The 112,528-nt window shown below is 44.0% G+C and overlaps 5 protein-coding genes across 12 annotated transcripts; 1 reads left to right on the top strand and 4 right to left on the bottom strand.

Moving 5' to 3' along the window:
• Positions 1 to 1,127: 1,127 nt before the first annotated feature.
• Positions 1,128 to 3,127, top strand: LOC124197914 (cyclin-dependent kinase 2-associated protein 1-like). 2 transcript variants are annotated; one of them, XM_046593502.1, is made up of 4 exons: positions 1,128 to 1,276; positions 1,342 to 1,456; positions 1,590 to 1,646; positions 1,706 to 2,097. In XM_046593502.1, exons 2-4 carry the CDS (start codon positions 1,357 to 1,359, stop codon positions 1,849 to 1,851), a joined length of 303 nt encoding a protein of 100 aa, XP_046449458.1. In that variant the 5' UTR covers positions 1,128 to 1,276; positions 1,342 to 1,356; the 3' UTR covers positions 1,852 to 2,097. The 2 variants fall into 2 exon arrangements, with proteins under 2 accessions (XP_046449458.1, XP_046449449.1); XM_046593493.1 differs by adding an exon at positions 2,613 to 3,127 and having other exon boundaries at positions 1,169 to 1,276; positions 1,342 to 2,549.
• Positions 3,128 to 3,824: 697 nt separating this feature from the next.
• LOC124197883 (high affinity cAMP-specific and IBMX-insensitive 3',5'-cyclic phosphodiesterase 8A-like) lies at positions 3,825 to 39,779 on the bottom strand. 5 transcript variants are annotated; one of them, XM_046593452.1, is made up of 19 exons: positions 39,039 to 39,779; positions 30,992 to 32,484; positions 23,497 to 23,576; positions 23,036 to 23,095; positions 16,392 to 16,693; positions 15,047 to 15,106; positions 12,024 to 12,081; positions 11,790 to 11,919; positions 11,424 to 11,724; positions 9,918 to 10,084; positions 9,639 to 9,796; positions 9,401 to 9,508; positions 8,958 to 9,154; positions 8,560 to 8,838; positions 7,634 to 7,761; positions 7,056 to 7,204; positions 6,627 to 6,782; positions 6,106 to 6,235; positions 3,825 to 5,506 (listed from the first exon to the last, which is right to left on the bottom strand). In XM_046593452.1, the coding sequence occupies exons 2-19, from the start codon at positions 31,248 to 31,250 to the stop codon at positions 5,310 to 5,312; spliced, it is 2,919 nt and encodes a 972-aa protein (XP_046449408.1). In that variant the 5' UTR covers positions 31,251 to 32,484; positions 39,039 to 39,779; the 3' UTR covers positions 3,825 to 5,309. The 5 variants fall into 5 exon arrangements, with proteins under 5 accessions (XP_046449408.1, XP_046449416.1, XP_046449430.1 ...); XM_046593460.1 differs by having other exon boundaries at positions 30,992 to 32,478; XM_046593474.1 differs by having other exon boundaries at positions 9,663 to 9,796; positions 39,039 to 39,778.
• A 2,890-nt stretch (positions 39,780 to 42,669) lies between these two features.
• LOC124191319 lies at positions 42,670 to 45,023 on the bottom strand. Its single transcript, XM_046584522.1, has 3 exons — positions 44,496 to 45,023; positions 44,151 to 44,305; positions 42,670 to 43,397 (listed from the first exon to the last, which is right to left on the bottom strand). The coding sequence occupies exons 1-3, from the start codon at positions 44,804 to 44,806 to the stop codon at positions 43,048 to 43,050; spliced, it is 816 nt and encodes a 271-aa protein (XP_046440478.1). The 5' UTR covers positions 44,807 to 45,023; the 3' UTR covers positions 42,670 to 43,047.
• Positions 45,024 to 48,794: 3,771 nt separating this feature from the next.
• On the bottom strand, positions 48,795 to 60,023 carry LOC124201951 (acetylcholine receptor subunit beta-like 1). The gene is made up of 7 exons (XM_046598244.1): positions 59,374 to 60,023; positions 53,962 to 54,098; positions 53,840 to 53,884; positions 53,578 to 53,687; positions 51,748 to 51,838; positions 50,506 to 51,651; positions 48,795 to 50,419 (listed from the first exon to the last, which is right to left on the bottom strand). Exons 1-7 carry the CDS (start codon positions 59,492 to 59,494, stop codon positions 50,249 to 50,251), a joined length of 1,821 nt encoding a protein of 606 aa, XP_046454200.1. The 5' UTR covers positions 59,495 to 60,023; the 3' UTR covers positions 48,795 to 50,248.
• Positions 60,024 to 61,016: 993 nt separating this feature from the next.
• On the bottom strand, positions 61,017 to 111,738 carry LOC124188709 (neuronal acetylcholine receptor subunit alpha-7-like). Of its 3 annotated transcripts, none has more exons than XM_046581551.1 (12): positions 109,746 to 111,738; positions 105,722 to 105,988; positions 74,110 to 74,249; positions 73,272 to 73,316; positions 72,455 to 72,564; positions 71,380 to 71,560; positions 70,956 to 71,031; positions 69,030 to 69,224; positions 67,284 to 67,370; positions 64,237 to 64,346; positions 63,844 to 64,144; positions 61,017 to 63,747 (listed from the first exon to the last, which is right to left on the bottom strand). In XM_046581551.1, the coding sequence occupies exons 2-12, from the start codon at positions 105,795 to 105,797 to the stop codon at positions 63,503 to 63,505; spliced, it is 1,566 nt and encodes a 521-aa protein (XP_046437507.1). In that variant the 5' UTR covers positions 105,798 to 105,988; positions 109,746 to 111,738; the 3' UTR covers positions 61,017 to 63,502. The 3 variants fall into 3 exon arrangements, with proteins under 3 accessions (XP_046437507.1, XP_046437588.1, XP_046437663.1); XM_046581632.1 differs by lacking the exon at positions 67,284 to 67,370 and adding an exon at positions 66,421 to 66,504; XM_046581707.1 differs by lacking the exons at positions 105,722 to 105,988; positions 109,746 to 111,738 and adding an exon at positions 74,442 to 74,550.
• Between the last annotated feature and the right edge of the window lie 790 nt (positions 111,739 to 112,528).

The following is a 112,528-nucleotide window of genomic DNA, read 5'->3' as shown; positions in this document are numbered from 1 at the left end:
ACTTGCTTTAATTCTTTGAAACGAGAATCCCTGGAGGTCTTCCTTCTGTTTTATCATGGTCTTTATCTAGAGAATCAGTGGCAACAACCCTGTAATGAACGCGCAACACAGAACGGCGTCTGCCATCTGTGAGCAGTGGCTTTCACAACACAAGATACAGTGCCATCAAAACATCCAGATATTTTCACTGTAGGCAGCGTACGTACGCCGCAAGGTACCCGAAGGGAATGTTAAGGGTATTCTAGTTGGTATAGTAGTATTGGTATAGTTTTACAAAGACAGAGCTATAGAATAGTTATAGAATAATAAAAATATTCTGTTATAAAGGTAGGCCTATTATTAAGATGGATTAATAACATTTTAAAAAAATTTATGCCCTTAGTTTCCGGAAGATTGTAATAAGCAGAAATCGAGAAAGAGATTAAAAGAATATTTCCGCATGTTTCTATCCAAACATTAAATAAAAATTAAATTCCAAAAAAACCTAATATGATATGGCGCGGCGTAAGGGTAAGGCGTGACTTTTGTGCGGCGGAGGCTTCGCCCCGCCACCCCACGTCACACCGGATCTTGTTAAAATTAAATTTAAGTAACTACCTATCAGCACTTCTGTTACTGGAGATTGATAGCGTTCGGTGATAACATACAGTGACTTCTATTCTATCATACAATAGTAGTCGATTGTCACGTTACGTTTATATCCCTGTCACATATCTTTGTATTATCGTCTGCTGTGACAGCTATTGAAATTCTGTCAAAAAGTAACCAGAACTCCGTTTGATCAAATGCCTGAATCGATTGCAGCCAAATTTTCAGAATAGATTTAAAAAATTGTAAGCTACCGATTACTGCCATTGAAATGCAATAAAATTGTTGATTACAATCAATAATTGCCAAAAACTAGTGCATCCATCTATGTAGTGTTACGAGAACTGAGGGTGCCCATGTAAACCATACTGCAAACGAAACTTTGACCAGTAACCCTTCGGGTAATTTAATTGTTATTCATTTTTAACAAATCTTTTTTTCACAAATTTTTTTTTCTTTGCGCGATATTTAAGAGGTATTTAAGCATTTTGCAAATTTGAATGATGTTTTATTTACGTGGAAACAGCGTTGCATGCATCCCGGGTATTTACTAAAGAGAAACTACGCAAGAAGCGTCTGTAGTGTGGACTCTGCATCAACATTTCAATAATTTCACGTTTTGACATTTCGTTCTCGACTCTTGTTAAGGAGAACATAGACAGATAATTGTGAAAATTCATCAGAGTTTGTATGAAAGTCGTTATTGTTTGGTCCTTAATGTTAATGATTAACAAATTTTTTTTACAATTTTAGTGTGAACAGAGTATAATGGATGACGATGTCCAGGCATGTCTAGATACACCATTGTCTCACATCAACGGAGGGGGCATTTCTTTCGTCGTTCCTGATCCTGATTCAAACTCCTCTGGTACTACAGTTTTAAAATTATTATGTCTCATGAAACAGAATTGAGCTGGATCTTGGTTTTTTGGGGGAGATTTTCACAGCAAGAGACGGAAAACGTTTTTCTTTATAAAAATTACACATATTTCATTTTTCAGGTGGTGCTCTGCAGAATCAACAGCAAGTGCCACAATCTAAATATGCACAACTTCTTGGTATACATTACTCTACATTATACATAGTTTTATTGATTTATTTGACTTTTTGATTGCAGCTGTAATTGAGGACATGGGAAAAGATATCCGTCCTACTTATGCTGGGAGCAAGAGCAGTGCAGAACGCTTGAAGAGGGGAATTGTTCATGCTCGCATCCTAGTTAGAGAGTGTTTATTGGAAACCGAGAGGAGTGCTAGACAGTAGACAACCAAAATGGAAAACATAAGAAAACTTGAGTCCTGGGACACACAGCTTTATGCTGATGTGTGTGAATTCTGTCCTTTTGAACCTTATCTTTCTATAGCCATCTGTGGCACCTATCAATTGTGTGAAAGTGAAGCGGCTCGCGTCGGTCGTCTCAGTCTCCATTCCGTCGATCCCGAAAACATTGATTTGACTCCTATTCAACTAGTTGACACTCCCGGCATCCTCGACGTGAAATGGTGCCGTCAAAAATCCCACAATCAAATATCTTTGGCCGTTGCCAATTCGATCGGCCAAATCGTCCTATACAGTTTCGATTCCGACATTTCAATCAAGCAGCAGCACGTGCAAAACATTGGTGATGGTGGTGCAGGCCGTTTAGCTTTGTCGTGTGATTGGTACGAAGGTTACAAGATTGCCGTCAGCGACTCTAAAGGTGAAGTGTCGTGTCTGAATGTCAGCGTTGAAGGATCGGAACCGATCAGTAACTGGAAGGCCCACGATTATGAAGCGTGGGTTGCCTCATTCGATCGCCACTCTGACCAGCTCATCTATTCCGGCGGCGATGATAGTTGCTTCCGTCTATGGGATCTTCGTGACACGACCAGCCCGGTGTTGGCCAACAAGAAAGCTCACCAGATGGGGGTGACGAGTATCGAAACATCACCTGTCGACAGTAACATCTTGGCTACTGGCAGGTATACAAGTAAAATGATTTAATTATTTTTGATGTTCAACCTTTTCTCTCTTTTCCTTTGTAGTTATGACGAGAGACTGTTGCTATGGGACAAGCGTCACATGAAAAGCTGGATGAGCGAAACAAACCTTGGAGGGGGTGTCTGGAAGCTCAAGTGGGAACCCGGTAGCGCTCGCCACCTTTTAGCGGCTACGATGCACAACGGTTTCCATCTGATTGATTGCTGCCGCCCTTCCTTGGAAAAGGACGCGAATCCGCTGTCGTTCGATCCCAAGATTGTCGCCTCATATCGAGAGCATTCGAGCCTGGCTTACGGTTGTGATTGGGCAAGACTATTGTCACCATCTACTGGACGGCGGACGATTGCTTCGTGCTCCTTTTACGATCACTCTCTTCACGTCTGGTCTTGGCTACCCTAGACGCAATTAGATTATGGACGACCGACGCTGATCTTTCACCCTCCTTAACATTTATCGTTTTCCTTCTTATTATTTGTCAGAAACGTTCGACTACGGTTAGATTTAACAATCGACAAATTGTATGTGCGGAGCGAAATGGATTAAAGAAAGTAACGCAAAACTCTTCCAATTTGTTGTTTTGTTTAGTTTTTGTCCAGCTTCGCTATACAATCATACGATATTACGATACCACAGTTTTTAAACAAGACACAGATATATAAAGATCAATACTTTTGAATTGAACATAAAAATTGTTTTCTAATATTTTTTTAAAATGTGTGGGTGTGTGTGTTACGTCGACGGATTGAAGGTAGAGAGAGAAATGTAGAAAAAGTAGACGAAAGTTGGGGATGTAAAGACCGTCCAACTTCTTATTTCGCGAATCGATTTAACGAGCTGTTTTACTTCCGACAAGAGTGTGCCAGTGCCATCCTCTTCCTCCAGTATACCACGATTACGTTTGGCTGGCTGATGACGGAGTGAGGATCGAGTGAGTGGAGGTGAAAGAAAGGAAAAAAGGGAGAAGAAGCGACGGGGGAAATATAAAAAGAAGGAGATGGTTCATTTCGGAATTGGCCGGTGGCCCATCTTCTTTTGCCTTGATGGGAGAGTTTGGCAGCGTCGATGCAGGCATTTCGTCTTGGAAGAGTCTCCCGGCTCCATATTTCACGTACGATCGCGCTCGTTTCACGTTTTACACACACACACACACACATATACACACAGTCTAGAAGAAGAGAAAGAGGACACGGGGGGGAAAGAAGACGACGGATAAATGGAAAGAGAAACGGACACAAACATTTTTTTTTTGGGGGGGGGGGGGGGACTGATGGGCATGGAGGAGGGAAAAAAACATCAAGGCGAATAAGCGTATTTGGGTATTTTGTCTTTCATTTTTGTGTGTGTCGGTGTTGTTGTTTTCTCTTCTTTTCTCTGCCCGTGTATTTACTACACGATAGGGGGACACGAAATTATATGCACGACACTTTCGAATATTTTCCTGTAATAATAGTCATTTTGAATATATCATGATAATGATTGATAACTAAATATATATATTTATATATTTATGTATATATAAGATTTTTGTTTGGAGAGACAGGCAGAGAGAAAAGATCGGTTTGTATACATTTTGGCAATCTCGAACGAATGATTTTTTTCACGTAGGCCTATAGCATTTAGGTATACTGGTACATATTATAGATGGACATCGCATTCATACTTGTTTTGTTTTTGTTTTTTTTATTTGGATATCTAGGGGGGTGGTGGTTGTCTTGACAACGACGCCGGATGTGTTGCCAAGAGTAACAGCAGCAGCTGATGAGAGGTGCGGAAATTCAAGAAGAGGCTGGGTGGGTTTGCTAGAGTGGGGACATTCTACATCGACAACTTTTTCGCATGTTCATTGGATCATTTTTTTCCCCATTTTTACTTTTTAAATTGAATTTTATTTTGGAATTGCAATGGATGAAATAGGGTTGAACGTTTCTGGGAGGAAACACGACGCGACAAAATGGTCACAAAAATAGAAAATTTGATTCATCATCTTCATCAGTACATCATGTTAAACAGACGAGTAAGTAATAATAATAGTCCTTTTTAGTATTCCCTCTCTTTCTCTCTCTTTTCTTGTGACGCACGATATATATCGAATGGGGGGGGGGGCTAGGCATTCGGCAGCAGCATATAGGGGAAGATCAGAGTGGGTGATAATAATACATGGAGTCATCCGTCAAACGAAAGGAGAAGAAGGAAAGAGTATAGAGAGAGAAGCGACGGTGTTTCATTTCCTTGATTCGCCTAGCTTCATCAGTGTCCGCTGGTGTTGGCGTGTTTCTAATTCTGACGTCAGTTTTGGGCTCCGCTTCCTTCTATTGAAAGCGCGTGTCACTTTCACGTTCCTTGGCTTTCCCGTTGCAAGGTTGATCAGTCCGTCCGGAATCCTCCTATTCTTTCCGGCGGCGGATGTTCCGGTGCCCGTTGTTGTTGTTGCAACGGTGAGGGGGAAAAGGAAGAAGCCACCAACAATGCAAACCCAACAAAATCAAATCAGAATCCGGTCGAAGAGAATTAAAAAAAAAAAAAAACGAGAAAAGTGGAAACGGTGACCCGATTGTCCGCTGCACGGCGCGGACGAATCGATCACGAGAAATGACGGCGTCGGTGGTTATTATTATTTAAAAAAAAATAGAAAAAGGGAAGATGGCGGGCGGGCAGGTTATTTCTTTCCTTTCACTTTTTTTCCTTCTTTTTCTTTCTTCCCTGAATGATAATTTATATGTGAAATTTGGTGCCGTGGTGATCTATTTGTCTTCGGCAGGTTCGACAGTTTCCTTGCACTCGGCCAGCGCCTCGAATTCAATCTTGCGCACCAGCTCGGTGGGCGTCAGCGGAATGATGTGCTCGGGCGGTAGGCCTGTGACGCCCATGATCTCCTGCTCCTTCCAGAATTGATAGTTCCGCTTCATGTGTTGCAGCAGTTCGGGCACCTCGGCGTAAGCTGCGCAAATAATAATAGATGGAACGTCAGAAAAATGCGCGTCTCCTCCAACTCAGACTGCTCTTATATGAGCCCACAATAAGCCAAGAGTCCTCGCCCACTGAAACTGGATAGTAGAGAGAGGCCAGAGAAAGAAAGAAAGAAAAGGAACACACAGAGATGGTTTCAAAATGGAAATGACTTGGCGGTGGCGAAAGACGGACATGAAGAGGCCGAGTTGCCGGGGTTTTTCCTACCAGGCTTCAAAGCCCCGGCAAACGTCTTTCTTGCAACAGCGCCAACTCGATTGAACCGAGCAAATGAATAAGAAAGAGGCTAGACGTGCAAGAAAAAAAAAGAACCGCTGGTTAAGCAAAGAAGAGGCCTGCTGCAAGAATGCCGAAAGGCGTGGCCAGTGTTATGTGTTTTGCGGGCCAAACGGCGAACGAGGAAATGTAAAAAGACAACCAGGAGAGGATGCACGAAAAAGATTGGGGGAAAAGGAAAAAGATTTTAAAAGAATAGAAGAACAAGGCAGCCAACTCGACTACTATATAGACAAACTCGACTAAAAACGTCAAATGGCTTTTGTAATTCAATCGAGGCAGAGAGAACCTTACCGTCCCAGGCGTCGAACATGTCGCTGACAAAGTAGTCGGTGAATCCAATTTGCGATTTCGGGATAGAGCACGTCTGACGGTCGAACTGGGGCATCACGACCGGCAGTCCTTTCGCTTTCTCCTCGGCCGTCTGATGACACAGGAGAGAATAACGAACATTTTTCCCAAGTTATTATATCGTCATCAGCCAAAATAAAAGCTCATCATTTATCCGCGTCGATTTATTCTTAGCGATGATGACATCTAGTTCATTGTTTACGAGCTGGTGAATCGCTAATGAGAAGCGGCGACGCCAAAAAGTCGACGCTGGCAATTACCTTCACCCACCTCCGTCCGCTTTTACGATATCCTGGACAGGATGGTCAGTCGTGACAAAGGCATGAACTCAGCTTCGCTCGGCGGCCCGCGTATTGTTATATTAGCCATACAACAACAACAACCACACGACACGGGCGCGCAAGATCCGTATGTCTACAGGTTTTTCAAGCCCTTGTGCGCTCTTTTCTCTGTTTCTCTCTCACCTGGTTAAAGTATTCCTCGGCGATGCGGCGCGCCCACTCGATGCACATGTTGAGAGGTCGTGTCGGATTGGAGACGTCGGCGCATTTGATTAGCATACGCTTGACTAGGATGATGTTCTCCTGAGTGTTGAGACTGGTGTAATCGATTTCGGGTGGCTGAGTCACGATTCACGGGAAAGAGAGAAAGATAAAAGGGAAGAAGAATATTAAGAAAAAGCCAGATGACATCACCCGATTATGTAATAGCTTCTAGTCCCGACCAAATCCCCCCAGTGCCCCGTCGGCCGACAGGCTGGCACCTGACAGGCCCTTTGATGTGGCAACTGAGATCTTCGTTTGCTTTCCACCGAGACTCTTATACATGGCGATTCTTCGTGTTGTAGTCCGGTCTATAGTCTCTACTGTATTTATAAATGCATGCACATATACCTCGTACTGTTCCTCGTCTTGGCGGAGGAACGGCTTGGCGAAGATGTTGATGAATTTGGTGAGGTGCTCAAAGTGTTTGGTCATCTCGGTGGCCAGCACCATGTCGATGATACTCTGCCGAATGACTTTGTAGTTCTCTCGGTCCAATCCTTCAACGTCAAGAATTCACGTATAAACATTTATATCATTTTTATATTGTTTAGCGTTTGAATACATTACGTTTATTGATTACGATTATTGTTATTTTGAAAATAAAAAAATGCTTCGATGGAAATAAAAAAGCGTAAAAGTTATTTTTATTTTTTTGAGGGGAGGTCGATTGGTCACGACGATTTGAACCACCTCGACGGGGGCAAGAAAACTGCCGCCGTCAAACAATCGCCGTCTGGCATCGTGTGAAAAATTCTCCATTATACGTATACATACACAGTCTATAGGTGTTATTTATTCTTATTCTGTCGCCGAAACGTTAAGGCAATGGCGTGTGTGCTTTTTCTATTATTCGTCCTTTTTTTTTCGCTTTCTCTTTTTTTACTTATACAGACACCGTATATCTAGTACTTTCTATGCACACGTACCTTTGAAAATGTTGACTCTGTCATCGGCGCACGTCAGTTTAAATGCCAACGCCGCATGATGTGACTCGAGGACGCTCAGGTCGTTGTACAAAATGGCCAGCTCGTTCCCAGAGTTGCAGAGGAAACCGCTTGACATTTTACAAAGAAAAAAAGGAGACACGATCCAATTAGATTATCGAGCAAAGCATTCATCGTTTCAAATGTCACATCCATGGGTAGTACAGTCAATTGAATTTTTATAAGGTTTACTGCATCACCATCTTTATTATCTTTGGGGGAAATAAAAGAACCCCCAAGACGGAAAAGTGGAGCAGTTTATGAGAGACTTATTGTGCAATCACAACTCAAAGGTCTCCGACCACAAATCCCTCTCTTTCACCGTTGACATAACAGACATATCGCGATAACAAAATAAAAGAATAGTTAATAAGCCATTGGTTGGGAAAAAAGACGTCTGTGCAAATAAATCAATCTTGTCAAGCGCTACTGTAAAAAAAAAACATATCGACAGGTAGCCAATGCCATTCCGTTCACATCCTTGTTTAATGACAAAAAGCGACAGCCGACAGGTAGACATCCAACCGTTATAAAGGCGACTGATAGGTGGCGTGAAAAAACCAGTCCATATCTTTCGAAAAGGGAGCGCAGTTGTTTAAAGAAGCCACGACGAGCAAAGTCTTCAGTCAAAGTTCAAAAGGTTTAACCAACAAGTGTCCGGGCACGGAAATATCGCATGACGCATCTCATTGCAGTCCCCGTTTTATTCACTTGGTTGGACGTGAGTAAACCAAGTGCGTCGTCTGTGCGTGTCTCTCTGTGGTTTTTCTGTTTGTTATCAGCGAATTTATTGGACTCGGCTCGTCCAGTCCGCCAAGATTAAAGCGATACGACTGCACAGAAGTAGAGAGAGTAGCTGAGGTACATACCTTGTTTTGCCCGGGTGATCGACGTCGTGAATGGCGGCAGCGATGAGACAGGCGGTTAAATCAAGAGGGTCGAGAAGGGCCTTGATGCGGTTGCGCTGGAGGAAGTAGGCCGTCGATTGGAGGACGTCAGCAGCGTGTGTTGAATTGTGGTACGTATTTGACGAGTGGTAATTGGCCTCGATCACCGTCAGCCAGTTTTGCAGAGTGGCTTCGTCGCAATTGAGCGTTCTCGGCACTTCGAAACGAGTCATGATTGTCATCCCGAGCCACACCAACGGCCTACCGAGACACGCCAGATAATGATATGTCATGACATGACAAGAGCATCAACACACACACGAAGCCTAGCTCTCTCTTCCTGCAATATATACTATCTTTGGCAGCATCAATTTCCTTACCGCTTGCCGGTGAGCTTCTCCAGACGGATGACATCAAAGTCCCACTGGGAATCATTTTCCAACATCTCTCTCAGCTGGATCGGAATGCTGATGTTGTTCAAGCTCGGCAACAAAGGTCTCGAATACAGTTGGCTGTGGGAGGATTTCAAGGAGGTCTCGTTGGAACTCCGTCGAATGTAGCCGGGCTGCTTCTGTCCCTGTTTGATCAATGATAAATTATGGCTGCGTGCTGGCTTCCCCTCAGAGTGGTTCAAAACTTCCTCCCATACACACAGACCCCCGTACACAACATGTGCATAGTATATCCATTCTGGCTATAGGGGATATAAGGCCCTGTGATGCAGGTTTCAGCACTTTCAGGTACAGCACGACTTGAATCCAAGTGCTGTTGCATCAAATTTATATCTAAAGGAGTGGGCGAATAAAAGAAAATAGAAACCAACCAGCAGGAGGGCGCCGACCAGATCGGTCGTGACGGGATCTTCATTTCGTCCCTTCACCTCGGCCACGTGAGGTGCAAACAACTCTGTGGAGCGCAAGATGTCCAATACCTGGGCGGAAAAGAAAGAAAAGAACGGGGAAAAGAAATAGAAATAGGAGATGATGAGATCACCGGTTAATTAACAGGGTAGGATAGCATCATCCAACTTTGTTATCCAACTTCTTATTATGTGTGCCCACCATCTTTAGAGGGATGCTATGTACCTTGTCCAGAGCCTGTGAGATGTAATTGGGACTGGACTCTTGAGCAGCCGTGATGATGTTGATCACTTTGGTGATGGGTCCTTCGATGGCCATCGAGTGTAGCCTCGCCAGACTCTGGCGTCTTATGATGGCCCCTATTCCCATCCAATCAAAACATTTGTTGATGTGTGTTACGGCAAATAATAAAAATGTATACACAGCAGCATCAGCTGCATGGCCAATAAACTGATTGATAATAAATCCAAAATGGTGTACCGTCGCTGCCGACGGATCGGACGTCGTAAGAAGCTTTTCTGACCGAGTGGAGAGAGCTCCGTGGCATCGGGTAAAAGTCGTAAGCTCCCATATCACCTGAAAGCGATTTGTCAATGAATAACGGCGGTGGTTCTTGCAGCAACAGCACGTAATCGGGAGTCTCGTTTCTGCGCTCATCCAATTGTTTTTTGTCCACGTTGACGAGACAGTTTAGGAAAAGGGGGAAAATACAAATTCATGAAATCAATTGAATTATCTGAAATAGGCTACATTTGAAAATATGTAGGTTAAGCTCTAAAGTTTCGTTGCAGGAAAAGATCCATCAACGTCCAAACAATCAGCACTCAATTGCGATATCCGACGACGGTGTAGCGTTACTTAGCGAGCTGCTGATTATTGCAACATTCAAAAAGAAAACGATAACCGCATCGTATCGGGTTGTAAAGCGGTGATACGAGAAGATGCTTCCGTTATTATTGCTGCTGCTGTTCCCTTGCTGCGTCTATTGTAGTACGCATCTTCCTTATTAATATTTATAAATTTGTTTTTGTCCATCGTCATGTCCTCAATGGATTTGTATTACAGTCTGGAGGCGAACGGCAAACAGATATGATGCGCTGTGCAAGTAATGGATCAGCGCAAAAAATATAAAATGGACGACTGGTTTTTATTATATAAGTTGGCCTCGTCAAGGATTTGCGACTTTCTTTAAGAAGGGCAACAACCGGATGCGCTGGGAGCTGAACGGTTGGCTGACAACTGACGGATAAGGACGAAAGCTAAAGCTATTAAAGGTTATATGCTATGAGCTAAAGGACAGCATACTACTGCAGAGTATATCAAACACAATGCAGGAGATTTCAAGTTGAGTATCTAAGCAGCAGCGCAGCACGCAAACCCCAAGCGATCCTGAATGTTTCAGTATAGATCGAGTTTTTTCATTGGCCCCAGCAGCTGCAGAGTTGATATGTTCGCGATTCTAAATCTTCTAAGCTATATAAGAGAAAAGCCAGCCAGCCAAAAGTTTCGAGTTTCGGTTGACATTGTAGACGACGAGTAACAAGTGCCCACGTCCGTCTCCAATTTGGGCTCGGTGACGTGTGCGCACAACTATACCGGCTGGACATAGATCAGCCAAACCTGTCAAACTTCTCTTTTTCTCGCCATGTTTGGGCCAGGATTTACGCAGGTACCACGCATAGGAAATTTACAGTTCACTACGTATATATGCCAATGTAGTATGATGTGAGCAATAACAAGGTTCTTTTTTTTCCTTGTCGACGGAGATAACGCGACTATTGACAAATGGCAATTTTTTTGGTTGTTTTCCGTCTCCTGGTTTTTTGAGCGATGACGCCAGCGGATTATCTGTAACCCGCAGATGGCGCCCTCCTCCTATACATCATTACCATGAGCAAAAACGTGACGTGACGTGACGAATACGGCCCAGTGATGTGTGACGTCTGTGGCGCTTCAAATCGAAAACGAATCGATGGATAGACTTACTCGGCTTTGGTGGAGTGAACGGCAATCATGCGCGTGTAGAGCGGCACCGAGTCTCCGGTTCTCCGGCGGACGAAGCAGCTGCCCTCCCACTCTCTGGTCTTGTTGGTCAGGACGTGCTGGGCCGCGTCGTTGATGTCGTAGCGGTTGTTGCCGGCGTCGCATCGGTACAGCTCGATCATATTTTTGCCGACGATCTCGTCGGCCGCAAAGCCCAGCAAACGCTCCACGCCCGGGTTGATGTAACGGATGTTGAAATGGCCGTCCGTCACCGTCACCAATTCTACGGAGAACGGAGTAACAACTGATCATTGCGAACGGTCAGTCACTGGGGCCCATAATAGAATATCACTCGGTTCATTGTCCTACCTCTGGTGACGGCGGCCACCGTCATCGACGCTTCGGCCAGACGCAAACGCTGGCGGGACTGCAGTTCGCTGTTTTCCAGCATCAGCAACTCGCTGAGGCAGGATCCCAAGCTGCCGCTCTCCGGGTAGCACTGCATAGGATGGAATGCAAACCAAATGCGGTTGATTTATTGCGTTGGAAAGAGACAATAATGGCGGCGATGATTTTAATTGGTTTGACAAACAAGCGGCTTACCCGATCGTATCCGATTTGTAAGATGCTGCTCACAGGAGATTCCTCGCGTTCCAGCAAACTGCAATAAGATACTCGGATATATATTGCAGTCACATACCAAAGAATGAGCGAAGGGAATCTGAACATGAGAGGAACGATGCCAACAATCTGATATAATGCGGATGAAAGCAATCGTTCCTGCCGCCACTGCTGTGTGCTGCTGCTGCCCTCCCCGCTGAATAGTTCTACATGGACCAGTGAACCGATTCATTTCGACTAGATCGTGATTATTAACAAATCATTGTCATGCCCATCATCCTCGATATTGTCCTCTCTCATAATACCTTGGGCCGATGCAGACATTAACATTTCCTCCGAGTCTATATAAGACTTACAGCGTCTTACACTCAATAACCCATCGGATTTATTGAATGAGCGGAGAGTGCGGTCTTAGCGCGAGGAAGAAAAAAAAAATACAGCAATAAAATCGCGGATATAATAAGACAGTATCCTTGTCTGGTGTACAGAGTTCTGGTCGTCCATATAATACAGCAGCTATAATCGGCTTAGTACAGCTGCGGTAGATAGAAACCAGATAACAGTAACAGTTCATTATTTAGCCAATGATGTTTCGTGATTTTTTCCCTTTTGAAAGTGCGTCATTGTTGGTTTTGTAAACCCGTCTTATTTTTCATTTGGCTTGTATATTCTATACATTTACTTCAGTCTTCCTTAAACAGCTAATACACATTTAAAATAATTGATTTCGGCGCTAATCAATATGATGTAGTATATACATGCTTCCGTAGCCTTTTACGTAACACTGCAAACGCAATCAGCCGTAAATCATCGCCTCTGTGCCGACAAGAACAGGTGCCGTTCCGGGGTCATTCAATCTGATGCGCATTGCAAAACAAAAAAAACGGAGGCGTGATGTATGTTCCCCAACAGGCTCTTTATCAGCTAGAAAGAATAGCATGAAATATATACCATGTATGATGGCCTTAGTTGTCCCATTTCCTTAATATATCATTCACCATTTACTGAGTTAACAGAAACAAACACATCAAAGGAATACAAAAGAATGACATAATAACTAATACAATTTGGTTTCTCTTTGATCTTGGCTCACGTTGAGCCCCGTTGCCTACACATATAACGATAATATAATGTCTAGGCGGTCTTATATTATATATGCAGCGAGCTGGGGGAAAAAAAGTTGTCTTCAAACTTTCAGTGAACGAGGCCAACGCAGCGAGTCCCGAGAAAGAAAAAAAAAGTATTTACCAAAGTCTTGATTTACGAACGAAAGTCAACGCTGAATATGTTGGAGCCTTAAAGAAGCGACTTGAATAAGTTTAAATAAAAGAGTAGAGAGCCCATGAGCCTGTTCCTCAAAAGGTAGGCAACATCAATTCCCGAAAAAGTCACGAAATTAAAAAGAAAAAAACACACAAAAAAAAAAGATGGACGGGAATGCGATCATCAAATGTAGAGTCTATATGTGATATATTTATGTATAAACAGAGCGCGGGAGAGAAGCCGCTAATTTCCCTGAGAAAGGTAATGAATGCGTAGCCCGACGCTCACGTCGGACGGCTAATATAGTGCCGGAATTCTTGGACTTATGGGAACGACTTATTGAAGGGAGTTTGGCATGTTAGAGACTTCACTCCTGAGTCAATAGACATTTTCGTTGGACGCCGCATCTGATGAGGTCGCTCCTCCTCTGATCATCAACGAGTGCGTGGGTTTGTTATTGGCTGGTTAAAGGTGAAAGCGCCGTCCTTCATCCTTCGATTCCCCCCCTCTGCTGATGAGTGAAGCTGATGATGCGTCTTGACTCGTTCGCCGTTCCGTGTTGATCACTGCTAGAGTTAAGATTCATGAGTCAGGAGTCTCGCTAACTAGGAGCCGTGCACCCATGTTCCGAGTTGTATAGGAGGGAAGTTTCAAAGGCGAAAATCGATCCAAAGTTCGTCCGTGTCTTTTGTTTGCGTGGACGAGCTCAAACATTTTAATGTCCAGACTTGACACACACGCACCAGTAGCGTCGAAGGGTTGCAGCGAAGAATGGAAAGACGAGCGGAGAATATATATATGTTGCATTGTCTGGACGGGGAGCGTCAGCTACACTTTACGACCGTCAAACTCTGTTATATCTGTTCCCCTTCGCGCCATTCGATGGAAACTGTAACGGAGGAAGCGAACGCGGCGGAAGGAGATATTCCAAAATTCTGATGAATAAAGTACAAGACAAAAGGGAAAAGATGAGGGAGTGCCCGTCATAAATTCCTGTCGCCATCCTTTTCAGCCAGTTGCTCTAGATATATTCACTGCGTCAACTTATAGAATTCGACGAATTTGACTCGCCTTTAGATAAACGAATTTTTCAACTCAGTGGAAACATTAGACTCGTTCACCTCTGTAGCGGGAAGGTATATTGGGCTATTAATGATAAGTTCTCGGTTTTCTAGGAATCTACGCTATTTACTTGATGGAGCGAATAATTGACTATCAGAATCATCACATGCACGCAAAAGTGCCAGCGTCAGCAGCCACTCTCAGACGGCGAAACGGGTAAATCGATGACGAATGAATCCGAAAAGTTGGTTATTCGAGGTCTTTCGCAGACTTTCTTTTTTTGCTGCTGCTGTTTGATGCTGCTCCTGCTGCCGCCGGTCCGTGCTGATGGATGTTATCCATCGTCATGACTCATGGATCCCATTTTCCCTGTCGTCTCCCAGCACTTTTATTCAAATAAATGCTCCAGAGATTGAAGGACCGCTAGTGCCAGATATTATGTGAGCGCAGACAAAAGCGCAGAGACAAAAGCGACGCTCGGAACTGATGAGTGAAAGGTTCGTTACTTTCAAGAGAGAAGAGAGTGGCGAGCACTGCTGCTGACGTCGCTCTATCTCTCTCATTATATACAGCAAAAAGACGGCAGTCTTCCTCATGCAAATCACACACACACACACACACCCTCACCCGCCTCTATTGGGGAACTACATTCAAAATGCAGCTGATCGTCTTTGACTTACTTTCGTTTGACGACGGCCAATATGATGGGGTAATTGCCGCCTGGTTGTGTGCGAATCCACCTGCAAACACACACAAAAATAACGATCAAAAACAAAGTGAAAGGATAATCATTAAAAGAGGCCTACAGCTGATTGGCGAAATAAAAGAAAAAAAAACAAAAGCAAACATCCAATCTTCTCGACTAAGGACTCACAATAACTCGAGAAACTTGAGTGGATGAGGCGCGTCTTGCGAGGAATATTACAGCTATGGCGACGCTTTCCCTCAACGATTTCATCCACTTCAAAATCCCAGAGAGAAAGAGAGAGAAAAAAAATCCCCGTCTACTCTGTTTCTAGACGATGACGTCAATCTATTAAGCCATACAATATCTTTTGTGCTTTGTTTGCTCAGCATGTAGTATACCATCGCGCGGCGGCGAATCAACCCGCTGGAATATCCAACCCAAGTAGAATACACAAGTCTATATATATATATATATATGTATATAGTCTAACATGTATATGGTATAGAGTTTGGGTTTTGTCAAGCCTCTTCATCCTTCAATTCACTCCATCTTTACACAGACTTGTATTTGTCTCGCACTGGAGCGCTGTCGTCGAAAGCCCTTTTATGATTCAATTCAATTCTTTTTTTCTCTCCTATTCACTCCCTCCCCACCCTCTCTATAAATGCGTATACAGTATACTTTTTTGCTCTTTTTGCTTTTATGTCAACTTCCGCTGCTGCTCTTGTGTCGTCACACTAATGAGAGAACCCCAGATGTACCGTAATTCTATGAATATCCCAAATTTAATTATCCCTTTCATCAGATTTCAGCGCCGAATCAAATTTAAAAAAAAAAAAAAGACCCGAAAAACAGGAAAAAGGAGAGTCCGGTTCACTCAGTTCCAGCTTGTATAGAATCAGCATGAGTTCACAAGCGTCTAAATATCGATCAAAGATTCAAAGCTAAGCAGTGGAGGCTGGAAAAGGCGTCCGCCCATATCAAACGTGAAAAGTAAAAATGTTCCCAGTGACGCAGGGAAGGAAGATTTTTATAAGGAATGTCAAGTTTATTGTATAAGAAATGTTACTCTGATATAGAGAGCTTGTATTCAATCCCGTTCGCTATATGCTCCAAATAAATGTATTGGAAATCGATGAACTTCTCTGTGATGTGCAGCTGCCGAGTTCCAAATCGAATCCGAATGACAAAAAAAAAAGAAATAGATCCTAGCTCTCTGTCTTGGTGGCCTTTGATCATGGGGAATTGTTGGAGACGACCGCAAGAAGAGGAATGGAAACAACCCAAACAAATGAAGAAGGAAAGACACGAATAACGAATAAGGCCAGGGACGTCACCTGCAGAGGGCGTCGACGTCACGCGTTCGGCTGGCAGAGCGACGGTCGATAACAATCAAATTGGGTTCCAATTCGGCGATTTTACGTTGGACAAGCTCCGGCTGAAGATTGCGGACGAGCAGGTGTTGGTGATTGACATCGCTGCTGTTGATACTGCTACTGCCGCCGCTACTGTGGCTGCTGCGGCTGTTGCTGTGGCTCATGTCCGTGCCGATGCAGCCGCCGTTGCGACTGGCCAACTTCCGGCAGGCCCACACCCAAGCGTCACTCTGGGCATCCTCTCTCTCGAAGATCAACATCATCTGTTTTTAAAATAAGGCAACAAAAATAAGAATCAAAATATTATAGCGGCTCACTAGATACGTGCAAGATAAACGGACGCAGAGATAATGATTAACGAGTTCAATTTATCAATTAGATTTTGACAAATGTCTTTTGGCTTTTCCTCAACTATTTACCAGTTCTCTTCGAAAATAAATTAAACCACAATTTGTAACCCGCAGCTTCCGTCTTTTTCTTCCGCTCAATCATTGACATCGTGTCCAATCAGCTATCCGGCAGTTAGTTAGTTGGGTTACAACTAGCCTTGTTGACAAAGAACAAAAGCCATCACGTACCAGCTGAACTTATATACGTATAGATCCTAATATTAGCCATACTAATAGTGGCACTCGGTATGGCCCATCTTTGTTATATAGAATGAAAGGGCATTATTCACAAGACGTTGCTGCTGCCAATCGATGAGCGAAAGCATTGAAAACTGCGAATGAATAACGACGATCGGGACCAGCAGCGGACGTCATTACTGTTAGAAGCCGAGCCTAAATAATAACGAGACCCTTGAGTGTCTTAAACAGAGCGACATAATTACACCGCTTAGCTTTCTACTACTAGGCGCATTATTTATGACGCAGGAGAGGTTTTCATGAGTTGGAAAAGAGAAAAGGACGAGGCTCGAAAATGGACGAGCGCAGCTCGGCTGTCGTTTGATTGAAGATGGCCTGGGCTTCTTGTGCACCTTGATTCGTCTATTATTTCGCCCGCCAGTGATTGGCAACTGAAGAGCGCCACTGCCTGATTGTCTCTCTTCTCCCGGGCCGAATTTTTTTTGTTTTGTTTTGTTTAGGAGCTACTCCATCATCTTTTCTTGTGTGTTTTAGACAATCTTTTAGCCAACCGGTTGAATGCGTCTGACCGATTTTCTACGGGTTGTCTTTTTTCATTGAAATTCAAAGCTGAGACCAGACAGCGGTAATAAGTCATCGACTGAAAACCACTTTTCAATTTCGCGAAAACTAATAATACCTGAATGCTTTTTCTCCTCACTCCCCTCCCCCCTTGTTCTCCCTTTTCATCGTGCGGGCCCGGCTCTCTATAACTCTCTGTCTCTCGCTCTGTGTGTGTGTTTAGTTCCGTCGTATATAGCCTGTCATCTAATAAATTTGGATTTACTGGAGTCTTTGATGTTCCCCTCTACTAAATTTCCTACCCATGCGTCATACGACACAATATTTTGAGTCATCCAGTCGAACGAGGGGACTAGAGAATGGAGCGCATGGAAGGAAACGACGATAGGACGATATTCTTCGCCCCTTTTTTTTATTATTTCTTTTACATTTTGTAACTTCTAAGGCGACGTAGCCGGACGTGACCTGCGAGGCTTTAATCAAGCGTTGAATATATGATGAAAAATGTACTGTCCGTATGTATGCATCAGGCATATATAGCAGCGCGTCTTGTTAATAGGACCAGCAGCACTTTTTCAGAATATATGAAACGCATTGAATGTTTGTCGTGTCAGCCAAGTCTCTTGTTCTCTCATATTCAAGAAATCCTCACATATGATCCCGACCCCGTCTCGTTGATTAGTCCCTGCCAGCGAGTTGCTTTGAACTTGAGGAATATGTCATTACTTGAGGTGGATATGGACGGATGATGGCAACAGTATCACTCCTAACATGCCTCGTCATTTTTTTTTTCTTTTAAAAGAAATTCTTTCTCAACATTCGAGATGTTTAATAAGTTGAATAGGCTGTAGACCGAATGTTATCACAAATATGTAATTGGAAATAAATGTGTTTTTGGATCACTATATCTGGGTGGATTTATTCAAAGACAAAGGCCAGTTATATCTTTGAAGGATTGTTTGACTTGAAGATAAATAAATATTCCGCATTTGATAGATAAGCGTTGACACGCACGAAGCAAAAAATTCCCTTTATCTCACATTACATAAGAACGTTATTCACCTACATATGTTTATGCAGTTTCTCTATGATAATCTAAAGTTACACTGGATTTTCTAAATTCAGTGAATATGTTTCTTTATTAACTATAAAAGATTTCTATACCTTTTGTCATATCGGGACTTGATTTTCACTGGTCTGAGCTACGAAAGACGTAATCCAAAGTAGTCTCATTATTTAGAGATGTTATTAAATGGAGAAACTAGGACGAGATAGCGGAACCATTTTTCAGCCGTCAAAATCATATTCTGTAATATCTTTTCTGGCCTGCCTTATCTATCCGTGGATTGACTGTGTATATGTTCTTCAAAGAGAAGCAGCATCTATCGATGGGCTGCAGCAGCATCAGCTCTATCGGCTTTATTCTAGACCCTTCCTTCTCCGTCGTCTTGTGATGTGTAAACCTCTGTGTGTACTTGATACGAAGACGACAACTCCGTCATTTGCTGATTACATTTCAATCTTCCGAGCTCCTTGGAGACTCTGTTTTCACCCAATATGGCCTAAGAGGCCGCCAACATAAGACTTGGTTTCACGAGGGCCTTAGATATCGTTCCTCTATCTCTAGGAGACGACCACGAGAGCCATCATCCACATCTCGTCCCTCTATTTCTCGTCAAATACGGCCATCAGGATGGTCGACTTGATGACAGCGGTCGCTATCACGCCGGAACGAGAATCGGCCTTCAAGACATCTCCAGTTAATGTGTTTGAAACCTCCTATTACCACTTCAAACCATAGGCAAATAATAATAAAAAAAAACCATCAGGATCAATAGGAGAGGATCGTTCAGGAAAGTGATGGCGGATTTGGAAAAGAGCGACGGATGAAAACCGTCGAGAAACACACATCACGTTCCTATATATTTTTTTCCCTTTTTTTCTGCTTTTGTGTTTGGTTCTCTATTCCAGAAAGGGCATTAGCATAATAGAGCCCGTCTTGTTACTCAGTTTTGTTGTTACTGCCAATGTAACCCAATCTCTCATCCACACACAGCAACAACAAAACTGAATAAAAATGAAAGGCTCTTATAGCTAGTTTGTGTTTCTAATATCATACGTTGTTTTTGTGTCTGTGTGTCTTCCTCTTTCTTTCTTTCTTTCCTCCTCCCCCCCCCCTTTTCCGGTGTACACATAATACTGTCGTTTACTGCGACTGTATAATTGTGTGTACACGAGAGAACTGGCAGACACACAGACAAGGAAAAAAAAGAGGATGCATCTACTGTGTCACTGTCGCAGCGTGCTAATCATATCTATCCGGTAACCAGCGCAGCACATAACTATCTTCTCATTTTCCTTTTTTTTTTTCCTTTTTGTTCTTTTTAAAAATTATCAAATGTGTAACGGGGTTACCAGGTACACGTTTGGGGAAACATTTCCCGGTGCTCCTCTTTTTCCCTCATCGATCGCTGCTCAGTTTTTGTTTCATTGGCTCTTATTCAGCGGCGCCTCTCTGACGAAGAGCTTATTCCCCCGTTCTTATATAAATGCGCTCTCGCTTTTGTTTCTTTCGAGCGTTTCCCTAGCTCTCAACTGCACACCTACACTCGAGCATCAAAGTGTTTTGGTGAGAGAGAGAGAGAGAAAAAGAGAAAGAGATGCATAATGAATGATGACAGCCAGCTGGGCAACTACGCACACAACGATTTGAACGAGGAAAAGGGATAAAACTGCTAGATGGTAAAAGACTAATGCTCTCGTTTTCTCCTATTCTATAGCCGCGCTGCATCTTATGCGGAGCGCAACCAGGTTTTGTAAACCCTCAAGCGGACGCAGGGCCATTATAATGGATACATACTTTGTCCGCTTCGCTCTTTCTCTCTTGTAGCCTATTGGTAGGGCTGTTGCCGACTTGTTTCCTTTACCCGCCCATCATTAATTGAGTATAGAAGGAGATTGCTGAGACGAATCGTCAAAGAAGCTGATGAGGCATCCGAGTGCGAGGCTCTCTGTCTCTTTTTTTTTTCCCTCACTGATCATTGTTGTCGTCTAAATCTTCTCCTTCATTTACTCCCATTCTTCCCCCCCTGCGCTCATTTATCATTTCTTTTCCTTTTTTTTATTTATTATTCCCTCTTCTCCCGTAGAATCCACTCCACCGTCATCATCCGCTGGCTTATTTTTATTAGTATTTTGGTCTTGTTTCCTGCGACAGGACACACTGGCGCTGTGGACGGAGATGAGCCTGAGGGGCCGAGTGTTTGCGTCATTCGCTATCTCCAATTTCTCTCGTCTCGTTTGCACGTCTGAGAAAATTGGGAGGACCGTAATGCCCGCGCCGTAACAGGGTGGAGACCCCCAAACAATCGACTGATGATGTTTGAGCACATGATGAGCAGGTGATCGATTGGTCTTGTTATTTTAGACCTCGGCCGGCTGTGTTCTTTCCCTACACGGAACGACACATATAATTGGAACAACACAGACAGAATAAACACGACAAGGTACATATAAACGCGACTCGTTCTAGGCAGGAACGCCAGAAATTCATCTCCGCGTTTCTTTGATGCTGCGGCCAAGGATTCGTAGTCTATACGCGACAAACCACCTGGCAAGGAAAACCAGTTACTTGTATACGGCAACAGACGCAAAAGCGGAGGAAACCTTTTTTCTTCCGGGGCTCGGAAGAACAACAAAGTCGTACGATGCGCTTTGTAGCGAATTAGATACTAAGAAAACCTCAATAATATGCGCAATCCATTCCAAGGTTCTTTTCCGTCTCTCTCTCTCTTTTGTGCATTTCATTCTGTGCATTCGCCCGCCTTCTCTGTGTAGTAACTACACGCGCGCACATTAGCCGCTTTTGCATAATCAAAGCCAATTGAAAGTGGCCCGGCTCGGCAGTTGATAACCGACCGCGCAGCCAGTTGCCGCCGTAGCTAAGGCGGCCTCAGCTCGACGGCCCAGACAGGACACCAACAACATCAAAGCCAAAACTTTTTTCCCGGAACTTCATCACGAAAATATACCCAATGAAATTGCTGCTAGTTCCACGTTGGCAAAAAAAAAGAAAGAAAAAAGAGAAATAAGTAAACAACAGCGTGAATCTAAACGGAAAGCGGGAATATAAGGATGATGACGGCCCACGTCTTACATCAGCGTAAATAATTTAACGTATTTCCTAATTTCCTCATCTTTTTTTTTGTCAAATCTCCCGCCGGTTCCGTAATTTATTATCTTCTTTCGGAGAACTATGCCGCCGAGATTGCAAAGCAAATAGACTCGCATTCTGTGATTGAAAGGAAGCTGATTTGCCGACGACAAAATAACAAGTTTGACATCAACAGGAAAGTTGAACGTGGCAAAACTTTGTGTTCGTTAGTGTCCCTGTCAAATCCCCGCCGTGTATATCACCAGCCCTGAAGAAGAAAAAAAAACTTGTTGATTCAGCCGTGAAGGGCCCAAATTAAACGAACCCTTACCCAGCAATTTCCGGCCGAACCTAATTTCGAGCCATCAAAATAAGATTCTTCTAACTCGGAATCAAAAGAATAGATCATCAACCGCTTGGAAAACGGCAGAGAGAAAAAAACTTGGAAAAAAAACAGCAGTTGATTATACTCGCAGTGCACGTCCTATATGTGCGGATCGATTGCACAGAGTAGGAAATGATGGAGGAATATTATGTATACCCAACCTTTTTTTATGACTCTATTCCCATGGTCTCCTTGTGGTAGTACTACCTTGTGGGCAGCCATCGCTCTTCTTGATCGAGAACGATGCAACATCCGTCATCTCCGTGTGCCTCTCTTTTTGACTCTGAATGAAGGATAGGCTTATAGGCTGTTCGGTACGTCGTCATATTGTTGTACAGCTTTAGGATGTAGGCCTATAAATATACTTCAGGGCTGAGCGACTGCATGATCTATCGAGGCACGATCTACTTAACTATACGCTTCGCCCGTGACGTCACAGCAGCAGCGCCGGTTCTGCTACAGCAGAGCAACTCATGTGATGCAGGCTAATCAAAATATATGGGAATCGCCTTATAGTGACAGGTGACGAAGACGGAAAGAGGTGCGGTAGTGTGTGACATTGTCTGCTGTCATACGTTCTTGATGTATAGCACATCGACTAGTCCTCCCAGCACCGAAAGGTCGTACTATATATCATGATCAATTCAGTGTTCCATATAGTATGCGACATACATTTAATATCAAGACGCGCATACCTAACAAGATATTGTGGCTATCTACGTACATGTACGTAGATATTATTGATTGGTTGAACGAACATGTTCTTCTTTTCCCCCTTTTTTGTTATCAGTTTTCGATCGTTTTTTTTTCTTTTTCTGGCGCGCTGGACAAGAATTGGAAGGGAGAGCTGGGCCGTAACGGGCCCGCGTTTAACGGTGACGTGAACACACAACGAGTTACACAAGATCAAATGTCTCACCTTGAGTGGTTCTGGCGGCGCTCGCATGGCACCGAAACGGACGTCGTTACTCAAACGAACCTGCCAACAGCAACAAATAACAACCGAAAAAAAAAATAAAAAGAAAGGTAAAAAAAAACGAAAAAATTAAAAAGAGATAGGAAATTACAATCAAAGTTAAACGAAAAAAAAATACTTATTCATATGCCTATGCATAAATAATAAAAAGGTGAACAAGAAAAAAAAAACGAGAAAACACCACAGCTACAAAAAAGAAATTTCGGAGGTTTTTTTAATTGCGTGCATAGGAGTAATAATTTAGTGATGTAATGAGTTATGTACGCTGGTTTTCATCCAAGAGACTTTCGTTAGCAACGCATTAATTATTAATGTTCTTTTTTGTTGTTGTTGTTTCCTCTTAATACTTGTTTCTTTTCTTTTTTTTTATATAAATAATTTAGTACATAGTAGATAATACGTACCCCATTCTCCAGGGTCGGACTGGTATTGTGTTGCTCTCCGCTGGTACCTTTCCGACATTTGCCCGTCGTCACTGAATTTTCTGTAAGAGAAGACACGCAAAGAAAAATCAATCAACAAATATGCCTCGGGTGTATTGGAATATTCATACAGGAGCTCGTATTCGCTATACTATGTCGAGTCAGTCTATAGATATACGTACGGGAATTGGTAATAAAAGGTAATGCTTGTCGCTATATATTTCGTTGCTGCAATAAGAAATCCAGCATCGGTCCACAATGCGAATGCTGGCCCGCGCTGGCAAGACGGAAGGGACTGCAGCACAACAGGATCGGCATAATAATGTAGCGCGGATATTTAGAGAGATTGGGCGACGTCGGCGTCTTTTGTGCCGCGCTCCGCCGTGGCCTCCCCCCATCTCATTAACGTCTCGTAACATTGAGGAATTACCAGGCAGTCGTCGCTGTCGTGTTATTATCACGTGCCCGTGATTAACAGCCCCATCCCCGTGTCGATTATTCAAATCAATTCAATTTGACTAATGAGATATGTGTCTCTTTTCAAGGCTGGACGGACAGGCGGATGGCGACTGGTAAAAATTGGCGAGTCCGGCAACAACCGTGTAGGAAGGAGCGGAGTCGATGATAAAAGACAAAATGTCATGACGAAATCGGACCTTGCCTTGTCCGGTTCGATAACGCGCGCGCCGACTGAGGGCCACAGCATCATCAGCAGCAACGCAGCAAGACACGTCCGATCAATTTACGAATAATCTCGAAAACAAAAGAAGAAGAAGAAGAGGGGAATCAATAAGGAGCGTCTCCTGTTTGTGTGCCTTCGTCATTGCCTCTCTCTCGATTCCTTTCGCCCATCCGGGATGACCCAATCCGTCGGCCAGGAGATCCTTGAGAAAGAACAAGATTTTCGTCGTCGTCCCTTCAGAATATAAGGCCCTTTTTTCTTGTTTGTAATTGAATTCGATATCAAGCGATTGGGAAGGTGATGAAGTTCCGGTACAGCGCAAAGTGCTGAAGTGAACGGCAAGGTCCCGTACAAGAGTCGCCGGTCACGTAGTACTCTCTACTTTATATCCACACATTTACCGTAGTCAATGCAACAAATCTATAGCTCTTCGGGGTATTGCCATCGATCTCTTCTGTCGCTCGCCTGTCCCTCTCTGTACTACCTCTCTACTCGTCTTGAAGGCCAACGACTATTTACAACGGACAGAGCACAACACACACACACACAAAAAGAGCGTCTGGCTCGTTTCTTGCAACTCACGCGGGGCCGTCGCTGGCGCTGGCGTCATCAAGCGGAAACCGCCCACGAAGATGAGCGAGTCGATCATCTGTCGGATAACGTATAGCTATAGAATGATCTCTCCTAACAGTTCCAGAAAAAAAAAAAAAAAACTAGTCCAATCAAATGCCGTTGCCGAGAGGCAGCCAACAACAGCAGCAGAATTGCGCCAAGTTACGAATCAAACGGCAAAGGAGAGCGCGCGGATGCCTAGCGGAGCAAATTGCCCAAATTCGGGAGAGAATCAGACAAAAACTGAAACGAATGCAGCACGTCTATATGTGTACAGAATGGAAATATGCAGCAGTCACGTATAATATAATACATATAGACATAAACACACACACACACATATATATATATCCGCCCGAATCTCTTTCGCCAGGGCGATTCGTGGAAAATATCAGTCGGAATCGCCTTCATGGCCGTAAAGGAGAGACACAGGAAAGTCACGTCTCTTAATTTTATAGTTTCTCTTCTTCTTCTTCTTCTTCTTCTTTTTCCTTTCGTCTTTTCTTTTGAAATTCTGTCGTCGTCTGTTTTTTTTTTGTTTTTTTCTGTAGATTTAAAATATGTACAGCCGATGAGGTTGAGCCGAACCGGACACATTCCTTGCCAAAAGGTTCTCGCCTGTCTGTGTTTGAACAACATACATCACGTGTCAGAATCGGATAGCAGCAGACGCACATGAGAAACGTAAACAAAAATGGGTGGGGTGGATGGGCGTCCGCTTCCCAAGCTTCGAAAGGAAAAGGACCATCTGCTGCTGCTGCTGCTGTTGCTGCTGCAGCAGCGACTTTTCGATCGCAAAAGGCAACGCCAGCGACGGTAACTGATGACGAGCCAAACCTCAAAGTCTCCAGCATTTGTATTTCCTCTGGGTCTAGCGTATATATACGTATATATAGCGTATATAGGACGCTGTATTTGTTGTTGTTTTTTCTTGTGTATTTCAAATAAGTACCGCGGCAGCAGCAGTCGTGCGCATGCAGATGTGCCATTCCGCAATCATGTCGTGTTTCGGCCTCAGGTTTCCCGGCTTCTATACAGATACAAGTCTATAACATGTGACCAGTGTGTCCTTGAGAGGAACAAGATGTTTAAAGCATATTCAACCAGGATCACGGCAGCATATTTTGTCTTGAAACACGAGCGTCTGATGTGCAGACGACCCTCTGAACGAACGCGAGTGGTGACGTCAGCCGCGCGGGAGAACGGAGGTGGCCATCCATCATTCAGCGCATTTGAATATGTGTACAGTCGACTGATGTTGTACAGACAGGATCAACTACAGATATAGAGTCGGAAGCGACACCGCAGCGCGTAACTAATACAATCACCCGTGAGGATACGATAGGAGCGGAGATGTAGACGCCTAGCGTAATTGTATACACGAGTCAAACATGATTTGATTCGATGTTACATCAAAGTGAGTGGGGTTTGAAGAAAGAAAAAGGAAAAAACAAAATTATTAACCGACTCAATTTCACGGTGAAAACCGAAATGTTGAGCCTTGAGTATAGGGACGCAGAGATATTGCGGATGATGCTGCTGCTGCTGGGAAAAATAAATGATTCCCCCAACCAAGAAACGGCCGACGCCACCGCGCGTTTCGTTCCGTTCCGTTCTGCGGTCGATGATCAATCAAAATGGCGTTTGATAGATCGACCCGACTTTGCTCGACGGGCACTTGATTTTCTCTCGTTAAATGAAAAAGAAGCCGGTTTTCTTTTCAATAGAAAAAATGTGTATTTCCCCAGTTTTATTTTCCCCCATTTTTTTCATTTTCTACAGAAAAAAAGGGTGGATTGGGTCTAGAATTAATGCGTCCGTATAAATGCTCTTGGCCACGTCGGCCTCATTTGGTTTTCTGTACAAATTTGAAAATGTGTGTGTCCCATTTTTTATTTTTTTTATTTTCCCAACGACGCCTCCTCGCGCATTAATAGGTTGGGCAAGGCAAAATAGGTGCCCCCAAGCGAAAATATAAGAACTGCCGACTGGATCGAATCGAGCTGACAGAGCGCGAAAAAAATCGCCGGTTATGTGTTGCTGGTCTGTAGCCAGAGACTGTCAAAATGTGTGCGCGCGTGTATATACGTGTGCTGGGTCATTGGGTGCGACGTACCGTGACCTATAAATTAGTTTGGACTCTCTTTGGTGGGGGGTCTATGAGCTAACTGACACTGTACAGAACACAGAAAAAGAATTCACCACAAACAAAAAGAGGCGATGGAGATAAAACAAAAAAGAATAGAAGACGGAGGAGGAATCCCGAGACTCGCACAAACGATGATCATTCCCAGAACCGATTTGCTGGTTTTTTCGTTTGTTTGTTTTGGCTGTCGCCGTCGTCCACGCACACACACAAAAAGAAAAACCGAAATTCTTTTTCTCCTTTTTCTTTCTTCGCTGGTGTGACGCGTGTTCCTATGTGCCGCCATAAGGACAACAACAACAACTAGCAGTTGTTGTTGTTGTTCCCTTTCACGGCTCTTTTTTTTTTGGCCGTCTCATCGCCGCAACAGTGACGATTGCCCAACATCTATTGCGTGCGTGCTGTACGCTATAGTCTTCCTTTGCCAGTTTCTCTTCTCCCGTTTTGTCTGGATGCGATCGTTTTGTACGGAGAGCCGTATATACATTTAATGTGTCGATGGGATAAAGTTGTGTTAGATAACCGCACCTGCTCTATTAGGATATTTAAAAAAAAAAGGCTGGGTGTATACAGTCACGACGTGAGTATAGTAACAGCAGTCCCTACCCCCTATAGCCGACGGCGATTCGAAATTGTTTATGTCGAGCCTACGTAATAACTTTCGGTGAGCCTAGCCCCTTTTTTCTCTTATAGAGCCAACACACATATGAATAGGTGCTGCCATATAGCCGGCCGCCTAATGTGAGCAATATATAAGCCGCACTTTCGGCCGGGATGATGGGCCGAGTGTCTTTATATTATTCATGCAACCTTTCCCTTTTGATCTCTTGCCTTGCACTCGGTTGAGTTGACCCGCTAAATTGTATACCACTCCTATATATATACAACACGTAATGCTTTCCATCCATCGCGGACCCGAGAAAACAACAAACCCCCCAAAGAAATCTAAAGAAGAAACAAAACGACAAAAAGGAGAGGCGGTCGTGATGTCATAATGGAGTGGCACGCTGGGACAGGTGAGACCCTGGCAGTAACTCGTAAAACTCGTCAACTCAGCTGACCCCGTATGGACTTCACTGGATGTGGAGACCCCACCCAATTGAATTTGGCTTTTGACTGTACGGTGCCTACCTACATACACGTACGCATAGAGACAGTTAACTGGCCATCAAACAAACAGACAATCATGTAAATAACTATACAATCACTGCTTGTGTGCGCTTATGTGTGTCTGCTGTTGTGTGGACACCGTCTGGAAGCGTCTCAGACATCCCATCCGACCGTATACACTTGGGACATAACACGAAAGAGGAGGAATAACCGTTTGTCCGTGTCCTTTTTTTTTTCTCCAGACAAAAATTTTAAAATAAATGGGCGGGAAAAAAAGGAATAAAATAAAACATTTAAGAAAAGAAAAACTGTACGACCAAAATGTCGTGAAAACAACAACAAAAAAATACCAAAAAATAGGGGAAGGATGAAATTTCAAGTTCGCTCCAAGAGGTTTAGATGTTCTACGTACGTATAGTGCAGCAGTACGTGTACTGTCAGATATTCCAGAGAAAGAAAAGAAAAAAGACGAGGGTCCGGCAGTGATATATGACCGGTTTGGATGATACACGCACGCACAGGTGAGAGAGAAAGAAGAAGAAGAAGAAGAAGAAAAGAGACAAGAAACGGGAGAAAAAAAAGTAAAAAGAAAAGAAAAAGAGAGAGACAGTCTGGCGGAGCTATGCCAGGTATGCGGATCCTGATTATTCAACGACGCCCGTCAACGAAACGTAATAGCTTTTAAAAGAAAAAGAATAAGAAAGAGGCCAGGGACGGGAGCGCACGGTGACTGCGTGCAGCATCTTTCTGACCGATGGTTCGCCCAGCGCGGGCGGGCGGGCGGGCGCGCTCAAGTTTGTTTTTTTCTCGGCTTATATTCGCTCGTGTTGTCGTGCTGCGCGTTAAAAGCGACCGTTAACTAACGCTGACTTGTTTTTCTTTTCCCCTTTTTTTCTTTTTCTTCTTCTCAACTTTTTTTTGGCACTATCTCCCCTCCTCCGTTCTTTTTCTTTGATGGCTCCTTCGAAAAATGAAGCGCAAAGTGGATCCGTGAATTTCTTTATGCACGCTCACACACGAGCATTAAAATGTATATTCTCCTACCCCCCTCTCTTTTGTGCCCCTTCCAATTTCCTTCGTTTATTCATGAACCGATCGACCCTGTGCTGCCAGATTTCAGTGTTTTGAAAATATTTCAAAAACACCCGCGCCGGGAAACGAAGCTAGAAACAAAAAAAAAAGCTTTTTTTTTCTCTCTGTCTTGATTCATTTCGTGTTCTTATATTTTTACCTACATGTATATCTACTTTGTCGTCGAGGTGGGTTTTTTTAATTTGTCTTGAGCATAACTTTCACCTGCATCGAACCGGTTCACGAATCAAATAAAACGAGGAACTGCAATGAAAAGGACACACGTCGGAGTTTCTTGGCGTATACCTGTCGTCACCTAAACCACTTAATTCTTTGGTGGCGTCGCTTTGTCACCTCTCTCACCTGTTTCCATCAACTGCAGACCACGGACAGTAAAAAAAAAAGGAAATCAGCTCCGCCGACCCTTTTTGCGGCTATAAAATATAAAATATCTATAACGTTCGCTATTTATATTGCAAAGAACCAAGGGGGGTCGGTTGCTTTATTGGACAAGATGAAACGCGTATGTCTCTCTTTGATTGGCAATGACAAGAGTCTGGAAAATTTCAAACGGTTCGGAAGCCTCCGCGGGACAAGAGGTTGAGCTGCTCTGACGTCAATCTCGTGACTCGCCTATCAAAACCCCCCGATGCCTAATATTGGGCTCTTGCCTCTTTGTTAAGTCAAATTGACGGTTATTTACGATCGTAACGAATACGGCTACAAACGACTATCTGTAGGCGGCCGTCCCATCAATCAGTCGCCCTCAAGAATTGGACGGAATAAAGGTGGCACTTAACATTTCAATACGTGACGGAACTCGGTTCGACTCGCTTAAGGCCGCCGTGGAAAATAACAGAACCAGGAAGAAGGGAGGTGTGCGGATATAACTGGAAATGCGTTCGGACCGGGCAGCCGGCAGCCGCAGCCGGCAGCAGCAGTAAATGAAACAAGAGCGTCCGCTGCTGTGGCTGTCGTTATGCGGGAGCTGCAAGTCGCCGTCCGCAGCGCGCAACATTCTGCTGAGCTGCAACTGAAATGTATATGCAGTATAAATGTCAATTTGGCCGCGCGCTGGCCGAGCTGCCGGCCTGGCGCCTCGGTAAAAATATACACAAGAGTCGAGCGCGCCACAGTTAAGTTATGGCGTTAGTTAGTTAGCCCATAGTTGACGACCGAAAGGTGATGACACTCCCCTCTTCTTCCCTTTTTGAAGGACCTTCCCTCATTTGTGGACGGACGGACGGACGGACGGACCGACGATTCGGCTGGTGGTGGCCGACACGAGGGAGGCGTGTGGCGCTTGCTAATAATAATACAGCGCGCATTAACTTCGACTGCACACCGGCCATCCCGAAAAAAAGTTTGCCTCTCCCCCCCCTCCCTTCTCCTTGCTGTGAACCTGGCGACAGGACGGGCTTAGATAGATCCTTGGGGCTGAGTGCGCTGCCCGTTGTTTATAGCCGGGCATTCATATGGATGTGCTTCGCGCACGCCTACAGATTGCCTAATTAGCGTCTGATGTGGACTGATTGAATCGACGATAAGACGAGGATGACAGGAAACTTAAAGAACCCAAACGAGGAGGGGGGAGAGGAGAACTTTGAGTTACAGAGAACCTGGCGGATAATGATGAGCTCGGGCACCGACAACAATGTCGATTTTAGTTGGTGATACGACAGGGGGCGACCCGTCAAACTACATACCCTATCAACTCGGAATTAAATATATATATCTATAGTATACTTGGCGTTTAGACTCTAGAGGGCCAGCAATATGCGTCATTGGTATACACACAAAGGCAGTCCAGCAATAGGAAATAGGACGGTCAAGCTAAAGGATGATGATGAGCTTACCGGACGACGGCCTGTTGTCACTGTTGCTGGGATTGCGGACGATATGCAGGGCCTGTTGTTGCTGCTGCTGCTGCTGCTGAGAAATCGCGTTATTAGTCGCCAGGGAGACGCTGCGATTGCCCTTCTCGTCGTTGTGATGATGGTTGTCCGGCAACATGGCGGTCACGTTGTTCGGCGGCGATGAATTGACCGAGGATGAATGCCGTCTCTGACGGTGGCTGCCACCGCCCAGCGGCAGTTGACTCGTAGCGCAGCCCATTCTGATTCCTTTTGCTGTGCTTCTTCTTCTTCTTAATTTCTCTTTCACTTTTTGAACACACGAGAAAAACACCACCGCACAGAGACACACTTGACACTGCTCTGTCGTACACACCAATTCACGCCCCAAAGTACAGCAACAGCAGCAGGTACGCGCACAAAACAAAAAAACACTTGACGGCTGGATGCCTCGACTTGTCACTCCCGTCACGCTCGATCCTCCCTTCTCTCTCTCTCTTCTTCTTCTTTTTTTCTTCTGTTGATTTTTCAAACGAATCGCGCCAAGTCGACCACGTCAACCGAACGAAACGAAAGATTCCCGCTTGCTGGTGATATCGTTGTCCTTAAAAGCGTCCGTGTTTCTTCTCGATTGGCAAAACCCAAAAAGAACGAGGAAAGGTGCTGCTGGCAGTCCCGGTTGGAAATTCTTAGGCACTGCACACGCCGGTTAGATCCACTTCGACTGCTGGCCAGACCCTTTGCAATAAGATGAGAACAAAAAAAAATGTCCGCCTGTCCACCATTGAGTAGTAAATTCACGCGCTTTCGAACCCAAACGAGCGGAGGAAAATTCTTCACTTCCCCGGGGTTCCTTTTTCAGTTTCTTTTTCTGGCTGTGTCCGTCGTCTTCCACTCGAGTGGACACGATTCGATTGTGTCGTGCTGTCGTTTATATTGACACAGTCCAGTCCGTCCCGCGTCTGGGGAGGACAAAAAGGCAAAGGGAGATTGACGAGCCCGATAGAGAAACCAAGACACACACTGTCACTCACGCACTGGGCAGCAAGGGCGGAGGGAAAAATAAAATCACGAAATTCTTTTTTTTTTTTTAGAAGAAATAAGAAAACGGCTGGTCGTGTGTTTTGTTGTGTGAGAGTGAAATAAATTGCTGCTGGGTCGCTGGCTGAAGTTTACCTTTACATAACGACGATGGAGTGTGTGGACCGGCCTTTGTGTGTCGCCCAATCAGTCAATAAATGTTTGCGCGCTGGGGCTGATGCTTTCACGTTGATTCACGGGCGTGCAGCAGAGGTGGAGACACCAAGGAAAAGAAGATTTCAATCAATTGATGCCGGGCAGCGTCGTCCTCGAGATCAATCATTATGTCGAGTCCAAAGCAAATGAATCAGATGAACGAATTGAATAACCAGCAGGAGGGAGAAGAAGAGTCATCTTTGGTTCCTTTCTTTTGGGCTCGAATAATCCAGCTGCTGCCAAGCACAAGACACCTGTTTCTGCAACGCAATCAATAACAGAGACAAAAATCGAGTCAGTCAACGAATTAATGAGGTGGAATGAATGATAGTCATGGACTTATTAGTACAGGCAGCCGGGGCAAACTACATCCATCTTAGCAACAGCGACCGCAGCACAATGTTGGGGGAAAAAATAAATAAAATGAAGGAAAACACAAAGCTAAACCCAACAAAGGAACAACAAAATGGTTCGAAACTGTTGTTGTGGTCCGGTTCTTTTGGCGATTTGTTTCAAGGTTGTTGTGTAACTTTTGCACCGTGCAAATAACGATTTTCCTCCTTATTATACGTCAGTTTGGCATGGTTATATCATATCACCTGGTCGGCACTAGGAGATGGGGAATCGCATCATAGTTGGAGCGAACAAACGACAGAGTTTTTGCTGACGTCAGATTTCATATAGACGACGACGACGACAGATTGGGCCCCTTTAGCTGGCCCTAACCGGGCCGCGCCAGTCTATCCAAGTTCATTCACGAGACTTTCTCTTATTCTTTCTTTTGCGTTTTCCTTTTTTTCCTTTTTCTTTCCATCTGTTTGGGGAGGGGTTCCGTCGTTTGATTCCCCATTCTGTTTTTTTCGGGGCTCTTTATCTTTCTCTCTACCGACGTTGCCTTTTGTTTCTTCTATATGACCCAACGTTGCTGCCCAGCCGTTCAAACAAGACAATGGCCAGCGTTTTGAAACGATTTCGTTGCTTTTCTTTTCTTTTTTTTCTTTTTTTTTATCTCCATTTTGTCTTTGTTTTTATTACGTGTACACCGTCGGGCGCTGGTTACACAATGGGGGCGGGCGGGACCGCCTGTGGACCGCGCTCGCTCGGTTGATGATCTTTTGTCGGTTCTCCTCCCTCATCAGCCGTCCAATCAAACGACAAAATGGCCCTTAAGTAACGGGGCACGAGGGAAAGACAAACGTCCGTGCGTTTTCGTCGACATAAAAGTGACAGCCACAGGACGGCGGACGTCATCTGCATATCCCCCCTCCCTCCCCCCCACTCCATCTCACTATACATACTATACTCGGTTGATGGATGGCTGATTGACGTTTTCGAGCTACCCGGCGGCACATTAAAGGAACAAAATGCGATTGGGAGAAAAAAATTGAGCAACCCCTTCAACATCACGGGGGCCAGTCTGTCACGATATGTTTCTCTCTGCACGACGACGAATGCAAAGTGGGTCTGCTGTAAACATGGCCGCCCAGTCAAATGACGGCAGATAGCCGACCAGATAGGCAGATAGTAGTAGTCGAGTATATTGTCATTTTCAAACCCGAGATGCTCTGCTATCTCCCGTTTTGTTCCCCCTTCTTTTATCATCTCCTCATTGGCAATTGCCCAATTTTCAATGCGCAGCTAGACCTCGTCGCTTTCGCCATAGTTCAATATCGATAGATGTTGCAAGAAAATAATACCAACGATTAAATCATCTTTAAAGAAAGAAATATATAAATACGAGTAAAAACGAAACTTTCTACTTTTCTTCGTTTTGTTGGTGGAGTCTCTTTTTTGAATGCGTTTTATTTTGTTGAGCATTTTCTTTCTTTTGCCCAAGAATTGGCAGTGGTGGTGGGGGCAACAGCTGTGCCGGATTCGATTTGAGTCGCATCCCATCCGGGATCAAACGACCAATACCCCCCTTCCACATATACATATCTGGGTGCTATATGTGTGCATAGTTGTGTACAAGACACAAAAAAAAAAAGGAAGAAAAAAAAATCGATGTGATGCGATTGCGTAAACATTCAAATTCAATAAGTTTGGAGCGTTATGTCGTCCGGGGGTACTTTTCGCTATCGTTTTGGAAGGGAAAAAAATGGCGGTTGTTTGTAAGTAAAAAGTTCCTAGAAATCAAAGTTTTTCCCACACACCCCCCTGGTAACGATCTTCTGTTCTTTTTTCTTCTTCTTACTTCTTTTTTTTTTTGGTAGAATCAAAATTTGGAAAGTTACACCATAGTTTGATATTTTTCTTTTGTTTGAAAAAAAAAAATGTGTCTTTCTTCTTCCTTATTGTGCGTGAATTTTTCTTTTGGGCAAATATTTGAATTTCTTTCGAACTTGTTATGTGCTAAGGAATATATATATATATTTTATATACATGACATGAAGACCTTTTGCTTTGATTCTCTCGTCTTCCTTCTTCTTCTTTTGGGGTTTTTTGGGGAGACTCTTGATCGTATCACCCCGTCTCTGTTTTGATTGATTCGCTCCCGGATTCTTCGTATTATTTCGACTATTTTGTTTACACACATACGCTAGCTCGCCTGTCGCAGAGCACACACACCTTATTCGATCTGGCTCCCGGAAAAGAAGCTCGAATTACAAAACCTTATTTATTCCAAGTTGACTATAGTCGCCTAGATCTCCTATCTCTTTCAGAGTCTCCACACAGAGACTCGGCGCCCTTTTTTCTCTCTCGGATGAGGAGCTATAGAATTATGAGACATAATTGGTGCTGCTGCTGCCATGGGATGCCATGTGATGGATGTTGGCTCCGGCTGGATGGAATGCTCTCTTTTGAATAAAAACGTCGCCTCTCTCCCCCCATCAAGTCCCGCGAGTCTTCAAGACCAAGAAAAACACGTAGACATTTATCTCTACACACACACACACATGTATACACTTTACACAGCAGACAGACGTCGCAGACACGTAGAGAAAGTCATAAAATGTTTCGCTGGGAAAAAAACCATTTTTCAGCCAAAAAACCAAAAACCAAAATTCCAACATTAACGCGAAGATCAAAAAGCAGCGATACAGAGAATTATGCCAAGTCCGCCGAGTTGCGTGTCTAAATACGACGCGGTTATAATGGAGGGGTGGGAGAAAAAAGCTCTGGGGAAAAGGATACGATGCGATATCACTCTTGTACATATAATCGTGTTAGATTCTACACAGACGCAGGTCTGCAGGTCTGATGTGGGCGAAAATAAATAAATAACAAGTCAAAAGGAGGCTTTTGTAACTCGAAGGAAATAAAGTTAAAACAAAAAAAAAAAGAGAGAGAGAGACCGTTTTTGGGAGGGGTCGAGTTTTTTTTTTTTTTTTTTTTACTTGTCGGACGGCTCACGCTCACGCGCTGCTCGCTTTCAGCGTTTTATCGATTGATATCAAAAGAGTGTATAATACTGCTCGGCTGCTCCTGTTGGTTGCTGACTGTTGGCATGTTTGGGGGGGTTTGCGTAGACATATATATATGTATCTCCATAGGCCCTATAGGGAAAACTCGGAGCGCCAACCGGAGACAGACGGAATGGGATTGAAGGGCGGGATAGAGAGAGAGAGGGAGAGAGAAGAATAACACAATCATTAATGAAAAGCCAGGAGAGCAGAGCCAGAAATGTGCAGCAAACACGCCAATTTGTGAGTTGCGAGAATCGAGCAGATGGAAGGGAATTCTGCCGCCTTTCCCTTAACCATATTTTTTGCCCGTTTTGCCCGGGTTTCACTTTGTTAGAACCCAGTCAACTTGTTAAGCCTTTTTTCTTTCTCTTCTTCCATTCTTTTCACCGTTGTTGGATCAAATAATGGAGTTCTTTTGAATGTTGCCTGCCTTCTTATTGTCACTAGCCATTTTACTTGTGCGCCGCGCTCTGATGGTCCAACAGCCTTGTAAAACATTGCGTAACCCACTCTATAATTACGAAAATGAAGACGCTGTCGTCCAGGTGGTCACGTATACCACCCGCACCAATTCATTTCATCCCAAGGAAAATAAATAGGAAAAGTGTCTAGGAATAATAAGAACTGTATGCTGCTGCTATATAAATACGCCAGTACTACAATCCTGCTGATGGAGAGAGAGAGAGAGAGTTCAATCAACGTGAAAAGCTTTCAGCAGAACACACAGACACACACACACATAAAACAGAACACACCCAAGCCAAGCCGAGAAAACGAACGGCAGCTCCTCCTATATAGAACCAACACACCAATTCTCCTTTTTTTTTTTTCTTCTTTTCCTTCTCTTCACTTGTCCTTCGTCCGTCGATTTCTCTCTGCTGCCGTTCCTGCTACTGCCCCAGACACCAATGCTGGATTTTTGCTCGTACGCGCTGATCCCTTGTCTAGAAATCTATAGAGATTTTGTTTTTCTCTTTCTCTTTCTCTCTCTCTCTTTTCATTTTCTTTCCTTTCGGTGAAAAAAGAAAATCAAAACACAAGTCAATGCTGACCATCAGCCGCTTGGCTATTCAGTCCGTCACTCGCCTCCAAAAAACACAAGGAGGGATCCCAAAAAACTCACCAAAAGAAAAAAATAAAATAAAAACTCTTCGCATGTGTATCATACAAAATGCGTGTCGTCGCCGTCGTGTCGTTCTCTCCGTTTTTTTTTCTGTCTCTTGTCCTTTTGAGATCCCGCTGTTGTCCGAAAAAAGAAGAAAATCCAAATCGATTTGAAATCAAAAGGAAAAACGACACGCAAAAACAAAAAGGGAAATTGTTCACCAATTCATTCGTTTCTCTCGTTTCTTTGGGGGATTACACAACAGACGTATTGTCTGCGATAAAGACACATTTTGACTTGCGCTGTGCCGTAACACCAATTCTCCCGCTCACGCGTGAAAGACAGAAAAAAAAGAAAGGAACGATTCATTAGCGATGCTGGACACACCACAGGTCAGGGATACAAAAAAAAAATCCTGACGGGAGATGGGAGGGAGAGGTGGGATAGAAAAGAGAGGCGCAGTACATTGTTACATCCGATCGGATCCACCACGACGACAATGATGTCGTCCTTGTATTGTGCAGCGTCGGTTGCTAGTTGCCTATTGCGACCTCTGCGGGAAAACCAGATGAACGGAGGGCAAAAGGAAGAAGCGGACGGAATGAAAGAAGACGCACAAAGAGGAAAGAAAAAGGAATCGGAAAAAGAAAGGAAGAAGAGAGACAAGGACGATATATTCGTATATCCGCTGCCTATCGTCTTATATAAATATAATATACATTTCTTCTATCTATATATGTGCACGTATATATAGAGAGAGCCGAGTTCTATTTCGTTCGATCGACGATTGTGTTATTCCTTGCCAGTCTCGTCGCTATTCGATGTATCGAGTCGAGCAGCCAAGAGATCGTTTGTCGTTCTCGCTTCTCCTTAGAGAAACGGGATGAATGTTGTACTACTATAAGGTACTACTGCACGCAGCCAACCATAGAGGGACATTACAGATCTAGGCGAAATGATCCTTAATTTTTTTTCTTCTTTTTTCCTGATTCCCTCCGCCTTTTTCCCACTATAGAAAAGAGATAATCAAATAAATAGCCGCGGCTTGATAGCTCGTGCATCTAGACGGTCCGATGTCTTCCCATATTATACGCGTGCTGTGTAGTTGTCCTGGGTGAATGGGGTATGCCGTTGGTACTGGTATATACATGACGACGTCCAGCGCCGTCACGTTTCTTGGCCAAGTTCCCGCTTGCCCAGCAGCAGCAAGCAGCATCCGCTGACGGCCATCATTACGTCACATTACACAAATTGAGGGAAACATAAATATTTCTATCCACTTCTCCGCCAAGCGTCATAGATCCATATAAGGTCTCATCAATTAGTTCCATTCTTATATTGAATCACATTCGCCTTTAAATTACATTCCTCCTCCTTCGACATGGCCGCTTTCGCAAGAAGAAAAGCAAAGCAATAATTCACTTCCAGGGTGTCTGAAAAAAAGTTTAATCTCGAATCCCAATACTTGGAAATTGTATCTATAGGCCCAAGCTGTGCTGTAGTAATATAGACTCTAGTGAAAGAAATAAAACCTCAACCCACCAACCCAACCCCTCCCCCCCAAACCCCCAAAAAAGATATTTTTCTTTCCCTTATCGTGCAGCCGCCGATTATTGATTATTTCACGCGGGATTTCACGCACAGAGCAGTTCTCTAGTTTTGGCTGCTGTAGCTCTCTGCTATACAGCGTTACACTGTATATCCCTTAGACCCTTCTCAGCTGTTTTGTCTCTCTCTCTCGTCTACCATCGTGTCTTTATTGGTCACCGTGCTCGCCCCCCGACGGCTGCGACTGTGTGCAAGTTCGTTCGGGACTGAGAGAGAGAGAGAGAGAGAGAGAGGCTCTGCTGGCCAGAGAGAGATAGGATAGTGGGAGAGAGATAGAGATAGAGAAGGGGACGACGGCTATTGACCCATAGCCTTGGCCCTATATACGATGTTGGCCTACAGTGAACGGCTGCCAAGTGGAGAGAAATGGGAAATGCACACACGCAGCGAAAAAAGAAGAAGAAGAAGAAGAATTTATTTATTTTTTTCGACAGACGCACACACAAAATAAAATAGAAAAAAAAGAAGAAGAGATACCCCGAAAGCAGCACCTTGAGACATAAAGAGGATTCTCTATCTGAGCTGCAGATATGTGTGTGTGTGTGTTTTATACCATCTGGCCATTACAACAAATGGTGATGCTCTGTCTGAGCTAATAATCAGCTGAGAGGGGGCCCAGTAGCCACAGGTGGACACTTAGGCTACGCAGAAATAGAGAATTCGGTTGTTTTAATTTTTATTTCCGATTCCTTACCTCGAGTCGTGATGCAGGGCAGTCCGACGGATTGGAGCACATGCTCAGCAGGCGAAATGAACGAGAAGGAGGTTTCGCTCTCTGCCTTTTAGAAATGCGGGCGGCGATTTTACCGATGAGAAGCACGTGCTCGACACAAGAACAGCAGGAGCGAACGTGATTCACGCTCTATCAAGCCACAAAATCCACTGATTTGAAACACACAGACACCTAATACACACGCTGTCTAGTAATATCTGCGCTCCGCAATCACCAGCCCCAGCTACTAATTTCACTTCTTCCTCCCCTTTTTTGTTCTCACCTGCTGTCAATATTGTGTCAAGAGAGAAAACCGACAAAGTTTCGATCCTTTTCCAGTAGAGCGGGACAATCACGGCGAAACGTTTGAAACTGTCAACTTAAGTGTCAGGTCGTCCCCCTCGATGTAATTTCAATATTTGAACGACACCCCCAAGAAACCGGCAAAATCAGAGAGTAAAAAATGAAAAAATGAAAAATGAAAAGCCAAAACAATCAAACGCGAAATGAACGAAAGTTTTCCAAGGGGCTGAACCCTTTCCCGCGAAAGACACGCACAGCACATCAACAGCACGCGGGGCCACCGGCAACATACACGTACGAGCCCTGCGAGCCCAACGTGGGAGCGAAGATCACGCCAAACCAAGACACAACACCCGAAAGGTGTGCACGTGTGTTAACGTGACCGAAACTTGAGAGCGACTGGCGTGAATAGGTGGGCGCCGCCCGAAGAAATCCCCCCCACCAAAAAGAAAAAAAAAATCGAGAGGAGGGAGGAGGTGGGGGAGGGAGGTTGGACGGTGCCGTGCCTTGCGGTGGGGTGGTGGCGGCGGACGCGGGACAACGACGGCAGACCCCTAAAAACTCGTGTGCGTCCCTCAACTACTACGTTGCCAGCGGTGTCGTGCGGGAGGTGGTGGAGGGAGGAGTGATGTGTGTGTGTAAGGGCAGTGAACACGGTGGGGAGGCAGCAGCCCATATACTTGTGAGGAAAGGAACGCCAGCGCCTCCCGGCGGTCGACAATCAGAACGCAGGCGAGTCGCGCGCATTAATTTCCTTATATCATTTTTCGCCGGCGATTAAGATAATCCAACTATAAACAAGTTGATTACGTATTCTTTCTTATCCATTGCAATTGTGTGAGCCTCTCCGTCTGGGATGGATTATTCGATTGGGGAAAACCGGTAACGTCATTTTTATTGTTGGCGTGAATGAAATCGGGGGATGTACCGGCCGTGTTTAAACATCAACAAACCACAATAATAAGCCATTCGGATGGAGTGTTGTCTTTTGTTTGCGCGTGATGTCCATAGATATAAATTTTCACCTTGTATTTGAACAGACTTTTAATGGAAAAAAACAAAAAAAAAACGAAAACGGAAAAACGGATAATCACGGACGGCGTTATATGTTATTCCCCGCGGCATAGGTATAGCTCGGTCGTCGTAGCGCCAATAATCGTCAAACCCATTTCCTTTTTTTCAAAATGAATTTGTACAAATCTAAATCAGCGACCTAAAAAACAACGCAGTGCTTTTTATCTGTTTGTGTCACTTTTTCCTCCTTTTTGTTGTCAAAGCCGTTGACATTCAAACGTGCTGACAGTTGGATTAATCTAGCTAGTGGCTCATCAAATCACAAATGTAAGCTGAAAGAATAAACTTATTATTAGTAGATACAAACAACATGTTTACTAATGATTAAATTATGATGAAAGCGATACGGCGTGGTTATTTTTCCTTCTGTACGTCAGTTTAGTAAACACCAATTTTATATGTTGCGTTTGCTCAACGTTCTCTTCTCAATATAAAAGGCAACCGGTGTGGGCGGGATGGAGAAATTGCGAAAACAGCCGAGAAGGTGGACGCCAGAAGGGACCCTGGGTACAATTGTGTACAGCGCAGTCAAACACACACACAGCCGAGTACGGCGCAGTTATTATATTGTAATAAGCTACCGCATACAAATAAATACGTAGCTACATTATTCCAGCGTTGATTGAAGAGAGCGGATTGCCGAGTTGTCTGATCACCCACACAATCTGATGGATTCGCCGCCGATCTCGGCCTAACGGGCGCCAATCATCTGATGAGGAAAGGAAGGAAAAACCGAGAAAATCTCTTTCCCGACTGGAGGGAATATCCGCAGGATGAAGAAAAAAGAATTACACGAAATTAATAGAAATAACAAAAAACAAAAACAAGAAAATGGGAAAGGCGCTATGACGTACGCTCCTTTTCTTGTTCCTTATAACCAGTTCTTTTCCGAAAAAGACACAACAGCGGCAATATAACAGCTCATCCATAGTAGTCCTCTAATAAATTGCCTGAGTGGGAAGACTATAGAGATGCTGATTGGAAATTGGCCAACGTCCACGTCCAACAAAGTTGTTAATTTGGAGGTTGCCCGAAAGGTATATAATCGTAGATACCCCATCTTCTAATTCTGGTGGATGTGACGTCTGTAACGAACGAATTCAGAAGCCAGAGGGGTATAATAGGAAAAAAAAAAACGCTTCCATTGCCAGAAGGCAAAAGTCACTCGGTACGTTGGAGTAATTTCACCGGAATGAAACAAGGCTAATGGCAATACATTACAATTAAGTTTTTTTTCCTACATCCAGCTATCATTTGGACTGGTAATTTTTTTTCCCCCTTTTTTAGATTTGTGATAATGTTGCGTAACATTTCATAATAGCTTCATACTACATCAGCTGAGCCGTTTTAACGGGCAATCTTTTTTCTCTCACCTGGAGCTTAGCGATGCGGTGTGATTTCCCTCGTTGCTCTATCAAGTTTAGGAATTTACACAGAAGCTGACGAAATGGCCATGACGTATTCGGTCTCTGCTGACGTGATACGATCGCTAGACTAACTTTATAAACCATGACGAACGTTGGCTGCAATTTATGTTGGCGGACCTTAGCAACATTACGATCGGCTGCCATATAAAAGTGAATAAAAGTGGCCGTTTATTGTACAAACAACAACTCAATCAGTACGTATATGACGCAGGGGAAGAAGATTATATGTTTTTGTAGTTGAAATGCGGTAGGCCATCCGTGATGCGTCCCCCAGCTGTTTTATCTTTTCACATCGAAATAAACATTGGCATTTGCCGGATTTTCATAAGTCAACGAGTTCAACTTTCTACATCCTTGTGTCTTCCTCGTCCACAAGTCGACAGATGGGCAACAAATCGCCAAACGTTTCCAGCTCTCGCAAGATTTTTTTTCCTTTTGCCGGTTTGTTATATCGATGAGTGTGTATGCAGTAGGACATGTATATACAGGTTAGTGTACGCGTTTTGACGTGCGTCCAACAGTCAAGGCGAGCGATGAAAAACCGTGAACGATGCGAACGTCTTCAAGCACCTTATGTCTGCGTGTCGTTGTTCAATTTTCTTTTCTTTTTGTCCCCTTTTGAAAAGTGTATTCACGTTTATGTATTTACGTCATTATTTACTGTCCGCGTCCAGCAAGGAAACTGTTTTTTTCACGAAAAGAGCGGGATGGAAATATAGCCCCCTTGGAAGGCGATATGCTGCAACAAATTGTTTTATGGCAGGTGGTAAAAAGACAGCTCGACTCGAGGAAAGGTTTATACGCCAGGGTAATTGTCGCATTTTTATTGAACTGGAGAGAGGCAGCAAAAAGGTATACAAGAAAGACGACGAAGGGGAACAAGAAAATAAACAAGGAAAAACAAATAAAAAATAAAAAACGAAGAAATTGAAAAATATTTTGGCCAGTAATATTCTAGAGATGATGAAGCGATGATACGAGAGAGAGAAGAGAAATGAAGGGGATCCAACAGTTTTGCGCCAGCCAATAGACCACGTAGACCAGTGACGTCACGTTTGTGTTGGACTCTGCCACCTCTAAAAGTCTGTTGAAAAATGTTTGACGACCATATTCTTTACCAAGTTTTTCTTTTCCTTTCCTGGGCTGCCGGGTTCACAGCGGATTTTTTATTTTCAATATTTTCTTGTTCAAATGAAATCATAGCCAAAGAGCTTCAACTGTCCGCCGAAAGGTAGCGTGAAGGAAAAAATGGGAAAACTGTAGAAAATGTAGCCCAGATAGGGGACGTAGGGTTCCAAATCTTCTTCAGCTACTTGCCGAGGCGACCGCTGGATGGAGGAAGGGCACGCGGAACTCGGCGATTTCCCAGCGGAGGAGTCCTGATTGTCGGCCATGTTGCAACCTCCTCTTTCTCCTCCTTGCATTGCTCCACCCATCTTCTCCGTGGCAGATGGAGCCGCCGCCGTCGCTGCTGCTGCTACCGAGGCAGAGGATTCATCGATTGCACCGTGGCCATCAATGACGGACCGTCGGCCGGCTGAAAGAAATACACAGCAGAGGCAACGTGACATGAAAAGACGATATGACGTGCCGCCCGTCGTGAAATGAGATTTCCGTCATCTTTTGTGTGTTCAGGGGGGGGGGACGACGAACGACTCGAGCGACTTTCCCTACGCCCCATGCAAAACGGGGACACGGCCACAAAGGCATGGGCAAAAGGAAATAGAAGAAAGTAAAAAAAAAATAAAAAATAAAAGTACAAAGAGACGCCCGCCGTCGCCGCCGCCGCCGTTTATGCATGAGAAATAGACGGGCGAGTTTCATCCGCAACAACAGCGGCGCAGGCGCCCAGCGACGACAATTTCTATCCTTTCTTCTGCTTTGTCGTGTGTACACATCTGAGCCTATTGAGTTTCATATCGAGTGCGAATCAAACTGATTGCACTCAACTGTCACGCACACGAAAACTTTGGCGCAGATGGGGGGGAGGACCCGGACGCGCCGCCATTTGTCAATGGTGTAAGACCATCGCAGCAGCGGAACGATGGCGCGGCACATCAATAGCTCTTCTTTTGCTTTCTCTCTCCTACATCTGTTTTCTCGGCTGTTATAGCAGCTTGTCTGTTCCCTTCGTGACCGTGGACACGGCACGGAGGCCTCTTGCGAGATGTACACACGTACACATACTATATCTCCGTTTACCGCTTTTTAACATATGCTGCTGCTGCTGCTGCTTGCGTGACTGTCTGTGTGTATGGGTGCGGAGCTGGAAAGGAGAAAATGATGATACCTTTTCGGAGATGGCGGAGCCTGTGCTCAATTTCAAGGATATCCCACACCCGGAGCAAAGGAAACGCGTTGCCATGGGAGCGGGACGTCACGGGATCCGACGTCGCCGAGCGTTCACCTTCTTCGTCGCTCGACTTCTCATCTCCGTCGTCATCCCTATAGACACAGTAGCGGCGAATATTAAAAGAAAAAAAAAATAGACAGAGAAATGGTGATTTATTCCGAAAATGTTGGGTGGAATTGAATCGAAAGAGAATTGGACTTGGACCATGTCAACTGGAGAACACGGGGATCGCGTTTTTAATTCTCCTATTCATGGGAATTCGGAATGTGTAATAATATAAACCTGTACAAAGTCGTGTAGAGGAAGCGAGGGTCGTCCAGAAGAGCGGAAGGAGCGGATTGGTCGTCCCGATCGAGTGCGTCATCGTGACCGCGACGAATACGGCTGATGGCTCCTATTAGATTCCAGGCGAAATCGGTCAGATTCTCGCCGACATGGGACCCGTCGACTTCTAAAGGCCAGCGCCAACAGTAGCAGCAGATGAACAACACGATGAAAACGGAGGGTCTCGATTGTCTCATTCTATCCATCCATACTTGTTTCGACGATCGCAAAGAAACGAATGACGACGCTGATGGCACAGGGTACAGCATCGCCGGTTCTAATCCATCATTCCCCGTTCCTTTCTCTTTATTCCCCCCAGCTTTGTTTGTTGGTTGCTCATGGATGAGATGATGTTGTTGGATGGAATGCCACCGATATATGTCGGTCAAGGCAAAAATCCCAATCGAACAAATGCTATACCAAGAATAGATGTGAATGCGTGGGTCTGGAATATATAAGAATCGTCAATTATGGCCCCGAAAATATACCACGTATTATTTCGACCTCAATGTCCGCACACTGACTGGGGCATATTTACTCTCTTCAATGACCTTCCGCATGTGTAGACATACAAGTCGATTGGGCGCCGGTCGGTTGGGTTTTTTCGTGTTTTTTAACGACGCGCTTATTCGAGATTCGATCGGACCACGGCGGGCGAGGATTTTTAAGAAATCCTCTTTTTTAATTTGATTGGAAGTCTCAAGTCCCCCCTCCAGAGACGTTTCTTATTTTTTTCCCTCTTCATAATTTGAGACGGACCCTGTTATTATTCCAGGAGGAGAGAGAACCGTCGTCTCGGCAAAATTGTCCACGAATAATAATGAACTCCCAAATCGATGACTTGCCCTTCATTATCCAACCATGTAGCACATCGTACTGCGACGCTCCTGGCAGCAGCCAATCAAAGCATTATACAATGCCACATTTTCATAGCACGCACTGACTGACAGAACCCTAGATGCGCTCTAATGGGGCTCCATGATGTTGTTATTTATTTAGTCGATGTAGCTCTTTTTTCGTCTTGTTGTTACAATTATAATCATATTATTTCGTGGTGGTTGAGCAGCTATATATAGGCTTACTATAGGTTGGGATGCGCTACAGCGACTGTGTCCTCGCTCTCTCTCTCTCTACCAGTCTTCCTGTCGACTGGTATATACGCCCCAGTGGGAATCATCATTTTGTTCCCCATGAGAAGTTTTAGACTTAAAGATATCTGTCAGAGCAGAGACGTTGATGGATTCGATTTCATCTGGCGGGGATACGCGTAGACTTATACATTTATAATATGGAATATATTGCATGGCTAGTTGCCCTCTCCGGGGAGTCGACGATCGTTATTACACGGCTATACAGTGATACAGCGATATCAGCTAGCTTGTTAAATTACATATTTAGAGTTAAATACGAAGGACAAGTTCTCTGACTACAGCAGAAATAAAAAAGCTAAACATTGACAGAATTGAATCCTTGCTATAGATATTTAATTCAGCGGCCCCCATGTTTTCGAACGGAATTTGAGCAGATGATGTGGCTCTCTCGATGTATGCGGAATGTATAGACTATGTGCCAGTTGACGCTATATGGTAAATATATTTTTATGGCCGAGTACGCCAGAATATTTGCCCACCCAGGCGACTGCCGGGTGGCCTCAGAGAGGATTATTCAAAGCGACGGCGACGTGGAGAAACACTTGGGCCGAAATACAGCAGCATATGTAATAGTTCTTCATAAATACGTAAATATTCGATACCAGCGGAAAAGTCGTTCAAGTCAATAGTGCAGAGAAGCGCGAAAGTTTAAAAAAGACTTTGAAGGGAAACTTTGAGTTTATACGGAGGGGAACAAAAGAACCGTCTGTCGTTAAGGTACCGTAGTAGAGTCTAGATAGAGAAGTAGCAGCTTAATAAAAGAAATCGACGGAGCTCGAATAAATATCGGCTCCTTCATCCAACGATCTCTTCTTTTGAGCGGAAAAAAGAGGATAAAAAAAGATAACATAAAACTGTAAATATTGACAGAATCCAACTGGATTGTTCTTAGTTTTTTGTGGGGGAGAAAAATTACCAAATTCAATTTAGTTCAGTTTCTTTTAATATATACCGCATCATACGTAATTATGTTTTGTCGATTGCATAGTCAACGACGAAACGGGTTTCTTTTCTTTCCGGGGAAAAGTTGTTGGTATTTCCGGCATTTTCATTATTTTTCTTCTTTTCTTTCTTCATTTGGCAACTGGGGAGAAGGGACAAATGAAAAAGAGAACACTACTCCCGACCGACCGAGTCGCCCCGCCCGCTCGTTACATCCCTACTGTACCAAAACAGTCCGTCCAACGGCACAGAGCCATGCATATATGCGTCTATATAGCGTAGAAGCAGCAGCACTCACATCAAAGATTTTCGTATTTCACAAGGATGCCACTTTTCATGTCCCCTTTTTTTGTTTTGTATTTTCGTCTTATTTTTGTTTTCTTTTCCTTTACGGACAATAAAAAAGACTCCATCATTTTGATTCGAACCCAAAACCCGAGGACAAGAAGTTTCTGGCGTTCTTTTACGCCCTCTGTTGGTAATAATATCCGACATGGTTCTTTCATTTTCTTATGTAGCCGGACAGCTTTTTAACAAATGTACATATAGGAGGGGGGACAGGGGACACAGCAGTGGTGTGCACACAGAAAGCAACTTTTCATTACGGGCCAACATTCCCTTTTGCCTCCTCCAACCCCATACAGCACAACTAAATGCGACTAAATGGACACGTAGATTTCTCGTTGCCCATAGCTCTTACAACTCACATAGCCGCGTCGCTTAACTTGTACTCGGCGCAGCACAGACGAAAAAGTGCAGGGATGTGTGAGGAACAGCGCCGAGCGGTTATTGCTGGCGCTCGTTCGAGACATACACACGCACAGAGAGTGAACGAAGAGCATTGGGCAAAAGTTACAGCAGAGGAGGAGGAGGGAGCCAAGGTTTTTAAGGGGAAAGAGATAAGAGAAGATCACAAGGGGAACAGAACAGACACATACAAACACAAGGGGAAAAAAAAGAAGCTAAGAAGTTATTCTCCCTAGCTCTTTTTCGCAGTCGTATGTGTACGTCTATGTGTGTGTGTGTGTGTACAGTAGTATGCCACTAGCGGGAGCAACGCGTCGGGTGCGCGCGGATGGTATTGATTGATCCCGGGGACGAAACTTTGCTCTCGCTGCTGTTGGGGCGACGCTGGGAGGGTTGGAAAAGGGGGGCTCCACCCCCTTAACGCCGTCGTCATCTGTCTCCATGTGTGTGCTGTGTGTGTGTGCTGTTTCGGTGTGTATAGCCGTAGAGAGAGAGAGAGAGAAGAGCAGCCAGATGGATACGTACGCTGGTTGAATAACAAAACAACCGACTTGACCGACCCGAGCTGCTCACAAAAGAACATCGCGCATCTTTTTTTTGTTGTCGTTGTTGTTGTTGTGTCGGGGATGTGAATCAAAATGAAGATTTTTTTTTCTTCTTCTTTCCTTTTCTTCTCCGAAGTTTGGTCGTTTTTTTTCTTTGGCCATCTAAACGCGCGGCAGACGTTATATAAGAGAAAGCAAAGATATAGCTGTAGCTATATCACTCTCTAACGTTTACAGCGTGTTTGATAAATGGATGGCACGCCATATAATAAAAGCCAGAAGAGGCAAAAAGAAAGAAATAAAAATGTTGGTTGGGAAAGTAAAATAAAAATAAATAAAAAACAAAAAAAAAGTGGGAAAGGCGACAAGTCGAGCCAGAAAAATCATTTTCTTGCCTCCGCTCCCGCTCGTTTATCATTGCGTGATGAGCTTTTTTTTCTCGTTGGTTCACGTTCGTTTCCAAAATGAAAAGAAAACGCCGAGTCTGATTTGCTGACAAAGACTAATAATCATGATTATATTTACGTGTATGCTCTCCGTTTCGAGTTGTCCATTTAACACTCACTTGGTGAATCTTTGAAGTTCTTCGCGCGGAACTGGATACCGTATATGCAGTCCCGTCATCAATTTCAAAAGGGGGAAATAATTACGTCCCCGTTTCATGCAGGTCAAGGATATATTATAATATCCGAAAGGAATTCAATGACGAAGAGCACCAATTGTGAAGCGGGTCCCTGAATAGGTTAACATTACTTGATTTGGCCAAGTGAATGGGTCCGAAGCGACTTGAGTCTAGACTATTGGTATCGGAATAGCCCGTGTCGAGTGATGGCATAAGAATGGCACGAAAGAAAAAGAAAAGAGATAAGGTATAAGTGTCATCATTATGTATATAACCTGCTCTATCGTCACATCATTTTCATTGCCACCATTTGACGAATAAGAACACAGCAGCTGCACAGTTTTTGGCACAAAATCAAAGGACATTGAAACACGGAAGAAAATTTCAACCAAGTGTTGTTGCTGTTTTTTTGTTACTTTTTAAATTTTTTTGTTTCTTTTTTTCTTTGTGGTTTCTCGTGTGTTATTATTGTTGTTTACGAGAGAAATATGGGTCATCTTCTCGGGTGGGGAACAATTTTGTTTTACGTTATGTGAGTGCTATAATGTTCATAGTTGTCCACATATTACATGTTTTAATTTTTTTCGACATCTAAAATAACGATCTTGTCCATAATCATCATGCAGCGGCACGAATATGACACACAACAATTGAATTTTGGCGCATTGTTAGTTACCACTGAACATGGCGAGCAAAAGAGCAAAGGGTGTGGGGATGAAAACAAACCAATCAATAGCGCATCATTATTGTTATCATCATGAAAATATCGAACCTTCCGAGAACCACTCGGATATTCTCGGGGGGAGGGGGGGGGGGGCTGTTTCGACTCAAACATTTATCCATCTAAAATGTCTCGTAAATTTTTTGTTATCGATTTCGCTGTCTTCTATAAATCAAAACTTTTCTTTTTTGGCCTCTGTGTTTGTTTGTTCGGCGCACAAGGGAAGCGGCGAATCGACGGCGATGACACTCGGTGACGTAACAAAAGCCAATAATAAATCTACGATCAACCGAAACACGGGCGGTGTGGGCGGGGAAGAACAGGAAAAAGCCGAAGGAGAGGAAATCATTGGAGAAATGAACACAGCCGAGAATGAGAGTGAGAAAGAAAAAAAAATAAATCAAAATAGAGAGAAAGTCACAGAGTGTGCTACACACATTTTCATCAATTGTATATGCATATTTGATACCCAGATAAGACGCGGGAGAATGGAGTAGAGGATATAGGTGGATGAGGAGGGCAGGGGCTTTATTCCAAATGGGTTTCTTCTATTGTGTTTTGCCTTTTTCATTCTGTACACCCGTATATGTATGTAATATCTCATGAAAATTCCAGCGAAATGCAAAACAAAACCAACACGGGGGAGCATAGAGAGAGGGAGAGAGAGGGGGGGGGGACTGATTGGCAGTCAGCAGTCAAGAGGAAGAAGAACAGGAGAAGAATTAAAAGGATAGTTGGATATGACAGCGCACACACCACACACACACACATGAGAGAGAGAGAGAGAAGATGCTGGGTAAAGACTCGATATATTAATTTATTAATATACCAAACAGAGGGGGAGTTGACTATGTAAATGCAACCAACATAGAAAAGAATCGACGTACTGTACGTTAGGTATTAGACTCTCTCTCATTCTCGCTCGTCTTTCGCTCTCGCTCGCTCGCTGTCTGCCTGTTATAAACTCATTTATGTTTGGGTTATTAACCGGTTTCCCACCGGTACATCTGGACGACCTTATCCTGGTCGACGTATTCGAAGATGTGCGGCGCGTTGATGAGAATGCCAATAGTGCCAGCGGTCGTTACGGCGAAAAACACGTACAACTGCAAACGATCGATGACCATGGCCACGTACTTCCAGTCCTCGCGAATCTGAAAAAGGCCAAAAGTTGTAAAGATCCTTCGACCTTCTCCCAGCGCAATATCCCTCCGACTTGAACAAAAGACAGAAAACTGACCTGCGTGTATTCGTCTTCGTTTCTCAGATGCTCCGCGATGAACTCAACGGCCTCTGTGGCTTTGTAGGCCTCCGGGGTGAGAAGGAGCGTTTCGGGTGGATCGAGCATGTCACGGCTGCTGATTCCGCCCGATCGCTCGTTCAAGTTCATCAGTTCCTCGTTGGACGAGGCGGCGTGCAGCCGCTCGCAGCAGTGCGGATCGTGATGCTCCCGCTCACGCTCCCTCAGCTGCTCGCTGTTCTGTCGGCTCATCCGGCAATCCGGATGATGCAGATCAGCCAGCTCCATCACCTCCATTTTGCCGCCCACGCCGACGCCGGAAGAAGGATAAGGGAGCAAAGGTGGGGGCGGAGGAGGCGGCGGAGGCGGCGGAGGTTGACCCATGCCGGAGGAAGAAGTGCTGAGCCCTCCGGCCATGCTCATGCTCATACCCATACTGGTCGTACTGGCGGCCCCAGCCGTGCCTCCGCCGAAATTGCCGTAGCTGCCGTAGCCGCCGGCTGGCGGTTCCATCATCCACCGGAGTCGGGTCTTCTTGGGTCGTTTCATCAGGAGCAGGATCGGAAGATATTTGAGGAAGACGACGCGAATCCAGTTGGGCATGCGGTGGGTGCGCGGGCCCCTGAAGTTCCAGTTGATGATGACCACCGTCACCAGGATGGACAAGGTGTTCATGATGAAAGTGAAAAGCAGATACTTGGCGATGAGCGGCAGGACGAGCGAAGTCGGCGGAAGAATCTTGGAGACGAGCAGCAGGAACACAACCAGCGACAGGAGAATGCTGATGCCCAGCGTGACTTTCTCGCCGGCTTCGGCCGGCAAGTAGAAAACCAAGACGCAGAGGAAGGAAATGAGGACCGTGGGTAGAATCAAGTTGACCGTGTAGAAGAGCGTCTTGCGGCGGATCGTGATCGAGAACGTGATGTCCATCTGGGTGGGTTTCGTGTGGTTGTGCACGTTGCGTTTCCCAGGCACCTCGATAATGTCCCAAGTGCCGGACTTCCAGTAATCCGACAAGTCGACGTGGTGCTTGTCCAGGTAGAAATCCAGCGACACCTGGTCGCCGTTGAACGTCCAGGAGCCGAATTTCAGCAAACACGTCTGCTGGTCGAACGGGAAGTACGTCACGTCGATCGTGCACGAACTCTGTTGGCCATCGATCCAATCAAGATTCAAGATTTAAAAGAAAAGCCAACACTTAAATCAATTAAGAGAGAAGAAGGAAATGTTGTTTTTCTGTACCTGGTAGATGGCTGGAGGCACCCAGAGGACTTCACCGCCAGAGTAGATGAGGACATTGCACTTGTATCGGACTTCGTAGTTGCCGTCGGCGCTGCTCGTCGTTAGTGGGTTCAAAACGAAGACAAACGTTCAAAATTAGGTCGGTCAATTGCTTGTTCCTCTCACCAATGCACTGTCGTAGACTTTGTCCACTTAAATTCAATTGGGAACGTTTCAAAATGAATGGGGGAAAACACATTTTTGCTATGGATTTTTGCTTAACGTTTGATGTACTTTTGATGGACGCACGGTCGACCTATTGTATAACTAATGACGGGACTCTCGCTGTGCTACCAGTAGTACAGCTTGCGCCAGTATATAATTCGGCGCTCTACACAAGATCTTGTCTGGTTGAATGAAATGTGGGAGTGCGTAAGATGCAATGTCAACTCGGAAAGCCTTATCGTGTTTATCCACGTGGTTCGTTACTTATTCGCCCTCCTTTCTCTTTATATCATCTATATGCTCCGGCGGACTGGGGGCTCTCCCCAGTTGTTCGGGGTAAGGCCCCACCATTACATTACCCAGAGGCGAACGAGCCAGAGAGCCACAGTGGGATAGAGAGACAGGAAGATGGAAGAAAAGAAAATAGCACACAGGAAGGAGCGGAAGGGAGGAGTCAAGGAGGTCAGGATCGATACTACCCAGCGACTATAGACTCTAACTCTGCTACTGCTGCTGTATACACACAGCCAAGTCAAGTAGTCGGAGAAGTTATAAAATATACAATACTCTCTTAATCTTATCCCATATAAATATATGTGTTCTTTATGGATATACAGGAGAGAAGGCTATACGTGTGGCAGACATGCTGGGCTGAAGTCGACGCGAAGGGCGAGAGCGGGCGAGAGAATAGCAGCAGAAATCCCAGATGGAATGTTTGTGGCTCAATTTCTTTTGCTTTTGCTTTGCGTCACCGTACCCAGGGCGTTCTAATGTTAAACCTGTGCCGGGCGGTTGCTGCGCGCACAAACCGAAACAATCACCACAAATAAAGAAAGTATAAATATATACCCGCCCCAGTATCCCAGTTAGTTGCTTATTTTTTTCAAACGAATCAAAGCGGAACAATTCTATGACCGCAAAAGCGGCTGGACTTTGCGGGGACCAATGAAAAGTTGATTGAACTTTTTTTTTTCATTTTCCTTTCTGAACCCGCCGCGCCGCCTGGCAATCCCGAAAGGATGAAAGAAACTATTTTCTTTTCTTGTTTCTCTTCTCTTCTTTTTATTTCGGGCGCGGCGTGAGATGATTGAAAGAAATGGAAAGAATTGAATGAGTGATAGAGGAGCTGAGAGTGGTAAAATAGAGTTTTCTCGTTCCAACGGAATCACGCAACAAATAAAAAGCTAATAACAGAAATCAGCCATCCGTGAAAACCCGAAAAGCTCGTCGTCTCCTACACTTGTGATAGATTTTTCATCCTCTCAAGGTTCTTGTCTCTTTGCGCTCGATGCGTCGAAAGGGGTTCGAATTCAGCCCCATTACGTTTTCTTGTGAACTTTTTTTTTCCTTTTTCTTTTCCCAGTTTGAAGAGGCGTGAACCATATCCGTACGGTGAGCCAGGCGTGATAAGTGAGCTGCGTATCGATTTCAAACTAAGCGCGTCCCTCGCTCTCTCGACCGAAGAATATCAAATTTGATTTCTCTCCCCTATATATCGCCAGCAGCCAGTGTCCGTGTATGGGCATCAGTAATGCATATATATTGCCGAGTAGTCGAGGTAAGCCAAACAATGCGCTGATGCCACGTCATGAAGATGAACAACAAGGGCACGCCCAAGACTCTTACTTATTAAAAAGCACGATGTCAGGCTTCCATACACGATCGGGAGGCAGGCGCAGAACGTTGATACCACCGTAATCCGCCACGTCCCACTGCAGTTGATAGTCCTGCCAAGTCTGAGTAAAAGCAAGACAGAGAAGAAAATGGCGAAGATGAATCAGTCAGTCTAATCAAGATGCTTGATGATTAATCATGGTGGCAATTGGCATCATCCGCGACGCAGTCCGATTATTTACACGCCAAAATCAGTAAACAGCAAGACACTTACCAATCGCAGCCACACGTTGGATTTCATCACTTGATTTTTCTCGTTCTAAATTCAAATAAATACGCAGAATCAGCACAAAATTCCAAATAATATCTAGGGACCATCATATTGATCTGACTTACGACGCTGATGAGCTGAGTAAATGTGAGTCCAAACTTGACGTCGACTTTCATGCTCATGTTTTTGACAGGCCGGACGAGTTTGTTGTAGCCCCGGAAGAGATCGCGAACCAGCCGTTCCTCGTCCTCCGAGCAAGATCCTTTACGTCGATATTGCAGACGTCGATGAAAAGATACGCGCCCAAGTCCAAGGCAGATGCAATGATAAAGCCAAAATAGATTAGATCCAGTATAGACAGCACAATATGTTTGTATATAGTAGAGTATCATTTTATAGAGTATCGCTATAACACAAGAACTAATCGATCGATCGATCTCTTCCATAAACATGCTTCAACATGAAATCGATACGGTCCACATCTCGGACTTCGCATCCGGCGTGATGTTTCTCGATGTTTCTTCTTCTTCTTTTCTTCTTCTTTCCCACGGAGCGGATGGATCCGCCGAAACGGGCAAAGAATGTGATTTGTATTTACCATTGGCGATGGGATGGGATTTGAATAGATATGGGTTTATACATGTTCGCGCTGAAATTGCGAAGGCGATGCCGGATTGCATTGTAGATCACGTCACGTCTATATATATTGTATACATGTGTGTGTTACAAAGATATTGGAGCAGCGTATAACCAAAGCTCGCTTGGTTGGACACCATCCCGTGACTGTGCAAGTGCAACAGAAATACATACACACACACGAACGAGCGGGGTTTTTTCTTCTTTTGATGGCCATCATTTTGATTGATGTAGACGTGTACGTCGAGTCAACATTTCCCATTTTCTTTTCCTTCTTTCCCTTTATTTTTTTCCCCCTTTTTTTTGGGTGGTATGGGCCGGCTAAGGATATATAGGGCTATATATACTGTATATACGAGTATGTCGTGAATCTCCTGCAAGGCCGAAGAGAGGAAGTCGATTGTTTTCCTTTCTATGTCTGATGATTGTTGCAACTGTCGTTTGCAGGGGGTGGGTGGAGCGACGAGGATAGAGAGAGAGAGAGAGAGACGCGAGATGATTGTGTTTCTGTACAACACCAATAGATTCAATGGGCCTCTCTGCCATCTCGGCAATACACACACAGCTCGATGCGCCAAATTCCGCCAGGCCTGTCATATTCGTATATCGTACCGCACATCCTCCGCCTTTCCGTCGAAAGCAAAACCTCGTTCGGCCATAAATAATCTCTCGCTCTATATAGACGTCAACTGACAAGTCATAAGTGAACGCAGAGCGCAGCAGCAGCAACAGCAGCAGAAGCGAGAGAAAAGAAAAATATGGACGCGCGTCGAGCCTCTTTAATGGAAATCGTGGGGGTTGCTGAATGTTTTAGCTGGTATATTTCGATTCGCAACGAGTTTTATTTACTCGTGTCTTTTGCCTTATAAAGAGAATCATTCAAGAACTATGGTATCGATTTCGCTTTAGCTTAATGTGTACAGTGTACACTGTACACAGAGCGGGCTAAGTTGATCGATGCAGAGCAAACTCGTTGGCTGTCCCGAAGGAATTCGTCTGTCAACCAGAGAAAATTCCTCTATACATAGTGGAAACTCGCTACGTACCAATGGCATTTGCTCTTGATTTTGAGATGCGATGTGTTCCAAAGACCCAAACTTTGCGCACGCGGATGAAGCAAGTGAACGTGGTAATCGTTGGCATTCTTCAAACGAATCGACCAGTGAATTGAACAACACCGTGCTTGAGATAGCCCGGTGAAATCGATCGACGCAAATTGCGGACGATTTTCTTGTCAACATATCAATCAAGCCAAAAAGAGCCTGTATCTCTTTGCCTATAAACATTCATTATTCTCCTCTTTTTCTTATTGGCTATTGCATTTTTGGTCTATTCTTCTTTTTTTTTTGTATTCTATAGTTTGTAACCGATCGATATTCCGAGAAGAGATTCTTCGGTTCTCTGCACTTCCAACTTGATCTTTTTTTTTTCTTCTTTTTCTTCTTTTTCTTCTTCCTATATATTCTTTTCCTTTCCGGCTGCCTCCATCGCTTCGTCTGAACGGATTCGCCAAGTCTGGTCGAACTGACACCCGCCTTCTCTTGCTTACTTCCTTTCTTCCTTCTTTCCTAGACTGTTCTTTCCTTTCTGCATCTGCATTGATTGCTGTTGCCTGCTAGACTGTACTGCTTTTATTCTTGTTTATATAGCAGCTCCCTCTCGTATTCTTTCACCCGACCCTTTGTCGTTTTTATTTTCCCCGTAGCTTGTTTGTACACACACGTGAACAAGCAAAAATAAAATACAAAAAAGAAGGGGGGAAATAGGGAGACAGGGAGAAAGAAGAAGAGAAAAGAACGACGTCAATATTTATCAAGTGACTGGAAATGGAATGGCCCCCCTCTCATCTCATCTGTCTCTCCGCTCCAATTCCTTTTACACTTACATCCATCTCATCCGTCCGAACTGTTCGGGAGGTGCAGCGCTATATATCTACACTAGAGAGAGAAAACGACGGCCCGGGCTATATACTGCAAGTTTGTGTCTGGGTGAGAGCCGAGTGTACGGATACAACTCTATATGCGTAGCTATTTACACTATTGATTTGTTTCTTTGTTTGCTGTGGCTAGCGCTATAGCTGGATGCAAACGTTTGCTCCTTTTCACATATCCGCACGGCGGGGCAAAAATAAAAAAATCTTATATAATATATCTAGGTCATCAGCAACGCCGTGATCGAGAATGGATCCGGCATTCATATTGTGCCCGGCTTTTCTTATTTTCCTTCTTCGCCGCCCTCATGGTCCAGTTCATCTTCTTGTTTTGATTAGAGCGATTTGATATGTTTCGGCGGAGTCTTCGTCGGCAGTCTAAGCACTCGTGCAAGGGTCAGCGAAAGCAATCGTGATTAATATTGAATGTGCCGCCCGTCCAACTATATCTACGAGTATACGCACCACGCCCTTGTATATACGTCTAACACGCGCAATGCTGCCCATGCTGTGTGTGTTTGCTGCTAGTTAGAGATGGAACCGGCGTGATGACGGCCTCTTCTCAACTTCCTTTTCCATAAGTACACAGCGAGCCAATTTGTGAGTTTGACGAGTGTACACGATATAGTGATGATGCTCTAAATTTGTGGATGAGCCCGGGCTGCTGCTGCTCGAGCACCAGCACTTAGGCTATTGCCGGAGCGTACAGAGAAGAGGAATAACACGACGGGGTTTAGATTTCTGGATATACAGTATATGCGCGTATTTGTGCTGGGTTAGCTGGAATACTCTCTCGTACACATAGGAAAAGCGGCCGTCGGCACGTTTTGTTCCCTCCGCCATGAAAAGCTCTTTGCTCGTCACTTCAAAGCGAGAAGAAATTTCACATGATGGAGGACAGCTGTTTCTACGCTGCACACTCGACACTTCCCCTTAAATGTGCATAGTGCAGTAGTATAGTGCTCCGCTTGACTGTATTAATGGCGGCAGCGTTGCATGCGAAAGACGGACTAGGGCAACGTATCAAAACAACTTTTCGGCCGTCTGAAGAATGTCCCGAAATCTCACAACGTCTACGTTGAATAAGTGAAAAAGGCGCCGGGGTGTTATCGCCTAATAATAACAAGGGAATGAGATCAGCCCTAGCGCCCGCATCAAACGAGTGTGTGTGTGTGTGTATAGATGTACTGCACTATACATGAAGTCGATATACGTGACTGACATGACTGGGTTCATTTTGACGTGAACATCAATTTGCGGCACTGCTCCCGTCTCCCGTCTGGGAGAAGACAGCCGAAATAACCGTCCTGAACGCGGGCGGCTTTTTTTTCCATTTTAAAAAAAGGACAACATACATATTTATCAAGAAGATTTTTTTTTCCGGCGAAACGTTACGCCTTTCCATTTCGTACTGCTGGTCTGTAAATCTAGGCTGCTCAACTCCTTAGTCCTCGTCTATACTTTCTGCTCCGACTAACATACAAATCAAAAACTCCCGAACGGCGAACGCTCTATGGCAGTTGCAGCTGCTGCTACTGCTGTTAGCTTTTATTTACAAGACAACTTCGCCCGTTCATGATATGTGTGCGGGAGCGAATAAGGCGCGCTTTCTGCTGGGCAACAACAATCGATAGTTCCGCCTCGTCTCTCTCCCTAGCTCGTCTCTCATCTCGCAGCGGCAGCAGCAGCCGCCGGAGAGTTCAGGATAGAGTCGGCAGTAGCCTAGCGACTGGTTGGCTGGTGCCGACATCCTTCTTCTTCCTATCACCATCATTTATGAGGAAACTAACTACAACGGATATGAAAAATAATGGGGACGAACGCCAACATGTACACCCAACAGAGAGAGAGAGAGAGAGAAACGGAGAATAAGGGGTGGAATCGGACTAAATTGGCTCAAATCAAAATCGGTTTAGTGTCAGCAATCTCAAGTCAAGGTATCCATCATCTCCTTTTGAAAACAATGCCGAGTGCTTTCTGCATTCCACTGAACTCTGGCGGATCTAATTATCTAGGTTGCTGGCTCTGAGGTATGCTGATGGTGGATGCGCTTGGCCCATATTCGCGTCCGTATATATGCAGTATACGAAATGTTTTTTCATTACGCAATCATGGGCGGCGCTACATGTGCCGGAGATGAGCTATATAAGCTCGGAGAAAAAAAGAAAGAAATGTTTCTTTTCTCGGAAAAATGGGAAACGGGAGCGAAAGCGGGGCGAAATATAGTTAGGGGTTTCGAGACATGAACGGTTGAAACGATGCGGCAGTGCTAGATAAGAATGAACGTGACTTTTGAGGACGCCCGGCCAACTTTTTTCCGTGTCCGTTGAGACTTCCAATCCGGCCCGGAGAGCGAGACAAGGCGACGTTTGAAAGACTCCATCTGCTGTTTTTGCACCCATTTACTCCCCGATATACCACAAGGAAAAAGAGAACCAACCGACTAACAGCCAGACGCCGGAAACTGCATGTCTATATGTTCTCCATAGTCCATACATATAGTAGCTCTGCAATTGCTGGCCTGCCTGTATATGCAGCACAGACTGGGGGGTCTGGGTCTTCTATAGACGTCAAATTGAGTGTTGCCCTACTGTTTTGGTGTGGCTTGTCACAAACTCGTCCGTTGATTATTTTTCTTGGAAAAAAAATAGGAGAGAGTAGAACTCGGGCGGTCAACCAGAAACCTTTTCCCCAAATAGATACTCTTTTGTAAACCGGGCGGAAATGACGATGGTGCATGGATGGCGCTCCATTTTTACTACCGGCGACGATGCTCCTTTTGTTTGGGAGGAGCCGGGCTATAGAAATCGATTTGCTACAGAACTGACGACCCAATCGTTCAGGAGGAAAACAAGAGGTCGGACGACATCGACGATAGAGAGGGGGACTGGTTTGGCGGCAGTCGTCGTCGATGTCGTAATCAAGATATTCAAGAATAATATAGATAGCATTCGGCAACACTGTAACTTACCAAAACCGGCAAAGAGGGCCATCAACGTCACGATTAACACAGCAGCTCTGGAACGCCAAGCACTCTTCGTTGTTGCCATGGCCGTTGTGAAGCATCCACGATTCAGACTGAGCAATTTCATTCTTTTTCCTTACCCCTCCAAAGTTCTCCGCCGTCCGCTGCCTTTCCTCACTTTACACTTTTTCCTCTCACGACCTTTCTTCTTCTTCTTCCCCTCTCTCTGGGATCTCCGGTCCCCTTGGATTGGTTATATCCCGCTACACTTATCAAAGGCTGTTTGGCATGGTGCACGAGATCCGGACCTGCTACTAGACACCGAGAGGCTCACGGAACTTGCCGTGATCATTCAGTTGAACTCTGGTTTTGATGGAACATTCACTATAGTGCTATCCACGACACTGTTTCTTTCTTCGCAGCGTTTTTTTTTACCCCTTGTACAATGTGCAATGCTATACCAGCAACCAAGAGCTCTGCTCGATCTCAAAACAACCAACGGTGGAGCCACGGCACGGCACGCTCTTTCCCGACTCTCGGTCTTCAATGATAATCAGCCTCTGCGATTCTCTAGGACTAGAGCCCGAAGAGACGGTTGCAGCTGGATGCTGCGGGAAATGAGAGACCGTGGCGGTGCTGGGCGCCGTTGAGCACGCGACGCAGGACCCAGTGCGCAACCGGCAACCCCCTCCGGAGGGACGCGCATGAGCATAAAAACTCACACCCAGTCGCCGTCGATCTCCCTTATCTTATTTCTTATATACTCTATACATCCGTGGGTTGTGAAATGCGAGTCTAAATCCCTCGTCAATTGTACGATTCGCACCAGTAGTGCTGACTATCGACGCCCTATTACTAACTGCCCCGTGGAATATAATCGACCCTATACTATACATACATCTAGGATTTGTTTGGGTTATTTTTTTCTTTTTCGTTTTATATCTGCACCATTAAATTTGCGTGTATAGCTTTGAGCTGACCGCCGGAAGCGGAATTGATTTTTTGGGTTGAATACAGGAAAGCTGTTGACCTCGCACATGCTAATGATCGGCACATTTAAAAATTATTGATCGTGTTATTCGTGATGTAACAGAGGGGAGATACTATTGCAAAATCGAGAGAAATAGATAGAAGGGTCTTCTCGACCCGTCTGTAATAAAGGAGGCGAAGAATGGAAGGAGGAAAAGATGAAAGTAGGGAATAAAGTAATGTAGTAGAAGAAGAAGGAGAAGAAGAAAGGGGAGAAAGAAGAGAGGAATAGAAAAAAAGAAGAGTAAAAGCGTGAGGGCTCTTCGATCAATGCGACCGCGCCCATATATACAGTATAGTCTTTTTGAAGGGAGGAAAGGGGGGGGGGAGGGAGAAGGGTTGCTGGCAAAAGGGCAAACAACGGGAAAGATTGAAGGACTTTTGAAATTGAGCAAAACTTGCCCAGTTATTACTCATATCGCGTTTTTTTAGTTGAGAAAGATGGACGTTCAAACTTAGGGGAGATGAAAAGCGTGTCATGCTACATTTCAGTCTTACGCAACGCACACGCTTGATGTACAAACGAATCCCCCACCCCGAAAACTCGGTGGAAAAAACATACTTCATAATAATAATTTATAACATCCGATTTGACCGAGAAGTAACAACAAACGCGGATAAACATTGGCTAATACCGACTGTATTTCAACAACAATATTATTGACACGCGTTTATCTCCCCATCATCCCCACCCACAAAATGAAATTGATCACCAAACTAAAAGAAAACACAAGAGGTTTCCTGTACAAGAGAAAGGCAACAACAGGGGATTATTGTATATATGTAATCAAAAAGTCAAATAAGGTATTGGGTTTTTGGGGGGTTTTTTTTGTTAGAAGATATTGAAGATAACTGCAGCTTCTTATGAACCGTCTTTTGGGTGGATTCGACACGGGAGAAAGAAGGGTATTAGTTGTAGGTTTCTAGATGTTCGATTATTTGAGAAGTTGGTTCTAGAAATATGATGTGTCTAATTGTGAATGGTCTAAAAATGTCTGAAATCTAACAAGTCCATTGCGACTCGGTGCTTTAGACCGGCAATAAAGAATAAAACTAATGCAGTTTCCTCGTTCTTTTGGAGAATGCCTACTTTATTTTCTGATTGATTTCTTTGGTTTGCATAGATGGCTTATGGCCAACTGAACAATGAGAAGAAAGTGGGTTTGTTACTTGCTGGAATAGGAAGAAAAAGGGGGATATCGTTGAAATAGGAAAAACAAAAAAAAAACATGTTCGCTTCTCCATCTACCAAAAATTGTTTGAGCCATCCATTCAGTTTTGTGACTTGAAGTGCTCGATGATTCCCCACACATTAGTACCTATAAATCCTACATCTTATCTTATTCTTTTTTTTTCTTGTTTGTTTTGTTTTGCTTGAAATGTTCAGTAACGATGAACGGTCTGGGCAGTTTGGCCTCAAATTGCAATCGCAAAATATTGTACAATATATTCAATATTATATTTGATTGAAATAACAGACAAAACAAGGCGTATAGAGGACGAAGATGAGAATGGAAAGGAACAGAAACGAACAAGAAAAGAGTAAGTTTTAAGGGAAATTGAAATATATGCGCAGAAGACCAACCAAAAGAGGTGAAGAAATCTACTCTAAATTTCTGAATACACTGTATAGCTCTCAGCTATAATTCAAAACAATCTACTCCCTTTCAATACACTACTCGTCTCAAAATAATTATTACTATGTAAACGATGTAAACGATTGAACTTTGGCATGTTCGTACGTGTTTGGCGCACATCATCCAGTCGTATCTTCAACAATAGAACCTGATCTACAGGCTAAAATACTTGTGATTGTACACGCACAATCCATTTGTCTAAAACCAAACGCATAATCGACGAGAGAATAACAATTTCAAATTCTGATTCCTTGCACCCCGCAAATGAAAGGGGAAAAAAACATAAAAAAAGAAATCGATAGAATATAAAGAATAATGTCAACATTTGCTGCACAATCTTTAGGAGGTACAACAGGTTAGAAAACGGCTACGTTCGCAGACGTGAAAGGGATGACACATTTCTATATACGCCACCAGCCATCAATGTACACCCAAAGGACAAAAAGATAGGCATTTTGACGTGTGTACGGCTATACAAAGTGCCTTAGACGGCAGCATATTCATATCATCGATGATGGAGAGAAATAACAAACAGAGGACGAAGTCAAAAAAAGACACCCACAGTGAAAATAAAACAAGGTGATGATAGAAGGAGAACGAGGAAGCACTGATTGAGAGAGGAGTTGACATTTTGCAATATACGTTATGAATATAATTTCATAGGAAATCGTTGAGCCGTTGTTAATTGGCGGGGAGGAGAGTAAAATATGAAGAGCAGTTGCCAATGTTTTTATATATCATTCCTGTATTCAGAGAGAGAGAGAAGGAGAGAGAGAGAGGTTCAATCAATGATTCCAATTCTATAACAGAGTGACATAGAGTGAGAAAACGAGACAATGTTTCGTTGATAGCCTACTTTTTTGAAAATTTTGTTTTCAGTGTAACACTACTAAGGTGGCACTGGTAGAGAGATAGGGGGATAGGACATTTAAAAAAATTGGCAACAGTAGACTCCCAAATGTGTGAAGAATGGAATATAGAGAAATTAACCGACGCAACGGTGGAGATAGAAGAAGAGATGGACTATACAAGGAGAGTAAATGAAACAAAACCGGAAGGAAACCTACGTAACAAGGTTAATCTACTATACTTCTAGATTATTGAGAGAACGATCGGAGCACAATTCTACGTTCATCATGTTCGCTTCTTCTTCTTTTTAGATGTAAAAAAATAAACCAAATAAATAAATTGTACATCCGAGCGAGCGCTTCTACTGCCGCCATGGATGACCGCTGCTGCCTGTCCGACTGTAAGCCCTTGCAGACGAAGATGGATGAACACTTGTCCGAGATTGACCCCAAGTCCAGTATAAACATTGGAAAATGGAGCAACTCTTGATTTTGGGGTTAGGCGAGATTCCTGCCTACTTTTCTCGTAACTAGAAAACGGCTAGGAATGAGCGGTATATGTATGAAGTTATTAGACGAGATTACAAAAAAGTTATTCGTGTTCTCCTTCTTCTTCCCGTTTTAAGGGACTATGATGTGTGGAGCCGAGAAGAGAACCGCAATCGTTGCAATGATGGTGAAGAGCGTGAAGAGGATCAAGCAAATGCGGTCAACGACCATGGCAGCAAATTTCCAGTCGTTGCACACGCGCGAATCCTCCTCGTCTGTCCTAATCTTTTCAGTGATGACACGCAGCTCCTTGAGGATACCGGACAATTCGCGGTGGGAGCCGAAACAGTTGTGGAGCGATATGGTCTCGTCTTGACCTAGTAAGACCAGAGAAGACGCTTATAGAGCCGCATGTAAAAAAATTCTAAACGGAGGAGACGTTAGTGTTGTATTCTATGCGCGTTTGATCTTACCCTGATTATTTCCCAGGCCGCCACTAGGAGTGGAGACGACTCTTGGGAACCCGGTAGGCACACCCATGCTAAGGGCCATGCCACTACCGACTGAGCTGAGCGTGCAACTATGTTGCCGGAAGTCGTCGTCAATATCAAGCACGTTGGCCAGCAGGCTCCGTGACGAGCGTTCTTTCATTTCAATGTCTTTCATCTGCTTGCTGTTGGCCGCTGGCCCTGCTGCCGGCTTTTGATCGTCCTTGTCTGTCGGCCTGCTCATCCGCAGCACCCAGGGCAGCCAATGCAGGAACAGCGTTCGGACCTATGGCAATAATAATCGTCGCAATATTAGTATTCTTTTGAAAAAGGAAGTTCAATTGAATTAATTTGCGCTTCACAGAATATAGTTTATACCCATGATGCCATCTCGTGAGTGTCAGCATTGCGATGGTGGTAATTGAGAATAAGCACAGTTGAAACCACGGATGAGGCCACCATGAACATGATACAGTTGAAATACGTTCCTGTTTGTGTGTGTGTGTTTTTATTTTAGATTTGAGCAGGCGCCGATGGTGTACATGGAAAGAAGCCAGGAAAAATAAAACGTGAGAATTGCTCCAAATACCAGTGCAACCAAACATTCAACAGAACAAACAAACGGGAACACAACAACGACGACGACAACGATTCAACGACACCAATAATACCAACAGTGGAATATATATGTATATGTAATAATGAGGAGGTGATTAAAAGCAGGCGATTGGTTCTGGATTTTGAGTGATGGGAGAGATCGAGGATGGATGGGTGAGGGTATTTTTTTCACGAATTCATTTCGGTTTTGGGTTGCATGCTCTGCTTTTTAAGTGGCCTCTTCGGACTCTTCGAACATTGATGAACCATTTAGACATCATTCTAAAAGCCGCGTGTTACTTGGCCACTGGGAGGAGGGCGCGTTCATCGGTCATCTTGAACCTTATTGTGCTTAAAGTGCTTCGCTTTAAAACTCAGATCATTTTCTTTGATTAAAAAAAAATTTTTTGTCAAGACAAACTGTTTTCTCGTGTGACAGTTTGCATTCTAAGTACAAATAAAAATCTGTGTAGTGCTATGAAATTCCGCAATAGAGTACTTTAGAATAAACTTTAAATCCTTCGGTGAGGTAAATAGATATTGTAAATGGTTTTTTTTTTAAGGGCTGGACAAGGGTGGAAAAGAGAAAGAGAGAGAGAGAGAGAGAGGAGTAAAAGTGAAAGAAAAGAGGAAGTAATGTGAGAAAGGGGAAGTATGAAGATGGGAGGTGAAATTGCGTGAATATGAATATGCTTCTCGTCCGCCAAAAGTGTGTTGGCATCATCGGGTATTATACTGAAAGAAATTCGGTTAAAATGTCATTAATGTATGCTGCTGCGAAATTTGTGTGGTCCATGCAGTTAATGGTGTAATCGGGATTTAATTAATATATTATCATGGGCACTTGAATGGGGATGAAAAGTTGATTGCAAATTGTGCGATCAAATATTGGGGATTTATTTCATTTCGGTTAAATTTCAAATCCTTTCAAAAAGTATGAAAAGGCATTCCTTCGGGTAAATTCAAAATTCATCCAATGAAGATATTTTACTTATCGAAACTTCAATATAGATATGATTGAAAGGAGTTCTGATTGAGAGTGCTTGATTAAGGTGAAAAAAAATGTCTTAACTGGACCAGGGAGTCACAACACGTTTGCTTGATATTTTCTACAAGAAGGAACACGTTCGTTTTCACTGTCTCATAATGCACGGGTGTTTTTGGTTACTTATGCAAAGGGTGCACACAATGTGTGATAATGTATTTGAGCTAACCTAAGACCGGGACAGCGTCCGAACTTTCGGGCAATGTGTCGTATATCATGAGCGAAAAGACAGTTAGTGAAAGCAGAATGGTCACACCTGCATCAAATCGAAAAAGGTTATATTTGTTGAGGATGGATAGCTCTTAGGATATTTAACAGGCCGACCAGCGCGGAAGTAATTTTCTTATATCAAGTCACTAAGCCAAAATTCGATAACAATATAAGTTAGTTCCATCTTCAAAGCTCAACTAGGCTATACATAAGAGCCTACATCCTACAAAACTCAATAATGGTTCAGTAGTGGGAGTAGTAGTAGTAGTATGCGACATGTCGTTAGTCCGAGAATTTTCCCAGCCGTTCGTACTGACGCCCAGGCAATCTAAAGAAAAGTCGTTGAATTAGTACTGATTTCGAGGGTGTAACGAAGTATTGTGCATACGTATGCACACTGTATGCGTCTGTGTACACAGATTGTGTGGGATTGTGATAAGAAGAATCAATGACACGCTGGAGCGGGACTAGAGGGCCAGGAATCGAATGGACGATAGTTGCATAGCCTCCTCCACTGCCAAGTAACACTGGTTTGCTATACAGTGTATACAAGCATCCATTCGTGAAGGCTACAAAGAGATTTGTATTTGGGTGGTTTGGTATAGAAGGGCCAAATTGAAACTTAGAGGATTACGGAGGTATCGGTAATAGGAGGACAAAATAAGGTGGGCTATGTGGTGTTCGCTGTGCCAATGCGTTTTGGGTTTTACCTATGAGAGGCTGTGCAGATGCCGGCGGCATGGAAGAGGTGACGCTGTTTAAAAGGAAGGTGAGCGACAGGAGCACGGTGACACCTAGTAGGTGATCGGGCAAGGTGGAAACGAGGAGAGAAAGCGAAAAAGAAATAACAAAGTGTGGGTTTTTTTTTTGTCACAAAAATCAATAAGGGTTGCCATCTAGCGTTTGTTGAAACAGGTCTAGTACTCTCTGCAGTAGCGCAGTAGTATCTGGACCCAAGCACCAGTTAAGGATATATAAATATAGATATAAATAAATATTCATGATGATTACAAATGATAAATAACGTTGAAACGATACACACTTTTCTACAGACATTTCAGTTTCTCCCTCAGTTTCCCTTGAGCCATTGGGCGCTGATGGCACAACGAAAAAACCAAGGAATTAAAAAAAAGGCATATTATCAATAGATGAAATTAATAATATCTATGGAGACACGAGCCGATTATGTGAGGACGACGTGTCACCGTGTCCCTCGTTGATTTATAAGAATACAGATTGATTGTAGGCGGAAGGCAAAGACGCAATCTGCTTCTTTTACTTTTCGCCCTCCTCCAGTAGAGAATTTTTAAGAAAAAAAAACCTTATCAAGTAACAGGCCAGCCTCTCTCTTTTGTTTTTCTTTGGTCATTTGTCTTCGCCTCGTCGCTAATCAGTTTGAGCTTTGATGCGGGTCCAAGGGGCAAGGATCGGGATGATTATCAAGGTTTCAATTAGAATGTGAGAAAGTGAATGGAAAGGTTTGAAATGGTAGTTTGTTTTTTCGGTCGAGGTTTAGGGTAACCAAAGGGATCACCTCCGTCATAATCATTAATGATTACCACCGACCGAGTACCTAATAAAGGAACTGCATCTGACGTTGCCGGCATTGTCTCGGCCACCATATTTAGGAAGACGGTTAAGGAGAGCAAAATTGTAACGCCTATGAATTCAAGAAGTCAAAATTAATCCACGACGGACGAATAGAAAAACAAATATTCAAAAATTATTTGATTTTAGATGATGGAAACGAGCGTTATTGGTAACAAAAAAAAATTGTTTTAAAAGGGAGGGGCGTTGACCCACTTTTGATGACAAAGGTTTAGACGATGCATGGGTGTGTGTATAGTACATTGGGAATATATAAGAACAAAGAAAAAGACCGCTTGCGAAGATGATGCCGTGGGCCTATAGTTGCTGAAATTTCTTTTCGATTGTGTCTGTGAATAATCAATATTCGTTATGAAAACATTAGTTTGAGTGAAAATAAAAAATAAAAAAATAAACTATGTTCGATGTAACGGCCAACAATTTTATGAGCTAGCTCTCTAACTATTACGAATAGCTTTTATAAAGATAATAAAACTGATTTTATTTTGCCGTGTTCTTCTTCTTCCTATACCTAGCGTCAATTTGGCTCCGCAATCGTTGGGTAATGTGAACGAGAGTAGCGCCATAGATGCAATGAGGAGACTTGGAAAAATTATGTTGCACCAGTAATAGAGTGTTCGTCGGCGGATGTGCAGAGTGAACGTCACGTCGATGTACGGCTCCGGACAGCAGGTGTAAAAGTGACTGGATTTTTTGCCTGGCACACCTGGTCAATACATGGTATGAACTTCTCTCCTTATGCAAAGTTTCTCGAAGGCAGCTCAAAATTCTAGCCATCTTACTACATCTCTTCCAATGTAAAGTAATTAATACAAATAAACCTAATTCTCCGATACTCTGGCGTTTTCGTAGACGTTGCACTCGAATTTCTCATCAGTATCGCACATGGATGGTCGATCATTCCTAAAATTAAGGCTATCAGATTAACTGAAATTAACACGGAACTAAAGATGAAACGTTTCTCGTTTTTCGCCTGACTGCAGATTTGTGAGCGAGCCCAATTGCCCATCAAAGGGCTGACAGTACCGATACATTCGGGACAATTTACCCACGTCATTGCACCTAAATGTTCTATATGGGCGGACCTACATGTTTCTGAAATGTTCGCTCGCTATCAGAGCCGACCAGCTGGCGCTCTGTTCGTTTTATGTCGCTGAAAAAGTTTCTCGATGGGGTGGATTTGCCACAAGGAGGACGTACAGCAGTCTGCTTAAGGATTAGCAATAATGTAGAACCGACGTTACGTTGGCCGGGGGCGAATGCGGACTCCCGAATCACCCATGGGCCACTCTTTGATGTCCACACACATAGTTTCCGTCCGTAGACTATCACCAAACGCGGGCAGACGGGTTGTAAATGTTGCTCACATCCTTTAGCAACAGTCAGTGGATGTGTTTTCAGTTATTTTTGAAGGGGACACGGTGTGAATTGAGAGGCCGGCCATTAGATAAATTTGCTAAACAATCTGTTGGTTAGACTACGACGACGATGTAACGATTTGTTTGTTTTTTTTTCCAGCGTAGCAGGGCTGTTCACAGCCTGGGCATTTTTTTTTAGATGTTAAATGGATGAACCCGACAGAAACAAAAATTTTGTAAAAGTTTCAAAATGTAACAAAAAAAGAAGGAGAAGTTAAGAAAGGTCATAGAGTAAAAAAAAAAAGATAAAAAAGAGGTATACCAGCAGGACTTGTATAAAACTCAGAGCCTACCTAGAGAAAGTTTCTCTCCGGATTCGGGAGGAAGTGTGAAACCGAGGACGGCCATGGAGGCAATGAGCACGCAGGGAACGATCAAGTTGAAAAAATAGTAGAGTGTCCGTCTCCGGATCTCGATGCTGAAGGTGATATCCACGTAGGGTTCAGGGCAGCACGGGTAGTATTGCCATGTCCGTTTACCAGGCACTCCTGGTTTCACCATCGTCATCATATTTATCACCATTAATCAGTTTACAGGGAAAACAATTAGGGTCTATTGCTTTAAGAAAAATATAAAAGATGCGGAAGGAAGCCATAAAAAACAGGAAATGAGTCATGCACGTTAAAAGCACCGCCATGCCTCCTAAAAGCTTTTTTCATGCAGCAACCACATGCCAGATATTAATTGTAGCAAGCGAAATTTATTATTAAATATTTCAATTTGATTTATTAATTTCTTTAATATTTGAACATCAGTTTTTAAGTTAGCTTCTTTAATTAAAATTATTCATTTTTGAGAAATCGTCTATAGAACGAAACTAATGAAATGGGCGGTTGTTTTTATTAAGGAAGATTCATTTCACCTTTTGCTTTTTAATTCTTTGTAATTTTGAACGATATTTAATCGGATTGAAAAAGGATCGTAAATGTAAATTCAGATTTTATAGAAGAAACAGGGTAAAATTTGATTACTGGAAATTTAACTTGCAACATTCGTATTGGCCACGAAAATTTCGAAAAAAAGAAATGCGAACTCGCGGCCATCGCTTGGAATTTAGTAGAAAGAAAATTCCGAGAACGAACAAAAAAAAAAAGAAAAAAATGGGAAGAACCAGGATTTTAGATTCCCTCGAGGATTCTGGGGGAGGATAACTTTATCGATGTTATGGAGTTTACCGAAGTAGTAGAGTGCCCGGCTGTAACGAAATTAGCAACTTTGTGTTTTGTTAAAAGCTATGATGGTGGTGGGCGCTGGTTGAAAAGTTGTAAATGTATACTTTAAATTCCTGTGAGACGTGCCTAAGTGGCACGTTTGATTTTTTACCCAAAGCACTTACTGTGCGCGCACTGCTTACAGTCTCCCTCCTATAAGCCTTGTAGCTAATGAGGAAGGATGATATGATACTTTTGCTCCACTATGAGAATCTCCAAATGGCTGTCAATATAAGGAGGAAGAGGACTTGAACCTCAGCCGTGTTCCTTTTCTTTCTTTTTTTTCCTCGCCTCGCATCGAGATAGTCTTATCATTAGTAACAGTAGAGTGCATTGATTACAGCATGATGCCGAGAAACGTGATACAGATACAGTTTCTTCTATACGGATTCACATTCTACCTGCGAGTGCAACGTCTCCATTAGATACAAACCAGGCCATTGCTTCGTAGAGCAGCACAACACTATCAACAGAACAATAAGGTCTTCATCAGAACGTTTCATTTGCCTTTGCCCCCCGTGTCAAGAAAAAGTGAGGGAGGTGGACACTCTTTCCAGTACGCGCACGTCCGACTGTTATTGTCGTATCTAACTAGGTCGAGTCTCAGACGAGGGGACTCGCCTTCATTCTCAATTTGGACGTGCTGAAGAAGAAGTCCACTAACCTACTGGAACAGGATATAGGAGGCAAAGGCTATAAAAAGTTCTGATGTTCTAATTTGAAATAACAGCGACGTTGGAATTCAAGATCTTTCGCTCGCAAAAGACTTGTCATCTAGAACGTCTAGGTCGTCTAATTAGTTTTCGACTGACACACGCACACACAGATAGAATAATAATAATCTACGTATATCAGCCAATGCTCGGCCCCCACTGGGAGCGGCAAACACATTCTGTATGAGTAAAGAGCAATGACAGGAGAAAAATTGAAGGAGTGCTGCGCGCTTAGAAAGAAGTCCAAACATAAAAATAAGTGACAAACGCGTGCAAGTAGTTACAGTGGCCATACCCAATAGATCCCATTCGCCGTTAGTGTTGAAATTGCTAATGTCACCGCCTTCCTCCGACTGAAGTGTCAAATCCAACTGTGAGTGCACATAAAGAATAATGAGTACAATTTGCAAAGGAAACTTTATCGATTTTCTCCAAGCGATTAAACCCCATTTTCTCTACACGGTTGGCAAATACTGTATGTATTTTGAGTTTGATGGCCGTCCACAACCAGAAGTTTTCAAAACGGAAACGCTGATTGAGTTAAACAAGAAAGCAACTCGCCTTTCATGTTTCCTTCAAACAGCCAACAGTTTTTAATTCATTTATACGCAGCCATATTATGACTGATTGATGTTACAGATTGGTCTATAAATCTATTTGCGATTCCCAACGAACATGAAACAGGGTTAGACTGGGCCACACAGGATGGTATACAATACCTGAAACCCGTCGTAAGTCCAGCTGCCGAATTTGAGTTCACACTTTTGATCGTCGAAGGGGAACCACGTAATGTCAATCTTGCAGGTACTTTTGAAAATTCCAGGAGGGAGATAACTGCAACTACCGTTGTTCCGAACCACCACATTCGTTTGATAGGTGCTGTCGAATTCCTCATCGGCACTGCAATCATGAAAAATGAATTATTAACATCCAATCTTAAGTTTAATAATCGAATAACACCATCCTATTTTGCGCATTCCCCCAGTGAATTATCGCGCATCTAGGTTACAATTTGGATATACAGGTAATAGACACGCATGGCTCATCAAATTGCGTAAAAGAAGCTGATCCGGCTCGAAAGGATCGAGAACAGATGAGAAAATACGTATGTTGTCATTATCCCAGTATTTTATCCCAGAAGTCCCCTATTTTCTTTTCTCTTTTGTTCCCTTCAGTTCCCGTGTTTTTCCTTTTTCTTATCGTTGCCCTCTTGGGCTGATTGGATCTCCTTTGGACACACCGACACACCATATCATCAGCAACCAAGATGAGAACATCACACGTAGGTAACATTGAATGAGACAACCAAATATCGTTACATGTACGATACGTACCCAACACGTCTGTTGGTATATGCAAGAACTCATACATACAAATTGGTTTGATCTCACTCTATACTATATGGGCGTGTGCTCTGCGCTATTGCTTTCGGCTGTAGGTTCCTCGATGTTTAGCCGACAGCTAAAATAGGGCTCCAGATCTCATCATATGGTGATGGAAACAAAAGAAGCAAACAAAGGAAAGAAGAAGAAAAAGTAGACGAAGAAAAAAAAAAAAGGGAAAAAGAAGAAAAGAAAGGGAGAGAGCAACGGTTGCCGGAACAGGCAACTGTTCACGCAAAGCTAGTGGATCAATACGGCCCACTGCCATTCTATACTGTCTCTATACACTGCCGAGCGAATCAATGATGAGGAACGAAACCGGTGGAGAAGAGAGCGTCTTAAAAGATATAGGGAAACGAGACGAAATAGAGAAAGAGAGTAGAAGAAATGAACGCCGAGGGAAAGTGCTCACCTGTTGTACATTAGAACGTCGGGCTTCCAAATGCGTGTGGGAGGGATCCGCAGGTCCTTGACGCCACCGAATTCGGATGAATTCCACCTCAGATTGTAATCGTTCCAGTCCTGCGCGGATTAAATGGCGTGAGAAGATGGAAAAGAAAGAAGTAAAATCAACGAATCAACGTAAATATAGTACACTGTATGTAGGGCGGAACCTAATAGCCCAGCGACAGCGGGTTGAGGAATTGCGATTGGCTCTTACGACACATCTACATAGTTCACGACATGCAACAGTTCAGTTCCAGGCGGACGAAACTTATCGGGAAAAAAACGCACTGAATGGCAGGTTCATTATCACAGCCTTAAACGAATAAGAAATTAATTAAAAATACTATCATGGTCTTTTTTTTTCCTCTGGACATTGTTGATTAAAATTAGAAAATCAGCTGGAGATATTTTCTTGTAGTAAACGTGGATCAAGCCAAAAGGTTTGTAGAATTCCCACCAGATGGGAATGTAAGGTAAATCGATATCTCCGATGGTCGGGAAACAAGACAATTCTTCATTCCTATTTTATTTGGGGCTTTTGTTCTCCCCGTGATAATGCGTCAAGCACGCCAGGCGTGTTTCGCCCCCAGCATCCAAAATATATAAATTAAACGGAGAGGATTTTATAAATAAGGGGAATTGGAAGAAGACGCAATTGGCATCAAACGAGCTCAACAAGGCAGAGACAAATATCAGACACAGAGAGCGAGGAAATAAGACCATTTGTCGGCAAACCACTTTGATTGATCATCGTCAAGATAAGAACGCGAGGCAAGACTCACCATTTTTAACCACATGTTTGTAATGAGCAGCTGATTCTTTTCATCCTGCAAAGGCAATAAGAAAGTGAATCAATCAATAAAGGCATTGCGCAACACAGAAGCGAAGTTGATCACATTAGCCCGCTCTCAGCTCTAAGTGTAAGTCAAACCCATTGGAATTAGATTCATTTGAAATTCAAATAAACGCTTCCCGCAAATCAATTTGTACAATCTCGGTCGTTATTATTAAAATATTAGATGCTCCACATCATTTGAATGCCCTTTTTCAGTATTCCAAGCTGCACATAACTTCTGCTTCTGGCCCCATCTCCTATCTGTCATCAATTGTCGCCCTTGCAGAAATCGATTCCTCCCTCTTTCATCCACCCCCTCCACTACGACTTGGACTTGATTTCCTTATTGTATAGAGCTGTCATGCCTATAAAGTTTTCATACGCCCTTAAGCCGCAGATTTCAAAAAAAATGTTTTACGACTTCAGCCCAAATGTTATAGGCCATAACATACTACACAGTAAAAGTTTATACGACTCAGTCGAGGCGGAAAAATAGAAACTCGTTTGACTTGAAACATAAATTCGCATAACGATCAAAAGCGTTAGACTCCTGCTTATGCATAACCCAATAACTTTATTCAAATTCTACGGTTCACCGAAATTAAAAACATTTTAACTTTCCATTTTTTTTCCCCTCTTCACTTTTTTAAAATAAAATTCCGACTCGGGTTTCAACGTTCGCATCCTATTAGTTCCCCTCTTGAAAATTTTAATAGCATATTGCCTTTGAAACCAATCGATTATTCGACAAGAAAACGAAGAAGGAAAGTAGGAAATATTATTACCACATCAATGATCTGCATCAGGGTAATCCCGAAGCTGATTTGTATCGGGTCTGATTCGTTTGAAACGGGCCTCTCCAGGACGTTGTACTTGTCGAGAAGATGATGAAGCAATTTTTTCTCGTACGGCCCCTGCATCGAACCTGTCAGATGAACAAGGAAAATCAAATTATAAATTCGTGTATTCATATAAAACATTTTCTAATGAAATAGCAAGATCTAATATTTCACAATACATTTACAGTTCGTTCTGCCAATCATTAAAATTGATAAGTTTTCGCACATTTCTGTGATTGTTATCATACCAAAAACTGTTCTTCGTAATCCATATTTACCTTAGTTTTTCTGTAATAAGGTTTTAATCGCAAATTCATTATCGCGAAACCACTTAACTTCAACAATTCGAGAGAACCAGACATTTAAAATAAATGCATCTAACTGCACTGAAGATATTTTTGGACTAAAGGAAACGAAAAATAAGTCAGGGATCGGCAACGCCCAAGTAACGCCACTAAGTCGTTTTCGGAAGTAATTCTCACCCCCACCAATCCATTTTCTCAGAATAAGGAAAGGGCTCGAAAGGTGGCCATTAAAAGTCGGTTGGAAAGAAAATGACCGGAATTTTGTAGCACTGATTGATAACCGCCGACATTGTTTTACCCTTCCGTCGAAAGTTGAGAGTAAAAGAGAGGGTGGGTCACGAATGGGATGTATCTGGTTAACATCCATCATTTGCAAAGTGTTTAGGATGCAATATATTTAGCGCCAGTGTAGACTAGGGCAGGGCTATTAGAGAATAATACATCGTCGAAGCTTGCGCACAGAGGCATCTTGGTTCAACATCCGGCCCATGGATTAATAGAGTTATTCAGCATATAGTCGTAGAGAGTAAACAGCAACATTTTGGCTGCTGCTGCAAGTGTATTAAAGTCTCGGCTCTACTTGCCCCGGCCCTATTGCATAAGATGAGAGAACCCGAAAGGAAACGGAAATGCCCGTAGAGAAGCGATATCAAGCGCTCGCTCCACGGTACACTATACTGTATACATACAAACACACACACAACTATACACAACTATACTCTACGTTGGAACCTACAATATATATACAATCTAGACCTTAATATGCGCTGTACACTGTTGAGCAGAGTACGGGAGAGCTACTCATATTTCCCTGTCGCTAGGAGTGCCGGCAGCGGAATCTATCACGAAGACGGTCTTGCCCCCCTCTCGTCCCGTCATGTTTTTGTAATACAAGGACGAACAACGGGACCTCGACGAGCATTGGCAGCAACTTCCACTCTCCCCCCTTCCTCCTTCTTTGCTTATTGCCGTCAAAGTTGCCATCACAGGGCACGTATTTCATGATCCGTTTTGGATTTCTGTAGCTCTAGTTCTGATGATGACCTCATTACTGGCCCCTACATGTCCACGTCGACGTGTGCATTCACCGCCTATATGACTCGCTTCAGTTGCCGAATGACGACCGTGTAACTCCAATAACGTGGAGGAACCATCAGCAATATATATATATTATATGTCCGGCATATAATAGCTGACATTCTCCGTGTCGTTTCTGGACGCCTCCTCTCCTTGCGGCCCTTCTGCGCTCAATATCACAGGAAGGTGAAGGACGAGCCCAAGAGCTCTTCAACGTCTTCATATGCGCTGAGATGAGACGCGCACTTGACAATCAGTCAACGTACGCAATCCAGCCAACGCTGCTGCTGCTGCCAACCATCTTTGGTTTACAAAACTAATAGTGTTTGCCCACGATTTATCGATAGGGCATTGGCAGTCTCCTCACGTCTGGTAATGACGGAAGATCCGCATTTATTGTCTTTTATTAGATTCGCCACTATCTATCCTACTGATGTGCGCAGGTATCAGTAGGGGTCGGGTCTTTTGGCTAACATTCCCGGTGGAATCCTTTGCAGCGAGCGACTAGATACAAAGAGAATAGAACTCTGGCCAGCAGACAAAATGGCAACCTATTTGAAACGTTTCATGACATCGTCATTTCACAATATTTTCGTTCAGAGAAAGAGAAGACTAGAAAGACTAGAAAAGTAGAACAATAAAAACAAACAAACAGGTTAACGGATAACCTTCGTTTGTTGCAGTATAGTAATAGCATTGAAATTTATTGACGATGCACCGTGTTCAATCTTTTGCCATGTTATTGCTCTGTGTGTGTGTTTATATATGTTGTTATGTCAATGCCAACTGCAGCCATCGCGGCCAAGTATAATGTCGTTCGCTCTGGAGAGCCAGCGAAAAAAAAAAAAAGAGTCACCAATCATTGGACGAGAAACACACTATACCACCCACGAAGACGAAATGAGCGGCAGTGATTGATAGGAACCGGTAATTAAAAAAGAGAGCAACCGCTGTACTTTCTGGCTGTCAACAGCAATCGCCCAATTTTTTTGTTGTTGCTGTTGCCCTCTCCCGGATGAGACGGAACAGCAGCAAAAAAAAAAGAAAAATAAATAAAAGAAAATAAAAGAAATGAGAGGGGGAAAAAAAATGAGCACTCGCTCGTCTCGAATGTGTGTAATGTACGTGCATGTAAGTATAATATAAGAGCGATATTATTTATCGTCAAAAGAGGCGGTGGCATCATCAACCCGGCCCCAGAACAAGAGAGCGCCCCGCAGCCAAATAAATAAGACAAAAAAACAAAGAAAAAGAAAAAAAAGTTTCTGCTTGTCTCATACGTTTCAGTGTATATATAGACCACGGCCTGGCGCTAATCTCATCCGCTGCCTTCTAATGCTAGCAGAGAGATACATTTGCCAAAAGGAGCTCTATATAGGGCCATCTATCAGCTATAATTGCTCGATCATTCCAACCCAGATCTCCTACACGGTCGCGTCCTCCTATTAAGCGGAAGCTTCCGGCCTCTATGGGAGGCGGCAGCGATGGATACATTTCTTAATTGCTAGTGTTACGGCTTAGTCTGCTCATATGCTCTCGCCACTTCGGCACAGCTGCAACTACCGACAAATGATGAAAAGAAGGCGGGGTCCGTCGAGAAATAAGGAACAGCCAAACAGCAAGACGAAACCCAAAACCCCAGTGTTGTGTAGAGACTGTCTACTAGAGAAATAAAGAAGAAGCAATGAAATAACGCAACAACAAAAACTAAACAACAAAAAAACTCAGCAACACAGCATATAGACGCAGGAGCAGCAGGAGCGGCGGTATCAATTATGACGTCAAGCATTTGTTATGAGCTTGTGCTTTTCTGTTTTGGCGCTCCATCCCGAGCTCCCTTTGAGCTCGGGTCCGAGTCCAAAGCTCGGCTGTATTTCATAGGCAACGCACGACTGCACCATCATGAGCCCCCAGCCAGCAACAGCAGCATCTACGTGTGTCTGTGTGTGCACCGTCGGGTTGAATATTGCATGTGGCCGATGGTGTGTCCAACGATAAACGCACGTTGCTCACTTCCCTCCTTATGTGCGTGGCGACTCTTTAGATGGGAAACAACTGAACAGCAAACGGGAAGAAGAACGGGCGGGTTTTTTCCTCTCCGGCTGGTGCAAATCAATTACATACTCTACTCTATACACCAGGGTGGTTATATAGTAGAAGATGCGGTACATACACGCAGCAACAGCAAAAGGAGTTGCCTGGTGCCACTGTGTGTGATGTGCGCAGTGTGTCGCTGTCGCCGGCTATTTTCCTTATCTATCAACGACACACACACTTGGCTTTTATATTCTGTTTGTGTTCGAGTACTACAAGACGCCGAAACAGCAGCGCGTGGGCGATTGTTCTCTTCTTTTTAAATTATTATTATTTGTGTGTCGCTGTCCGCGTCCTCTTTTTTTTGCCTTTCGGATCATTATTCGCCCGCCCCGCTCGTCTCGACTAAATTGCTTCATTTGTGGGTAGTCTGTCTGGCTCATGTTGTCTAACGCTGCAAAATGCATTGTCCGCCCAAATCAAATTCTCAAAGGCCATTGTGCCAACAATTGTGCCGAAATTACACCCCGTTGGGTGGGAAATAAATCCAGCTCGGACAAGTGTCGTATAAATGTGTCACACGTAAAGATCTTTATAATCTATATAGAACGACGACGAAAAAAAAAAAAAACTTGTCCATTTCTCTCTCTTCTTCCGGCTGATGCTATCCACTAATGACTGCAGATGACGCGCTTCTTTCTTCTTCTTTTTTTTCTTCATTAATGAAATCCGTTTCAAACCATTCGGTGGCGCCGGGGACGAGACTCGAGACAAAAAAAAAGTCATAAAAGAGTGGCATTAGCATGTAGATAATGCCCTGTCATCCGCGCTGGATGAGCTCGGGCGGGGTGGCTGTAAATCGCAACAGATAGATATTCGGTTGGGGGAGTTTCCATAGACACTCCAACGAAATGTGAATCATTATTGACGATGATGAGAGTTACTTTTCTGCTCTCTCTCTCCTCCGGAGTCGCAGCAATACGGTTCCAGATATGGATACGCACGTGACTCTGCCGCCGGTCATGTGGAAAGGCCCTTATTTTTGAACAAAAGGATGGCCCGAGATATAGCTGTTAGCTTGATACGTTTCCAACAAACCGAAGAGTTGGCGTCTCTCTTTCAGATTGGAGTAGGCACAAGTCCATTTATATTACACTGAATGTGTAGTAGTGCTGTGTCCTATACGTGTGTACATGGATTCGTGGGCGTGCCACATCCAGACAAAAGATATACACTGCCCATGGAAATTGAAATTGAGCTCTCTCTCTGCTGCTGTGTTTACATGTAACAGTATATATGGGCAGCAGCAAGAGTAGCAACATCTCTTGCAAACCATAGTCCTTCATGGTCTGTTTCGTCCTATTCGCGCTAACCCACTTGGATGGACGGACAGCTGTACGGTGGCTACTGCTAGCCAGCCTCTACTGGTGCTGCATACTATACGCAATGAGCGGTTAGATACCGTACTCTAGTAGTGCTGATACTAGAACGGGTACACGCGGCCCATATTGCTGCTGCACTCCTTTGATAGACTTGATGAATTCGTCGGATAAGGGCTTTTGATTTGATTGGGTTGGTTCTGCTCTCCTACATAGAGGACTATATAAAACGACTATGTACAGCTTGCCGAGTACACGTAGTAAAGCGCACAGGCCAGCTCGTGTATACACGAGCTCAGTAATTGGGTTGCGCGCAGTCGCCGTCTACTATACAGAAAAAACGGACGAAAAAAGCCACAAAAAAGGAGGAAAAGAGTCAGAAGTGATGATGAAACTTAATGCGTGGCACGCAGGGCGGCGGCAGCAGCGGCATCAGCAGGCACCGCAATATTTAGTCTATCCAATAAACGAAAAGAAAGCGAAACTGACAAGGCGCGCACACATTCCCCTGATATTAAGACACTATAGGACGGGTCCCTGGCGTGATCTGCCCGCCGCTGCCAACCACCGGGCGCCTTCAAATCAGACCTCAATATTATCCAGCGCCTATGGAATTGTTTCTCTTTTTTCTTTTTTTTTTTTTTTTACTTTCTTTCAGCATTCGCTTTGATACGCGTGTCATTAATTAACACATGGGTCGGAAGGAATCGTGCGCGGCTTTTAATTGCGCGCTCAAGTTATAGCAGAGTTATAGCGTGTAAGTGAATACAGCACTAACAGCAGTAGCATTCTCTACAGCGCAGCTGAATCCAGCTCAGAAAAGAGATTTATGTCTCATTTATCCTATCTGGCCAGACTTGAAGAATGCAGCCAGAAGAGCCCAGATAAGGATAGATCTATAGATAAGGACTAGATATATACTACATTTGCCAACAAAATGATTTAACTTTTTTTTCGTCCGTATAATACTGCCCGTGGTGGGCCGTTGTATAGTAGAGAATGTGTGTGCGCACTATCCAGTCCCTTTATGCTGATGCTCAAAGTTTACTTTGACTTGATCTATAGCGAAAAGAGAGCGTCAAGTTCTTCATCCGCACCGTCGAGACTTTATCAATTCTTCATTGTCATTAAAAGTGCCCCCCAAGCTCCGAGATAAACGCTACGTTATATAATGGCAATGCATCTGTACAAGACCGACTATTATATAGACTCGAATCTTACACTACACACAATGCCCAGTCCAACAGTATTATTACTACTACTTTTCTGCTGTAGATGGAACATTGTATTTATAACGTTTCAGAGAAAGTTATCGTTCAAATTAAATGTTCGCCCGCCCCCCTGTCATTTCGTTGTAGTTCTTTCGCGTTACATCGCAAGACACATCGAAATCTATCAGCCTTTATATTACGCACTGATGAACGTTTTTTTGTTCGGAGCGAAAGAAAAATATATAGATATAAAAGATCGCCTTCCGCTCATGGCTGTCGGTGATCGATCACAGTGTGCGCCTTCGTTAGATTCCGAAAAAAAACTGAGCTGCGCCGATTTCGTTTCTATTTCTATATATTATACGCATTTCTTTTTCTTTCATTGGACTCGGGATTTTCTCAATTGGGTTATGGGTTTAATGAAGAGAGCGTCGTCGTCAATCGAGGGCGACCAAGAACGACGCAAGCGAATCAATCAGTCCCGCGCACGGTCTACACCCGCAGAGATGTGGGTGCAGTTTCAAAGGATCAGGCAGCATCCCATCTTGGCATTCACTCATGAGCATGACGGTCGCCCCAGCAACTGAGAGCAGAGCTATACGCTATAGCTCTAGTGATTCTGAATTCTTCTTGATGCGTAGCATCAAACATACAGACGAAAGCCCAAAGGATCGAGTTGTAATTTGAATTTCTCCAGGAGACGCCGGCGCCGAGTTTGAATTACATTCAACTTTGTGACTGCGCCGTATATCGAAGGAAGAGAGAGAAATAAAATAATAAAAAAGAAGCCACGAGAGATGAAACAACTGCAATGGCTGCTGCTGAAAGTTGTTGCGGTGCAAGGCGAACTGTATACACACACACATGTACGAGGAAACAATCGTTTCCGAGAATCAACTCGATAAAAAAAAAATGTCGAGTGAAGAATGTTGGCGTTTCTTCTGGTTCGGATCCATATTGTGCCGCTCGAAGACTTAGGCAGTCGGCTGCCTGACATGATTTTATGGACATGTGCCGGCGCAAGTGGAAATAAGACTGCTGTAGTAAGTTCTGAGTCTCTGTGTGTGTCGCCTTTAATATAGGAAAAACAAGTCAGCCAGTATATCTAGGAGACGCTGGCAAGTTTGCTGAGCGTCTGTCGGATGGGGCGGCTATTAGCTGCTGGTGCTGCTGGTGCATTGCAAGCGTCCAACAGTCCGTGATGAAATTGGTGGGGAGTGTATGGCAAAGTCTTAAAGTGTTAGATACACATTTCTCTGCATATGGTGGCGGTATAGGCCATTTTAGATATACAGTAGCGGCTAAATAGGCTTTGGAAAACCGCAGTGGCATCACGCTATATATACATTACGGGAGGCGGGGACGGGACGGGAGTGAGGCGTAAGGCGCGGTCGGACGTTATAAGCAAGACAGACGACTGGGCCCCCAGATCTAGAGCTGACTGTGAGATTGAAACAAGGGGCCAGCAGTCGAGGCGGTATAGCAACAATAAGAACTCTGCGAAGAGAGCGAAAGAGAGAGAGAGAGAGAGAGAGAGGACAGGAAAGCCAATGAGAGGAGAAAAGAAAAGTTCTTAAACTACAAATAGGAAGAGCCAAGGAGAAATACACGAAGGGAAATGGAATCGGTTCCTCTCCACTGTGCATCTATACTTTAGCCTATTATATTTGAATGAATAGACACATTTAGTTCGGGAACTGGGAGCGAAATGCTCCGCCTTATATATCTGTGTAGGTATAGTATAGCCTCGGAAAACTTTATAGAACCTGCGGCGCACGTTATACTCCCGCATAGACTACAATAACAGAGCGCGAGAAGGTTGAAGAGGAAATCGTGAAAACCCAGCGACACAGAGAGAGAGTGTCAGGGACGACAGGATCTGTGTGTGTGTGTGTGTGTGTGTGTTATATATAAGGAAGCTTCACTCCCTATATTGATTTTCCGGTGCAGAAACTGTGGGATTCTAGCTGTGTGTGGGTATATATATCAAGCTCCAGCAGCGGAAGGTGTGTTACATATATTCACTGGCGCTGCACTATTGCAGTATTTATTGCAACTTGCGCACTTATATATTCGTGTGCGAAGAACATAATAGCAGACAGAGAGAGAGAGAGAGAAAGGCAACAGCAGACAATAGACTGGGCCAGGAACAAAGAAGAAAAGAATCCGTATCAAATCGAATAAGCAATCAACTGTTCAAACAAGCGCGCATCCCGCTGCACTCCTGATCAATTGTATTAGACGTATACTGCACCGTATATACAGTACACAATGTATGGAGATGTGGGTCGACTTTGTGTACAGCCTCGCCCCTATTGAAGAGACTCGACCCTACATCTCGCCCGTGTCTGACACGGCCGAGTCGATTTCCTCCACTTCAGCATAATTTATCCGAGATCCAATTACTTCAAATGGTATATAGACTATAGAGCTCTGTACAGCGTTTTTACTTTCAAGCGAAATGTTTTGGAAATGCGTTTCAGATGACTTTGAAATATTTCCCGGGGAAAAGAAAAGAAAAAAAATGATAAAATTGTCGAAATTCTTTTATTTGATCATATTCAATTACATGGCTGCGATCGAGGGGATGTTGAGACGCGCACGAAAAACAAAAAATGGCATTGATGATGTCGACCACAGAGTGCAAATTCGATTTGACAAGAGGCCCATCATCCAAACAAGAAACACTCTTAATTACGGGGCCCGACCGAGGCAATCCCTATACGCTCCATCTTTTAAGACAGCAGCGCAGCATCCAAACTGGATTGCTTCTGGGCTGCAGCTGATGCCCCTCGACTTGTTCTCGTTTGTTGGTGTAAAAGAAGCGGGCGAAAAATAAAAGAAGAAAGGCTTGCTCTTGTCTTATAATGACGCTAGACTAGACGCAGAGTATTTGAGATACACAAGCCAACGCAGACTTCTTCTTTTTCTTCTTCTTCTTCTTCAAGTGTCGCTGATTCTCTGCTGCCGCGCCCTCATTTCCATCATCGCCTTGTTTGCCGTTCTCTCACAGGACCGCGCAGACACACACACACATATTACACATCAGAGTGAGTCCCTAGCTGATGAAGAGGAGGACGTTAAGCAGTCACAAGAAATAAAATAGCTCTTGGTCGTCGACTTTCTTTTTTTTTTTCCTTTTTGACTTCTTTGTCGTTCGCCCAGCTCTCGCGTCAATAGAGATCGCGCTATATTCTCGCGATTTTTTGATGTTTTTTCGCCTCATTTTCCTTTTTTTTTCTCTCCCTCGTGCGCACTGTCCTCCTCCTTGCGCTGTAGTTGATAACCGCCTCGTATGCCATTAAATATATGTTTCATGCGCTCAATTTCTTCTTTTCTGTGTTTCTCTCATATATAGTACACTATATATCCTTGAGCTGTTTATGGGATGAGCTAATACGTTCGTCTCCCAGAACTCGTCAGTCTTTTCGCTTCTGCGAAGTCCGCCACAATCGCGGGCGTGGCTGATGTCTTTTCTTTCTATCATGGCTTTTAGTTACTCCGTCTCTTATTCTTTTCCCCCTTCCAAATAATAAAAAAAATAAATAAGCGCACCCAACTTAAGCTGATATACGCTCCAAGTCTCTTCATGTTAGTCTGATTCGAGTCTATTTAAACATTTATAAGGCATTCACGTTGATAACGTTTTCACGACTAAATCCGATGTCGCAAGAGGTGATTTTTATTTTAGCTGCACATTGAGATGCAAGACCAATGTGTATAGTACATCCGTGGACGGTATTTATTTGCTCGTGTCGCTTACAGGCTTATTATTTATCCTACGTAGCCCCGACTTTTCCAATTCCCCAAAGGATGTACACATTTTAGCTTACGTGCATATTCCAACATCTAACATGCCCGGCACGTGTCAATCGCCTTGCTGTCAATAAAAAAAAGCTTTTTTTTCTCTCTCTTTCATACGGGAACGAGGGACGAATGCGAATTATCTTGTTCAATAAAGCGGAAAATCCTCTGCATAAACATAGAGAAATTGTATATGTAGAAGTAAATCTCCTCAATGCCGGACATGCTTTAATGCAGGCCGAGGTATGTATGCTTGTACAATCTCAAACTACATGTACATTTATGCAAGCGGGTCGGACATGACCGCGCCCCATTTTTTATTTCGTTGAGAGCTGGGACTGTGGAATATTTTTGTTATTTCTTCAATCTTTCCTGCTTTAAAGCCATGGCGGGTCTTATCTAAGAGGTATAACGTCGAGAAGTTAAAGGATATTGCGTCAGTATACGCAGAACTTTTTTTTTAGAAAAGTAAAATATCAAAAGAAGCGGCCCAGGATGGCTCTGAGATTTGAATAATAGCTGTTGGTATATTAAGCAGACATTTTTATGCGTAGCTACAGTATGTAATATCAAGATTGTCCATCATGTCACGCTCACGCCGCCTTCCCCCCCCCCCTTCTCATCGGAGATGGTGCCTGCTATACACGTATCTCTTTCCTACCGCTCAGTCCTTTTCGCATTCGCTGGAAATGTATATATCTCGGCCGTTCAGACATCAAATTGAAACCAACGGTGGCGCATCAGCGTCAGTTGACTGCGGCCCCCGCGATGCCGCCATATGCCGGAGCAATCCATCCACTATATATCTACACACTTAGAGAACTGAAGTATATGGAGCACGTAAAATGTAAGCAAATACGGAGAAAGGCGCGAGTGAGAGAGAGAAAGAGAGAATAGGGAAACACAACTCAAATTGACGGGGAAAAAAAGTAGAGAAGACGGGAAATAGATGAAAGAGTTAAAGGTATATATATATATAGTATGTGTACGTCGAAGAAATGGAAGCTCGGAAAAAGGGATCGAATTCCAGGAAATCATGCTGACGCCTGAATCTCTACAAAAGGCAAAGAGCATCACTGGCGCCACTCGCCTCGTGCTGCTCAGTCGTAAACGCATTGACGGGCGACAACATTTGTGTTTGACTTGATCTCAAAGAAACGAAAAAAAAAAAATACTTGGACCAGCAACTGAAGAGAGGCACTGCTCTATATAGGAAAATACTATATAACATTCGAACCTAGTCAAGAAAAATTCAAAGGGGCGTCGACACCCCGCCGCGATTCGATGAAAAACAATTTTCTATCCAGTTGAAATTGTACACGTCACTTGGAGAAAAAAAAAGAAAGTTAGGTCCCTTTTATTTCACCGACTCTCGACGGTACGACATGTCCTTTCAACTGTTGGCGTTCTCTAGACGGCCGTCTCAATGATGGTCGGCCTCTTTGAGACATCGCGATTCGTGACGGATATCTGAGACAATGTTTACACTCATCACCAACGAGTGCAGGGTGAGGATGCGGCTGAAAGTCTTGAAACAAGGATCTGATTGAAAAGAAACGCGCCAAAATCACCGGCGTCCTCAAACGGGCGTGATGGAGGGGATATAGACGACGTGAGAGACACAGTCTGAGGCCTTTGTGAATTGTTGTTCGCGACTGCGGAGCAAGAACTCTCCAGCAGCAGCAGCAGCAGCCAGACTAGGCTGTATATATGGATGGCATCACGCAGGATCGTCTATTCGCGGTATAGCGGGCTGAAAGCTTATAGTTGAAGAAGAAGAAGTCGAAAACGCGCGGCTTTCCTAATGAAAAGACGTCACCCAATCCAAAGTGGCTTCTCTCTCTCTCTCCGTCTTTGGCCGCCCTAATGCAGCAGGCTCTTCTTCTTCTTCTATTCTATTCTTTTCTCTCTTCTTTTTCTGCCTCTGTTTCGCTTCTCTTTGAAGTTGATCCCCGCAGAACATGACTGTAGACTATAGACGACGAGAGAGAGAGACGCCAAGAACGTGGAGCGGGGGAGGAACGAGTCGTCAACACTGCGAAAGGATCCGAAAGGATCAGCCGAGTCATCGTAAAAAGAAAAGAAGAGAGAGCCCGGAGAAGGCGAAGAGAATAAGAGAAGAGGGTGGAACGCGTCTGTATAAGGGGCGACGGGCAAGTTCGGCAGTTTCCTGATTGAATTTCCATCACTGAGCTGACGTCTTCGTATAGAGCTGATGATGACGTTATATATTGCTCCTCTCAACGACTTAGATATATTTACCAGACAAGATATTATCTAGTCCTGCTCTTTTTCTATTCTTCCGGTCCTTCCGGTCTACCGCGCTATATCTATACAACAGTAGTTTCGTTTTTATATTATTTATTTATTTATTTATTTTTGGGTGGTTTACTTTTTTATTCCGGCATTTCATTTGAGTTAAATATTGATACAAAGAGAATTAGAAGAAGAAGAAGAAATCAAGAAAATTGCAAGACGAAGACCAAGTCCCCGGTTGATTGATACGATAGAAAACAGCTGCGGCTCCGACAGCGTAGCTCCAATAGAATTGCTTTATAGAGAGACGGTCACAGAGGGGGAACTATGTGTGTTACATATGGGAAGTCTAGTTGGAAAGAAGTTGATGCGGTCTGGCATTGACTATCGCGGGCGGAACAAACGAGCAATTCTAATCGTCCACACATCCGCCCACACGCCGTCGCTGGCCGTCAACCAACAGCAGCAGCAGCAGCAGCAGTGACTTCACATTATTACACACGTGCGTGGAGGTGTAATTGTGTAGTATATATAGGTCTACAGTGCAACAACGATTTCCAGAATCATAAGGAAATAGATCGTATATTTGTATGGGACTAGAGGCCGAAGCTTTTGAGATTTTCTCGTGGCTAGTTCTTACGTTTATAGTCTGGCCTCTTATTACGTGGCAGCGCGCGCTCGCCGTTCGTCCGTATTGATTCAAAAGTCTCACCGTTGTGACTGTGCGAGGAATAAAGAGAGCCAAGGAGAGACTCGGCTCCTATTAGTGTTATACCCCTCTATATCCAATTGTTTATAGCTGGATGTAGGCCATACGTGGCCCGCCCTGTACATCTACACATATAACCAGAGCTATATACACTCCTGATGCCAGGCCTATATGCGATAGGGCTTATTGAGACCCTTTGGATAACCAACGGGTTGGAGCTGGATCCTCATTTGCTTGGCTGACATCATTATTTCATCATTTCGTTCACTCCCTGCACCCTGTACCACACTTGGATAACATTTCGACTGCAAACATCGCATCAGTTGCAACTCGCAACGTTTACAGCAGAGCTCGTACAAGTCTACAGAGCAATCTTTTCGCTTCGGCCTTATTTTATTTTCATCAGCGTATTTGATCTACATTTCATTTCTAGGAGGATAATCACAGCCAAGCTAGCGCTAGTTGACTTTGGGACTCCCATCTCTTTTTATGTTGCATAGTTGTGTGGGTTCGGCACTGAATGGGTCAAGATCCTATTTATCATACGTTTTTCTTCTGTAAATCTTTTAGAGTTTCGCCTTTTTCGCTTTTTTTGTGTGTGTGCGTCTCTATCCGACTGCTGTGCTTCCATCCGTGCCGTTCATATGTAGGAGCTCCTCCTAGCCGGCCACTGCCCAGTTCAGTGGCTATAATTCCAGTGACGACCTGTACCGCGACCGCAGCCTGAAATCCTTTCTTTCTAATGAAATCCTCCGCCCGTCCCTTTCCGCTTCCTTTTTTTCTTCATCCATTTTCTTGAGCTTTCCCTTCGGAAGTCCCTTTTTTTCTCTCTTTCTCTTTATATTTCTCTGTTTTAGACCTTAGACGGTCTCTGTAGGATCTATAAGACCACAGCTGACTGAGAAGAAAGAAAATAAAAGAGAAAATAAGAAAACTCAACATTCGAGCTATTATTGTGTTGCTTCGGTCCCTCTTATATGAGAGAGAAAACTCTTCTATCCCCTCTTCTTTTTTCTTCTTCTTACATACACACTCCACTTGAAAATCAAAAAAAGGAGGGGTAAAAAAAAAAAATGAGAGGAGCGAATGAGCTATAACAGCGAGTTTTCGTGACTTTCCCCCAAAAATGGCGACGTCAAGGAATAACAGCGACTGGATTCAACAGAGGAAAAAGTAGGATAAAAAAAAGAAGAATAAAAGAGTGGGGAAAAAATCCCCTTTTCGCGTTGCTGTGCCATTGAATGACAGAGGAGCCAGTCGGCAGTTGCAACTGACAATGAATAAAATGCTTTTGGCCGTTGACGTAATATACAGCATACAGTACATATATATCTCTCGCCACCCTCCCACACACATCGCGCAGCCAACGTGATGCACACATTGGAATCTAATGTTGAGCCGTCGTCGTCCTCCTCAAATATGTATATATACATAAGATATTGTATGTGACCAACATTGAGCGGATATGGATTGCAGAGCTTGTTGTACAGCCCAGCATCAGAGTCACGTCGCTTTCACCGCTTTTCTCCTTTTTTTTTTCATCGGGAATTGAAGATGCTGCGCTCTAGACGGTTCTTCCCGCTCTCATCACTCACGGCCCTCTCGGCTCCTTCTTCTTCTTCTTTCGCCTCCTCATATTGGCCTATAATAGCTGTCCGAAATGCCAGCGTTGGACAGCAAGCAACTCTGCACTACGTGGGCAGTATAGAGATGTAGGAGAGGGTGTATGTGTATGCCGGGCGCCGTTTTTCGCTTCCGCTTCCATTTTTCTCGCCGCCTTATTTCTTCGTCGTAATTCTCAGACTATGTTCTTTTCTATGGCTTCTTTTTCACCCACGTCCCAGGCAACACGGGACTTCCTCTTTCTATCAGATCCCTTTGTGGCCAGCATAGCTCTCGCCACGTAGATATAGCGTATATATCGTTTAACGTCAATATAGCTTGCTTCGACCTGCTCTCCGCTATATACTTTCGGGTTCTTCTCCTCTTTCTTTTGACTGCTAGCTCTCTCCATTCCACATATCCCTCTGGCAACAGACTCTCTCATTCTCTCTTGTGTATGTCAAGACTAAGCTGCCGGGCTGAAGCCTCAAGGATCGTCTGAATGTTGGTCGAAACGATGAATGGAAAAAGGATCGATACACACGGACGTATTAGAGAAAGAGAGAGAGAGAGAGAGAAAGAAAGAGAAATTAAACAATAATAACATAATGGGAAGAGATTATACATCAAGAAAAATGGCCAGACCACCACAATGTCCGGCATGCAGCCACGTATCCTTTGTTCTTCTTTGCCCACAGCATTGTTTAATTGATTTGTGATGTATCACTATGCACAGGGCCAGAGACAGACTATGCCGCTGCCATGGTTTATGTCGTTACACGGCATAGCCTACAATTCGTTCATTTATTGTTATTAGTTTCCATTGATGGGCTTGTTTTCAGACTCGCAATCAAGCCACTCGTACAATCCAACCGCCTCTTAATACAATCAAGAAATTGTTCGGAGGGGGAGACGAAGAATTCGAATATAGAAAAAAGGGAAACATCTCTATAGATGTGATATGAATCGGGAGGAGAAAAGAGGCTCAGAGACTGTCTGTGTTTTTGTCTGGCGCTGCGGGGCGGTGTCATGTAATACACTAGCGTTTTCTCACTATAGGCTATATAAATATCCAGCACGGCAGCATATTACACACAAGAGTCTGAGCGCAGAACACAGTCTGGCCTTTGGGCTCCTGCCGGCTCCTGCTGCTATGATATAGAATCAACTTAGGTAACCGCGTCAATATAATATGCAGTCCCATTCCTTCCTTGCAGCTTTTACATATTCCATACATCCGTAGGCTAATGATATTATGCATTAGACTGTAGTAGTTCAGAGTATATACACTCTGCTCTCTTGTGCTGGCAGCGAACATCAGGTGCTTTCTTCCAACCAGTCCCTCCTGAAGCTATTCGCCCTCCTTCCTTGTGTGTGCGTGTAATACGGAAGTCTATACAACAAAACAGAATGTTGCTCTTGTCGCTGGGCGGCTCGCAGAATGTCATTGAGACGAGGGAATTTAGCTCAACTGCTGCGCCTATTATGCGCACACTGTCCTTGATGTTTTTTCGATCAATCTCAGCATTCAATTTAATGGCTTCTGGTGGAAAGAGTCTCCTAGGTTGGACGTCACGTCCGCAGTTGCGTTCGTTAGAACTGGGAACGGTTGCTGGCGGTTTCCATGGCGTTCAGCTCAGGCGCATTTCACCTGTTACGCTCGCGAGAGAATTTATTGATTTGATTCATTGAATATAGAAGACGGGCGGCCCTCGATTCTTTCCTTCTAGCTCTCTCTGATTTCTCGGTATATTCGTCCAGGGAGGGGGGTCGGAATATGTCGCAGGTTCTATAGATATAATTCATCGTCCCCTACATCAAAGATTTCTTCGGTCAAATGCCAAACGTATAGTGATATGCCGAGTGCAGAGACAGTTCTATACGGACGAGCAGTACTGGCAGCACGTCACAGCATATAGGGCGGGAGTATAGGGGTACTTGTACACGGAGTAGAATTGCGTGTCTGCCTCTCTCCTGGCTGCTGCTCGTGCCACACCCGAAACGGAATCAGAACGGATTTTTATGTCTTGAATCGACAATTTCATTGTGTTTTATTCCTCCTCTTTCTTTCTTTTTTTTTTTTTTTGTGAGATCCTGACTGCCGTTTGTAGTACTACTTATATACCCACCCCTCTCCGCCCATCGACCGTTCCTCATTCTTGGTTTGCCGCCCTCCCTCCTCCTACTCACGCCAGTCCAAAACAATCACGTAGTACCTTATATCTAGTGCATGTACCGGCTCATCGGTAATATCGAGCTGGCGGTTTTCTTCTTTTTTTTCAGGTTGTTTTTATTCATTAGAGCGTGAATAGAAGACTCTATCCATCACGACTCACCTACGTGCCTCTGTCATTTTGTTTCCCATCCGGCTCGATATGTTAAAAAAAAAAGGTGTTTGCACAGTGGAGGAGATCAGACCCAAGTCAATACAACGGCGGCCCAAAAACAAACACAATATGAAAGGTTGCAGAGTTGATGACTCGATAAAAAGTCACCGGGAACGAACGGTTGCTATTCAATTAAAGGGAATTCACAGGCCTCCAACGAAAACGTTCACGAGAAAACGAATTGGATAGGTACATAGGCGTGTGAACCGACACGGATTCGATTGGCAACGCCGACTAGCTGCTCCTATTTCGCATTCGACATACGTTCGCCGTATATTGTCGACTGTTTATGTTTGCTGACGCCCAACAGAAATCTTATTAACCCTGGGTTTGCACGGAGTGATCACGCGGGATGGAATTACACGAGGAACCCATTAACACGTGAGTGTCCTCTAGTTCTTAGTACGTGACAGTAGTACGCACCCTTCGTAGTGACATGTATATATACTAGTCAGCTTGATGGAGATGCTCTACGTGTGCACTATATACGCGCTGCGAATGTATTGACATCATCATCAGAATCGACACAATCTTTTCCCTTCTTCTCGCGCTCCACTCCAAAAGAAAAAGATAAAGAAATGGAATTTCTTTTTCCTTTTTTCTTTTTCTTTTTTGATGTTTCGCTGTTGGCTGCTGCTGCCTCACGGGCTTGGCTCGACGTTGTCTTCATCCGGACCAGAAATTGGATTTCCGGCTGCCACGACGACTCTTGTCGTCTTCGTTGTTTGTTGTTGCCGAAGAATAAGAATAAGAAAAAAAGAGCCAGCGGGAGCTAGTCGGGCAGCAGCAACAACTCAACAATTTTCACCAGAGATGCGCAACATACACGAGAGACGGGAAGGGCAGGTTTCACATGATATGGATGTATACCCCACCCCTTTGCAGTCGAGATGGGAATGGGAAACCTCATCCGCATGGATCTACACGTCATCCCGTTGTCGCTCAATGTAAGCATACCTAAAGGTCATCGCAGTCGCAGATAAATAAAAAGAAAACAATTTGTTTTTGTTTTGTTTTCCAAAAATCACCCATCGGCGAAATTAGATTTGCTGGCGCGGATTTCAGTTCATATGTGTCACCCTACATATTTATGTAGGGTCGCTCTATTTCAATCTACCGAGAAAGCGGATGAAATAGGGACGGAAATGTCGCATCTGCAGAGACACGCAGTTTCTCGAAGAAATGGACGAGAAATTCGAATTAGAATTCGGATTTCGAAATTAATTTGCTCAACTCGGAAATGTAACTCGCAAGTCCAATTATTTACAGATCAAATTCACAAATGATAATCCTTTCAGTTGTGAATCGTCGTCGCTGATTAATTAATTCTTCGGGATTGCGTCAAGTTCATGGACATGATCGGATAAGTGTCTATACATCACGCTGCTCCTTCTAAGCCTCCTTAACATATGCAGTTATTGTCTGATGTCAATGCCTCAGCCGATGTAATCTAGAGCGTATTCACGCACATGTCAGCTCCACAAACCGATCAATAAAATTCGGTATCATTTCAGATTGGGGAGGGCGTGTGTGTGTCATCGCTCGCCTTGATTGCATAACATTCTCATCTGCTTTGGCAACAGCCAAGCCCCCTTTTTTTCCCCCCAGCTCTTCTACTCATTTCCTCTCTCCCTTCCTATTCCCCATTTATTCACTAGTTTTTTAAGTCCCATGGTGCGTGTATGTTGTTTGTTGCTGCCAAAATCATCACGGAGAGCTCCCCGCGCGTTCCTCGCTTTAGTTTTGACCCGATGGAGTGTGAAAGCCACCCCGCGGAGAATGTAAACCATCGTCGACATCAGACTGTGTGTGTGCGCTCCCCTGGTATAATGTCCATATCAATGAAGCCATCCACAAGATGAAGAAGAAGGAGAAGAAGAAAAAGTATCTAAATGCAGCAACGGGAATCGTTCAAGCGCTCCCGCAAGGTTTTTTCCTCCCCTTTTTTTTTGTTGTATCCGTTCCCCGTTTCGTCGGCCAAGAAACGAAAATGGAATAAGGGAAAAGAGTGGCCGACCTATTTTTCCTTTTTTTTTGTCCCCCCCCCCCCCCTCCAATGCTCATTTCTATTGGGCGTCGCACCATCTAGTCGCATAATGAAAAAGACTAAGCGCGGTAAACGCCATTGCGGCAGCCGCCGAAATGGAGTTAACGGCGTGAATAACGGGCCACTGATGAAAGGCAACGACTCGGGCTATATCTATTATACGACACAGCCCATGCAGAGGGCGACGCTGGGCTGCACCAACCGGGTTAAAGGAATAATCAGTAGGGGCCATGCATTTGCCGCGCTGACATCCGAGCAGGATCTGACAACCTTATAACCAGCCGAGAACACAGCAGCATCCAAAAGGCTAAAAAGGGGGGATCCTGGATGGACAATCGATAATGAAACTTTGGCTCTCTAAAGAGAAAAGGCCTCCCGACTACAGTTAGTCCCACGCGTTCCCGGTGCACTCATCAAACTGATGTCATTCGAGTCGACCGCCTAAAAGAACGTGAAACGAGAGTGAAACAAAAGACGCATCACGATGATGTGCGTCTACCCGCTCCTGGAGTGATCCCACAAAGAGAAAACAAAAGAAAAGAAGAAAACAAGAAAAGTCCGTGATTTATACGCGTTCAGTTCCAATCGCTCGGCGCGGCGGTACGAATTAGCATCAGTATCGGTGATTGGGTGGCAAACGATTTGGGGGCGTTTGACGACTATTTCTCAACTTGTAACGACGCCCGACACTAAAAAGGGGCGAAGCCCTTTTATCCCAACAATATATTACATCACCACCCAATAGCCCCACCGTGTATACCACAAGAAATAAAAGATTATATAGACCCATCCGGAAGTGTTTTTTTTTAGCGGATTTCAACGCCAATCACGGCGGGCAAGCGTCTTCATCCTTCCCTTTTCCCCTTTTTTTTTATTTCATGGTCGTTAGATTATAGACGAATAGATATAGATAGATACAAGAGATGAAAGTCTCTTGATGAAAGACTTTAATAGCTACTACCAAGTATAGACAAATGGCGGGTTGGCGCATATAATGTAAAAGGATCAAAGTGCTGCTGGGCCAGAGCATCGAGGGAAGCCAAAAGAAGAAAGCGGAAGGAAGGAAGCTAGCGAAACCGGAATTAGACTGAGACGACCTAGAGTTAACTGCTGCACACACGCCGTTTCCATGGAAGCAGCGGAGCTATGTCAGGATCGGTTTCTTGGCTTGTCTGATTTCGCTTTCCTTGTAAATATGTTGCTGGTGGATTTCTGGCCATATGTCGTCGCCGCCACACCTTTTGCTCTTGCAGAAATCCCTTCAGACGTTTGAAAGTTTAACGGCCCTAATATTGTTTTGTTTTTTTTTAAATTCTGCCGCAGCAGAGATGGACTGCGACTCATCAGCATATTCCTCCGCAACTGCAATGGAGAATGATGAAAGAAGACGAGCGCAGTCTGCCAGATCGCCGTCAACACACAGTATATGGTATAAATTTCAACGTCGTTATTATTATGCGTCATTTCTCGCGACGTGGTATGTACGTGCAACTGTCGTTTGAACTCTCTAACGCAGATTCGACTGGCTGGGGTCAAATATGATCCATCTAGAATCGACCAACTAGTGCTTCCATGTAAGTAGTAATTTACTCTTGTTCCATGTTCAAAAGAAAAAGACCGCCCCGTACCAAACCATTTCGCCTCACAGAGTAGTGCGGCAAAATTCAATAATTCCTTAATAATTAAAGGAAACAAGCGGGCATATGTGTGTGTGTGTGTGTGTCACACACCCTACTCGTAACTCTATGGCTGAACGATTGTAACAATGCGAAAACAGCGCAAGTGTGCTGGCTGTTTGTTCGAGTTGTAAAAGTGGAAAGTTGACGCGGTTCAAACGAGCTCCTTTCTCCCATCGCCCTCATCACCGACTATTGTCTAGTGCAAACAGCATTACTAATAACCAGTAATCATCTTGGGATCCTCTAGACAACGCAATTAAACTGTTTCCTCTGAAAGTCATATTGGACGCCAGCGAAACCTCCCGTCGTTTTTCTTTTCTTTTGAAGCGGTTGACTTGGATGGAAACAAGTTCCTTTTGGACTACAACGACAGACGTATCGTTACGAAGAAAAAGACATGAATATTTGCGCTTCCCATTAATGTGACTGGGAATTCTCATTCTGAGTGAGTGGCGAAAAATCATCAAAAATAAAGGAGAGAAGGGAAGAAGTTCAACGGGATGGCCCGTGATTGTTAAGAAATGCGGACCGACGGTTGTGATAATATTGATTGAAGCACTCGACATCCTTCTCTCGTCGTCTTCTCGCGCTGTGTGTGTGTGTCTTTATCATCATTTGTCGTGGCACTCAGTTGTAGTTCGGCTCATCCCGACCAATGAATAAGTGGAGATTGATGGAAAGAGACATTTGCATTATGGTCGTTTCTCTTCCCTTTCTGTCATGTCTTTTTAAAGTCGTCCGGACTAAACTAAATCCTTCCAGGACTCTCTTTCCTTGTGACGAAAAAAAATTTTTTGTTGGGTTCATATTCCTCGAATCACTTTTTCTATTTCAGCAGTGGCGCAATGTGCGTATACTTTTACAGGGACCCCCCCATATTCAAATGACTTTATAACTTTTGGAGTGATGCAGTTTCTGTCGATTTTCTGATGTCTTTTCTTAGATTTCGTTTCTTTGTGAAATACACAAGTGTCTGCGGGATAAAGGCGTCCGCTTTTTTGTGCACATATGTGGTGGTGCGTATATGCAGTTATACAACACACCTACACAAAACGGGTATGTGGAAGCGGAGGCAGCTGCCGATCCCCGGGAATACACGTATTCCCGTGTGAATAGAGCTAGTCAGCCAGCCAGCTAGAATTGTAGTCTAGTATAAAGCATACAGCAGTCAGTCGATGTCTGATAAGAAATGAGACATTCATATTGGAGCTAGGGAGGGATGCTGGACTGGAGGGAGTCATATTGTATCAACATGCAGAGCTCGGATGTGCATGTTACACATGCACACACGCGGATCTATAAACACATATGTGTATAGGATGGAACATCAAACGGAGAGACTCACAACTCAATGAAGGAGCTAGCATGGATGGCTATTCCATTTTCCATTGAAATGGGAATCTAATACTGCACGGAATTCTCCGGGATTCTCTATGATATCCTTTCGCAGTGATGCCGTCGTGTTTTGGACATCACAGCAGCAACACGCAGGAAGGAAATAAATAAATTTAAAAAAAGAAGAGTGAGTATGCCTCGTGTGTCTCTATCCAGACTATTGTTCTAAGGCAACTTTGTGTTCTGGAACAACAGCAGCTAGCGGGGAAAACAAAAAATGGCGTATAGACCTCATCTCCGACTGTTTCGGGTGGTACTGCTGCCACCACCCCGCCAACTATTTAGATTAATGATGATACCAAAGTTACAGCAACTTTCCGAATGAGGAGAGATAGTGGCTTAGATTCCCCTGCGGGTTGGCTGCTGCGTGAGTGAGCAAACAGAAGAAACGGGAGCGGAAGAAAAAAACGGACGGCAACAAAAGCGAAATATCTCATCATCAGGTAGACGAGTTGAGAGAGAAGATCCGGGGAAGCTCAGCAGGGGAAAAAGAATGAAGCCGAGCCATCATCACTATATAAAGCAACATCCTTTATATCCCCTTTCAAAATGTGAAAGAGATAGAGAGTTAGGAGGGGGTAGGGGGGGGGATGCTACTGCTGTGAGTTCACGATTTGAATGATTCACTGCATTCGCTACAGATAGAAGGAAGAAAGCAGAGCGACGTGCCCCCCGGACGGTCGTCATCGGAGACCCGGCGAAATGTGAATAAATCAACCGCAGCAGTGGAAAGAAGAAGAAGTTAGAAAACGAGGCAAATAACATGAAATACTGGTACGGCGCTAGTGCCAGTGCTGTATATAAACATTATATAGTCCTTTTCTTTCTCTTGTGGGTTTGTATTTCAAATCGTCGTCCATGTTATTTCTCCGCCGTATATAGTGCATAACACATTAGGAGATGCCAGGAGCAGACAGCCAACCCTCTTGGCTTTTCAACAGATCCCTTGTGAAATATATGGACGTGGTTGGCTCATGTCAGTAAAGCCGAGCTGGATATATACTCGCAAATATCATCGAGCTATTTCACTGTTCTAACCGATCAAATTATTATTATTTATTTTTGTCGAGGATTTCGTTTTTTGCTACTGAAATTTACCGCACAAATCGTCCGTTCTTTTACGGGTCCCATTCATTGATTAAAAATTAATAAGCGCAATATCTACGAAGCTCCTTCCGTTCGTCATCCAATTCACAAGGGGATCTCTCTGCATTTGTTTCGGGCGTAAATTTTCGTTCTATATGTTGAGAACTGCACGACAACGACGTCCATACATAAACTAGGGCGACTTGTTCAATCGAAAATTATGCTGCTGTCTGCCGTAGTAGTGTCATTACTCCTTGACAAGGCTGTCAAGTGATATCCAAATATAGCTAGATGGAAACAGCTCGATCAGATGAAGCAGAGTGTCTTGTAGATATGAGGACCGTAGTGTATTTATAGCTCAGCTTTATTAATGCTTTGCCGGCCCTATCGGAGGATATAATTGCGATCCTGGCGGCAATATACAAGCTTTCCCTCAACATCGCCATCTCTATCTCTTGAAATTATACCATTGATTGCATCTTAGCTCTAATTATGCTACTCAACTGTGTGGTATCCACTATTCAGCGAATAATTACATGTGCTGGAGCAGTTGCATCAAGTTGCCTTCATTTACATATTGCCCACTACATTTTCCGGTTGAGTTTCCGGTTAGATAACTTGATTTCCTTAACATGAATTGGCTATCATTAGAATTCGATTGACCAGTTTCTCTATTTCAATGGCAATTATATTTTCCATATCGGCTTCGCTGTCAGTTGAAATAAACTAACAACTAATCTATCGAGAACATCCTCTTTATCCAAAGTACATCTGTGTGTTCTGTAAATGTAGACGTCGACGTCAAGGTCTAAAGGTCCAAGTATTGACGTTCGTTTCGCATGAATAGTCATCGCCTAGCGGACGGCCACGATGAAAAGCCAAGTGCTTGGCTGTCCCGCGTGTCACATGCACTGCTGATTGCACAAAGTTGTCGCCGACTCGCCCCGCTCTCTCCTCTCGACATGTAGCACGGACCCTAACTGCGACTGGACAACGTGATGCTTCATATACATGCATATAAATGTTAAGACACACGAAGAAGCTGCAACGTGTAGCACCGAATAGCAAGAACTGGAGAGGATGTGGCAAGTACTACACGGTGGGGTTGGTGGTGAAGTGGACGGCCACCCACATACTCCTCGACCCTCATCCAGCATCCATGTGAGGGGGGGGGGGGAGAACTTGCCATGCTATATGCTGCACAGGCAGTAGAGTTTTGTTTCTAGATACTTATTTACAAGTCAAACCAATAACCTCTTGTTGGAAACTAGTGCTGCAGCTGTTTTGCGTTGTGACTGTACAAACGTACACACCAACAGCCGCAGTTGCTGAGATGGATAGACCTTTATTTTCCCGGAAAGGCTGGCGCACTATGAACTCTGCATGTGTGTACGTATAATAGACCGTCCCGCCGATAAAGTTGTCAAGTTTTGTCCGCTCTGCTCCTGTAAGCCAAACTGACACGTACCATCTCATGCAAGAAATAAACTCTCGGTTCCCAGTCCAATAATCCTATTGGGCTCTGCTTTGATCAGTTTCTGTCAGGATTGACTGGACTCGGAACTCAGTTCTCCAATTGAAGGAAATGAAAAACACAACCAAATCCATCCATCAAGTATATAGCTGACTGACCGGTCAACGAAATGCAAATAATACAAAACGAAATTGTTTTGCGTGTCAGCTTATTATTGTTTGGATCTGAACAAGACAGAATCACCGGATAAGTTCTTGTTTTGTGCGTATGCAGCAGACTGTGAATATAAACTTGAATCTCTTCTACTTAGGCGAAACGAATAAAAAGAGTAATAGACCGGCACAATTAAAAGTTGTGCAGTCATCACGTGTATGTACAACGGAGAGATCAGACTGTACTGTTTCCAGCCTTATTTCAGACATTCACTGGCCCGTATCAAATGATTGATGACTAACAAACTAGAATGGGAAAAAAAGAGGAAAATGAAGAGAATTCTAGAAGAATGGGAAATAACGATGCAAGACGAAAGAATAATGAGAGAGTAGAATGGGCAGGACTGGAAAATCAAAGGTACGCCATACATGTATATAACTCTCACCCATTCGATATAATGATGGTGCGCTTGCCGTCATTATGCCTTAACTTTTACATTAAACTTTCCATCATTTTCTCCCAGGCTGAAAAATAAAATAACGACCCGAGCTATGTATAGTTGAAAGTAAATTTGTGAATAAAAAGAAAATGAAAGGATAAATTATTTGTTTATTCTTTGGTTCACATTTTATTGATTTCTTTATTAGTAGCAATTTTTGTTTAAAGCGGTTGCGCCACGAAAGAGAGCTAGCAGTCGATATGATGCCACCTGAATAGAGGAACCCCTGATAGGTTGACACGGGTTGACACACCGCTGCACTCTGGAACTCGTCACCGAGCACTCAGCTTATTTATTACATCAAATATGAAACAACCCAAAAAATCATTGGGAGGAAAGTCAACGTCGCAATAAGTTTATCCTTCGCTTCCTATTCCAACTAACACGATATACCGCACGTAATAAGCTTCCCCAAAAGCCACATAAATACATATAATCACCACTACTTAGATGACGGACGTGTACACACTATATAGTATATAGGTACCGGGAGTTTTTCTAATACCGCTTATTATATAATCAGGTGACGTCGTGCGGCTGCTTTTGGCGTCGGATGTTGCAACATACTTTTAGCGTTTACTCTATATGCCCGGCCTTGTAGAAATACAACCTCCTTAGTCCTTTCTAGCTTTTTTTTTCACGCTAATAACTGTGGCGCACACTCGGAATTAATAAGAAAAAGCTAATGTTATGTTGGATAGACGCCGAGAGGTGCAAGCTAAACAAATCAATACCTTATAGGAGCTACACCCTCCTCGCCCAGATAAGTTCAGTAAAGGCTCATCGGGATCGGATCTTATCCGAGCCGACAAGGCATGTTTTCGCTTTCAAATTTAATGGTATTTACACGATGGGGTCGGTGATGTTGGTTTCTCATCATACTTATAGAGGATTGCATTACGGCAGTCGTCGGATATTGTTTGAAACAAAAGCAAATTACAGACATGGAGGTTATTAGGTATTGTACGTACCGTACTATACACCTACGTGAATTATGGCATACGGTAAGATAGGTCATCTTCTAATCTACTCATTCAGCTTTCTCTGTATGTATAAGCCTCTTCTGCTGTGGTATCAGTGAGAGTATAGATTGACTCAATAATAAATACCAGCGCAGCAAGAGTGGGCAAAGCCTATCGGCGTTAATCTCTTCTGGGAATATTAATATTAATTCCAATAAAGATGAATTCGTGAGCGAGAGAGAAACCCAAAGATAGAAAGAAAATTCTATTTTTGAAAATAGAGGTACGTAATCTGAAATGGCGAGGCCAAAACAGACTGGAATGTCACCGAAGACGGCGGGGGAGACGCAACCAGATTTAGATGTGGATTGAGAGTTTTGTCAGTGACGCAAAAAGTATTTCAAACTTGCTATCCCGCCACCGGCATCACCAACACCCATCCATTCGCCGTTGGCGATGACGCTCCAGCGAGCCCCAGAGAGTTGTGCGGGAGGGTATAATAGGACTGGAGGCGGTTTGCTGCGGATGCTTTTCGATCGAGATCCGCACTGCTGCTGAAATCCCACGACTCCTCCTGCTCCTACGATAGACGACGATCCTCACCGTCGTAGATCTACTCTATTTCTACTATACAACTGCCGAACCAAGAAGGAGAAGGAGCGACATCTGCGATTGCCGGTTGCCCGAGACCAAAACTTATTGGATATAGGCGACGCCCATTCTCATCGAGATCAATTATCTTTAGAAGGACAGGGCCAGGTTCTTTAGATGTATTATCCTTAATATATATATATAAATGTTTCGATTCAGATGCCGCGAAACATAACACGGCCTCCGGCGCCGTGCAGCTCCCGAAGTCAGATGAATACACAAGAGAATGACTGCGGCTGTTTGTATAGGCTACCGTTTCCTTATTATATAGTATGCCGGAGAAGACGGGGGGAGTGGGAGGACTCAATGGCGAATAGAGGATGTGTATAGGGCCTCATTAAGAGAAAAGGAGGAAGAAGAATCATTCATTCGGCATCAATGCATCACGTCTGAATTATACGGCGTCAAAGACGGGCGTCCCAAACTTCAAAAAGCAAATACACGCTCAACAGCTACGCTCTATACGCCACAAGCTCTGCGGCCGTGGGTGTGGGTGTGGCAGTGGCTTTAGACTTCTTTCGTATCAAATAAGGGGCTCCTTAATTCTTTTTCTCCTTTCGACGGTGTGTAATGTGTATACCGCTAAAGTTATTATCTAACAGACTGCGCGGTTGGCTGGGGTTTGGATTTCTCCTCGTATTTCTTTATTCGTGTTTCAATCGTTCATTATGCGAGGAGAATGGCAGAATAAGAGCGATGGAGCACGAGAGTCTGGAGAGAAGCCTGCTGCGGAGCTGCTGCACAATGAGGAGGAGCGGGAGCGGATCGGAGGCGTCTAATGAGGTGCCGTGTTCGTTCTCCACACACATTGGCGACGTCGTGAGCTCAACAGCGCATAACTTTGGTCAAAGGAGTGGATGACGGGGAGGGTAGAAGGACAATTTTCCCAATCAATTCATCACAGCTCCAAGGGAGAAGAAGAAGAAGAAGCTCTCCCTCACTATTTCGTAATATTACATCCCTTTGTATATTTCTCGCCAGCAGACATCAGGAGCGTCCTTCTCCTTCAAACCATCCGCTCGTCTAATCATGTCTCCTTCTCTCGCTCTAAATATGCAGCATCTTTACTCGACTTGTGTTGCAAACTGCATGATGCAAGAGAGTCTCCAAATTAAGTCAAAGTCCACTCGGATAATACAGCCAACGAACGAGCGACTCGTACACGTTTTAATGGATCCATCTTTGTTCTCTCTCCTATTCCGAGTGAGTTGCCACGAAACAAGTGAGAAATTTCCCCCGTCCAGCAGTTTGATATACGGCGACGCGACAACAGGACGTCATTGTCATCCCGCCCACGTCCAAGTCTGCAAACAAACCCCGTAATAATAATAATAATAATAATAACGCGAGTGTGAGTCTACATACTTTACATAGGTGCTGCTGGCGTCATCGCGACAAGTTCCGTCTTGGCAAACAAATTAAAAACGGAAAGTTTTTCCAACGTGAAACTCGTCGCGTTACAAAGGCGAGCATCGTTTCAACAACCCATATGTGTGATACGGAATCGACTTTTTTGTTTTTGTTTTATTTATTATTATTTTTTTGTTTGTTTTTTTGTTTGTTTGTTAGGAATCAAGTCGAGCGAAGTGCAGTGTCTCTGTTGGGTTAACTCGTCTCCGGTGCACTCGTCGATTTTCGGGGCTGCGCTGGAGGGAATAGGATAACGTCTGCTTCGTCAGCGCTGTAGACATTTAGCTGAGGAGTTCAACGGGTCTGCTGCTCCTTGAAGACATCAATTATTTGCGTTGATGCGGTTAGAAAAGAAACGAGATACAACATCGGCGAAGATGCCGCATTGCTTGGAAATTTAAGGACAAATCGCTTGCGAGCCGTTTGATCGTGAAATCGTTTTGACGGATGATAAGCGATTAACGTTGATTAACAGATCTATATAGCTAACGGATGAATGATTTTGAGCTAACTGCCGGTAAAACAAATCCCACTTTGACACATGTTTCTAGTTGTGGCACCGTAGGCCGGGATCGGAATTATTCGTTGAGTTCCACGGGCTTTCCCGCTCCTCGCCGGATGTATAGCTCATCTGTGCACGAATAGTATACAGCATCGTCCAAATGCGGCAGTAACATCTAGGATATATATATGAAAGAAGACGATTGCATGGAATAATACGTAGGGATACGAGAAAAGAGTGAGGAGCTGCTTCTATAGAAAGTGAGCTGTACACTCACTCACTATATATATGCACTACTACTCTATAAGGATGCTATCCAATCCCCCCATATTGAGAGAGAGAGAGCGGAAGTGTGGCGTAGGCTGAGGGCTATTCAATCAGACGGATGGAGTTCGAGCCAGTGAGTTCGCTATCCATGGCACACACGAACGGTCAGCATAGGATAGTGTATACGCCCGGATCCATCTACTTTGGTACGTACATACTCTACTCTGGTAAGTAAAGAGAGACAGGAAGAGCCCTTGTATCGATAATTCAGAATCTATCTTTTATGGACACTGCGCAAAATTGTTGCATAAGAGTAAGGAGAGTGGAATCTTGGATGGATAAAGGAGAGACGCATCTCGAAAAAAAAAGAACCCAAAATCAATGGAAGAAGACTCTCGTACAATACAGCAATTCTTCAACTGAAATAATGGTGAACGTATCTTGTGGTTCACTAGCCCAGAGCATTATTGTCATTAGGGTACGGAGGTCTCTTGACCGGGCGACATTTATTGGTTAGTTGGATATAGATTCTACGCGGAAATGTCTGAACACTGTCCATTTGTTGGAACCCCAAATGATTGTACACACCCAGAAGGCTTCTTCCTTCATGTACCAACGGGGAAATGTCTGTCTACTCTTTCGTCTCTGATTGCTCCCCAAAGAATGACGCTACCCGGTCACGGTTCTATATGGTCCTTCTTTAGCCGTCTTATTCTTTAGCGCCTATACAATACGGAGTCTCTACAAAAAAAGATAGAGGATTGTATAGGGTGAGTGAATCATCTGTTGGATGCGACAAAACTGGGACGAAAAAGGTCGATCAAATTTCATCCGAATTTAGTCTTTTATAGTTCTTTTCGCTTGAATTGAATTCTTCCTAGTCCTATGTACGTCTCTCTGATCAAGTTGCTGGATTTATATGAGAAGCGCTTTCTCTGAAAGCTCGGCAACTTTTGACACGGTGCAACTATATTATATATTAGCGTCCGGGCAACGGGGAAAAAAAAAAGAAAAACTTTGTGTATGTTGCACAGTACTGCCGGACGCATGCAGTTCACGTCCGGTAGATATGATTGTGTGCCTAGTCTGTACCTGATGAAGCGTCCAGATTGTGCAGTCTACTGTATCATCTGTCGCTCTAGATATATCTATATCAGCCAATTGCCAATAGAAAAAAGAAGTGAAGCAAAAAATTTCAAAAGGTCCGGCCCTGCATCGAGTGTGCCAGATGTCATTGAAAGGACTGGGCTGTGTGTCTTGTCGCACTCGATAGCTCTGAGAGCAAATCGAATCGAGTGACTGAGTGAAGACGATCCATTATTCCATTGGATTACTCTGTTTTTACTTCCTGTGATGCTAACAAGCTTCAAGACGTCACTGGAACCGACTATTACGGCTAGACTGATGCGAAGGTCGATGTATCTAGTCGCGATCCAGCCAAACAAAAATACAAATAAGAAAATAATAGAAAAAAGGACCATATTCTAATGGAGTCGATTGATCCCATCCCTGCCAACTCGGTTTCTCCGGCCAAGGAAATTTCCCAGTAAGAAGGGGGGAAATACAAAAAAATACAAAATAAAACAACGGCGACTTCATGGATAAATAAATAAACATCAAGAGACAAAAAGAGAGAAAAAAAAAAGAGGGGACAAAGGAATAATAAAGATAGATCGACTTCTATTCTTTTTTTTTTTCCTCCTATACTCTCCACTTTTGCTGCTGGGGTGGATGTATAGCTGCTCATTCCCTTTTATCTTTTCTTCTCCTTCCGTTTTGCTGGGCTGCTCTTTTATATTTTGTTTGTTCGGTTCCGTCTGTGTGTCACTGCGTGCAGCCCGTGCAGCAGCTCTACTACACGCTCGCAGGGAAATGGAACGGCAGGGAAAAAAACAATGGAGCTATTTTTTTTTTAAAGAGCAGGGGGGGAGAAAGAAGGGAAACAAAAATCAACGCAAACACAAATGAAGCTAACCCACCGGAAGAACCCGCCAGTCCGCAAGATCCCACAGTCGGAAAAGGAATAAAAGAAGAGAATTGACTGAAGGAAGGGGTTTCTCTTCCACACACACAGCGGAGGAGAACAGCGCTGGTTTTTGCGGACGCATTGCGCACTGGATATATAGACTCGCAACGTATTATAAGGGAATCTATGGAGCGAGAAAGAGAACTTACTATCCTTGCTCTCCAGAAAGAAAAAGAAAAAGAAAAAGAAGGTCTACTAAAGGGAAAAAAAGACGCCAGTATAAAACAAAGTCGATGGCTTATACAACGAAATGTGAAAAAGGGAAAAGACCCGAAACGAAATTGGAATTTGAGAGATAAAGGCCGGGCGACGCAAGAAAAGCAGGAAAAGAAGGAAAAGGAGAGAGATTAGTTAGCCTGGCTGGGCGCGTTGGCTTTATAGCCCTACACGCCCCTATCAATTGTATAGGAGGGGCTAACCATCGGGACCAATGCACGAGCCCTGTACACAGCACAAATTGAGCTGGGCGACCCAGCAGTAAGGTGCTTGACCCTCTCCAGTACAAGTTGTAGAACAATGAACGAAACCAAAAATTGAATATCGTTGGTTTTCTCTTCTCGAAACAAGACACCACTATGTCCGTTGCGACGGTAGGAATATTCGACAGGAAAATATTGATAAGAAGAACGTGAACGTGACTTACGGTGCGGTAGAGTAGCCAGGACGACCATGAAGAGGTAAAGCGCTTTCCAGCACAGCAGCGAGGCGAGTTGCTCCATTTTCCCGGCTAGTGCGTTAATGCTCTTCTTCTTTCTGCAGCTCCTTGGCTCCTTGTTCCTCTATTGTTTGGTTTTGTTTTGTTCCTTTTTCTCTCTCTCTCCTTCTCTCAGCTTCCGATGGCGTCGTTGTCCCCGGCCTCTGACGTATGTAACAATTTTTTTCCCCGTCTTCCTTCCGTCTCCTATTTTGCCTGCAATTTATTAACCCCAGAAACAGACAAAAGATAAAACAATCGCACAACGATCACGTTTCATCTGTTTTCTTTGTCGTCTCCACGACATTTGCTTACGTGTTCATTATTACACAATTGATAAAAATAGGGAAGGAGATTTGAAATAATCAAATTGTAATTATGCTATTGCCATGCTAGCTGAGCCAATAATACCGGGGCAACCTGTTATTCCGCTCTTTTGCAATCTTCTCACAGCATCGCGTCCTTCAAAGCTATACACTCGTCATTCGGGAATAATTATTTCAGGGCACAGTAATCTTTCCTTCAACTGAGAATGAAAGAACAGGAGAAAAGAAAAAAAGTAAAAATAGGAAACTTTTATTTTTGGTATCCTTTTATCTTTTCTCTCTCTTCAGACTATTGATCGCCGACACAACGCCCATATACTGATGTGCGGTAGATATTATATTGTAGCATTCTTTTCCAAGACATTTCTCCCTCCGATCGCGTTTTAGACTGTTGATTCCGCCATTTTATCGGTGTTTCAAATCAATACATTTCTTAGCAGTGGACGCCCTAAAATTGGAATTTTCTTGACGTCATAATTATTTGATAAAGAAAGGGGGGAAAAAGGGAGTTGCCCTTACAAGGTGATATAGAGCCCTGGCGATGCGGTCGATATAGAAACGGGGGGTCGGTAAAGAGACGTCACGAGAGACGCAACAGAAACTGTGGGAGAGAGCAGAGCATTTCTGAATTCCCACAAGTAATTGAGTGTCTTTCCTGCCACCCACCGCCAACATCCTCCTTCCAAAATCCTACCATAGAGCCCACCAGTCATCCTAAATTCGTTTTTGTTTTTACTCTCGTAGCAAATGGCATCAGGTCCATAATTAAATCTCACGTTCTCTATTTAGTCTGCGAAGAAGAAGGTGTGGCGCCGGCCATGTCTGCCCAAAAGGCAAATGTCAAGCGACAGCTACTGTAACAAACCAAATAAATTTCCTCTCGTCAGTCGGAGGAAAGAGGAAATGAGTTTAAAACAAGAGACTCTAAGATTAGTTTATACCTGCTTAGCTCTCTTGCTGTATTACGCATATAAATATCAATGGCTTATTCGTTTAGATTCTAAATGCAAGTTAGTTCGCATTATCCGGTATTTCGATCTCCTCTTCTCCTTATTTTCATCTATTATTAATGAATATATTCTCCTTTTATTTCTTATTTTTCTCTTTCTTTCTTTTTTGCCGCTGGTATATGGCCAATTCGATTTGAAGCACACAGCGCATTTCCGGATGAATTATTCAAAGGTGTGCTGCGGTGTATTATATATGCCGTGAGTATACATGCACACAGTATACACACACAGCAGAAGTATATGTACTGTATGTGTATATAAAGCTCGTAAATATTCCGTAATAGGCAATATAGAGTTTGCCTGCTGGCTGCGCCGTATGCTTATTGCGTGGTGCACTGGTGCTACCGAGGTCGTCGTCGTCGTCGTCGTCAGCTGAATTTATTTTGTTCTCCTCTTTTTTTCTTTTCCTTTTTTTGTTTCTTTTCTTCTTTTTGAGCTACGAACGCCAACTGCCTCCACCGAAACCAAACGGCAGAGATGCCACGTATCAATCGATATGAGCGCAGCGCAGCAACACGCCCATACATGCAGTCTCCGTCTCCCGGCCAAGTTGGGTTTCTCGTGATCTCGTCTGCTATAAACCTCTTCACTAATGTAGAGTGTATTACGTACGTACTTTGTTCCGGTTTCTTTTTCCCCCTGTACGGTTGTGGGTGTTCAAATAAAAAGACGTCACGTTACATGCGGTATACGAAGCTCTATATAACATTCCGTCCATCGGCGACTAAATCAAAAGTGACGTTAGCCACATGAGCTTGATGGCTGAAGGGCCCGGCTTGGGGCTCTGAGTCAATATTTGGCTATTTACGAATAGACATAGTTTGCACGTTCAACTCTTTTTCAGCACCAAGTCTGTATGGGTGTAACCCCATAGCCTTTGATATGTGGAAGCCTGGGCCGCTCTTTTATTCCCTGTTTCTGTATTCTCTTGTCGTAGCCCGGCGATGTTCGCTGGGATTTGTGCTATTCAGAATAACAGTTGGCGGGCTGAAGGGGCTGAAGGGAAAAGAAGAAAAAGAAAGTAATACACAGCCGATATCGTCCCCAGCCGAAACATTCACGATGATCTATAGAATGTAAATATAATGGGATATGAATGAGAAGGAATGAGAATGTAAAAAGGGAAAGAAAAGCAACCCTTTTTGTATGTGTGTGTCTCTGTGTGTTGTATAATGTCGAGTCCCCTGGATCGATTCCAATGCCAATAATCGAGTGTCTTGTGTGTCGACTTAACTGTGTTTGCTCGCCTGTATTTACGACCCTATCTAGACAGTATATAGCCACTGAGTAGCGTAGTCGGACAGAGAAAAGGCAATCCGAGTTGCAGAGTCAAATGCGAGCGGAGCCGACACGACAACTGAAAAAAATAAGAATTCAGTTGACTTTTGGGTCATGAAATTTCACGAGAAAACGACTCGCTATATGCATACCATGGGCTTCAGCGCTTTGAAATTGTCGCGTTTTATCCGCTAGATATTCAAATCGAAGATCAGCCCATCTATAGGCTACATAGCAGCCGATTTCCAAGATCAATCCTGACACCCTACCCCAGCAGCAGCCAAATCAAACGTTAGCCTCCCATGCAACCCGATCGGGAAAATAGAAATTCACTAGATTGAAGGAGGAACTACGTCGGAGAGTTACTCTCCATCTTGTCCTGGAAAGAGGCGAAGGAGGAAGAAAAAGGAGCTGATCAACTCCATCCGGAGAGCGAGGTCAAGTAACAATCCACTGTCTGAGACGCTGGCCGATTCAATCGAGTAGATATATATGTATACAGGAGAAGAGAGCGAGGAGGTGCTATAGTAGTAGTTAGGTGATATATGGACTGGTTGGTCCACACAATCGATGGCCCGTCGCAAACTCTCTCTTCCTTCTTTTGTCCTGCTCTGGTGGCCGTTGGGGTCTTACAGAGTTACTTAATTTTCAACACGGTCTGTAGGTTTACATACATAATGGAACTAAACATCATAAGGAGAGCATATTATACGTAAGGTACAAAGCCTTAACGTCAAAACAATCACTTTAGGTAAGTAATTTATATTTTATGCAGCGAATAAGTGCGGAATCTAAATGGATGTAGGCTATAGGGAAAGCTAGGGAAGTGGGGATTGACTATAACTTTCGTCTAACAACCATTTGAATAAATCCTTTTGGTGATCAAAGATCAATTCAACCGGTATAAGGAATCAAGTATTATAGTGTATCCACCGTAAATGCCCGACCGTCTACATGTTGTAACTGTAGAATTGACGATAGCATTAAAAACCATAGAGCCGCAAAGGATCCAATCGAAATGGGAGAAAACTGTTGATTCACGGAAAAGGATTGATCCACGACCAGTATAGCAAGTCTCATGGTCCCTTTGAAATCTATATTGACTGAACCCTGGTATCCGTTCTTATTATACATAGGTATGCATAATCAATTACCCATCCATTCTTTCATAAATATATATCGAATTACGACCCAGGGTCACATTCAACGCCATCACTCTTGACTGATTTACTTTCGCAGTCATAGCCAATATGTGGCTTACAAACTCTTTGATTCAGCAATCATCGAGCAAGAAACCAATGGAAAAAGGCGAGAAAGAATCAAACGGATTCTACAGGGTTGTTATTATTGATCCCTCACCTTTCCTTCGTGTGGGCGGATAGGAACTCGATGAATGTTCCAACGTCTGGCGAGCGGGGAGACCCTCGTAGTGGTTGTGTGCGGTCTCTTCTTTTTGTTTTATTTTCGCAGATCACCAGAGTTGACCAGCAGCAATATTTGTTCTTCCTTTCAATAAGGCGCTACGGTTATGTCATGTCATTCAGTCAAGAGACGAAGGGAAACAAGTTCGCTCTGCGTAGGTGGTGGACGCTCTTTTTTTTATTGTTCGATTCCTTCCGTTGGCTGGTGGCGAAAGGTCAAAGCTGTCGACCGTGGGGCACCCACTAAATTTAGATTTCTCTTTCTGGCGGCTTCCAAATGATCCAGAAAGATAAACAAGACAGGCAGAAACTGCAATTTCTCTCCACTCTATTGTTTATCTTTTTTTTTTAAATATATTTTTTGGGCTCCTTATTTTTGTTTTCTTCTTCTTCGCGCCGTGGACTGGATGCAGTCACTGGCCGAGCTGCTGTTGACGTAATTGGAGAAAAACGACTTAAAGCTCCTCAGTCGCTCCTTGCGAGAGGGCGAAAAAAGACAGCGGACAGAGAGAGAGTGTGTGCGTGTAAGAAGAGGAAGAAGAGGTTGAAGGTTATTATAACAGGGACTCGAGTTAAAAAGGAGAGCTAGGGAAAGGGAGGTGAAGAAGAGGGAAGAAGAAGAAGAGAGCCAAGTGCGCTTGTTGTTGAGGAGAAAAAATAGACAGGAATTTTTCTTCTCTTCTCTTCTTCTCAGTGGGGCTGGTGCCTAGAGCGACGCCAGGTGCAAGATCTTGCACGACCGGCCATCATCGATTCATGCGCCTGTCGCCCTACTGATGTCCAAACACACTCACTCAACACTCACAGACACACACACGGACACCCACTCGGACACAGACACTCGCAGACACACAACACGCGGGAGACCAGACTCTCTTTCTCCGCCTTTTTTTTGTTTTTTCTTTATCTTTCTGTTTTCCCAATCAGCTGCGAGTCATCGTTTCTGGTTATTTGCATTGGTGTTTTTGCGGATGGGGCGAAAAAACAAGGAGGCGCTCCTTTTTAATGGGCAGGAAAAGGAGCAGTCAAGTTCCCTGCGTGTTGCCGCTGTTATTTCAGACAACAATAACCGACAATTTTCTTCGTTTCTCCGAAATTGTTCCCGTCGTCTTTTGGCCGACTGTTGTCCTTCGCATTTGTTGTCAGTTGGCTCGAATTGAGTCTAGAGCCAACTTAACGTCCCGTAATAACAATCGAAATGATGGAAAAAAAGGCACCTTTTCGGGGGCAGCAGCAGGAGCAGGAGCAGCAGCCGGGGGGATATAGGGGGTCCGCGTCACGTGAAAATGTCCAGCTGACGGTGGGTCAAACAATCAGCGAATAAATCAAAGTTTCCCTCCGAAGGGAAATCCACAGCGGTGGTGGAGGGCAGGTGGTGGATATCAAAACTCTGGCGAAAAGTAACCAACGTGTTAATCTCTCGGTTTTAGATGCTGAACGAGGAGTTGGGAGCTGGGCAACTCTTAATTGCAACCCCGTGAAACGCGCACCGTCCTTCTTCTTCTTCTTTTTTCGACAGCGACTCGAGCAAGTGGCAGTGGTTGAAAACGATTTCAAAAGAGGCCACGGCAGCAGCTGCAGCAGTTGATGAAGAAGATTCTTGTGTTGAATGGATCACGGGCAGCTGCACGTCTCAAAGAAGAAGAAATAAAAACCGCGTTGACACACGTCAAGTTCAAACGAAAAAAAAAATGTTCTTTTCCCGCCAGGAAACGAAGATGGGGGGGGATTCCGCCGCAAATTGAAATGAATTTGTTTGTCAATGAAAAATTGGAAAAAATCTCTGTTTGATTGTGTGAGATATACTGGTTGGAAGATCCCCCCACAAGCACCGCGTCCGGGGTGGTGTTGGTGTCGGGTGATGGTTCGGGACCGTTCGCTATCCGCAGAGGAGCGGAGAGAACTGGCCGGATTCGGGTCTCGATCTGCTCCTGCTATAGAAAATATAACACCAGCCCCAGCAGCCACCGGCAGCAGCTGACGGACAGATCCTCCTCCTCCTTCTCTTTTTTCTTCTCCTCCCTCCTCTTTTCCCGCGGAGTTGCGTGTGTCAGACGACGACGGGCGGAGAGAGAGAGAGAGAGAACGGGAGTTGGGTGGGGTAGGAGGTGGCGGCGGCGGCGGCGGCGGTGGGAAGACGAAGATATAGGGAGGCTGCTCGGGGTGGGGATGGATGGATGGATGGGAGTGAAAAGAGGAGGAGTCCATGTATATCTACACGTACACACACACACACACACACATACGTACACGGCGGGACGAATCGATGCCGCACCCGAGTTCCTTTCCTCGCACACCCTTTTACCAGGATCTCCTTTATACCTATCCTTCCTTCCTTCCTTCCTCCTTCCTTCCTTCCTTCCTTTATCCTCTACCCTTCTTCCATCATCACCACCGCCATCAGGCAGCAGCAGCAGCATCGACCACCATGGCAGTCAGAGCCAGCGACCGGCGTGATCGTTGACGACGTCCGTGCGACGGCAGCGCTCGTCCGCTGCCGTCACATCTGCTTCCTCGCCGCGCCGCGACCCGGGCCACGAGTTTCAGCATTTAGATCCTCCTGAGGGGACTGGATGAGGCACGGAATTGTTCGGCGCCAGTATAGCAGACCAGAAGCAGCTACCTTATAGTTTTTTTTTTCGGCACCGAAGACGAGAGAGTCGTCGAGTGTTGCGCATGTGTCACGCCAATCGTCACTCAACACGATATGCTCCGAGTTGG

The sequence above is a fragment of the Daphnia pulex genome, chromosome 1 (assembly GCF_021134715.1).
Source record: "Daphnia pulex isolate KAP4 chromosome 1, ASM2113471v1".
Classification (NCBI taxonomy): domain Eukaryota; kingdom Metazoa; phylum Arthropoda; class Branchiopoda; order Diplostraca; family Daphniidae; genus Daphnia; species Daphnia pulex.
This window is presented reverse-complemented; position numbering and strand designations above follow the sequence as displayed.

Coding starts and splice junctions, on each gene's coding strand:
- LOC124191319 (XM_046584522.1), bottom strand. CDS start 44,806: ATGCTGTACCCTGTGCCATCAGCGTCGTCATTCGTTTCTTTGCGATCG. Junction 44,306..44,495: donor CTCTACACGACTTTGTACAG/GTTTATATTATT, acceptor CTGTGTCTATAG/GGATGACGACGGAGATGAGA. Junction 43,398..44,150: donor GCTCCGCCATCTCCGAAAAG/GTATCATCATTT, acceptor TATTTCTTTCAG/CCGGCCGACGGTCCGTCATT.
- LOC124201951 (XM_046598244.1), bottom strand. CDS start 59,494: ATGAAATTGCTCAGTCTGAATCGTGGATGCTTCACAACGGCCATGGCA. Junction 54,099..59,373: donor GGCCCTCTTTGCCGGTTTTG/GTAAGTTACAGT, acceptor ATCGACGTAAAG/GATCTTGCTCGGAGGACGAG. Junction 50,420..50,505: donor ACGAAGACGAATACACGCAG/GTCAGTTTTCTG, acceptor GGCCTTTTTCAG/ATTCGCGAGGACTGGAAGTA.
- LOC124197883 (XM_046593452.1), bottom strand. CDS start 31,250: ATGGGCTGCGCTACGAGTCAACTGCCGCTGGGCGGTGGCAGCCACCGT. Junction 12,082..15,046: donor TTGGCCGTCGTCAAACGAAA/GTAAGTCAAAGA, acceptor ATCTTATTGCAG/TTTGCTGGAACGCGAGGAAT. Junction 11,725..11,789: donor GGTGGCCGCCGTCACCAGAG/GTAGGACAATGA, acceptor CGCAATGATCAG/TTGTTACTCCGTTCTCCGTA.
- LOC124188709 (XM_046581551.1), bottom strand. CDS start 105,797: ATGGAGCAACTCGCCTCGCTGCTGTGCTGGAAAGCGCTTTACCTCTTC. Junction 72,565..73,271: donor CAAACATGTGGTTAAAAATG/GTGAGTCTTGCC, acceptor TAATCCGCGCAG/GACTGGAACGATTACAATCT. Junction 67,371..69,029: donor CGGAGAGAAACTTTCTCTAG/GTAGGCTCTGAG, acceptor TTGAATTCATAG/GCGTTACAATTTTGCTCTCC.
- LOC124197914 (XM_046593493.1), top strand. CDS start 1,861: ATGGAAAACATAAGAAAACTTGAGTCCTGGGACACACAGCTTTATGCT. Junction 2,550..2,612: donor AACATCTTGGCTACTGGCAG/GTATACAAGTAA, acceptor TTTCCTTTGTAG/TTATGACGAGAGACTGTTGC.